Source organism: Fistularia commersonii, chromosome 1 (assembly GCF_037954325.1).
Source record: "Fistularia commersonii isolate RoL2024-O1a breed Wild chromosome 1, RoL_Fcom_v1.0, whole genome shotgun sequence".
NCBI lineage: Eukaryota > Metazoa > Chordata > Actinopteri > Syngnathiformes > Fistulariidae > Fistularia > Fistularia commersonii.
This window is the reverse complement of record NC_141284.1, coordinates 16,429,134-16,551,029: the sequence shown is the minus strand read 5'-3', so window position 1 is coordinate 16,551,029 and position 121,896 is coordinate 16,429,134. Positions and strand designations below refer to the sequence as shown.

The following is a 121,896-nucleotide window of genomic DNA, read 5'->3' as shown; positions in this document are numbered from 1 at the left end:
GCAAATGTTCCCCCAAGCTCTTGGAAAACTTATAATAAGGTGGCGTGAGACAAGAACAGTTTACTTGAGCTGAAATGTTGATTCTGGGACTTGCCCCACCCCTTCCTCTGACCCTGCGAGCAGGATAAGCAGAAAAGGTGATAAATACATGAATGTACATTACCTTGTTGCCAGAGTGGGTACTACAAGGACAACAGCTTGGAGAAAAAAAAATATGGCTTACTTACCAGTCAGGGTTTCCATATACCCAATGAAATGTTTCATATCTGCACTTGCTCCGTCTTCAGCATGTGAGGGGTTTCCTGGGAGTGTTCTAGATGCACCATCATGGCGGGTGACACATGACAGCAGCAGCGACGGTCCATCAGAATGAGCTGATTCACACCAAACGATCGTGTGGATCAGGATTAATGACGACAACCATAAAAGACGCAAAGGGTCAGAGTGTTCAGGATGGGTTAGCTGGAAGGGGGGGGGGTCAGTTTCCTGAAAGGGAATGCCACGCCTGACGTGTTCACCCATAATCAGAGCTGATTCGGGACTTAATTACGCTTTAGGCCTTATTGTTGCACCTCCGGGCTGACGGACGAGCACTCAGCATGATGTAAGGTCCAAGCGACTGTGTCACATCTGTGTGTGTGTGGGTGGCGGTGCTTATGGTTAGAAAATCAGTTTGCACAACTAATCCAGTACCAGATCTGGTTCACATTCCTGCATTTAGATCCAGGGGTGACCGCAGAGTAAACAGCCTATAGGACACAGACAAAAACACACAGTTGCATGAGAGATTTCACAAGTCCCTCAGTGAAAAATACATTCTGATCTAAAAAGTTGGATCTGTAAAAAGTAGAAGATAAAACCTTTTTAGAATATATATTCATTTGCGCTCTTAAAATCTTAAATATCTAAAGTCAGTCTGGGAATATTCAGAGCATTACACTGCTTCCTCATTTTTTGCCACAGCTTTATTCCGAAATTAACTAAATTTGTTTCCCCTCACAATTCTACCAACAATCTCCCTTAAAAAAGCTAATATATTGCTGAATACTTTGTGGATGCAACTTTGACAACAAATACAGTTCCAAGTCTTCCTTAGGTGTTATGCCTTTCCATGTCATGTCCAATCAACTGAATCAACCGAAGGTAGACTCCAATAAAGCTGTAGAAGCAGGATGCACCTGAGCTTCATGACAGAGGTTGTGAATAGTTGTACACGTGATCTATTAGTTTTCAATAATTAATACATTTCTAAAAATCTAGAAAAACAGACATTTTTCACAATGTCAATATGAGGTACTGTGTGTAACATTTTGAAGGGAAAATTGTATTTAATCAATTTTGAAATAAGGTTGTAACATAACAAAACGTGGAAAAAGTGCAATGATGCACCGTTGATTCATCTTGTAGATGAAATATACCAATCAACCTAAACAGCTCCTGATTCATCAGTGACCGACTCAATGTTCTGACCATTTTAAACACAAAAGTGATCAGCACAACACATATTTGACTACCCCGCCACACACACACACACACACACATACACACATTGCCCCCAGCTAAGAGGATAAGCTCTGCCCAGTTATTACACCCCTCCCCCCCTCACAATGACCTCCACTCTGGCCAAGGATGCTGGCCCACTGGGAGTACAACACCTTGGTCGGTGGTGACTAGCCAGCCCTCGCCCAGGAATGAACCCTCTGGAACGTGCTCCTGCTGAGGCTACTGGATCTGCAGAGAATCAAGGGTCTCCCAGTCATTGTCATCAGTTGGCACAGCAACCCGCAGGGCTCCAACTCTTTGGCCTGGTAGGCTTTGGTCCACCCATCTCCTGCAGTATCAGCTCTTCTCCCCAGTGACACCTTCTTTGCTGAATAAGGCTGCAGTTACCCTGGGTGCAGGAGGCGGCAGTAGTTCCTGCTTTATCATTTACTGCAATGTTAGTAACTGTTGCCTCCCACCCCCCTCCTCCTACCTCCTGTGTGCTAGGGCAGCAGGGAGTGCCTAACAAGCCACTTCTTGCTCCTCATCTTTGTTGTGGTCAACCTGCCTCACTTGGTGCCAATGGCAAAGACTGCAAAGTTTTACCATCTCTGCTTTTGCAAAGTATGCTGAGGTAGGATCAAGCAGGCGTAGGTGCTTCCAGAGCTGTTCAGGTTGAAGTCCTAGGATGAAAGCCTGGATGGCAAGCTCCTCCTGGACTTCCTTGCTGAAGGCGTCCTTGGGTGATGCGCAGGTACAGTTAAAGAGCAAATGACCTTAGGCTCTCTCAACGTTGAACTTCACTGCCAGGTAGACACATGTCTATCTGTTGTCTTCTCCCTATTGTAGCGAGATAACTTCAACTTTGTAGATTTGCTCGGGTTCTCACAGGGCTGACTGGCGCTAGCTCTCTCACTGTAGCCGCCGGCATTGAGCAGGTTAACCGCTTAGGAGGAGGCGGGCCTTGGCCTGATCCTCCATTCATCGATCATGCAGCTCATGCTCGATGTTGTTCACGGACGCCTGGAGCAATGAGCATACAGTAGAGGCAGGGTCTTGATGTTGGTGTGGGACATGCTGCTCCACCCATCAATGACGGGCGGATTGTTCCAGTCTTCATTCCGAGTTCAAACCGCTGATGAGGCTGTTGATTTCTTAACTGGTCACCATTCTAATCCCTACTCCTGACACCAATTGAGTGTTACCCTCTACATTGAATCACCAAACGTAGGACAAAGGCCAAACCCTGTTTAACTAGCCATCAGCTTCACTGACAGCTTCAACTCTGGTTCAGCCAATCGCATTCCAGACAACTCCTCTTGGGTGTCACACACATTTTATACACGTATATATACATTCACAAATTTTGTACACATGGACATACATACACACAGTTTATACACATATGTGCATAAAAGAACAAGTTTTCTCACCTTGGCATACTTACACCCACGCTCACACACACACGCACACACACATTTCACACAAAGACACAAACCCGAACAGCGAGTGCATTCGATAGCAAGGTGTGTGATGGGCGGAGAGTATCTGGACTAAGGGTTCTAGGTTTGGGCTTGTCTGGAGAAAAATGTGCGGCCTCGGGGAGGGATAAATGCGTGTGTGATGTTGGTGTGCAACTCAGGCATGGAATATCACCCCGTGCACATGATGCAGGAACCTTGTGTTGGCGGCTGGTGTAAATGTCATAGCTGGTGAAGACGATTGACTGCAACACGATAGGGAACAGAAAGGTTTGCCAATGCACTTGTTCATTTATGGGGTTGGGAAGGGGGTGCAGGATTTACATAAAAGTGCGCAGATATGTGTGATGCCGCAAAATGACCACAAACATTTTCACTAATCTTCACCAGCAGTCGTTGTCTTACTCTAAGTAAAAACCATCCCCATTTACTTTATTATCATATTGATTGAGTCAAATCTCCAGCTTGCCCTAATTATCAAACAGTGAGAAGGTTAGCGGTTGTACCAAGGATGCCATGATCTTCATGTGGCGGAGATAATCTTTGGCACATTCTGGTTGGTTGACAGACATTGACCAAGGGCGGGCATCTTGCATCTACCCTCTGAACTGACGCCATCGGTACAGGAACGTTGACTTCCGACGAGTCACTGACCCGTCCCAACCTAAAACAACTTCCTCAGAGAAGCATCATTAGACGATAAGATAACATGTCTCCAAACAGGATGTTTCTGTTTTTGTTAGTGTCCTTAAGGGAAGGGGTTTGCCTACGCCAGCTTGTGACGGATCTTTGCTCTCCTCTATCAGTTCCTGGTTTTTAGACTGTGAGAGTATGTTAAATGCCGATCATGGAACCCTACCCGACGACGGCCCGAATGGAGGCTTCGGGCGCTGGTCTGGTGTGTCGTCCTTTTGTCTGCTCTCTGGATACACACCCGCAGGACACAAGAGTTAACACTCACTATTGGACGAGCTGCCCAACCCTCTTCTTGGCTTCACAAATCACTCAGCCCTCCTCTTCGGGAAAACACACACACACACACACACTAAACTTTCACTTCTTGTCTCTGGACATGCTCATTGTTTTTTGAGTCCTTCCCCCTTACTTTGATGTGAAGGGGTCAAGCTCCCTCCTTGGGTGGGGGTAGGGGTTTGTCGAAGGGAGGCATAGCAGAATCTCCAGCGTCAGGAACATCTGGGAGAACGCGCTAAGCAGGGTTGACTTGGCAGGCGGTTGGTGTTGGCAGCTACAACCGTTCCTACCGGGGGCCTTTCATCTCCCGTTTGAACATGTGGAATCAGGGGTTCTAACCCTGGGAGGAGTCGGAGGGCCCGCCGCCAGCTGAGAGGCCGAGGTGTGGCTCTCCCCGCCCTTCCTGCTCCAAGGCAGAATCTGGCTCTCCCGCTGTCCTCAGGAGATCTGCTGCACATTCTTGCCTTTCCCTCCCTCTCTCCTCGCCCAACATCCCAGCACAGGAGCCACCACATTCTCATCCAAACGGATCATGTTGGAAATGTTCCCGTTCATCCAAGTTCAACCCTGCAGATCTTCTCCCTCCTACTAGTGATGCAACGTGACATTACGTGACTCGACACGATAGAATGCTGTCGAGCGGAAGGCATGTGCCAATCAACCCACATCAAGGATTTGGAGTAATCAATAATCATCCCTTAAAACACATAGAGTTCTAGTCTTACGCACATTATTTGGGGGTTGTAAAGGCTCCACGCATGTTCGCGAAGAGCACAATCAGCCGAGGCTAGTGACAACCTGCAAGAGAGGTTCCGGATGAAAGCTGATTCAAGCAAATTGCTATCGGTGATAATCTGACCACTTATATTATTAATTTGGGGGCTGGAGCCAATCCCAGTTGTAATGGCAGAGAGGTGGGGTTTTACCTGAATGGGTCAGCTGTCAATCACAGGGCCACAAACAGAAACAATCAACTCTTCCCACTGTCATTCACACCTATTTAGAGTCATCAGTGAACCTACTGACTATTTTTTGCACAATAGGAGGAAGACAGAGAACATGGAGAAATCATGCGGAGAACCCAGTTGGCCACCTGATCAGATCCTGGAACTTTTTTGCAATTTGGGGAGAGTTCAAACTACTGCCTCTGCCTGCTACTGGTTAAGAATTCTATTTATACCCACTTATAGGAGAAAATACACCCTAAAGCCTGGCCTTCTCCTGCAAAGCCCTGTCATAATTTCATTTGCAGAACAGTGTACAGTACTAATAAATTAACCAATTGATCTCATTTGGAACCAAACATCCTAATAATCTATTCTAATCTGTTGAGAAAACATTTCCCAACAGATGATGTGCAGTAACTTGGTGCCTTGGTAACCAGGTGACCTGGTTGTTTGGGGTGAAACTAGGAGATCAGACTTCGCTCTGGTGAACCGTCTGATTGACCAGGTAGAGTCAAACATTCATGACACCTGTAAATCTGCGGGGCATTGTATGCTAGACTGGGCTTGTCACCTGCCTGCCACCAGGCCCTCTATTAAACATCAATCCAAACCCCCGCCTCGTTGCCCTGGAGACGCTTTTGTTGCTTGCCGCTGCGGTGATCCAAGAGAGTGAGTATCTAATGGAGCACAAGGTGAAGGAACCCGTCAACTGGAGCATTCACCAGACTGTTCCTGAAGGATCCACTTCTTGTCTCTCTTTGATCAATTTATGACTAAAATAGATTTTAGTTACTCTATAGGGAAATAACACAGGTATAAATGTTTTTAAAAATAAAAATTAATGAAAAAGTTCCTGATAGTGACTCAGATTAAATCTAGGTTTGTTTCTTTTTGTATCCTAAGAAGACAAAATAAGAAAAAAAAATATGCACGAGGGGCATTGGGCCTCGGGGAAAATGTTCCTTGTGGTTAAATTATAGAACTTCAAGTATGGTGGAGAGAGTCCACAAGGCAGTAGAGGAGGAGCACCAGGTGAAATCTCTTGAACTTGCCTCACAGGGTCAATGGACGCAGTTGCAACAGGCACAGGAGCAACCGCTGTCTTGGACAGAGCTGTGGCAGACTGACTGAGGGAAGTTGCGCTTTCTCTTGCGCTCTTTGACTGACCTGCTGCCAAACCCAAGAAACTTGAAGATCTGGGGCAAAGAGGAAGACCCACCTTGCAAGCAGTGTGGTGCAGTCTCATGCACACTGAACCAAGCTGTCCAAAGGCATTGGCAGCAGGGCAGTATAGATGGAGGCATGACAAGGTCCTAACGGAAATTGCTAAATGGGTGGAACAGCAGCGAGTCAAGGCCAACAACATGCAAACCCAATCATACAAAGCCATAACTGTCGTTTGGAAAGGAGACAAAGCTTGCAAGACCGTCACAGTGGCCAAGGTCCCACCCTTTACCTTGCAAGGATCCACAGACTGGGAGTTGAGCACGTCTTCCCACAGGATGTGGCAGTGATCTCCCTTCCACCAGTCGATATGGTTTTGCTATCCAGGAGCACAAAAGCCATCATTGTTGCTGAGCCCGGGGTAGCTTGGGAAGAGAGGCTGGCCACATCCCATCAGCTGAAAAAGCCAAATACCAGGACCAATACCAGTTGACAAAGCCGCTTTAAAGGGATGGCATGGAACCAGCTATCCCATTAAAGTGTGCTACTGTGGGTTCCCAAAAAAAATTGGTGAACTTCTTCCTGCAGAGGGTGGGGTTGGAACCCCAAAAGCTGAAGAAAGCCACCAGGGACATGGGCGCAGAAGCTTAGTCCAGCTCAAGATGGCTGTGACTGAAGAGAGCCCACAGTTGGAACCCTTCTGCAGGTGAAGACCAGTCAGTCTTTGCTGTCCCACTCAGGCAAGGTGTTCAGGTTAAGGGGCGAAACACCTGAGAACATGAGATCCCTGCTGAAGGGTCCAAAAAAGTTGGATGCTTAGAGGAATTCCACTTTTTAAGAAGATCTGCATCATCGTAGTTAGCGTACTTGCTAGTTGTTGCTCGTGGCAAAGCATCTCTGATGTTTGCCTCATTCTATTGGTCATCGGAGCCCATAAAGATGGTCAGAACTTTGCTAACCCCAACCCTTTCATCACATTCAAGAAGCTGAGTTTTAAATCTAGATGTTAGCGCAGGAAGTGGGGCCATGTCCTGGGAGCCTGCCCCTGGATGTCCAATCGCTTTTTTTTTGTATCATGTTATCGTGAGCAGTCAATCAAAGAACTTAATAGTAGTCCTGCCTTTGACTCTGTATCCAGTTCTATTTAAATATTTAGGATTTTATCTTGAACTCCGGTGGATTCCAGTAATTTCTCAGATGCCACATTTTAGGAGTAAGCTCCACCATCCTGGAGCGTGCAGGGCATTCTTGTGACCAGGTGCTGCACCATCTGGGATTCCAGAAAATTTCCAGACGGGATTGTAATTCTCATCAGGTTAATGAACACACGAATGTCCTGCCGCCAGAGAACTCCCAGACAGAGCAGTGTCATGTTAATCATTTCCCAATGTGTCTTTAATCGGTGGACAGTGTCTCACCTGATTGGCACTAAACAAGGCTGAAGGCAGAGCAACGCTTGAGCAGTCAGATAGAGAAAAGAGTCTACATGGAATAAAAACAGACAGAAACTGAACATTAACAATCTCAGACGCTTGACCATCACATACACAGATTCAAAACAACAGTTTATTTTCTCCCGAAGGGTTTGAAAGCTTGTTTCAACAATTAAAATGACTTCTAGAATGTTATTTTTCTAATTTGATCTGAAAGAAATAATTTATTTTTTATTTTCACTTAAAAATAAATCGTAAACTAAAAAAATGTTATAATCAAATCAATTTTGATCAACGTTCACAAAAAGTCCAGACAGAGACCTACAACCATGCTCTCTCATTCACGTCTCGGCAATGACAGGAGGAATCGGAGAATCCGCAGGAAACCCACATAGAAACAGGAGAAGACGCAAATCCTACACAGAAAGACCCCTGGTTACAATCAAACCATGTCCCTCCTTTCTTTAAGGCAGAGGTTTGCAGAACACTTTGCAACATGTCAACCTGGAAACAGGGCATCCAAGAAAACATCCATCCATCGTCTCCCTCTAATCCTACTCAGGGTCTTGGGGGTGCTGGAGTCTATCCCAGCTACCATCTGGCAAGAGGCAGGATAAACCCTTTACCGCTCAACAGGCGATCACATAAACAGACAGACAACTAGTCACTCTTGCATTCACACATCAGGGAAAAATTCACGATTCTTCCAATTAACCTGCTGCATGTTTTTGAACTGTGGGAGGAAACCAGAGAACATAGAGACCACACAAACTCCTCACAGAAATGCTCCCTTTGGGAATCGAACCAGGATCCTTCATGGTGTGAGGCCAAAGCGCTGACCACCGCGTTTCCCCCGGGAAAATAATTGACCTACAGTGGCGTAGTGATAAACGTTTTGGCTTCCAACAAGGGAACCTTTCTGTGTGGAGTTTGCGTGTTCTCCCTGTGTCTGCATAGGTTACCTCAGGGTTCTAGGGTTTCCTACCACATTCATGCAGCAGGTTAATCTGAAAAAAATTGGAAATATTGCCCCAACAAAGTGAATGTTGTCTGTCTTTATATGTGGCCCTGCGGTTGATTTGCAACCGGTCCAGGGTATACCCCGCCTCTTGCCCGATGAGTGTAGGATAAGTGGGAGAAGATGGATTCATGTTTTTTTTTTTTTTTTTTTTTTTTTTTTCAATGTTGAAAAAAATGTGACCAGACATTTAAAAAAAAAAAAAAAAAAGTATACAAAAGACATAAGAGAACTTTCTCAAACAATCCAATCCAGCTAAAGTTTTGGTATAAAATACTTTAATAAATAATAAGATCGTTCTCCGAACAAACAAATACAACAGAAATCCACTAACAAACCAAGACTTGCACCAAATTTTGTACAAAATAATTACAATATTCTGCACATTCAGCCCGTCATTGGGGGTGACACATCAACAAATCATGGTTTCTTGGTTTTCATTTGGTGATTATGTGAAAGGTTATGATCCTCCAAGAGTGTTTGTGTTCACTGTGGAGGAACTTTCAGTGTTCTCAGCGCGCGGAACACGCGGCAACAGCAACGCAACTTGTTCCCTTCATTAGACCAGCACACGAATGAACTCCACTGTTCCCCAAACAAATGAAAACAGTAACAACAACAACAAACACAAAGCCAGCCTTTGACCAACCAACCAGTCTGCCAGGGTCTGGGGAGCGGGAGGGGGGCCTGGTTGCGTAGTTAAAGGTGGGCAACAATTCATGCGACTCTTTTGCTTTCTTGCTTTGAAATCTGAAAGTTTTGCCTGATTCTGTGTTGTTCAGATTAAATAAAGGACCAAAACACAATTCCTGTGAAAACATTTTATGGAAATCAATGTGCCCCCCCTCCCTCCCCAAAAAAAACAAAAACTAAACCAATGTCGACAAATAATGTGTGTGTCGTCAAGTGTTTTATCAGTGTAAAATAAAGGAGTCGTACGGAAACAGAATGATCATCTGAGGTGCCAAAAAGGAGACAAAATAGGTTCCTCCTCTGTGTTTCTCTGACGGATCGTAACAACCAGGGAGGACTTTGCAAGACAAGCCAAAGTATGGAAATCATTCCAGGTGAAAACACAGAGACGCACGGTGTTTTGCCCGGGAAGATTCGGAGTGTTTCGGAAAGCCTCGACAGCAAAGTCCGAAAGTGCTCGATCGCAGCTTGGCATGTGAAAACTGGAGAACGTGGCAGACGCTAGCTGAGATTGGCTTGTTTTAAGGAGGCAATGTCAGCAACGCAGCCAGTCCAAATTATTTATGGAGTTTTCTTTAGTTTGTTTGTTTCCTAGATTAGCCAAAAGACATTTTGGGGGTCACAAGGGTTCGTCATGGTTGAGTGACGCAATGAAAACACAGAAGTATACTGAAATTTAAAAAAAAAAAAAAAATCACTTCCTCTAAAAGAGCATGAGTCAAAACACATCAAGACATACAACCGTAATTTGTCTCCTGACTCAATCTCTGTAGATTTTACATGTACATATATATATATACATATACATATACATATAATTAATTCATTTTAATTGTCAAAGTGTCGACAAGACACCGGAAATGCGGAATGAAATTATTAAAAAAAAACAAAAATAAAAAAATCAACCACAAAACAATCTTATTCTTTAAAATAATTATGATACAGAGCATCACTTAAATTACCAAATTCAAATATATACAGCCATTTTTTTCTTTCCATATATACAATATTTACAAAGAAAATAACATTTTACCGTCCCATGAAGATTCGTTAGGTCCTTTCCCTTTTACCTGGACTTCAGTTCCTGCATGAATTCTACAGAAAAAAAACTGGGGACAAAGTCCGGATCGAAGGCACTTTTCTAACCAACCAAGTACTGAGACGACCTGAAGGGGGAGCTATTTCTATTTTTGAAACACAGGACAAAAATAAAACTGTTTATGAATGTAAACAAAGTAAAGCGTTCATGCTCATACAGTGGATTCTCTTTGCCAACCTTTAACGAAAAAGAACAAGGATATAAAAGCTTTTTTTTTTCTCCCAATTTTTTTTCAAATAAAATAACAGGATGTCGTCAGCGCAGAGAAAGATTCCCCCCCCTTAAAATAAACAAAAGTAAAAAGGGGGTTTTAAGGCAAATAGTGGAGAGAGAAGCTGCCAGCAGTTCCGATGTTCGGTCTGATCCAGTGAAAGTTTGTTCGGAGGCAAATCTTTGTAAACTGGAAAAGAGGGTTTGATTGGGAGATGAAAATATAGTGAAACATTGATTTTAAAGTATAACAAAAGGTGTGACGCTTTTTTTTTTTTTTTTTTTTTTTTGAAAGACGCCTCCGTGCAGCAGAAGTTAAACAAAGTGTAAGAGATAAAAAGCACCTTACTTTTGGTGCTTTGACTGTTTGTTGTTGTCCCGCCTCCTTTTTGTTTCATTTTTTTCTATACGTAATGGTCCTTTATGTCTTCACTGAGCTTGGCAGCGTTCAGGTTTTTACAGCGGTTATCTTTGGGGCTGTACACTGTCCGGTGTGGCGCCTTCTTCACCAGGCCGCTGCCCGCTATGCAGATCACCCCCTGCTGACATGAACTCTCCTTGTCCTGACCCTCTGTCAGGGGGCGTTTTCGAGGCGAGCGTTTGTCCACCGCCCTCTCCTCGTCCTCCTCCGCCTTCGCCTCCGGCTCTCCGCCCTCCTCGCCCTCGGCGCTGTCAGACGGGCCCATCAATTTCTTGCATTCGTACTGAATGTCTTTGTCCCGGTTGTCCTTTGGGGCGGGGCTCCGCAGCCAGTTGTTGACCTTGCGGTCCTTGGATGGCATCGGCCTCTGGCGCTCTTTCTTTTTCTTGCATGTCCACCAAACACAAACCACGATACATAAAATCCAGAGAAGGCTGAAGACGACGCACAGGATGGGGACCAGGTAACCTGAGAGGAGGAAAAGGTTGTTATCCCTCAGTTATCCCTTAGTTGTTATCAACTTAGGGAAAATTTGGTGTCAATCTTTGGGGTTGTTGGTCATTTAGAGAGTACTTATTACACATTTTTAGTTGTTGATATCTGTTCATTTGCTCCCCTGGCTGGCTCCCCTGGGGCTGCCAACTGCTCATTATTTATTCACGATGGGTTAAATACAGAGAGGAATTCCCCGCGAGGAGAAATAGAGTGAATAATTTGTATTAAAGTGGATACAAATTTGGGGGAAATTTCTTGTAATATAGAAATCCTATTACTCATTATAGGCTGATTTAAAATTTTACCGAATTACGTATGAGAATAAGAACAATTCTATTTATCCCGAAGGAAATTGTTGTGCCAGAGTTTCAAGTCAAACATAACAATAAATAATAGGCGGAAATTGTAAAAACAGTGAAAAAAAAGGAGGGAGAATAAGAAATAGAATAAAACTATTAAGTGTCAAAGTCAAGGCTATAAAGTGTTTTAAGGTCTTAAAAAAGATTTGAATATTCCCTACGGCTGAAGGAAGAGGAATTAAAAAGTCTGATATCCTAAATTACAGACATGTACACAATTCAGTGATGACTTATTACACAGTTTTACAGATTCCTGGCTATTTCGTAGGGTGTTTTCTGCCACGGTTGCTAATTTGAAGATCAATTGGTTTAAAATATGCACTTATATAATATATAAGTGCCTGATCCCTGACTCACCAACAGGAGGCTCCTCCCCTGCCTTGGTCTCCACCTTCACCTCCACCACTGCCAGCATGACAGTGCTGTTGTGACGTTTGGACAGAGCTTTGATGATGGCACTGGCGGCCTTCTGGATCGCACCGCCGTCCCTGTCCTTCCAATGGCCGTCCGGTTCGAACGACTGTGAACGCAAAAACCGGAACAGATATTTAGAATCGCCGGCCATACGAGGGTCTGGTGGTACACGGACTCAGCCTCTGATGATTGGATGCAGAAAGAAACAGGAATAATGGGGGATTCGTGGAGATTCCTGATGATTTGACTAAGAGTAAAAGGGGTTCAGAGCAAACGATGAGCAAACACGCAACTATATAGGGATGTAGGAAAACAGGAGGAAGAGGAGAAAAAGGAGGACGGAAAGATGAAGAAAAGGAAATGAGGGAGAAGGAGGAGGAGTTACAAGAGAAGTGGAAGAAAAAGGAAAGGAAGGGAAGGAGCGGAAAAAAGGAAGAATAAGAAGGCGGAGAAGAAGAGAAGGAGGAGAAAACATGAGGAAGAAGAGGGAAAAAACAGCGGAAAAAGAAATAACAGAAAAAAGAAAGAGGAGGAGAAAAACTTTTGGCAACAAAAAGACACATTCATCCTTCAGAATAAAATAGTTTCTCTGTAACATCTGGCAGGCTGCACCCCCTTTCCCCCCGGGGGGAGTTCACTGCCTTAAAAGATGCTGAAAGGGAGGCGCTGGCTGTTGGTTCGGCTAGCTTGTCCCCCCGTCGGGTAATCTTTTACTCCACTCCAAGACCCCCAGGTTTATTTGCAGCAACAAATCATCAATAGCTAATTTGAATATTTCCTCCTACCAGGTTTGTTATGACATAAAACCTGTCGAGTGACAGGCTGACATGTTTTCCTGACAAATGCTCTTCACTTCGCCTGGTGTGGGTCACGTGACCTCTGTTGACTTTGAAATATGTTCAGGTTAAATGTTGCAGATTTCAAGGACATTTTTTGGCTAATTCATCAGAATTGTTTGACTCTTCTGTCTTTTCATTTTTCTTGCCAATGTTTTACGGATTTTTAATGGATTTTTCTCATTTTCAGGGAAGTTTTGGGAGATAGCTTCTTACCAATTCTTGGTATACTTCATAATGCCTTTTTTAACATCAATGTTTCCAAACCTGCGTGTTGTGCGTGACTGCGAGGAATCCAAAGTGGAAAGGTGAAACTACAGAGGATATAAAAAAGATAGGTGGATTTTAGGTATCTAAGATCAACAGTCCAGTGAAATGGAGATTTGTGAAAAGAGGTAAAGAAATGCTGCAACCAGGTTGGAATGGGTAAAGAAAAGCGTCAGGCGTAATGTGTAATGAAAGATCAGCCAGAATAAAAGGAAGGGCAATGCTGTATGGTTTCGGGTCAGTGGCGCTGAGGAAAAAACAGGAAGCAGAGCTGGAGGAAGCAGAGATGAAGATATTGAGGTTCTCTTTGGGATTGAAGAGGATGGATAGGGTCAGGAATAAAAGGGACAGCACGTGTTAAATGTTTTCGAGATACAGTCAGACTGTTATGGTTTGGATATGTACAGAGGAGGGATAGCAAATATATTGTTAAAAGGAGCGTGAGTTCGGAACGGCCAGGCGGGAGGTCTAAAGGAAGATCGAAGAGGAGATTTATGGACGAATTGGGAGACGAGAGAAGAGGACCCAAAGGAGGGGATTCGACGGAGGAAGATGATTTGCTGTGGCGACCCCTGAACGGGGAAGCCAAAAAGGAAAATAGAAAATGCAAATTTTTAGGGAAATTTCTTTCTTTTCATGCCGCTTTTTTTTTTTTTTTTCCAATTTTTGTAAAAGAAATGTTAATTCTTATTTGTGTTTTTGTGATTTTTTTTTATCTGTCTCATGCCTTGAGGCGATGAAATCAAACCCATTCGCAAACAACACATATTGAACTACTTGTTTTCACAACCGATCACTCTTTTTGCACAATCACACTTTGGATGAGAACAACTTGCCGCTAATTGCCAGATTGCCGAGATTTCTGCCACGCTCGAACACAAGCTCCGGTATTTTCGCTGCAAAGAAAGTAGGAGGGTTTTTTTTTTTTTTAAATTTAATTCAATCAAAGTCTTGTTACAGGGCTGTTCTGGGCGGTTTCCAGACTTGGGCCGCCTCCCTTTCCCCCCCATATCTGTCGCTCAAACATCAGAGGAACGAGCCCTAATCCTCCTCCATTAAGAGCTTACAGCCTCAAAGTGACTGTTTTTCTGACAGTGTTGATTCCCTGGGTGGTCGAGAGACGGAGGGGGAGATAAGAGGGAAGGATGGAGAGGGAGAAAAAGAAAAAGAAAGAAAGGGAGTGAGCGGCAAGGTGTTCTAGCTAAATCTCATCCAGATGTGGAGAAAGGGCTTCAAACGTCTTTGTCTCTGCTGTTTCTTCTTCAAACAAAGCAGGACCAAACCATTTTTTTAAGCTCCGCGGGAACGAGTGGATGAATAAAGAAGAATGTTGATGGAAAAAGAAAAAGGTAGATCTGTAGTTATGTGTCTCAGCGCTGGAGGGGATGAATCCTTGGAAAGGGTTAAATTGGGAAATGTTATTTTAAAGATCCTGCTGGGTTTTATTATTCGGCGTTTTCTTCTTATATAAGTCAAACAAACAGCTTTAAATCAAAATCTGCGTCAAGAGAATTTAATCCAGATGCTCTGGGGTACTTTTTGAGGTTTCACCATCAATAACATCAACTTAATTCATTAATAATTTTTTGATATTTGGCAGCCAGTGCCAAATACCTACAAATAAATTAAAAAAAAGAATAAAACATATAGATAACATGATAAAACAGCATAATAAAACAAGCATTTTCAACTATTGATCAATGTTTAGACAAAAAATATTTTTTTACCAAAAAATTGCAAAAAAAAAGCCCCAAATGAGTGGGTGAGTGAACGTTGTCGTCTTGGTATGTGACTGACTGGCGACCAGTCCTGTGTGTACAACGCCTCTCGCCTGACAACAGCTGGGATAGACTCCAGCGTCCCCTGAGACCCAAAGTGCGGGATAAGCGGCGGATGATGGCTGGATGGCTGGGTGTTTTTACCAAATGTTGATCGATGATTACCCTTTTCAAATGATTAATTACTTCAGATTACAACAGGGACAGAAAAAGCTAATTCACATATATTTGTATGTGCGTATGTCTGTGTGTGTGGTTAAGTGTGTGTGTGTGTGTGTGTGTGTGTGTGTGTGTGTGTGTGTGTGCGGTAATCACCATGGCAACTTCCACCGTGTCACTGTTAGTGTACGAGAGGTCGCAGAGGATGACGAGCGCTCGTTCTTCAGCCAAGGTCTGAGTGACCGAAAGGTACCTGAGCTCTGAGCAGATGTTCTCAACCGTGGTTCCCTGCAGAAACACAAGCACACGTGCGCGCGCACACACACACACAAACACACGCAGACCATTCAACACCTGACAATAACTGCTCATAAAGTGCATTCTTCAATCATGTATTGTCAAACTTTATCATGGCAATGGGACTTAGCGTCTCTCCTTGAACAGGATTCACTTCTCATTTGAGAGGCTTTCTCACCTCTTTAATCATGTTGTCATTTTATCCCCAGTTCTCTTACCGGCGGAACTTTATCCTTCTTGAAGATGAGAGTGATGCGGGCGCAGTTGTTGTCCAGGTAACCACTGTTGGGCTCACAGTGGGTGTGAAGTGGTGCCGGGGGATCAGGGGTTGAGCAGACGCCCCATTGGTGACAGGGCGGCGAGAAACAGGTGAGGAACTGGTGCTCCACACACTCATGGCCGCCTGGGCAGGACGGAGAACCTGATTCTGGGGTGGGAAGAGCCCGCGGTAGGAGGCAGGGCCGACGACCACATTGGACCTGTTGGGCGGAGAAGGGAAGGTATAGACCCGGTGAGTAACTGATTCCAAAGAAGGCACATTTTAAACAAATTGAATAACATCATCAGCAAAGAGAATGACCTTTGTGCAGCGAACGTTGCCGTTGACACACTGACAGGTGTTACACTCCTGCTCCCACCGGCTACCATGAGGAAACTGCAGGCCTGAGTGACGACACAACTTCCCAACACCGATGACTAAAGGAGAAAACACAATATGAAATCTTTTAAGTCCTTGAAATTCCCTGTTGGTGTGCTCATCGATTTCTAATGAAACTCTAATAAAGACTGAACCCCAGACCCGCAGCTGATGATTCAGGACTTAATGAGAAACTCCAATTCTTAGGAATCAGCATTGGGATTGTTTTCAGGCAACACTCTGATTCCGGGAATTTGTATGTTTTTGAAGGAAATAATACTAACAGTCTTGATTTTGCCTCAGAGTTGGACTTTAAAAAAAAGAGAAATCTCATCTCTATCTTTTACGAACAGAGATGTTGAAATTGTTTTCTCGTGACCACACCGTTGCAGAGGTCATTCAATTACCCGCACAGGCTGCAGACTTCTCCTGCGAGACATCAAATAGATCTTTCGGACATTACCAGAAATACAAGGGTTTAAAGAAAACATGGGCCCCCCACCGGAGAGTTAGGTAATTTCTGCGTTTATGGAATGTGAATCTGAAGGATCGGTTTGAGGAGTGTCTCGAGGTTCCAATGTTCCACATATTATCCTGAGAGTATTATGCAGTGTGGGTGTTAATCTGGCCTGGACTTGGTCTCGTCTCGGTCACACCCACTAAAAGATTTGGTCCTGATAAAGTCCGATGCTTTGTCTCAGCCTGAGTTGATCTTGATTTACAACACAACCAAAACTGCACTTTGGCCCTATTTATATGACCTCTGACCTTTTGTCCCACTCACAGTTGAACCACACCGTGGGCGCAACTGCCATCATCCTAACATGTGTCCAAAATGGTAGTGTCTGTTACCCAAAGGTGCTCCTCGTACTCACAGTCCTGGCAGCGACTCCCAGTGTGTCCGGGGGAACAAACACAACGGTAGCCATTGATTTCGTCCATGCAGGTTGAGCCTTCGATGCACGGAGACGACTGGCACTCGTCGATGTCTGGAGAAGAAAATAAACTTTTGAGGGCTTCCTTATCATATACAACCTCCACCATGAAGTAGAAAAAGGACTTATTTTGAGGCTTTTAAGTCAAAAATAATAGTCCTAATCAGAGACACTCTGGACGGTCCAGATTTTAGACATTTTTTTTACTGCTGCATTTTTTTTACTGCTACTACTGCATTTTTTTTACCAGCTGTCCTTGTGATCATATTTCTTGTTACTATACTTGCTCAATTGCTGCAATTCATTCTTTCATTATCTTGACCCCTTATACTGGAGTATAAGGGGTGAAGGAGTAGCCGGGAGAGGTTAGCTATCAATCACGGGGTTAACATATAGAGACATCCAACCATTCAAGCGGCCATTCATACCGATGGTCAATTTTTAGTCTTCAATGGACCTACTGACTTTTGGACTATAGGAAGAAGACAGAGAATTTAAAGCAGGGGTGGGCAAACGTTTTGGGTCAGGGGCCGCATTGACTTTTCAAATTTGACAGACTGGCCGCGTCAGCAAAATATACGATACATATAAAAATAAAAATTAAAGATGCATTCGTTAACATATCAGATTTGTCTGACATTTGCCTGAACAGTACCTTGAAAATAAAAACCAGCTTGGTTTTGAAGGCTCTAACGTTTGCTTGCATTTCATGCACAAACCGTTTTTTCCCTTGTAGCTTCACGTCCAGCTCATTCATGTGTGTCAGTATGTCCAGGCTGAATCACAAAGCCAATCTGTGTCATTCAGCTCAGGAAAATTCTCAAGTGTTCCCTCATAGCTCCCAAAAAAATAATGAATGAATGAATGAAATAATCTCCTGTTTAAGCTCCCACATTCATTGATCCAGTCATTCAATCATTCACATCAAGCATGAAATCTGCACCAATCTTTGGCGGGCCGAATTAAAAATACCAACGGGCCGGATGTGGCCCGCAGGCCGTAGTTTGCCCAACCCTGAGCTAAAGAACCCTGGCAGAGGATCATTGAGAGAACACAAAGGGAGAATCCAGTGGACCGCTGGAACAGAATCTGTAACCTTCTTGCTGTGCGACTCTGAGCGCCGACCCTCTGTGACACCAAATTTTGCAATTGTTTGTATAATTTCAGCACAAAAAGTCAGTAAAAATGTTAGTGATTTTATTTATATTCAAAGAACAGTGAACTCTGCATCTATTTATTCCACTCTAGTGTTCCCACATTATTATTTCAAATTCTCCCAGCAAGTATTTTTCCCTGCTGCCAGGAGATAAAACTTCTTTGAGTCACAGAAACACAAGTCAACTTGATGTTTCTCTGATCTCTCGCAACGCATTTTAGGATACAGTATTTATCAGTGTACTATCATCTGGATAGGCTGTATTATGAACAGAATCCTGGAACAAGTTAAAAAAAGGAAACTCGACTTTCCTGGAAGATATGTCACCTCTCATATGAGAGGTTTCTCCTGCATTTCCTTTCAAAAATAAGACACTGTTTTACTTGCATCCTTTCACTTTCATTTTTCTGTGGTTTTGCATTACTTTATTTGAACTATTAGCATTACATATACTTTGTTTTTCAAAATGTTAGGGCAGTAACAAATAAAGTTTTTAAAAAGATTTCCTTCCTCTTTGTTACTCTGAAAATAAAACTTAGTTCTTTGGGATTCTTTAAGTTGAAATATTTGAAAACAACTTTTACATTCCTTCTGTTTTTTTCAATTTTTCCAAAAAGGGAGATGCATGTTGAACATTCTCAGACAGTAATGGAGTCTTTGAGAGTTTGATTGGTGTCATCTGGGTGACACTTATTTTGGAAGGACCTTCCAGAGGAAGGTCAGCTGGGCTCTGACCTCCAATCAGCTGCAAGCGCAAGAGGTTAAGACTGTCTTCCTCGAAAGCTTCCCGATCTGTTGCCCGGAAACAATTAGCTCACGTATCTTCCAAACCCCCTTCATCGCCCTGACACATGACCAAGCCCCCCCCCTTTTAGGTTCCCAGGGTACTCACTGATGCGGCAGTCTGGTCCGGCAAATCCGGGGGCACACTCACATCTAAACCAGTTGACGCCATCGACGCAGAGGCCACCGTTGTAGCTGTAGATGAAACAAATACCAAATGACACTCTTTACTTTAAAAAGAAAAAAAAAAAAAAAACAACAACCTTAAAACCCCCGCGTGACTCTGGGAAGTGAAGCGAGGTGGAAAATCACCCGGCAAGCCGCCAACCCACACATTTGTGAGATTTCTAGAACGCCTGTGAGTTCGCTGGGGGACGTTTTCCAAATAAACTTTATAAATTCAACCATCTTCCAAAAGGTTTTGCTTTCTATGCTTTTTTTCAAGTAATTTCTTGCAGATTTCTGGGGGACTTTACAGGTAACAACCCTTTTGGAGTTTCGGGGGAAATGTATTATCAATTTTTAAACACATTAACATGAATTTCTTGGACATCTTTTTTTTTCTTCTGCTTTTTAAGGTCAATTCTCAGCATTTTTTTTTAAGTTAATTCTTTCACATAGAAGAAAATAAAGCTTTTTTTTTTTTTTTTCTTGAAATGAGCATTTTGTCTTTCAACAAAATACACAAATTCTATTTATGGTTGTGATAGATTATTTGATGAACTAACTAACTAACCTTTCCAGCAGCTGGAACTCTGATCACCAAACGATTGAAAGGCGATCCAGGATCAATACTTTGTGGAACCCTTGGTCCCTTCCCCCAGCCACCAAAACTACCTCTGGGTGGAACCCCCATTCACTACTAATCCACCCGTCAATCAATGTAACATAGGCGAAGAGTGAGTGTGCATGTGTGTGTGTGAAGAGTGCGTGTGCATGTGAGCGTGGGGGGGGGGGGGGGGGGGGAGTGGGCAAAAATAACACAAAAAAAATCCAATATGAAAAAAAAAAAAAAATGGAAGGACTTACCAGGGATGGGGATTGCAGTCATCAACATCTGGACATAAGAAAAAAAAGAGAGAAATTTAAAATAAGGTCCCTTAAAAACAAAGTCCTGAAACTCATGACCCTTTTGTCTCTGAACGATTTTACAGATTTCTTTTTTTGTCTGGTTGTTTGCTTGGTTATTTTTTTTAGAGGTATTTTAATCATTTTTCAACTTTTTACAAACTTCATGTAGTTTTCTCAAAAAGATTCACGAGTAATTACCTGCTGATATTTGATGTACATTTACTTATGGCATCACAGAAAGACAGAAAAAGCTACATCAAACACAAAAAGCTATTGCATTTTAATCGATACATTGTAAGAACCAAGAGATAATTTATGATGAAGCATTACATTTTTCTTGATGATTCACTGAAGGACTTGTTGGAATTAAAAGAGTACTCATTTAAATAAGTATTTCTTTGAGTTTCCAAAGTTGTAAATTACATACTCTGTGTGCAGGTTGGCCCCTTCCAGCCATCTTTGCAGATGCAGGTAAAAGCGTCGCTGCCGCCAACACACGTTGCGCCATTCTTGCACGGACCTGAGTCACAGCTGCTATTCTTGGCTGCAACAAAGACAGACACCATGTTATGCCTTTTTACCAGGGTAAGGGATGACGCTGCTGGCGAGCAGCGCATACTCAGACTGACCCGTGTTGCAGGTGCTGCCCCCCCAACCTGAGGGGCAGCTGCACAGGAAGGAGTCTCCGTGGTCGAAACACGTCCCGCCGTTACTGCAGGTCGTCGAGTCGCACTGACTCTCGCCTGCGAAGAGAGGAGGGGGGGGATATAAACACAGAGGCAACGTTTGAGTTAGTTTGAGCAAATTATGCAGAAGAAAGTTAGATAGAAAAACCTGGATCTTTTATCCAATTGGCTAAAAAATAGAATAAAAAAAAAAGAAAAGTGGAAAAATTAACTGATCTTTATGTCTTCAATACAGAGTGAAATAAAATGAAAACAAATAAATATCACAAGTTAATATATTTTTTGTTCATAAATCATACCAAAAAAAACCCAAACATGATCATTTTGCTTTTCAAGCATTAGTGCCATTAAAATATTCTGCCAGTTAGACGTCAAATATCAATAGCATATTAAGCTGACAAGGCAGTACCTTCTTATCCATACAAACTGAATAAAAAGCAGCTGCTATTTTCAATTTGTTAAAAAAAAAAAAAAAAAAAAACTAACAAAATGCTGAAGAGGACAAAAATGTTTTTTGGTGACTTAGTTTTGTTCTTTGTTAGATTTAGGCTTTGAGAATTGAAAGACATAATAACACATCATGCTGGTCTGTCATGTATCTTTAAGGTGTGCATGCCAACACCGTTCTGTTAATGTCTCTTCAGAGGAAAAAAAAACAACTCACGTGAGCGGCACGTCTTTCCTTTCCAGTTGTCGACACAGTCGCAGTAGAAGTCGTTTATTAGGTCAACACACCGGCCTCCATTCTGACACGGGTTCTTGCTGCACTCATTCACATCTGGGGCAAAAAAAAAGTCAAGAACACACGGTGGTGTAGAGGTTAGTGCATCTGCCAAAAAGCAAGAAGGTGCCTGATTCAATGCGACCAGAGGCCTTTCTGTGTGGAGTTTGCATGTTCTCCCTGTGTCTGTGTGGGTTTCCTCCGTGTTTTCTGGTTTCCATCCACAGTCCAAAAACACATCTAAATTGACCAAACAACCCTGAATGCAGGATAAATGGTGTAGATAATGGATTAACGAAAAAAGTCTTCTTTACACACGTGAAAAAACAGAAGTGCCATGGCAGATAAAACTTGAGAGGCACTGATATAAACCACAGTGCCATCTGCAAATGTGCTGAAAATTTGTTTCAAAAACACTTCATCGTCTCCCCACGTGGTATTATAGCCACTCAGCTTCACAAAGTGGCCGGAAATACAGCAAAGAGAAATGAACAGCGGTGAAAATTGGGCAAAAAATGACATTGTAATAGCGCTGTATATAAAACACCTGAACCCCACCACCACACTTGGGTTCAGCTTTACCCTGTGAGTTGTACTAAATGCACAAATTAAAAAGTGCAACGAATGGATGCTTGTGCAGCGCTGGATGCTCAATCACGGATAGGGCGCTACAGATTGGCTAGACATCCAGGATACTACAGTTGTCAGTTAATTTCTTTGGCGACTCAACTGGGGATGATTTATTTTTATTCCTTATCTCTTCTAGACTTGGAATGTTCTTTGTTAAATGGCTTGTTTCAAAACGTATCAACAGTTTCTTTCTCAGCGTGCGATGCCATACATGCAATTCCACAGTTGGGCCACTGTGAAAATCAGCATCAAGGCCCTGTCGCTTCCTCTAGCCGGCTTTACGAACGCGTTCTCGGACAAGGCTCATGTGAATGTTCTCAGTAACGGACGCAGATTCCTGATTTGATGCGAGAGCCTGAAACCTTGATCTGAGGCAGACAACATGGTTAACCAGCTATAAGAAAACCTTTATTTTTCAAAGTAAATGTTAAAAAAATTCAGGAGAAAACATGCGCAGCTGATGTAACAGATGGAGCCGATGGGGCAGATTTAGAGCCGGTCAGCTGTTCGAGATCAAAGATCTTTATCTACGAGAACAGATCATCAATTGTTGCTGCCTCCCTGAGATTCCCCGCCTGCTGATCATTCCTGTGGCTGTGACGGACGGCGACCCACAAATCATTACGACAACGGTTTTACGAGGCTCTTCCCTTAAATCACAGTATGCAGAGGCACGTACATGCACACACACGCACACACACTCACACACACACGCACTTACCAACATTACACAAGTCGCCTTCCCACCCGCCAGGACAGAAACACTGGAACGAGTTGATCCCGTCGATGCAGGTACCGCCATTTTTACAAGGGGATGATGCGCAGTCATTAATGTCTGCAGGATAAGGGAGGAAGTATTTATCGATAGAAAAATCGATGGATTAATTGCTCAATAGACAGACAGACCGATAGATGTAATCCCACACAGAAAGAGTGACATAAACCAGTGTCAGAAAAGAAGCGTAACATTGATAAATACTAAATATCATGCCCATTTCAAATGCATTTTCACTCATTAAATTAGCAAATAAATGTCTGCATATCTTTTAATGACTACAAGGTATCCTCTCTCTTATGAAAAAAATCTTCAAGGACTTTTCAAGACCATTTTAAGGCGTTAAAAGATTCTTGTCAATGGGGTTTGTTGGTAATTCATTTTACAATTTCAGACATTAATAGAGGTTTTATTAATAATCACCAACGTATCTTTTCACACTAAATCACATTTGTGGAAAAAAAGGGTTAGTGCTTCCAACCCACAGCAAGAAGGTCCCTGGGAAATTGTATGTTCTCCCCATGTCTGCATAGGTTTCCGCCCACAGTCCAAAAACATGTAGTATGTTGACTGGAAACCCGAAATATTATGCATGTGTGAATGTGAATTTTGGTTTGTCTCTATATGTGCCCACCAGGAGCCCTCACGACACCACTGACTGCAAGGTAATTGTGATTTTTCAACATTTTTCAGAGGGAATTGGAGAGGAAAGGATTCCTTTTTCCCGTCAGACTTTCGGCCACGAGCTGCTCTCTGACAGAACGATGTTTCTCTGGGACAGAACAAGAGCAGCGCGGCACGAAGGAGAACTCACTCTCGTGGCAGTAGGTTCCAGTGAATCCCGGCTCACAGGAGCAGCTGAAGTTCCCAGCTGGCAGGCTGATGCAGCGGCCGTGTGGCCCGCAGACGTTGGAAGAGATGTGCCACACGCGCTCCTGCGTGTCGTTGGTCGCCACGGCAACTGTGCAGCTGTCAATCACTGCAGGGGTACAGGTATGAAGGAGCAAGTGGTCAGGGTGTTAAAAGGTACGATGATAGGGGAAGTAAATTACCTCGATGATTCTCTTGATGATTATACCAACAATAATGTACTGCGCAGCAATCAGGAGCAGTTTAATGCGGATATTTTAAATGATTCACAAAGTTTCAGGTAACTTCTTGCTGATTCTCTTTGTTGATTTCTACCATCTCACCAGATTACAGATAACGAGACTGAAGCTTTGACTTCAAAATTATCTTTTTATTACAATTAATTATAATTAATCATAATTATATTTTTTTATTATATTCTAATTATTTTTTTATTTTATGATACTAGACATAATTTCTCTGTTTTGCTTTTTAAGACAAAACAACATTTGCTTAATTTTTTTGATTTAGAGGTCATGCAGTATTTTTGGGCAGCTTAAAACTGATATCTTTCTACCAGATTCTTTACATTATTCTTTAATCATAGCTTGTCCACATTTTAAGGTGTTTCTTTTTAATTTCGTAATATCAATCTTATATTCAGGTTATAGTTATATTTTGGAATACTTTTTGAACATCTTTAGACTATTTCAACCAGATAGTAACGATGTTTGTTCCCAGTACTGTAATGTGCGTGAAAAGGGAAACCCTGTGTTGACAATAACCTTGACAACGGTTGGTCTTGCAGTGGTCCTTCAACTCTGAGCAAGTTTTGCCCTCGTAGTCGTCTGGACAACTGCAGATATAGTCTCCTTTTGAGCTTTGACACGGGGCCTTATTTTGACATGGGTTTGGGTTGCAAGGGTCCTTTTGCACCTGAAAAAAAAAAAAAAAAAAATGGTTAGTACAAGTTCCGGAAAACCTCTGATTTGTTTCCTTTTTTGTAAATGATCTGGATCCTCCTCACCTCACAGGTGGAACCAGAGAACCCCGGCGGGCACTCGCATATGAACCCGTCCGGCAGGTGGTGGCAGTGGCCGCCATTCCTGCAGGGGCTGCTGGTGCAGTGGTTTTTCTGGACCTCGCAGTGTCGGCCCACAAAGCCCGGCTGGCAAATGCACTGGTAACCCCTCGGCGCCTCCTACAGGGGAGACAGAACAACATGTAACTTGGTCTGGGTTCCGCTGGGTACCAGGGCTCAACATCCGGATCAAAGGGCAACTCAATCTTGAAAGAGATGTTAAAAATGTAATCATTTTCCACGTAACTGTAATAAAAATTAGTTCAAATTCACTTAGTTCAATTAAGTTGTTAAGATGATTTTTCTTACTTAGAAATGTTTTTTTTTTCTTTGGTGTTCTGCTCACCAAAAAGGAAACGCTACACCTTTTCACACTTTTGTTAAAAGAAACACACCCACATTCCATGTCACTGTATTAGAATATTTAAATTGTACTGCGCCTGATTAGGGCGGCACAGTTGCACAGTGGTTAGCACTTTGGCGTCACAGCATGAAGGACCCTGGTTCTATTCTGACAAGGAGACCTGTGTTGAGTTTCCCATTTTAGCCCATTTTTCTCCCATATTCCAAAAACAGCAGGTAAATTGGGAAAATTGCCCAGAATGAGTGAGTGAATGTTGTCTCTTTGTATGTGGCCCTGTGATTTACTGATGACCAGTCAAGGGTGTACCCTGCCACTTGTCCAATGATAGCTGGGATAGAGGGACCCCCACAACCCTGGATAAACAGCATAAGATTGATGGATGGATGGATGGATGGATGGATGGATGGATGGATGGATGGGTGAGCCTGATAAACCAACAATGGTAATTGTGGGTGTGTTTTAACCATTTTTGTTTACAGTGAAAAGAAATTGCTAAGCTAATGTTGCTCCAAGTTTTGGCTTTGAAAAGTCATATGTGAACATAAAATAGCTGACATCTGCAAGACAACGTCTTTCATGCGATTTACCAGAAATGAGTCATTTCCAGGTTGAGGTTGTAAATGACGTACAAAATTGTGAAAAATCACGATTTAGTAGCACAACCTTGATTGAAAAGAGTATTTGATATGTATTTTGGCCCAATAGTCTAGTTTGCTAGCATTGAGTCATGAGTCCAGTCATTATCCTGTTCACAGGATGGGAGGGGAGCTAAACCCAGATGACATGGAGCCAAGATGCAGGATTTAACCTGGATGGGGTAGCTGCCAAACATCCAATCATTCACACCTACGGACAATTTAGAATCCTCAGTGAAACTCTGGAAAGGAGAGGAATGAAGGCTAGTCGCAGCAAAACAGACTACAAGTGTGTGAATGACAGGAACTCGGGTGGAACGGTGAGGCTACAGGGAGTGGAGATCAAGAAGTTGGAGAATTTCAAGTACTCAGGGTCAACAGTCCAGAGCAACGGAGAGTGTGAAAAAGAGGTAAAGAAACAGGTTCGAGTGGGTTGGAATGGGTGGAGAAAAGTGTCAGGGGTACAAGGATCAGGAATGAGTCTGTCAGAGGAACAGCACATATTAGATGGAGAGAAGGTATGAGAAGCCAGACTGAGATGGTTCGGTCATGTACAGAGGTATAGTAAATAGGATAGTGTATATATTGGTAGACGGATGCTGGAATTGGAGCTGCCAGGCAGGAGGTCTCGAGGAAGACCAAAGAGATGATTTATGGACGTAGTGAGAGAGGATATAAAGTTAGTTGGGGTAAGAGATGAGGATAAAGAGATCAGTGTTAGATGGAGAAGGCGAAAGGAAAAGAAGATGTGAACATACTGACTATTTTTGGACTGTGAGAGAAAGATGGAGAACGTGGAAGGAACCCTCTATTCTAGCGCATTTGGCTAACACTGCAAAACGCCGATGTTCAAAAACTGCGAATACCCGGACTGACATTTTTCTTGTTCAAACAGGTCCAGTCGATAAACCTGATCGTCCATCATCTTGCTCCGTCTCCATTCATATAGCAAGTAAAGTTGATTTGAAGATCTTCAGTGCTGCGTTAAAAACTAAACTAAATTCTGAAACTCACCTTGCAGCTTCCTCCATTTTGACATTGTCCATGGCAGCTGATGATGTCTGTTGGGAAATATAAAAATGAAAATTAAAAGAATTAAGACTTGAGTTGAATTACGTATGAAAAAGAGCATGCACATGCGAAAACAAACCAAAACAGTGACTCATGCTAATGCTAACATGCATGGTCCTTGGTTAGAGGAAAAGGTGAAGATGAGCAGCCGGAGAACACTACAAGGAAAGAAGACACAGCTAAGGGGATGAAGAGCTGAAGGAGAAGCTAAGGTACTTTAAACTTCTCTAGCCACCTTTTTTCCACCAGCATTGCTACCAAAAACACCTCCTTATTTCCCAGATACGTCATTTACGAATCTTGATGGCAAAATATGGAGAACATTTAAAATGTCCGCAACTCAAAGGGCTTCGCTATTAGCACGCTACTAGCATGTATCTGCACAGCCATAATGAAACAACAATCTATAACATTTTTTTCTATCAAGAAATCAAGATACAGTACTCATGTATTTGTATTTAGCAATAAATATTAGCATTGCCGCTCAGCACAGTTAATGTCTGAATATCCAATAGATATTCGGGATTATCAATATTGTACAGTGATGTGCTCTAAAATGTACGAGGGAAATTTTATAATGAAAAATATAATAACAAGCGCTGCAGTGTCAATCTCTTAGCTATTCACTGTCCAAGAAACAGCAAATTAGCCATGATAGCCATCTTTATTAGCACAAATATTTTCAAATGGTCTGAAAATCTCACATGGCCTAAATATTAGTTAATATTAGTGAAATTTCTTGCAGCTAGAAAGTGCTATGCCTTTTTTGCTCATGGTATCGTCATCAATAATTAGCATTTTATCAAGGCCAAATGGAAGTAGAATCAGATATGCTAAGAAAAGAAATGAATATTATCTTTTACCTTCTAATTATGTAACTTAAATCTCCAGAAACTGTAATGGATCTGTTAAGGAAAAGAGGCCTTGCAAAACAAAAAATTGCTACCAGAAAATTCAAAGCCCTTTTGCAAATAAAATGACTGTTTTCTAAAGAGAAATCTAACAAATGCTATCCATGAACACATCAAAAATTGTCCTACTGAGCTGGGGATGCCAGTGGCAAAAGAGTTGTTATCCCGCAGAAGATTTTCTATTAGAAGTACGAGTGCGAGAAGACTAAAGAAAATAACAGATAGATAAAATAATAGTTGAGTGGTCGATGATTGGCCTGCTTGATACTAACTGACGTCACAGTTCTGTCCCACCCATCCGCGAAAACAGGCGCAGTGATATCCACCAATCAAGTTTTTGCAAGAGTAAGCATTGAGGCAAGGCTTCCCCGTGCACTCATTAACGTCTGCAAAGATGGAGTCGAGAGAGAAAAACAGTGTAAGAAGCCACGTCACCGGGGCACCCTCAGACCTTCTGGCTGTTTGGTGTTTTTTTTTTTTTTTGCAGCCTCCGAATCTGACCTTGCGAGTCATAAAATAATAACGGTGTACACACAAACACACTTACAAAAAAAAAAGACCATTTTTATTTCAGTAAAGAAAAACGGAAAGAAAAGCAACACGAATGTTTGCATCAGCTGTCGGTTGGGCTGAAGGGAGAAAACTGTAATTGTCTGGAATTTCTGGAGTTTAAAGGCGTCGTCACGAGATGCTAATTTTTTTAAAGCGTCCTTTCGAGTGAGCAGATCCCCAAATTCAGACTCCAGACTGTTTCTTTTTAAATTGCATTACATTCCTTTTTTTGTTTGAGCAGCGACTTGAATGTAAAAAAAAAAAAAAAAAAAAAAACTATTGTGTTTTAAAATAACGAGCCAACTTGGGAACCTCGGCGGAACATCTGCGGAACGTTACACCCCCTAACATTTACAGCGACATTTTGATCATCCAAAAGTGTTTTATTTTTTCCACAACCCCTTCATCACCCCCCACCCCCATTGCATTCCCTGAAGGCTGACCTGCCCGCATTCCAAGTGGTCAGTTTCAGAGGCAGTGGCGGCGGTTGCCGTCGCCATGCTGCCCCCGCTCACTATAAACCGCAGTGGTGCATTAATACTCCTCCCAGGAGGTGAGCGGCACCTGTTGGCCTGCTGAAACTGAACACCTCCACTCCTAACGCACACTCAAACACACACACACACACATACAAAAACCAACAACCACCAGCACCACCTTCTCCTTCTTCCCACTCGCTGCCAGGTACCGCCCCTGGCCCCTGGCCCCCTGGGGGTGGAAACACTCCCAGAAATACGTTACATGAGCTGTGGCATTTTTTTTTTTGGTCTTTTTTGTTCTCTGTTTAGTTTTTATAAAAGTGTCTCCTGGCAAGAAGACAAAATGTGTGTGTGTGTGTGTGAGTTTGTGTGTGTGTGTGTGTGTGTGTAGGGCGTCTCCTTTACCGTAGCAAATATTACTAGACCCCCGTCTGGAGCCAAACATAGACCCCCTCGACACTGCTCCCGAGGCTAGCAGTTGCCAGGCGGCGGGCAATTTTTAGCTTTACTCAAGTCACTTGGCTCAAGTGGCAGATCACACACATACACACATACACACATACACACACACACACACACACATACACACAAACACACACAAACACACACACACTTGAAATTAGTGGCCTCCTGCAGTAATAACGATGCGGCAGGATAAACAAACAGACAGATATGCTGTAACTGCGGGCAAACGGGATTCCTGAGATGAGTTAATATACACCGCACATACATGACACACACAAACATGGACCTATGCCAACATACACACACCACCCCTTACAGCAAAAATGTCAAAGAACATGCTGCAACCAGACTAACTCATTTTCATCCAGCTAAAGTCATCAGACTTGACTTACTGTCTATAAAAATGCACTTTTGTTTATTTTGATTATTTCAATTATAAGCATCTCCATCCAGAAAAAGATGCCATCAGCCTACGAGTAATTAAGGACCGTCAAAAGGCAGAAAAATATCACCCTGCAAGATAAAGTTGGAAATTTTCCCAAAATGACCAAGAATTAGCTAAACAAGTAGAGAGAGTAAATAAAAAAACAATTTAATGGGAAATCCAACTCGTAATTAGAAAAAAAAAATTGCAAAATATTTGTTGGCAAGTTATGTGAAAAGAAGGTGGAGTCACCTATATCTGACAAGAAAACTGACAACACAAATTTTAAAGTTGTTACACTATAATGCATAATCAGTGCTTTATTTATGTTTAGCAAATTTTCATGGGCATTATTTAAAGGGAGTTTTTATTCATTGTCTGCAATAGCAGCCCATTCCCAATACATCATCCTAATGGATAGTTGGGTGATGGATCAGAGTGATTGATTGGATTGGCACCTATTTGGCAGGTCTTTCCAGTCCACTGAGGCGGGCAGAGGCACTCGAAGCCATTCTCCATGTCGATGCAGGTTCCACCCTGAGCACAGGGTCGGGAGGCGCATTCGTCCGTGTCTGGAACACAAAACCATGACTGGATTCTTAAACAAAACACCAGCAAGCTGAACGAACATCTAGCTTTTCGGGGGCTGTGATTGGTTGGTAGTTCCCTGACTGACTGGAGCGATGAGGCGATCTAGAACCGTTGCTGCAATGACAGGGGACAGAGTTCTACGCAAGGAAAAATCCTCAAACCGAAAGACTGAACTGTTGATGTGAATTAGTTTGGTCTGGCTCGGCCTATATTGGACTTCAAGAGGTTTTCATTAACGGACTCCGCCTACCAGAGCTGTCAATCAAAGTAATGTCAGGCATTGTATAACAGCTCATCGAAGTGACGGAAAACATATCAAAAGCAACCGATCTCTGTCTCAGGATCCTAGACAGGGGAGGCAACCGCACCCATGAAAAATGCAACAGAAGAACACAAACGTAAGAACCAGTCAGAGTGGCAGAAACCTGTCAGAGCCTTCAATCAAAGCTGCTCCAAACCAAATCAGATTGACAGAACACAAATAAAAGAACCAACCATAGTATCACAACATCACAATAGACCCAATTACAACAATGGGATGTAAATGGATGAGCGGGTTTGAGTAATTGAAGGGGTGACAGAAGAATCTATCAGTCAATTTTTTTCTTACATATATTCTGTGTCGCTTTAGGGATAGTATGTATATTGTTATGCCAGTTCTTGTTTGTTTTAGTTGACCAGAACCCTTCATGGTCCATTTGAAAGAAGGGACCAAGGAAGACGTGGGGTTTTCTCTCTTTTGATGTATTTCATGTTCTCATGGAACCAAATGTTCCGTAAAGGTTCTCCCCAGTGTTCTCTCCTGGTCTCCTACCTTTGGCACATGTCGGCCCCGACCAACCAGCCGGACAATGGCACTCAAAGCCGGATGGAACCTCATGACACGTTCCTCCGTTGGCACAGGGGTTGGATACGCAGGCGTGTTCAGCTGCAGGAGAACGACCAAAAATTATTCATATAACAAATGGCAGTCATGAAATTGGAACATGCCCAAAAAAAGAGCGCATTTGACTCACCAATCTCGCAGTTCTTGCCAGAGTAGCCATCCGGACAGGCGCAGTTGTACTCATCGGGCTCGGTGTTCATGCACGTTCCCCCATTCTTACAAGGCCGGTTGGTACCACAGTAGTTCAGATCTGCCCAGAGACAGAACAAGATTACATCCTGCTGCCAGAACCAGAAAGGGAACCGGATTGCATGCTCGAACATGTTTTTTATAAACACACTTACATGAGTTTTGAAAAAAATTATCTGAGACAAATATCCAGGAATTGTATCTGGACATAGTGTGAAAACACACACGCACATACATCCACAGTCAAGCCCAAAATCATTCATACCCCTGGCAAATTTTGACTTAAAGTTTCTTTTTTGGGGAGGACATGACAGGCTTCACCCGAAAGATAAGGCAATGTACAGGAGACATCATTGTGAGGAAAGTAATTTCTTCACTTTTATTTGCATTTGAACAAAACCTGGCATGTCCAAAATTATTCATACCCTTCTCAATATCAACAGAAAAGCCTTTACTGGCTATTACAGCAATCAAGCACCTCCTAAAATTGGTGACTACCTGAAGGGTGACTGCCAGATCACTGCGATTTTTTCCATTCAAATTTGTGATGAGTTCCATGTTTTTCAGATTGGAGAGTCTCCTTGCCATCACCCTGAACTTAAGCTCCCTCCACAGATTCTCAGTTGGACTTAAGTTAGGACTGGGGCTGAGCCATGACAAAATGTTATTTTTTTTTATCCGCTAACCATTTCTTCATCCATATTGCTGTGTGTTATAATCATGATATATCCCTCTTCTTTCATGGTGCCATTTATTTCGATTTGGTTCACTAGCCCAACAGCTAAAAAACACCACCACAACATTAGGTTACCATCTCCAGGCTTGCCAGTGGGGACGGTATACTTGGGTTTGTGGGCTAATGAAGGCTACATCAGCGGCCAAACAATTCAATTTCTGTTCATCTGATCATAGATCGGACGACCATACGTCTTCTTTGTCCAGATGAGCTTTTGCAAAGGCCAAGACGCCTTTTGTGTGTCTTATCTGGAAAAATGGCATCCTTCTTATTCTGCGTCTGTGGAACCCAGCAGTGTGAATCGTCTGTTGGACAGTCAAGTCTCTCTTGAGACGTTGCCACCAGCGGGGCCCAAATTCTCCAGGACAGCCTTGGTGCTGAACATTCATTTTCACCTCTCTCACTATCTGTCTGGCCTGTGCACGTGTGAATATCTGCTTCTGACTAGATACTCTTGAGATTTTTTTTCATCTACATATAGATAGATAGATAGATAGATAGATAGATAGATAGATAGATAGATAGATAGATAGATAGATAGATAGATAGATAGATAGATAGATAGATAGATAGATAGATAGATAGATAGATAGATAGATAGATAGATAGATAGATAGATAGATGTTTAATTCATTTATTGAATTATTTTGTTTATTCAAAAGTCATTTTAATTAAACTGTGCTCCAAGTGCTTTGTCAAAATTCTTATTTAAATAGTTTCTGATTTTTTTTTAAAGATTTTTCTTCTCACCCAAGTTTTCATGCAACTTCCCGTTGTCCCATCCTGTTGATATCTAAGCTACTTTTTGGAGGTTTTTATCTTTTTTTTTTTTTTTTTGACTTACTTTTGTCTTTTCTACTGGACAAAATGGTAAATATATGTGACCACCGATTCTCACCTTTATTGCAGAGCAAGCCGCCCCAGTTCTTCTCACAGGTGCACTGCCACGGCTCACTGCAGGTTCCATGAACGCAGCCGGGGTATGGAAGGCACTCGTCGCACAGTGCACCTTGCCAGCCGTAGTTACACCTGCAATGATGATGAGACACAGCCTGGTCAGCGAAGTTCATCCATGACACACATATAACCAACACATCCCCTCTCCCTATTCCCATCAACAACTTCCTCGGACAGCCTCTCGCCACTCCACCCTCCCATCCCCCTGAATACTGACACAGCCACATCTCCCCTCCACCCTCTGCCCAGCCACAACCTCACCCTAACCACCAGCAAGGTGCAAAGGGAGTTCTCCAAGTTAAGGCAGAGCAAAGCCAATGGGCCGGATAACATCAGCCCCAGGGTCCTCAAGATGTGTGCTGGGCTACCTCCAGAAGTTCTTCAATGACTCTTAGATCATTGGATGCATCAACAGCTACGACAAGAAGGAGTGCAGAGGTCTGATTGCGAGTTTTGTTGAGTGGAGCAACCAGAACCACCTTCTACTCAATATCTCAAAGACCAAGGAGGTGGTTGTGGACTTTAGGAAGAATCGATGGAGACATACCAATCACCATTCTGCATAAGGAGGAGGAGATAGTGGATTCTTACAAGTACCTTGGGGTCCACATGACCAATAAACTGGATTGGTCATACATCACAGAGGCCCTCTACAGGAAGGGGCAGAGCAGATTGTTCTTCCTGAGGAGACTGAGGCCATTTGGTGTCTTTAGCAGGCTCCTCAAGACCTTGGAGGTCAATAGGCTCAACAAGCTTGTGAGGGAAGTCCGCTCAGTGGTGGGACTGAACTTGGACAATCTTGAATCGGAGGCAGTGGGGAGGGTGAAGGACAAACTGGGAGCTTTCCTGACAATCCTTCCCACCCCCTGCACGACAAACTGCGGCTGATGAGAAGCTCATTCAGCCAACGCCTAACCCCACGCTTTAGATGTTCCTTTGTGCCCACGGCCATCAGACAACTCTGACCGGCCGGAAGTGCATCTGGGCTACCACTACCTCACTCATTCACACATGTCATGCCCTCATTCTGTTAATTTTACCATTGTTGTTGTCATTCCATTCTCATCCTGTTTATCTATTTTTATACTTGTTGTTGTCATTCTGTTATCTATTTTTATCCTCGTTGTTGTCAATCCATTCTCATCCTGTTTATCTATTTTTATTCTTGTTGTTGTCATTCTGTTATCTATTTTTATCCTTGTTGTTGTCATCGTCCTATAAATGGTCTCTGCTATTTACATTTATATTCATACGTATTGTTATTGTTACGCTGCTGTGACAAATGAATATTCCCTATGGGAATCAATAAAGTATTATCTTTCTTAGTATCACTGCAACATTTCTGTTGCAGCCACAGAGTGCTATTGTAAATATTTTATGGATTTAAATTCTTAGAAGTCACCATTTCAAGAAGTGTATAATGACCCTTTTTTTTTTTTTGAATAACAAGGTTTTACTCAAAAGACACACACACCTTGCCCTCACATGTGGACGTAGACACGGGTGGGTTCACCAGAGAGAATTTGGGTGAAATAGATGTCTGTTTTTGGAAGAGGACAGTACAAGTGTGCTCTCTTTTACCGCCCCAGCCCAGAGGGGGTGGTAGCAGGAAAAGTCTGTGAGTGTGTGTGTGTGTGTGTGTGTTGGGGGGGGGGGATCAGTGCCTTGCAGTGCTGCTGGTTAGATAACAGACCCGTAAGTTGATCCTGCGGAAAAAGGCACGCTGGCGTCCGTACTTCCAGAATGAAAATAAAGGAGGATCGAAGCGTCAAAGTAAGCCAACACCTTTCCATCCACTTGGGGTGGAGGAAGAGCAAGAAGAAGAGGAGGTGGAGGATAGTGGTAAAAGTCCTTAAAAAAAGACTGTGGTGAAGAAACAGGACAGGAACAACCTCGTTAGAGTATGTGATGTGTGGGACCTCGTGACTGAGGATGTGTGTGTACGTGTGTGTGTGTGTGTGTATTATACTGCAGATTGCACACACCGCAGCCTGTTTATCACATGTCAGGCGATCCCTCCAAAAAAAAAAAAAAAAAAAAAATCTAAAAAACTTCAAGTGTAGAAATAATCTGACGGCACACTGGAATTAAACAAAACTGTACTGTACTAAAGAAGAATTACTTTGATACATCTTTCATGGAGTTACAAAATTTATTTGATAAGCTCAAAGAGCCTCGCAAGTCATCCAACATGTTTCAGTTGATGAAAAACCCTCCTTATTTTGAAGTGAATTTCATGATCTTGGTAAAGTAACATGATTAATTTGTAATAATATCAATCGGACTTTCTGATTCGTGGATAATATTGTTTCTCACAAAGGTAATAACTGGTTTTCAACAATCATTCATTCACTCTATACTGCTTATCCTGCACTCAGGGTCACGGGGGGCTAGAGCCTATTCCAGCTGTCATAAGGCGAGAGGCGGGGTACACCCTCGACACATATATAGACATACAACCATTCGCTCTCTCAACATGTCTGGGAAATTTAAGGTGAATGGACCTAGAGTATGTACGATTCAGGAAACCTGAGGAAACTCATGCAGGCAAACTCCACACAGAAAGGCCAAATGTCAGGATCATACCTGGGACATTCTTGCTGTTAGGGGGAATCAGTAGCCACTGTGCCACCTTGCTAACAAATATGGGATTTTTTTTTTTTTTTTTAAAGTACTTTCTGGGTCATTTTAAGTAATTTCTTTCAAATCTTGAGAAAGTGTAGAAAAAGTTTAGGCAGTTTATCTCCTGATTTTTATCTCTAAAATCCGGCTTATTCCGAAGTCTTTTTGTTGACATTCTTCCTACTAGTTTAATTTAATCCCAACTAAAGTCTTGCTGATTATATTTTCTTTGTTCATTTTTTATTGACTCGAATCTCTTTTCTTGACATTTTTGTGTGTTTTCCATCGGGTTACTTTCCTTTTTCATCTTTCTAACCCATCAGTCATTAACCAGCGGAGACCCTGAGGGTTCAGTCACCTCCTGCACCGACCGAAAAAAACGAATGGTTAGGTGGGACGGGGGGGCAGACCTGTACCAGAGGGTTGAGTCAGACCTGGATTGGAGTGGGGAGGCCAGCAAAGGGTTAGCTAATCTGTTGGTTTTATGGAGGCGCTCTGTTATTCCAAGGCCAGCGGGCAAACCTCCTCCCACCTGTCCTGTCATTTCACCGTCTGGGGCTATTTTAGGGTGCAGCCACCCCCCACCCCCATGATACTCCCACACTTCAAAATGGAGGCCGACAAGACGCCACTCCCTTTAGCTGTTTGTTTGCTTTTCATACTTGGTCTGCCCCGCCAATGATCACAGCTCTTTTTTTTTTTTTTTCAATCTGTTCTGTCAATTTGTATTTATTTTGATGTACTATTGTACGTCTTCTGTTTTCATTTATAAAGATAAAAATCAAAATCTTGGAAAATGTCCCCCGAGCAAGAGAAAAATAAATGAGAAAAAAAGAACATTTTGATAAATCAGGCAAAAAAGTTGAAAAAAAGTTAAATATTATATTTTAAGACTCGATTCAATAATTCTAATATCTAACATATAATCTTTGATAGAAAGAAGAAAACAAACTTCAGCTTAACAATGGGTAAAAATGTAAATGTAGCATTCTGATCTGGTTCTGAACAGAATAATTCAAACACGAGGAAAACACTGTCAGTCTGAATCTTTTTGGGAATTCATCTCAATGTTCCTTTAAATCAACAAAAAACACCTCAAAAACTCTCTCATGATGATCGGATGAAAAACTCCTCAAAGTACACGTAACCTGCCAAAAGCAAATATTTCGCTGACCTTTAGAATCACAAAAACTAGATTCCCTTCAAAATCCACAAAAGAAAAGATGAAATTCAGAAAAGAACAACAAAAACAAGTATAACACCTGAATTACCAATAAATCAGAAATGAATAAAACCACTAAAATCAATCAGAAAAAGATATCAATCAAAAGGTTTTTTAAAGCAATAGCAACAAAAAAAGCTACCTTCAAATCATCATAAAAAGAAAACACTGTGGCGGTGGGTCGAGTGTCGCCGAGGCTGCGGGCCAAAGAAAAACACGCCACTTTTGCACAACTTGTGTTCCGTCGGACCGCAACAATCTGGAGTGACCCTGCATCTCTGTGACGTGTGTGTGTGTGTGTGTGTGTGTGTGTACAGTATTGTTTACTACAGTGTTGTCCGGCGGCTGTGGTTGGCGGCGGTGCCCTGCACAGTGTCAGGGCTGCGGCGGCGGCGGCAGCACGGCCAGCCTGTCTGGCTGCAGTGTGGGAGAAAAGGCTCGGACAAGCCACAGCAGAAGGGTGGCATTTACCCGAAAGCCCCGACGCCGCCATCAGTGCGAGGGGCCGCGAGAGCCAGAAATATCCTGCCTGCCTCGGACCAACCACACCCAGAGGACGGGCCGGTGGGCACGGGGCACTGGCACTGTGTTTGTTTGTGTGTGTGTGTGTGTGTGTGTGTGTGTGTTTGAGGGCAGCCTCGCGCCCAAATCCAGCAGCCGGACTTAGACCTCAGTTGCCTGGAAACGTGTTCAGCAGTGTCACATGAGCTAGAGTTGCTTGTGTAAGAAACAGGATACCAAAGACACAGTTTTAGGTTTTACTCTGACAGTTTCTCCCTATCTCTCCCCCTCTGCGTCTGCCTGTCTGTCTCTTCCTCTTACCAATTTCGTCAATCTGTCTCTTTCACTCTCCCTCGCTCTGCCTGTAAACTATGTAAATCTCTTTTCTTCTGTCTGTCTCTCTGTTTACCTCTATCCGTCTGTCTGTCTTTCCCACTTATCTATCTCTCTGCCTGTATATTTCTCACAAACCTTGCCTGTCATTTTCTGTATTCATCCCCCCCTTCTCTCTCTGCCTCTCACCCCTATATTTGTTTCTATCTGTCTTTCTTTCCCACTATCCATCTCCGTAGTTGTCTGCACTCCCTTATCTCTCTCTCTCTCTCTCTCCGTCTCTACACTCAAAAACATTTAAACCCGCTGTTTTAAAGACAGGGTATAATATTTTTAGTTGTATTATTCTCAGGCCCTCAAACAAATACCCCCCACCAAAGGAGGACCACATTAACAACAGAGTGCTGGATGTTGTTGGGTGGCACCAATTGGGTCTTTAAAAGCAGCGAATCCCTAAGGATGTAATATGGTAAAGGGAACTTTTGGCTGCCTCTTAAAAGAGCCAAGCCCTGTCCTACATTTTTCAAGAGTTATGGAGCACGGGAGTCTCGGGGGAGGATCGGACGTTTCGAACAACAGTAGACCCAGGCGTTACCGGTTCCGACCAGCAGACTTTGGTGAAGAAGCCAATTGAAAACAATTTCACTGTATTGTCCAAGAAAATGGTGGGACTTCACAATTAAAAGGAAAGGGGTCTATCCATCATTTGAAGGAGGTTATTCACTTGGTTGTGTTTCTCATGAGCCACAGGTCGATCTTGACCAAGCAGGCGTATGCAACAGAAGTATCATCGGGATTGGAATTTGGAATGTAAGAAATGTTGGGGATGGAAGACTCAATAACTTCATAGCTGGTATAAAGGAAAAAAGGTGTCCAAACAACGGAGGTTTCATCACAGATGCTTTCAAAAAGCAGAAGGTGATTAGCATGAAAGAGGTATCAGTATTGTTAACTAATACTGCCATTTCAAAGTGCAGCCTTGGTTACTGGACCTTGAGTAATAGGGTGCTGTTTGGGAAATTCAAGGGGCAAAATAGCTATCGTAGTAGTGTATGCACCCACAGCAGACAGCACAGATGAGGACATCCATGCCCTCTCTGAGATCATGGAGGATGCCTAATCCCATTGCAAGTCAAACGAAATTAACCCTCGTGCGATCTTAACATTGCGTTTACTCCCCTTGTCCTACGGGTCAAAAATGACCCATAAGACAATCTCTGTACCCTAGTGGTGTACAGTCCACATGGAAACATAAACAAAAAAGAAGTTTCACTTTTTCTAATTATGGGGTCTCTTTAGGAAAAATCATAAAATTCCAAGTTGGAAAAAAATAGGTAAAGGTGTTTTTTCTACAGCTAAACATGGTAGTGGGTCACTTTTGACCCGCAAGACAACACAAGGGGTAACATAATTATTTGAGATGTTGATGGAAAGGTGTCCAGCGGCATGAGTGGCAGAACAGTGATTCCTAATGGACTTGGCGACCGAAATGATTGCGGACACAGACTGGTGCAATGGTGTGAGTACACCTAAAAAAACCCCAGTGTTTGCTCGAGGAATCATATTTTTAAGACTTAAATGGTGTGAAAACACACATGGGGCAGACTGTAAGAGTGAACACATACCTTTAAGTCAATGCAGACTTAAAGTCAGACCACGGCTACCAGTCCAAGCCTTGCGTATTCAGTTCAAGTTAAGAACCGGTTCAAGAGCCCTATTGATGATGAAGGGGAGACAACATGGGATGTAGAGAAAGAAATTTTTGTCCAAACAGCGGAAGACTCTGTGTCGAAGAAAGAGAGAAGAGGTAAACTGAAAAGGATGACAGAAGATTAGAAACAAACAAGGAAAGGAGTATAGAGATTTGTGCAGATTAAGAACTGTGGAGAGGCAAAGGAGAGCTGGCTGAATGGTCAGCGTGCTGAAATGGAACATCAAGTTGGCAAAAACCATGGAATGTACAAGAGGATAAATGATAAATGATCTGGTTGCATTAAAGCAAAAGATGAAAACATGTTAGTTGAGAGAGAAGGAGTCTTGAAGAGGTGGTCAGAATACATTAGATAACTATATTACGATGTGGGAGAGGCAATGCCAAGTTTCCCAGAGTCGGTGGGAGGTCTAAATATTCTAAAATCAGAGCTACGGGCAGCCATTAAGACGAGGCTAAATAGAGTTGTTGCAGAGATGGTTGAAGCTTTGGAAGATTACAGTGAGATCTGTGATAGGAAATTCCGACGGGATCCGAGCAAGTTCATCTTCATTGTAATTCCAACGAAACTTGGTGCTGTGGACTGCAAACAACATCAGACAATCTGCCTTGTGAGCCACATCAAAAAGATAACCCTCAGAATTTTAAGGTATAAGGAAGTGTCATGCAATGTCTATGGATCTTGTGAAATGGTCCTTAGAGAACTGGCAGACATAAGAGGTTCAAAAATTGGTGGGCAAAAAAAAAAACGAACTTGCGATATGCTGATGACACTGGCAATTTCAGCAGAGAATCTTCAGAGATTCCCTGATCTGGTGGTTACAGAGAATAAGAAGAAAGGATAATTTAACTGCATGAGAACAAATGTATGGTTCCTTCAAAGGAGAAAGAAGCTCTCAGATGTAATCTGAAAGTGAAAGATCTTATAATACTAAGGTTTCTTCTTTCATTTCCCTCAGTGGCACTATCGAAGGAGACCTGATGTGGGAATTGCATCGAGAGGATTCCACTCGCCAAATGAGCTTTCTTGAAACTTAAGAATATTCTCAGGAATTGGACTCCAAGTATGAAGACAGGATGTGTGGATTGAATTGTTATGTTTATCCTGTGTTGTGTGGGTTTCCTCAAGGTTCTCTGGTTTCCTCCCACAGTCCAAAAACATGCAGAATGTTCACTGGAATAATTGGAAAATTGCCCAGATGTGTGAATGAAAGAGTGAATGGTTGTTCGTCTCTACATATGACCCTGTGATTGACCAGTGACCAGTCCAGGGTATATTGTGCCTCTTGCCTGATAAGAGCTGGGATAGGCTCTGGTATCTCTGAGTGAAACAACATCATACACAAAACAGAAATTGAGATTGATATTACAGTAAAGATTCGTTATTTATTTTTCCACATTTTAAGGTAATATATACACACACACACACACACACACACACATATATATATGCATTTTTCTGATGTCTGATAATTGAACCCCACGACCCCTGAACTACATTACACTTCACTTCATGCGTTCCAGATGAGCCATGCCTTACTGTCGGTGTGTGTGTGTGTGTGTGTGTGTGTATCTGTGAGATCGAGATGAAGATCCAAATCACATGTTGAGACACATTCCTCTCCCTCCTCCATCCATTTCCAATCAGAAATGCCAACTTAACTTTTTCTTTTTAAAAAAAAACGAAAAAAAAAAAAACATTTCTTACCTTTGGATCATACCTGCTTCAACCTTCTCCCCAGCTGCCCCGTGCAGCATGTGTGCGTGCACGTGTGTGGGTTCTGGCTCGCTGTTCTGTGTCTAAATGCACAGCTTGGTTCCACATGTAATCAAATCTAAATCTAAATATCGCTGCACTCGTCCAGTTGCTACAACAAACTCCTGCCCAACTTCATTTTTTTTTCTTTTTTTCTTCCTAAAAGCGCCTATAGTCATCAGTGAAGCTGTCACACACTGATCTGTGTGCGTGTGTGTGTTTGAGTTTAGGTGCAGTGCAATTTTAAAATCCACAAAGTCATGGACGAAAATGAAACCCTTCCGGGCTCTGTCTTGGTCCTATTGACATCGACGGTTCCCACAGGTTCTACTGGCAGAACCAAAGCGTGGCATCAAGAGCCAATGTTTTCCTTTTCTTTCTTTTATTTGCAGGGAGACTGTGCCAGTAAGTGAAGGGTTTGGTGCCCATTGTTGAGTTTAAGGGGGGTTTGTTTTGGGAACCATCGGTCACTTTGGTTGTGTCAGAACCGGCGAGATTTGTGTGGAAAGTGTTATGATGCGAAGGGTTCGCGGCGCTCAAACACTCCCAGGGGGTGTTTGTCTGATTCAACTTGAGGGCTTCGAGAAAAAAAAAGACTTGATTTGTCTATTTTTTTTCAGTGGTTCCCAGCAATTCTTTCCTCATCAAACCTGCGGAGAATGTTCTGTCTTGGCTGGAAACTTCATGCATTGGGATTCTTTATTTGGGGTAAAATGGACCGGTTCTACCTCTGTCATCAAGATGACGAGGGTTTGACAAGAACCCCTGGTGTTCCTTTCACAAAGTGACCATCCAACCGGTTTGAATAGCGCTTTCCTGGCCTGAAAGCTGATCATCTAATTGATCGATTCGGTTTGTCCTCGACACGAGGACAAACAGCAGCTGGTGAGGAGGATGACGAAAATAAGCTGATCCTTGTGAGGCTAAAGGTTGCATGGTCAGTGTACCAATCAAACCAAACTGCACCTCATTGCCAAGAACATTTGATCAGTTGAGGTGGAAACTACAACCAGCCGCCCATCATCTTGGATCAGTCCGATATATGGTCGGTCAGTTAGGTGCAACCATAATGTGATGCCATGGCCGGATTCTGTTTATACTCATGTGCATTTCATATATCAGGGGAGTGTATTTTGTTTAAGCAGAATCTCATTGAGCGAATTTTTGTTTTTTAATCATCAGGATTTATTATCTGTCTTTTTTCCTGTTTGTTTTTTTTTTTTTTTTTTTTTTTAAATGATGCCATTCCCACGCCATCGCCTTATTGAAGTGGGAGCAAATTTTGAAACTTTGGCAAAGACCCCTGTCCCAGCTTCTCCGTGTACTGTTTACCCCGCCATCCCACCCACCCTGTGGGTGGAATCCACACTTCCTCACGGGCTGCTGCCAGTCAAAACAAGTCCTGGGGGCGGTGGTTTGGATGGTGGGGGGGGGAGGGGGGGTCGAGTGGATGATGTGGGCTTCAGATGCTGGGAGGAGTGGCACAGAGGGGGGGTAGATGGAGTGGGGGGAAATCAAGGGAGGAAGGGAGGAAACTTATAGCAAAAAAAAAAAAAAAAAAAAAAAGAAAACATCCCATGGTGTGTGGGCAGCCTTGCCGCCAGCTTTGGAACAGGAAGTAAAGACAATGGCCTCCTGGAGCTGAGCAAAGCTGACGGATAGAGGTGGAGAAACAAGAGAACTGGTGGTAGTGAGGGGGTTGGTATGTTATCAACACCCCCATCCTCCCGACCCTAATCACTGCAACCTGGCAGTGTTGCCGCTGTTTTCCTCATCAATTCCCAATCAAAACAAGGTCATATTTTATGAAGGGGCTCAAAGCTGCCACCCGGAGGAGAACCAACAAAACACACACAGGTTTAAAAAAAAAGGGGGGGGTGGGACTCACCTGCATTCTCCTGGTAAGCTGCACGAGCCATGCCTGACACTGCAGCCTTGTTTGCAGATGGCTTTGGAGGAAGAGGAGAAGGTGGTATTAATATTCACTAAACTTATAGCGGAAAAACAACAAAATCAAAAACCCTGAATGACTCAAGGCTGTCCTTAACTTCTTCTTAATAAAGGGACGATAAAGTTATTTGTACAGTAGAACCTCAGCTTACGAATGCCCCTAATTATGAACAAATCAGCCTACGAACAGAATTTTCGATCACATTTTAAGCCTTGGTGTATGAACACAAAAACAAACTCGCAGGCTTTTCATGTAGTGCGTGGTACTCTGCGTTGTTTACATCATTCATCGTGTTCTACTGTTATAATGTTTTTTTTGTTTTTTAGGAAGTCAGACATCATTCAGAATTCAGACATCATCAAGAGTGTTAATGCTAGTGGTGTTAAGAAGAAGTTGGGAATTTCAGTCAGTCTGAAGAAAGAAATAATAATTAAACGAACGTGACGGTGGTGATCGTGTTACAGATCTCGCCAAGCACTGAGAGACGGTTAAGTCAACCATCAGTACAATCCTAAAGGACAAATATGTGCAAAGACGGCTGATGTGGCTAAACTATGGGATAACTATGAAGCAAAGTGATTGTTAGTTTGAATTAGTGAAAGACAGCTTGCTGGAGATAGCGTTAGCAAGGGTCTCATATGCCAGAAGGCTTTACATTTGCATGCTATTTTTGCCCAGGAAACGCAAATTACAAGTGGTGACATGTAGAGAAAAAACAACAGAAACACAGCAATAATTAAGGTTAACTTCAATTCCATTTTGTATTTCTGCCAAGAAAATTAACCCATAAAAAAGTTTCAAAGGAGTGCTCTTTTCTTTTCTGGTGCTACGGATCAATGGGATTTACATTGATCTCAATAGGAAACATTGATTCGGTTCACGAACATTTCAGTCTTTGTCAAAAAAACATTACTATTTGGAAGCCGAGGTTCTATTGTACTATGTGATTAAAAGGCTTTGGTTACATTTTTGAAATTGCACTTTAGGAACAACTAGACAGTCAATCATTAAAATGTGCTAATGACAAAACATTATTTTAAGAATTGGTGAATATGGCCATTGAGTCTCATTCGAGAAACTACATTAAAAGATTTATAAAATTCAGAGAGAAAGTTCAGAGTTCTTTAGACATTTACAAAATATATTCAAGTATGAGTCTCTTGAATGACTTAAGGGCAAATCATTTAAAAACAAATTGAAGAAAATGAGAGGAGCTGGGGGAAGCTCCTCAATGTTTTTATGGTCTTTATATTCTTGTGTTGTTTTTTTCATATCTGACAATTACAGTGAAATGTAATCTGTTTAAACCTAAATCTTATTGTATCAGTGTTCCACTTTTGTATTTTTATATCTTAATGTCTTATCCTCTGACCAACTGTAATCAGTTTTGAAGCTGCTTTGCCAATGGGCCTCACTGACAGAAACTAAATTTGTTTACAGACGATCTTCTGATGTTCTTAATCAAGACTGAAAGAAATCTGATGTTCCACTGTTTTCAAAAATTAAATCTGAATATCCACTGATTTCATGGCATAGATATTGTCCATCTAACCATTTCCTCTATATCCTCTTCTCTATAATAATATAAGTATTATATTATATACATATGTATACAGAGGGGAGTCTTGAATGAACCATCTGACTGATTTTGGACTGTGGGAAAAAGACTGAGAACCTGGGGAGAATCAGGCAGAACATGGAGACCCCAAGTGAACATTTGATTTAAACTTAAAAGCAAAACAATGTCATCTTGAGTCAGGTCCCAGTGATCTTTGAGCCAAAATGGCAGGATGCTGAGGATTCAGATGATTCATTTAAATATGCATCCATTAATTTTGTATATATTGCTATTTAATCAACAGATTTTTGTCAATAAGTTAGGCCACATTTTTTCGAAGAAATACAAAAAACCTTATAGGTAGGTTTTTTGTGTTATTGCCTTCTTCCAAGAACAGCTTATTATTTTTCCATATATTATGTTCTTCGGTTTTATATATTCATTTTTCTTCCACTGACGGCTGGATGGCAAGCGCCAGGGGGGCCAGGTTTGCATCCATGAAGGCCTGCCCATGGCCAGCCGGGCACAGCACAGGCCAAAAAGACAATGCAAGCCCTTTCCATGGCTTCACCATCCATAAGAGGATGTGTTTTACCACTGGACTTCTGTGCTCCTCACAGACTGTCCACCACGTTCAAGGGGTGTAAACATGTGACCTTGGCACCAGGACATACCGGTCCGTAATTCGATGATTCACTTTATGGTCGTATCATCGGATTTGCAGTTGCATGTCCTGGACACGCAGGTGACAGTTGTCAACCGATCACCACTTGGTGGTGGGAATTTGCTGAAGGATGAGCAAAATGCCACTCAGGCACGACAGTCCCAAGCAGGTTGTGAGGGTCTGATGGAAAGGTCTGGCAGAATCCGGTGTCAGAAGGAGCCTCAAGTACAACCTCCGGCAGAACTTTGAACAGGAACTCGGACAGGTGGGGGACACTGAGTCAAAGTGGGCCATATTATATACCTCCATTGTTGAAGCATCAGACTGGGGATGTGTAACTCTAGAATTGGCAGTGAGGGATGCTGTCAAACTGAAGAGGGAGTCCTTGAGTTCCTCAAGACTCTGGATGTTGTGGGGCTCTCTTGGCAACATTGTGATGCACCTGTAGGTGGTGGAACAAGACTCTCCATTCCCCCCTAAGGAAGGGGGAAATGGAGAGTCATTCTCTCCATTCCAGTGGGATTACATGCCATCCTGGTAATGTAATTTGGGGGATCTTGGAGAGAACGATCCATTGGATAGCTGAAACGCAGATACAGGACAAGCATTGTGGTTTTTGTCCTGGTCATGGAACGGCAGACCAGCACTACATCCCAGAGGGTGCACGGGTGATCGTCCAAGTATTTCTAAATGTGCTCTGTAGACTTGGAAAAGGTATTTGAGCGTAACCCTTGGGGTGTCCTATGTAAGGTGCTCCAGGAGCATGGAGCACCCTCTTATACAGGTCATTTGGTTCCTGTATGACCTATGACGAAGCTTGGTCCACATTTCTGGCAGTAAGTTGGATTAGTTTCAAGAGGGGGTAGAGCCATCAATGCTCTTCAAGGCATTTATTGGCAAAAAATTCTAGGCACAGCCAGGGTTATCTGTTATGGGCTGAAGTGGAAGGGCACAGGAGTGACCTTGAGTGACACAGCAACCATTGAGGCTAAAGCTCCAGCTCTTAAGCCTGCACTGATTGCCAGTAATTTGTGCTAGCTCTGAGCACCAGGCAATCTGCGGCAGGTGTGCGCTCTCCAAGTGCATGCCTGCCATGCATCCAACCCTAACAGGATGTATTTCCAATTTTTACTTAAATTTGTTTTAAATTCAGTACTTGTGTCTGACCTGCTGCGACCTCCTTACCATTACGTCCTGATTTTTTTTTTTTCCTGTTGATCTATAGTTTGTTTTTTTAACATACCCCAGTTCCCCTTCCCACCCGCCTCTTCACCTGTCCTGCAGTCGGGCCCCATCCAGCCTTCCATGCAGCCCCGGTCCCCCAAATGGTCGCACACGTAGTGTCCAAAATAGTCGTCACGGGGGCGGCACACTTTGTTGCACTTGCTGCCGTAGTAGTGCTCATCACAGCGCACGCGGATGGAGTACTTTAGGCTGGCCGCAGTGCTGCGGGACTCCACCACCTTCCTCTCCTCACCGGGGTTGATCATCCCTCGGTGGATGCTGCGCTCGATCAGTAGCTCCTCGTCTGAATGCGGGACAGTAAAGCAAGGGATACAAAAAATGACGGGAAAAAAAAAAAAGTTGATTCTGTTATTACTGAACGTTAATTCTGGTATATTTTGTACTCGTATTATCAAAATCCCTGTTTGTTAACCTGGTTTACCATTGCAGATAACAGTAAACAGTGGATTTACTTTAACAATGATACTGAAATCAACATTAAATAACCTAAGATATCTGGAAATACAGTGCCGTGTAGCTCAAAGTAACATCCACAAATCTTTACTGAGCATCAGGCTCCAGGGCCTTTTTTTTTTTTTTTTTGCTGGACAAACATCAAACAGCAGCAGCAGAAATTCTCAATGACATTCCGAGACACTGGTCAGATTCCTGTGACGTGCTTTTGACCAAAACAACCTGGTGTTTAGCAAGATTAGACCACTGCACCAGCATCCCACTGAGAATGAGCGGGAGGGGTGGAGGAGTGGGATAGGAAGGTAAAACAAGCGCAAACAGAGGGTGTAGAGGGTCTGCGAGGGCTTGATAACCAGTCCGAGTTTTCTTGCAGTCCTCCCACCATGCAGGAAATCCAGCCCCCGCTCCTCCGGAGCCAGGGCGGAAATAATAAGAGACGCGGAGCAGACGAGGAAGGGCGATATATGAAAGCGTCCTTTAGCTCATTCTCAAGGAACTCCAGTGTTGTGACCAAGAAGGAATTTTTGTTGTTGTTGCTGTCATCATTTCTTTGTACTTTTTTTCCCTGTTCTGTCCTCCTGCTGGGAACATAGATGAATCCCTGGCTCCAGAATCCTTTACAAAAAACAGCATCTAAAAAGTCATTCATAAAATGCAAAGAAGACAAATGCATCTTAAATAAGTTATATATTTTTCACTAATTACAATATTTGTGATTCTTTTCATTCCTTAAATAAGACCACTGTATTTTCGTTTAGAGTTGCTTTGAAACCATTCATGTTTGCACAACACAGAAAGTATAAATGTAAAAAAAAGTTCATAAACATTAAGAAAATAAAGTATTCAAATTCTTTTGACTTGTCATGACTTTATAATATTTTCAGAAATTAAAGGGACTTTTTATTCAAAAACTTCTGCCGACCAATTTTCCATGAGGGAACTTTTAGAGGATAATTACTTTGATCAACTGTAAAAAGATATAACAATGGTGAATTTGGCTGAATGAAGGTTAAAAGCCTCCTGCTACAAAACTCTAATGTCAGGAAAGCTACGTTTGATGCTGCTCCACAAGGTTCATGGTTTTATTCAGACTGGGTTCTCTTTATATTGGTTCTCCATGTTCTCACCTGCCTGTCTGCGTTCTCTCTGGGATCTCTATCCTGTTCCCACTGCCCAAACACATTCTGCATCTTTATTGAGGACTAAATTGTCCACAGGTGTGAATGGGACGATAGACGTCTCTACGTGTGGCCCTGTGATTGGTTGGTAACTCATCCTGGTTTAACCAAGTTCAACCAGTTGTGATTGGCTTCAGCTCCAAATGATCTTTTGACCAGGTTATGCAGAATAGAGAATGAATGAATGGGCTAGCTTATTAAGTTTGTGATTATTGTAGGATTGGCGATGTATATTCCCTGGCAAAAACTGCACAGCCATTCGCTGTCAGCTAGTTAGCAAACCACGTTCACCTCAGATTGGAATCACAGCACATCCAAAACTCCAGATCAGTTCATGGTGATCGGGTTACTCAGATAGTTAAGTCTGACATTAGCATTAACATAGTAGTGTCATGTCCACTGTGGACATCAGTTTTCCCACCATTCCCAACTCAGCGCGATGCATTTCCTTGGGTTTAATTTTCATTTTGACTTATCTTAATAATCTAAAAATAAGATTATGTGCATTACTGGAAAAAAGAAAAACACAAAGCGTTTTTGTCAAACTTCAAATGTTGGAAAAAAAACAATCATTAATGTATTTTTGTAATCACATTGAACCCACTATTTGTAAAGAACCCACCATTACCCATCTCTTCTAGATAGAGCCTGTCAAAAGCCAGCATGTAATTAATCTGATTATTGAAAGGCATTTGAAAAGGGGGGTTCAATATCAAAAAATAACAGGCTAAGGTTCCCTAACCAACGCTGGGCTTTAAGAGACTTTGTATGCAGCGTCCCCCAACGCCGGTTTGCAACCATGGCATCAAGTGACACTAGAACATGGAATTTTGTATCCTTTAGAACACTAGACCCCCATAAGATTCCTAAAAGATGCTATATATATTTGGGGATCATGGGACTGTGGGAACAATGGAACCTGGAATCTGATCTCATTGAAACTTGGGGAACACTGGATTTTTGACCAAATTCTCAAGAGCTTCCATCTAGGGAACACCGGCCCCTGGATACACTGGAGTCTGGGAAAAATTAATTCAAAGACTGAGAAAAGAATTGAGAAAAATTGGAACGCTTGGAATTTTGGACCCAAAGTCATGTTCCAACAAGGCTCCATAAAAATCCGGGGAACACCGTTGTGCCTCGCCCCTCTGATGCCTCATGACAATTACTTTATTATATACGGTAAAATGAATTTCTAAAATCTTGATGACAAAACACATTTTTTTATCATTTTTAAAACCCTCGGTAAAACTACTTCCAGAACTTCAAAGTCACTTCTGAAGTTTGTAAAATCTAATTTTCTATCTGTCCTGGTTTCCAAGCCTTGGCTGCCACCCTGCCACACATCTCTCTCTCTCTCTCTCTCTCACACACACTCACACACACACCAACTGAATACAAACCCGCTCACGGCTGTTCGTCTCTAGAAATTACATACGAAAATACACACCAATCACTGGATCTCTACTCTGTGAGGAGACACACCAGGAAAGGCCGTTGTTACCGGGGAGAGCAACGGCCAGGGCCATTTAACCCCCCCCCCCCAATTCCCTCTCGTGGGCGCTTTCAACGAGTTGGTTCCAAGCAGCTGATTATATTCGGGACAAACGTGATCATCTGTATTTTACACCTTCCATCCAGTTTTGTTTTTCGGAGGGCGCCGGTTAGTGTCAGACAACAATCGGCGCGTATCTTGACCATTTCGATAAAGAAGCTGTCATATTCTCACGTTGACCTGTTTACCAGCGGGGGCTGTCTGTAACCAAGGTGATGTTGTGATCCTTGTTCTGTGCCAGGGGGTAGAATGTATCTGTCCCCCGCATCTTTTTTGAAATAGTGGAAATATGTTTCAGGGCAATTTAAAGTCCGGCAACAAAATGACTGATGAAAAGAAGGGGTATTTTTGTATATTGTATTTATGTGTTCATGTGTGTGTCTATGGGGGCGGGGGGGGGACACACTCCAGACAGCTGTTGCGTGTCGGTGGGCCAATGGAACATCATGTGACGGGCTCTGGGCCGCAGGTCAGAGACGCCACAGGGATAGATAGAAGAAGAATATTTGTCCAGGCTGTTTGCGCAGCAGGAAGCCCCCCGCCTCTATGAAAACACAACCGGACACAAAAAGCCTAGGCAGAGAAAGTAAAGAAGCTGCTCTTACCTTGGAATCGGGTGATAATTTTGCCACTTTACCCACCCCCAGTCCTGTGCAAGGACACAAAGGGGGGTGGGGTTCAAAAGCCAACATACCTGCGGACTTCCTCCAGATCTTGACCCAGTGCTCACGGGTGACGGAGGGGTTTGCCTAAGGTTCAGGGAACAGTGCTTGCTGCATTCCAAGTAGCTAAAGAGTGAAAGTGCTGCGGTGGTAAATGTAAAATGAGCCCCTGTATCCTTCAGGTGAAGTAAGAGAGCACAATAACAAATCCTGGATTCATTCATTTCATTCCCCATCCAAGCTGAGTCAAGACTTGAGTCGCTGTGTTTGAGTTGAGTTGGTCCAAGTTTCGGTCCCCTCTTCAGACCTCAGAGCACCACTATCAACTGCAGCAAAAATAAAAGTATTTATCCAATATCAAGTCTGGGATCTGATGTTGTTCAGATTTATCGGGCACCAAGTGGGAAAACAGTAGAATGGTCCAACATTCCTGGGTCTGATATGCCCCACTTCTCCAAATTTGGTCTTTTTGGATTTAATGCCAGAGTCCACTCTTCATGGGGGCCAGTGATCCAAGGTTCGAATGTTCTCAGCATCCAGTATTCTTAGGATTCAATCTTCTCAGGGTCCGAAGTTCCCAGGGACCAGTGATCCCAGTTTCTAATGTTCCCAAGGACCAATTATCCCAGATTTGAATGTTCTCAGGGTCCAGTAATCCAACAGTCTCATTCCAAGTTCTCATGATACCAGGAGCCAGTGTTCTCATATTCAAATATTCTCAGGGTCCAATTATCCAAGGCTGAAATCTTCCAAAGGTCCAATGATCCAAGGTTACAAACAGTCTAACGTTCCAACATTCTCAAGGTGGACTCTTCTTAGGGTCGAATGATCCACTTCAGGGCAAATAGTTCTGATGTTCTCAGGGCTGCTCTCTGACTCCCTTCTTCTGTGATTGTAGTTCTGTGAGCCAGTTACTACCGCTGAAACCACCCACAGCAAACAAGCTAATACTGACCATCAAGCAGCAACTCCGTACCAGAGCAGCATCTGCACCTGCCTTCCTCCCACCTCTTACTGCAGGATCAGTTAATGTTAACCAGGGTTCAGGATGGGTCAAGGAATTTGGACCAATGGGTTTGTGCAAAAGTTTAACCAAAACAGAAGCTCTACCTTTACGCGAAAATAAAACCTTTCATCTTGTTGTCAGAGTTCATCTTGAAGAAGCTTGCAATGTCAGAGCATTCAAATGTCCTGCTGAGTTACCTGGTCATGGCTTGAGGTCACGGCTAACCAAATTTGGGTGAACAGCTTCAAAAAAAAAAAAAAACACTCTCATCGACAAACTTTGGTTACTATCATCAAAAGAATTTTTTTTTGGGGTGAAAACCCCACATTTCTGAAACCATAACAAAAAATTATGTTTCGTCTTGATGTTGCTTCCTCATTTGAGCAAATCAATGACACACATGAATATTCTGTTAGACAATACTTCCCAACAAATGCACACAAGTAGGAACTTGTGTGCATTTTTAGAAAAAAATATAAAAAATTTCTGACAATTATTAGCCTCTTTTTGGAAAGCCAAACCTTTTTAACCAAAATTGTCGGCAGATTTAACCTTTGAGCAAAACACTTGGCTCCTCAATCCCTTCACTCGGACAAAGAAAAGTTTATCACTAAAACTCAGTTATGTAATCATGTAAAGACTGAATCATTGCGTCATCAGAGGTGATTTTCTAACGGCCCAGAAATGCAGGCCGCCTCTTCAACCACCTGGTGAGCAGTGAATCACCAAACTCTTCAATCTGAGTCTGAGCCAGCTATCAACTATCAATCTCTTCCTGCTGATTTAAATATTGTTTGTCCAGTTTTTTCATCCCTAGTTCATTTCCTGTCTGTGTTTGATATCCAGGGACGTCTAACCAATAGTAAGGTTTTTGTGATTTTTTTTTCTTTGTATTCTATTATTCTGTTTGCTCTTTGACAATTCTCAGGTAAGTCCTTGTTCATTTCACAGTAATTTCTATTCATTTATCTATTTATTTTTTATATTTTTTGTCAATTTTGATAAATGATTGTTTTCAGTTAATGCTGCAAAATGGTTTAACTTTCATTTAATCGTGATGTAATTTCATGTAATTTTCAAGTAGGTTTTGTTGTTCATTTTCAGGCACTCTCAAGGAAGTCATTTTCCAGGTCATTTGGTGAACAATTTCGGTATTTGTTTGCTTATTTTCTGGTACTTTCCAGTACTGTCTTGCTAATTTTAAGAAACTGAATTACTAATGATATTCCTTGCTGTGCAAAATAGTGAACACATGCAGATACGCACACACACACACACACACACACACACACATAAAAGGAAATCAACCTGACAAAATTCTAAAAAACAACCCAGAATAAACTTCCTGTTAAGCAGAGAAAGGAAGGCTTTTCCTTGCGATGTGATATTTTTAGCACAGTCCGTCTACGTTCAACAAGCATCTAGAGTTACAACCGGGGGGATTTGGGGGGGGGGAGGGGGGGGGGGGGCGTCTGGACCCCCGCTTGCCTGTCACCGCCTCCCACCCACCCCAACCCAGGCCTGGATGCCGGCCTGCCGCCTGATAATGAAGTGGCAGTAGCTGGACAGCTGGCGAGATGCTAATTAGGAGGCGAACATCCCAGGCAACAGTGGGGGGAGGGGCGGCACGAAAAGACGTCCGCAGTGTGTAATTAATGGCTTAACAAGGCAAAGCTTAATATAGGGAGCGCTGAAAAAAGGCCCCCCTCCTCCCACCAGGAGAGGGTGAGAGAATGGGAAGGTCCCGTGACCTGTCAATCACCAGGACAGAACATAAGATTCAGGCATAATGTGAAATTTTTTAATTTTTTTTTTTTTTTTTTCGTTTTGTTATACTGCTGCTAATATTTTAGAAGTACTTCTATCAGCTGGAACGTCGGCTTTGATCGGTTCCATTCGGAATAACATTTCTGAGGGTTCTTTGATCATCATTGAAAAAAATTCTCGCAATTTTAAGGCGAGTTACAAGAAAAACGGAGAGAAGGAAGTCGAAATGATAAAGCAAGAGCATTAAATGAGAATCAAAAAAGGAAGAAATAAACAAGCAAAGAAAAAAATATAGACTGGGAAAAAAAGTAGAACACCTCAGGCATCGAAAGTCTCATATTATCAGGAATGAAATCAGTTTATCCTGCCGACACGGTCACGGGGACTGAGCCGAACCCAACTGACATTGGGTAGAGGATGGGTCAGCTATAAGTTATCCAGGCAATCGCTCTCTTCTTCACAATTACAGACAATTTTGAGTCATCAATGAGACACTAGGGAGAACCGAGGCAGGACAAAATGGAGACGATTCAAAATTTTGAACAGAATAGAAAACTCGAGTTAGGTGGTAACAACGATCTTTGACCTCTGAACTCAGAAGCCGTACAGAAGTTACAGAACCGCCATTTTCATCGTTCATCTTCTTTCATAACCTAGGAGGGCACAAAACGAACCTGGGGAATCCTGACAGAGAAAACCGAGCCTATCGGAACCAGGAACCTTCCTGCTGCAAGGTCACAGTGTGTTCTGAGGACGCACTTCAGTCAAAATCAAGAGAAACCCAGTCGTGAAGGCAAACATGACATTCTTGAGAAGAGACGGAGGTTTGAAGGTCAGAGAAGAAATAGCCTTACCGCTGTGAGTGTCGTTGTCTTTGTCCCACGCATCCACTATCACTGTGAACGCTCGCTGAAACACAAGGGGGTACAGAGGTTATCACAGTGCAAGCTAATACACACACACACACACACACACAAACACACACACAGCAGCCAGACTGAAACTCTGATAGAGACGTTGACTCTCACATGATGCGGAGTTCACACAGAAACTCTGATACGCGCAGCTCGTACACAAACACACTTTGAAACACACGTCAATTCTGCCTCAGGACGCGGTGAGGTAATAACAAGGTCATGACAAAGTCATGTCCTTCATTAAACCGAAATTCACGAAAGATCCTCATCAATAACTGCTGTATTTTCAACCAAAAGTAAATGGCTGACTGTAAATGGGGTTTGTGCTTGTGTGTGAGTGTAACGTAAAATTAACAAAAAAGTAAAATCCCGATCCAAAAATGCGAAAAACAGGGTACTGATATAAAAAGTCAGATAAATCAATTCTGAGTGTAAAAACGGTCTTACTTAATAAATCAGAATCTTTTGAAACCCCAAACCTGGGATATTCTAAATCGAGAAGAAACGAACCAATGAGTGGCAAGAAAATGTCTGCTAACTCCGCCCCTGCTACTCCCCCACATGCTCTAGATTGGTTCAGGTGCAAGGCAATTTTTCCTTTTTTTTTTCTCGCGGACTGCAAACAAACGGAGACGGCATAGGGTCGGGCCAGCAGCTGCGAGTTCCCATGACCCCGGCAAGGCTCAGGAGGGTGTTACAAGCACAAACATTAAACGGGGGGGGGGGGGGTTGACTTGACAGGTTCACTAACAGAACATTGATCTGAATGTTGAAGGGGGGGGTCAGCCGTGTTTCACAGGAATCAGCTCGTCAGGTTTGAGATGGCGTTCAAAAAAAAAAAAACATAATTTCCATTTCGGCCGAAATAATACCGCTATAAGAAGTTGAATTTCAAATAAATGTACTTCAATTTAATTGGGTTACGATCTAACAATCAAAGGAAAGTAAAATAAAAGAATGACCTGCAGCTCTGTAGAGAAATTGAAAAACATAACCCTAAACATGTGCAATAAATAACATTATCTTGTCTGGTTTCCAAATCAAAAATTTGTTTTTAAAAGAAATTAGCAGAAAACCAGCTGCCGTTCCGACATAACGGGTAGCTCAGGATACTCCGTCCCTACAGCGCCGCCCCTGTGTTGCGGAGGCCACATCATATTGCTTCACGGCTCTGTGATGGAATCTTCAAGTTCCAGACGCAGCTCGACTCATCGCTGCGACCCCGTGATGCCCCCCCTCCGACCTCGACCCCCCCGACGGGGGTCTTAGCAGTCCGAGCATCGACCACAGCCGTCGGCCTCGTCTCCGTCGGTGAGGAAGGAGGAAACGTTGCTGATTTATGGGCTGTAAACACTGTCTGGGGTTGAAAATAAGATGTTATCCTAATCAATCACCCCCTCAAATCAAGTCTAAATGCCACAGCCCCCGGCCCTTGGACAGATGGCCCAGTCCGTGCGTGTGCGTGTGCGTGTGTGTCCTTGAAGGACAGGAGGATCACGATGTCGCATCCCTGCCATCTGCATGCGATATGACCTTTCTGTGCGGTGAGGGAGAGGGACACTTGACACCCCCACCCCGCCCAACTGACAGCAGTCAGGGGGATTTAGGTTTGAATCAGGCAGACAGGAAGTGGCTGCCCCGTCTCCACCTTCACTTGTTTCGATGAACGATCCGGGACTCGGAGAAATGTTACGTCGATATGGACAAGCGGGTCATTTTGAACAAAGGGACATTCAGGCATCAATAAACGAAGCTGATATAATAGTTAAATCATTTGTACTTTTTAAAAAGTTTCTTTTCCTGATTTTGTTTTGGGGATTTGCTGGTTATTTTCTTTTGATTTGAAGTGAAATCGATCAGGGAACCTTCAGGTTTTTGTTCCGCATCTATAAGATAATTTCTGCTCACATTTTTATTTTCTGATTTTCTCAAATGGTTTTCGTAAAAATGACCTCTGTGTTGTTGGTATCGATAATGAGGTACTTTTTATTTCCAAACCTCCCTTTTGTAGTCTTTCCTCAAATTTGCAGGGGATTTTCTTCTGAATTTGAACCAATTTGGTCAAAATTGTCTCATTTGAGCTCAATTGTTATAGGGAATTTTCACAAAGATTTCACGGATTCGTTTTGTTTTTAATTTCGAAAAAAAAAAAAAAAGTTAATATTCCGGGAACTTTATGATCGTTTCTACGGATTTCAAGGCAGAATCTTTTTGAAATATTCAGCTATTTCTTCCTTATCATAAGGAAAGAAAATGAGCCGCCGCTTAACTTCTAGCTGCTTGTAGCCGATCCAGCGAGGCGGGAAACGGCTGAAAGCCAATTAACAAGTTTCCTGCGACCTGCGACGAAGAGGAGACGAGCAGCTGTGGCGTCACACCTGTTCGCATGAATAAAACATGTTACACCCCCTCCAGCTGAAACGCCACTAATTTAGCACGTTATTATCAGAACGACGCCCCCTCCCTCCCTCCTCGGATCCCCCTCCGCCCCCTGCAGGCACCTCCTTCAGACGCACCCAATCAAAAGATGGAATCGGGACTCAGAAGTGACCCACTTCGCTCCTTTCCCGACGACCCGGTGAAAATCTATTTCCGTCGCTGGGAGTTCTTTAGTCGACTTTTCAAGCTCCTAGAATGGGAATGCTCGGTGTGGAAGCGGGGTTGGGGGGGGGGCGGGGGGGGGGGGGGGGTGGTCTGCCTTAAATCAATTAGTGCACATTACAGTTCTACTCCCTGAGGGTAAATCACTGATTGTGCTGGAAGCTGAATGAAGAGGATCAGTTTAATCTGAGAATGTAATCTGCAACACACAAAGGATCAGCGGGAGACTCCAGCTCAACTCGGTCTTGGAAATTCTGGAGCACTTTCAAGGGAAAACACCAAGATTTAAAAGATGTCGGGTGTTGTCCGAACAGTAGGCATATCCGCTAAAAATTTCAGTCTAAAAAAGTAGAAGCGATATAAATTAAACGCCCAAATTTCCAATAAATCCAAGCAAACCGAAATAAAACGAATGGTCCTCGTGTCGTGTTCAGACACGGAACATTGACAACAAGCAGTGAGCAGCGTTCTGATGACTTATTCCTCCTTTCTGACAATCCCGTGTGAAAAACGTAAAGGAGGCGTGTCCTCTCCAGTGAATCTCGGGGGTTCCTGCTTTTTGTTATAAAACAGGGAGTTCTAACCCGTTCCAGTTCTCACAGAATGTTGCAACAAGTCCGTCGGCATAATACGACTGAACTTTTTTTTTTTTTGCAAGCTCGTCATCGAGCGGCCTGTAATCAACCGCCGCCGGGACTCCCAGCGTGACACAAACCACAGGACGTGCCAACCGCCTGCAGGGTCAAGGCGCTGGGAGGAGGAAGAGGAGGAGGAGGAGGAGGAGGAGGAAGAGGAGAAAGAGGAGCCGTGGACTTTCCACAGATTCCCACGGGACGTTAAATTTACATCTTTTTCTGATGTTAAATCAACATCGTTTGGATGAAGTGATGGTTTGCTGGAGGACAAGGAGGAGGAGGGAGCACAAAATAGTGGTTTGGACTCTTTTACCAGGGATTCGACGAGAACGACAAACAGGATGTCGACAAAAGAAAAAAAAAAATCAATAAAAGAAAAAGATGTGAAGAAAGAAAGAAGAGTGAAAGATGAAGGAAGACTTAGATTTTTCCTTTACATATATTTGTGTATTTATAAATATTTCATTTTATGTATCTCATCCTCCTTTACTTTATGACGTCAGCGCGACACCTTCCCTCCACTGACAGTCTCAGCTTAGTTCTTGCGGTTAAATCTCATCATCATTTTAGGGGATTTGTGGTTTTGTTGTTATTGTGATGGGCTGGCATTGCCTTTTTCACTCACTGAGCGAAAGGCGAGGTTTAACCTGGGCAGGTCAGCTGTCAATCATCCAGCTGTTCACTCTCTCATTCACCCCGACAGGCAATGTAAAGTATTCAGTTAACCTTCTGAGTGTTTTTAGACTGTGGGAAGAAGACGGAGAACCTGGCGAGAATCTAAGCTTGAGAGCACACTGAGAGAACCCTTCAGAACCAAGAATCACTTGTGACCGAATTACTATCACTTTATTCGCCTCGGAATGTGATCCGTCCAGGCGTTCGATCCCCTGGAAACCCAATAATTCATGCAAGGATCTGGACAGAACCTGCAGGAACATTGTGGAACTTTCACGATCATCAGGCTGAACTGGCGGTCATGTGACCGACATATATTTCTATATGAAATCCCCCCCCCCGATAAAAAATAAATAGAATAAATAAATAAATAAATAAATAGATAGATAAATAAATCACCTGGTCCTGATTTAGAGTTTTTGAGAATCCAAACAGATAATAAAAATAAAGTGTTCCCCATCAGTTAAGAGTAAAAGCAAGCCAACAGAGGCTGTTCCTAGTTGTCCCCCCATCTTCCCTTGACCCCTTTCACTCCCTTACTTAAAATCAAATATCACCAATTTAATACCCCTGACACCAATCTGAAAATTATAAGAAAAAGACAGAAGTGTTTTTATTTCTTAAATCTATTACACTTAATTAAATTAGTTGATTTATCAAATTGCGGCTGCAGGCAACCCAAATTAACCATTCTATTACATGTGTATATGTTCTGTGTCTTCTGTTTTTTACTTATGAAGCGTCTTTGAGTGCCACGAAAAGCACTATACAAATCTCATGTATTATCATTATTATTATTATTATTGTTATTATTATTATGTTATTGATGTCTCTTATTTTGAAAGCCTGAAGCAAGCACCCACTGAGCACCTATTTCAAACTCTGGTTCTGGATCAGGTCACATGACCAGGGAGCTGCTAAAGTGTGGGAAAGAGCAGGCAGTGAGCAGATCAGCTGACTGGAGGTGCACACTGGACACACACACACACACACACACACACACACACACATACACACACAAATGATGCACAACATATACTCAATTGACACTCGGCGGGAGTAGAACCGATGCCCAACTGACACAGATCACACACAGAGAAAGAAACACAACACACCACAACAAACGTAAAGAACGGGAACACAACAGTCGTCTAACACACACAACACTCAAAATAGATACGAAGCAAACTGACAGTACACACACACCAGTCACACAAAACCAGACAATGGACACATAGGTTAAAAACGAGTGACTGAATAACACAAATTTTCGATTCCCGCTGAGTTTTTTTACATCATCATTTCTTCTCATTTTTCCACAGATTTTATTTTGTACTTTCCTGCCGGTCCCCATACAACTTCCTCCGGTGATCCAGTCATTTCTTGCAGACTGTCTCTGTCACGTCCTGCTGGTTTTTACTTGATTTCCTCAACTGAGATTTAATTTCTTCTGGATTATCTCCGTGATTCCTTGCGCTTTTTTTTGTCAGTCATTTCTTGCATGTTCTACAAGAGACGCTCAGAGGAACACAAACTTCTATCGAACTGAAGGGATCTTTTTTTTTTTCTATTATTGGTTCGAGTATCTTGACTCCCACTTCGTCTAACTTCCTCTTTGAAAAAGCCCTTTGTTTATTCATCAAGTTGAAGATTCAAGAGTCAAAGTGTTTCAAAGAGTTTATTGTCACGTGTACAGTCAGGAAACATGTTTCCCTGAAATTCTTCCTTTGCTGGCCACAGTGAAGCCAGTTGAAGGAACGACGCTTATTTTAAGAGACTGAACCATTAAGGTAAAACCCTTTAAAAGGTAAAAAAAAATTGCTTAAAGGCACGAGTTCAATCCAATTCACTTTTTTTCGTTGCTGCTAAATTCTGCTGTTTATTTTATTATTATTATTTTGGCTGTAGTCAGTCCTGGTTCAAGATGTTTCCTGAACCTGCTTCCCAAAGTGTGCGGTCGGACCTCCTCCTAAAATTCCACAGGTAGTTGTTTGTTCGCCGCCACGAACAACAAGCCTGGTTCCTTCCTGAAGGAGGGGGGCTGCAAATGACTCAAGCCCCTTTCAGCCAGGGAGAAGCAGCTCCTCGGATTATTATTGTTATTAGTTCTGTATTCATTTCTTTCCTGATTTTTTTGGCATTCCTGTCTGGCATTGGTTGCAGCAACATACCACTGTTTTTATTTCATTCTTTTTATTCATATTGGTCATTTACGGCTAGTTTTTCTACATATATTTTTACAGAATTTTAAACATCTTGATCACAAGATCCAAATTTCAAGACTTCTCTCTGCTTTGCTGTACACCTTTCTTGCTGCTGTTCTGGTGGGTTTCATCTCATTTCTTATCTTTCAGATTTTCATTATATTTGATAATATTTCATGCTGATGGTGATTTTTTTTTGTGGAAATTCCTGCTGTTTTTAACCAGATAATTCCTTACTTGTATCCAGGTCATTTTAATGCCTTTTTTTTTAGAATTTTCTTTTTTCCTCTTGAATTTCTTGCTGATTTATTTTTTCAGTCATCAAGGTATTTTGTAGAGTTATTTTTAAGACTTTCTGCTAATCTAATTTATTGAATTTTTTGATTCTCAGGTTCATGTGCTCCTCTTACCAGGTGGTAACATTTTCTCAATTAAAATGAATTCAAAGAAAAAAAAAAAATCATCATTTATGAAAAAAAAAAAAAAAAAATCACACAGATATTGCCAAACATAAGATTCAAGTTGACCCATAACATAATAATTATATTTTTATTGGGGTTCTTTAAGGGTCATGACCTCTGCATTGGATTTCAATTGTTCCTAAATTTCAAATCTGGTTACCAGTGCATCTCCCAACTGGCTGAAATGCCATCTTCATCCCAAACTGTTGGAGGGGTGGGGGGGGGACAGGGTCACACTGAAAATACCCCCCCAGGACATGACAGGGGGTGTGTTTGTTTTCGCTTCACTCTCATTCAGAGGAAGAGGAAAACTAAGACGATGAAGAAGGAGGGGATAAAAGAAGGAGAGGAAGAAGAGGACGAAGAAGAATAAGGAGGGGAAGAGTCTTTGGCCTAAAAATATTCCTCCCTCGTGACAGAAAATCTCAGAGGGACAAGCAGGCGGAGCTTTTTATTTTGAAAGGGTAGCCACTTCCTCCCCCCCCGTCCCTTTCATGGAAAAGATGCCAGCGACCCAAACAGCCGGAGGGCCGTGACTGACGGAGGACAATGGAGGGTTTTTTACTGAAGTCACTTCACAAGTGTCCCAGATACATACGTCAACACGGACGCAGTCAGACCCCACGGGCCCAATGCACGCCGCCCGTCGGACGATACGCGTCGTCTGGGACCCGGCCCCCGGAAGAAAGAGACTCGGGAGTAGAATCAGAGTGTCTATGATCTTTTTTTTTTTTTCAAGCTTTTTTTTAGAGGATTTTTGTCTGATGGATTTTCTGGACGATCTCTGGGAAATTGAATTGATTTGAATATTTTATGGGTGTTTTTTCTATGGGTTGTTCTGTCCTCAGGAGATTTATTGCTGATCATTTTTAGTACATCTCAGGGGGATTTCTTGCTGGTTTTAGCATGCAAGGTATTTCTGTTTTTGTTTGTTGTTTTTTGGTGCTTTTATTGTGAAACATTCTTTGTGCTGGTTTTTAGATTTGTCGCAGATTATAAAGTGAAGCACTTAGTCTTTTCCTGTACAGTTTTTAGCAATTTATTGAATTTCTGACATAGTTTCTTACTGTAGTTAAGCTCTTTTATTGCAGATTAACTGTTTTTATATACTTTGAAAGGGTCACTGCCAATTTTGCAGTGATCCTTGATGTTTGGAGATCAGTCTCATTTCTACTTGATACTTTGATACAATTTTAAATTCAGCTCTCAAAATTCAAGAGTAAGGCTTTTAACTTGATTTTCTTCATATGATTTCTGGCTGATTTTTTAGGTGTTTTCACAACATTTTAACCAATCTAATTCCTGATGGGTGCAGAGGTAGGTCAACACACACACATGCAACCTCACAAAACACCAAACAAGGAAGCCCAACGTGAGATGTGATGACACCCTTTAAAGGCCTCTGACTGCTTCGCCCTTGACAGCCTTTCTGGAGTAGCTAACACCCTCAGTCGCACACAAACAATCCCACTCTCTGGAGAATAGTGGAAAATACTAACCCCACACACGCCTGGCCAGACAATAATGACCCGGTGACGGAGGGAGCGTGAACTCGACCCGCCATCTTCCTCCGCCGCGACTCGTTAGTGACACCGATACCCACCACCCGCCTCGCACACATTGCTGTGGAAACGCGATCTGCCTGCGGGGCCCCCGACTTACTACTTCGACTCCCCCACCCACCCACCCACCCGCTGACAGCTGACCACGGTGGGTGATGAATGGCGAGGTCACGTCGTCGTACAATGCGAGTCTCCGAGGTTTTTATCTAAGCCTTAAAAGAGTCTGGCTATTTCTAATGAAACCTCCCTCTTCAAAAAAGTAATTTTTCATTTTTAGATTTACAGTATATATTTTTTTTTTTTATTCTTACTTTGTGAAGATTGTCTTCGGCTAATTTAAGCAAATTTCAGTCATTTCCTACTATTTTCTGTTCCACCCTTATCATTTTAGGAGATTTATTTTGCAATTTAACATTTTTAGTTTCATATAGTGTTTTTTTTTTTTAAATTGATCATTATTTATTTATTCTAAGTCTGCACAGACTTCTGGGAGATCTATCATTTCCTGTTTAATTTTTAGATTAATTTCAACTATTGTAGATTTGAGTTTTTTTTTTCAATATCATTTGTCAATTTTCCACACAATCTTTTTGTTAATATATTAAAATGATCATTTTAGTTTTTTTTTTCTAAAATACCCCTGTTGATTTTGGAGGGAACTTCATGTTGCTGTAAATGAGGCATCATTTACCTCAATTTTTACCTCATTGACAATCATTTGTCAATTTTTCACACAACTTATTTGTTAATATTTTAAAAGAATCATTTTTGTTTTTTCTAAAATCCCCCTGTTGATTATGGAGGGAACTTCATGTTGCTTTAAATGAGGTATCTTATTGACAAATGATCAGCATATATTTGGTAACGAAGTATATCAATACCCTCACAGAAAAATATGGTTTATGTACCAAAAGTACTTGCTTTGCAAAAAGTTTTTGTGATGCTGACAGATGTCACAACCTTGGTTCTACTGAATGTCAACCTCTCTTCAACTCTGACGTGCAGCCGTGGACAACAAACTCAACACTATATGTAAGCAACAAACTGATTGGATCCTTAACATGCAAAATCATCCATCAATAACTTTTCACATACTGATACGGGTCGGTGGAAGAACGAAAAAGTAATGTGGCTCAGCTTCTAGGACAAACCTCCTGACCAGGAGTGACAGTCTAACACTCAGATTAACAAACCGAGTCAGATATAAGATTCGACCAAAATCGGGAAGAGAACAGAGGGCCAACGACAGGAAGTGAGAGAACATCATAGAGACTGGGCGGTGACATCACCTCCATCACCTTCTCTCATCCTGACCTGTTGACTTTTGGCCCAAATTATGCCCATGCTCCCAGACTAAAGTAGAATTTCTGTGAAGATTCCTAGGGGAAAATTTGATGTAATCTGGGATAAGATTTTAATCTGCCTTTGGAAAAGAGTGGCGCCATAAAATAACAACTGCCAACAACCACCATAACTACTTAAATTAACCGTCTGGTTCTGATCGGATTCCCAAAATAAGAAACATTAATCACCAGTAATCTGGAAAAACTATTTCTCAAGGTCAGATTACTGCGGGTTTTTTGTCTCCCGTTCAAATATTTTCAGCTAATTTCTGAGTTAACTTAATGCCAATTCTCTGTCTTTTTTTTAGATTTTTCTTCTATAGGTTAGTCCATACAAACTGAAATGTCCATTCTCATTACTTTCTAAGTCATTTTCTACATTTCAAGTATTTTTTCTTTAATTTTCCAATTTACGACATTGATTAACAATTTTGGAACTCTGTTGATGGGAAATGATTTGAACAGAAAGTCAAAGTTGAGACACTTTGTTCTCCACTCTTGGTCGGGAATATAATCTGAAAATCCTACTTTTCCACGAGGTTGCCGGGGTTTGGATGAGATCCACGACACGTACATGCACGATTTCAAGCGTGCATGCGTTTGAGTACGCGGAACCGACCCTCCACCGGAAAAAGGTGGACGTTCAGTGGCTTTGCACATTCACCCACTTCCGGCGAGCACCTTCAGAGTCCACGCGAGACCCGCGCCACGGGAAGCGCGACTTCGCGCTTGTACGAACTTGCGCAAAACACCGCCTCCTCACAGCAAAAATCCACCTGCGGTTCTACGAGATCGCGTCTTGCGCAAACACGCACACACACACACACACACACACAAAATAAGAGGCACGGACGTGACCCGCACATCAAGTCTCACTGGAAACATTTTCTCTCTTTTATTTTAAATAAGATAAAATAAAAAAATGAATAAAAAAAAACTCCACTTACCGGCCAGGCGAAATTGAAGGGGATGCTGATCCTCCCGTCCCGCTGTCCGTTCCGGAAGTCGAAACTATTCCCACCGATAACCTGGGTCGTTTCCGAGCCGTAAGTGCACGGCTTGGTGGTCATCACCTCAGTCTGGTATTCCTTCAAGCACACACGCACGTAAGTGTCGCACTCGTCGGCGCCGCAATGGCCCTCCGCCGCGCTGCGCGCCGCGTCGCAGCAGTCGCCGTTGAGCAGCTGGCCCCGGGGGTTCTCCACGGACAGCAGCTGCAGCTCGAAGTACCCGGTGGACCGAGACACCTGGAGAGGGAAGGAGGGAGGGCCGAAATGAGGCGTTACGCTTCATAAAAAGCTGGAAATCTGCGAGAAATCGGGGGTTGGGGGAGGGGAGGGGACACGCGTGGCGTGTCTGGTGTGGGATTTTAAAAGGTATATGATTTTTTTTTTTTAATAGTGAGAATAGTGTATCAATGTGGAACCCCTTCTATAGAAAAACGGCATCCAACTGAGGGGGCCCAGTTCAGGGAGTCGCAATTGGGGGGCCACGATTGTAGAGGAACCGGATGTCCATCAATGAGGAAGGATGCGGCGGAAAATAATCGACAAACTTCATTATCGCAAGCATCTAGAGACGGGCTTCCGGGCTACATGCTGGAAGGTCAACGAGTCACCGAGAAACCGGAAGGCGACAGAATGCGATTTTTGTCTTCAGTTTTGAGGGCACGGAGATTTAGAACCGGACTAAAGCGTCGCTGTGGCCCCGAGGTTTTTCTGAGTGGAGAAAAAAAAAATACACAGAACATTTTGTGACCAATTTACTTGCAAAAAAGTAATCGTCACTCTTTATCAGACAAAAAAAAGGATGTGACTTAGCTGCAGAAAAGGAACCCAAAGAATCCAGGTAAAAAAGTACATGCGTCTCGAACCAGCAGCCAGAGCTGGGCCCGCTCCCTGGGGCCGGGTTATTTCGGCTTGGCGACAAAAATGTCCAGCTCACACTGGCATTCGCTTTTTCTCAAGTTAAAAAGATGCTAATCTAATTTCCGCCCCTCCACCCCCTCCCCTGAAGGGCAGCGCTGCCTTCTGAGATTCTCCGCATCACATGATTCCGGACGAACAAGCAACTCAATTAAAGCCCGGAATTCAATCCTCTTTCCAAAAAAAAAAAAGGATAAAAAAAAGGTAACCCGCAGGAGATTACATTAGAAGTGAGGAAAAAAAAAAGTCAAAAGTTCTCACCTCGATCCGCAGCGTCAGGAGGAAGAGACACACGAACGGGACGCGCCGCACTTTCACCGGATAGTTCCACATGTCTCCGGCCTCTCGGTGTCGGTGACCATCAGGGACCGGATCGACCCAAACACCAACGAAAACGTCCCCGATAGTCGGTTCAAAAAAGAGAGACAAAGAGAGAAAGTAGCCCGTATCCCGGCACTACGAATGCACGAGTCGTGCGCGCCGCCGCTGATGCACTGACAGGATCCACAGAGAAAAAGGCGCGCACCGCTCCGCCGCTAGACGCACTGAAGACCGGAGTGGAGACACCACGCTCCGTTTCTGCTGCCCGCAGCCCGGACCCGGGCGGGTCCCACCGACGAGTGGCGTCTCGGCGGACCAATAGGACCGCGCCTGCGTGGAGCGGCTCCGAGGCAGGAGCCAATCGTAGCGGAGATGGGCGGGAGGAGGCGGGACTGACGGCTAGAGGGTGGATGTCCCGCCGCACGCTAACGATAATTGGAGCTTTCAATGGGTTATCTGATGCAGGTTTGTTTGTTTGTTGGTGTGTTTTAATGGAAAAGATGCTACAAATGCATTTTCTATTGGATAAATATAAACGTATTTCCATGAAATGAGGGGAGCGGAGTAGCGGGAAGAGTTCGGGATCAAAAGCCGTGGGAGCGTCGTGTCTGTGGAGGCACCTGAGCGGCTGCTGCCGGAGGAAATACGGGCGTGGGCGCCCTCTAGCGGCCATGAGGGAACGGCAGCCCCCCCCAGCCTCCTCCCTGCATTATCAATCACTGTCACAGTTTTGATTTAACAGAGTTGATATTTTAACATTTCCATGCATTTTTGGTGGTTATTCAGCTTTTTTTTTCTTATTTTAAAGCATTTTATTGTTGATTGATCTGTCTTTTCTAGCAGGTTAAAAAAGGCATTTCTGAAATGTACGCAAAAATTTCTCACAAATGTTTTGACAGAAACATATATATATATATATATATATATATATATATTTACCAAATAATAGGTAATATGTCGTTAATTTCTACATATTTGTTTTATAAGGGTCGTATTCGTGTGTTCACATATTGAATATATTGAAGTCCCTCCGGAGTGTTGACCACTCTGGTGGCCACTTGGTTGTGCAGCTCCTTTTAATAGCATGCGAATCATGTTCAACTATAAAGAGAAAAAACAGAAGTCTTTATTCTACATGTTCATTTGACAGACTTAAGTTGTCTACCTCACATGAAACTGGGGGCAGCATGGTGAACATGTAGCAAGACATGCAGTGCAGCAGGTTAATTGGAAGAAATTTGGAAAAGTAGCCAGATGTGTGAATGGTTGTCCGTCTGTATATGTGCTCACCCAATGGCAGTTGGGAAAGACACCAGCAGAGAATACAGTCATTTGGCAGACACTTTTATCCAAAGCAACTTAAGGTGGAGATGCCAAGGATTGAACCCAGGACCTTATACATGCAAAGCATACGCTCTACCACTGAGCTACAAAAGGGTAAGTGGTCATCAGTGGATCGACACAGAGATGCCACCTTACTATGGTTGAGGGGTTTGCGCGTACTCGTGATCCTGGGAGCTATGTTGTCGGGGGGTTTATGCCCCTGGAAGAGTCACCCAAGGCAAACAGGTCCAAGGTGAGGGACCAGACAAAGCATGCCTCAGAAGACCCTCATGAAGAAGACAAACATTAGAGCTAGTTTTTCCTTGGCCGGACATGTGTCAATGGGGCCCCTACCTGGAGCCAGGCCCGGTGGCGGGGCTCAATGGCAAGCATCTGGTGGCTTTGCCTTCACCTATGGGGTTCGGCCAGCCACAGCCTGAAGGATCAACATGGGTCCCTCTTCCCCTGGGCTCACCACCCACAGGAAGGGCCAAAGGGGTTGGATGCAGTGTGAGCCTCGGCTGCAAAAGCTGGCTCTTGGGAAATGGAATGCTAACTCTCTGGCGGGGATGGAGCCCAAGCTGGTGCATGAGGCTGAGAGATTCTGACTAGATATAGTTGGACGCACCTCGACGCACAGCATGGGGTCTTTAACCAGGCCTCTCGAGAGAGGCTGGATTCTTTTATTTGGGAGTTGCTCCCAGTGAGAGGCACCAGGCAGGTGTGGACATATTTATTCCCCCCCGACTCGACTCCTGCACATTGAGGTTCAACCTGGTGAACGAGAGGGTAACCCCCCTCAGCCTCCGGTGTGGGGGGACGGGTTCTGACTGTTGTTTGTGGCTATGAATCCAACAACAGTTCAGTTTACCCACCATTCTTGGGGTCCCTGGAGGGGGTGCTAAAGAGCCCACCTTCTGGGGACTACCTCGTTCTACGGGGAGACTTCAACGTTCACATGGGCAATGACAGTGTGACTTGGAATGGCTGTTTGGGATAAACGGCCCCCCCGAACATTACCTGAGTGGTGTCTTGTTATTGGACTTCTGTGCTCGTCACGGATTGTCCATAACAAACACACCGTTCAGGCATTAAGGTCTCGCTATGTGCACTTGGCACCAACACACTTTAGGCCAGACCTGGCAGACCCAAACATAACATGAGGGTCTGCTGGGAACGTCTGGTAGAGTCCCCTGTCAGAAGGAGTTTTAACTCCCACCTCCGGCAGAGCAATAACCAGAGGCGGGGGACATTGTGTCTGAATGGGCCATGCTTCTATTGTTGAGGTGGCGGACCAAAGCTGCGGACGTAAGGCGGACGGCACCTTTCAGGGCAGCAACCCTCAAATCTGCTGGATGACCCCAGTGGTGAGGGATAGCATCAAACTGAAGAAGGAGTCCTATCCGGCCTCTCTGACCTGTGGGAATTCAGGGGAAGTTGACAGGTACCGGCAGGTCAAGCGGCTTCGGTGGGAGTGTGAAGAGTTCGGGGAGACCATGGAGAAGAACTTCCAGTGGGCGTCGAGGAGATATATGATATGGTAGCCCAGGAGGGGGGAGCAATGCTCTGTCAACACTGTGTACAGTGATAGTGGGGTGCTGTTGACCTCAATTCAAGATTGATGTAGATCGGTGGCAGGAATACTTCTGAGACGTCCTCAACAACTTTGAAACGCTTTCCAATGAGGAAATAGAGCTGGGGGACTCTGGAGCAGACACACCTATTTCCAGGATGTGCTACAGCTACAGGGGGATCACACTCCTCAGTCTCCCTGGTAAGGTCTATACAGTGGTGCTAGAGAGGAAGGTCCGCCTGATCATTGAACCTCGGATCCAGGACGAGCAGTGTGGTTTTCGTTCTGGCCGTGAAACAGTGGACTCCGCCAGGGCTGCCCTTCTGTTTCTGACCAATTCTGTTCATAATTTTTATGGACATTATTTCTAGGTGCAGCTAGTGCGTTGAGGGGATCCAGTTTGGCAGCCGCAGGATCGAGTCTCTTCTTTTTGCAGAGGATGCGGCTCTTTTGACTTCATCAGGCCATGATCTGCAGCTCTCACTGGAGCGGTTCACAGCCAAGTGTGAAGCGCACCTCCAAATCTGAGACCATGGTGCTCAACCGGAAATGGGTGGAATACCCACTCCAGTTCGGGGAAAAGGTCCAGCCTCAAATAGAGGACTTCAAGTATCTTAGGGTCTTGTTCATGAGTGAGGGATGGATGAAGCGGGAGATCAACAGGCAGATCGGTGTGGCGTCTGCAGTGACACGGACTCTGTACCAGCCTGTCATGTGTTAGAGGGAGCTGAGCCAAAAGGCGAAGCTCTCAATTTACTGATCGATCTACGTTCCCAGTCTCACCTATGGTCACAAGCTGTGGTTAGTGACCGAAAGAACAATACAACCGTCCAAAATGAGTTTTTCCAAAGGGTGGAAAGGGTGGACTCTCCCTAAGCGATAGGGTGAGAAGTTCGGTCATCCGGGAGGAACTCACAGTTGAGCCGCTGCTCCTTTGCATAGAGTGGAATAAGATGAGTTGGCTTGAGCATCTGGTCAGGATGCCTCCTGGCCGCCTCTTGGGGGAGGCATTCCGGGCATGTCCATCTGGGAGGAGACCACAGGGAAGACCCAGGACATGCTGGAGAGACTATGGCTCTAGGCTGGCCTGGGAACACCGTGGGATCCCCCCAAAGGAGCTGGACCATGTGGTGAGGGAGGGGGAGGTCTGGGCCTCACAGCTCCAGCTGCTGCCCCCGCGACCCGACTCCAGCTGATGGATGGATGGATGGATGGATGGATGGATGGATGGATAAAGCAGGATGGCAGTAGAACCAAGCACACAAGTTATCAGTGGGCAAAGTGGAAAACTGAAAGTACGTATGTCACTGAAAAAGACACAGCAATTTGAGTAGTTTGAAAGTTACAACCCCATGAAATTATCCTTTTAACCAGTGGTGGGCTGTCAGGACCAGCAAGATTCAAAGTGTTTATTGTCACATGTACAGTGTAGAAGGGAGTTTCCCTGTACAGTGAAATGCCTACTTTGCCATCTGCCGTGCATTAGGATATGTGCTGGTAGAAGAGTGTAAACATTAATGCAGTGTCAGGGCAGCAGTAGCCAGTGTCTCCCTGAGCCACTCACAAGCCCGGATAAATGCAGAGGGTAGCTTGAGAGTAGGGACTTTGAATATTGGGACAATGACAGGAAAAGGTGTAGAGCTGGTTGACATGATGCAGAGAAAGAAGGTGGATATACTGTGTGTTCAGGAGACCAGGTGGAAAGGTAGTAAGGCCAGCCACTTAGGAGCAGGCTTTAAGTTGTACATCTTGGTACTGACAGGAAGAGAAATGGAGTAGGAGTTATCTTGAAGGAGGAGTTTGTTAGGAATGTTCTGGAGGTGAAAAGAATGTCAGATCGACTTATGAGTCTGAAACTGGAAATTGAAGATGTGATGCTCAATGCTGTAAGTGGCTATGCCCCACAGATGGGATGTGAGTTTGAGGAGAAGGAGAAGTTCTGGAATGAGCTAGATGAAGTGATGCAGAATATCCCCAGAGATGAGAGAGTGGTAATTGGCGCAGAATTCAATGGGCATGTTGGTGCAGAAAATAGGGGGGATAAAGAAGTGATGGGCAGATTTGGTATACAGGATAGGAACACAGAGGGACAGATGGTGGTAGGTTTTGCAAAAAGGATGGAAATAGTTGCAGTGAACGCTTTTCCAGAAAAGACAGGAACATAAGGTAACTTATAAGAGCGAAGGCAGGAGCACGCAGGTAGACTACAGCTTGTATAGACGAGGTAACCTGAAAGAGATCAGTGACTGCAAATTAGTTGTAGGTGAGAGCGTAGCCAGACAGCATAGATGGGTGGTTTGTAGGATGACTCTGGTGATAAGGAAGATCAAGAGGACAATGGCAGGGCAGAGGACAAAGTGGTGGGAGCTGAAAAGGGAAGAGGGTTGTAAGGTTTTCAGGGAGGAGTTGAGAAAGGCTCTGGGTGGTCATGAGAGCTTCCAAATGATTGGACAACTACAGCTAGTGCTATCAGGGAGACTGATAGGAGAGTACTTGGTGTATCATCTGGGATAAAAAGGGATAAGGAGACCTGGTGATGGAATGAGGAAGTGCAGGAGTATATATAGAGAAAGCAGTTAATGAAGAAGTGGGACACTGAGAGGACTGAAGAGAACAGACAGGAGTACAGAAAGATACAGTGTAAGGTAAAGATAGAGGCAGCAAAGGTAAAACAAAGGGCGTATGATGACTTGTCTGCTTGGCTGGACAGTAAGGAGGGAGAGAATGATCTGTACAGGTTGGCAAAACAGAGATAAAGATGGAAAGGATGTACAACATGTCCGGGTGATTAGGGATAGAGAGGGAAATGTATTGACTGATGCGAGAAGAGTGATGGGAAGATGGAAAGAGTACTTTGAAGAGCCGATGAATGTGGAAAATAAAATAGAGGCAAGGGCAGAGGGGTGACTATTGTGGCCCACAAAGTAGCAGAGATTGGCAGAAGTGAAGTGAGGAAGGCATTGAAGAGGATGAAGAGTGGAAAGGCAGTTGGTCCTGATGATATACCTGTGGAGGTGTGAAAGTGTCTAGGAGAGACAGAGTAGAGTTTCTGACTAGATTATTCAACAGAATCATAGAGAGTGAGAAGATGCCTGACTAATGGAGACAAAGTGAGATGGTGCCAGTGCCCATTCTTAAGAATAAGGGGGATGTGCAGAATTGCGGCAACTATAGAGGGATAAAGTTGATGAGCCATACAATGAAGTTATGGGAAAGAGTAGTGGAAACTAACCTGAGAGCAGAAGTCAGCATTTGTGAACACCAGTGTGGCGTCATGCCTAGAAAGAGTACTACACATGCACTATTTGCTTTGAGAATGCTAATAGAGAAGTATAGAGAAGGCCAGAGGGAGCTGCATTGTGTTTTTGTAGACCTAGAAAAAGCATACAACAGTGTGCCGAGAGAGGAACTCTGGTATTGTATGAGGAAGTCTGGATTGGCAGAGAAGTATGTTAGACTGGTACAGAACATGTATGCTAGCTGTGAGATAGTGGTGTGGTGTGCTGCAGGGGTAACAGAGAAGTTTAAGGTGGAGGTGGGGGTCCATCAGGGATTAGGTCTGAGCCCCTTCTCGTTTGCATTGGGGATGGACAGACTTACAGATGAAGTTAGACAGGAATCTATATGGACCATGATGTCTGCAGATGACATTGTGATCTATAGTGAGAGCAGAGAACAGGTTGGGGAAAATCTAGCGAGGGGGAGGTATGCGCTGGAAAGGAGAAGAATGAAGTTTAGTCGCAGCAAGACAGAGTATATGTGTGTGTATAAGAGGAACCTGGGTGGAACAGTGAGGCTACAGGGAATGGAGATCAAGAATTTTGGAGGATTTCAGGTACTGGATTTCAGGTAGGTCAACAGTCCAGAGCAGCGGAGAGTGTGGAAAAGAGGTGAAGAAACGGGCTCAAGCAAGTTGGAATGGATGGAGAAAAGTGTCAGGGGTACTATGTGGACTATCAGCCAGAATGAAAGGAAACTCACAGTGGTGAGACCAGCGATGCTGTATGGCCTAGACACAGTTACAATGACGAAAAACAGGAGAGATGAAGACGCTAAGCTTCTCTTTGGGAGTGACCAGGGTGGCTAAGATCATGAACGAGACTATCAGAGGAACAGCACATATTAGATGGAGAGAAGGTATGAGAAGCCATACTGAGATGGTTCGGTTATGTACAGAGGAGGGAAATAAATATATTGGTAGACAGATGCTGGAATTGGAGCTGCCAGGCAGGAGGTCTTGAGGAAGACCAAAGAGAAGATTTATGGACGTAGTAAGAGAGGATATGAAGGTAGTTGGTGTGAGAGAAGAGTATACAGAGAATAGGGTTAGATGGAGAAGGGTTGATTTGCTGTGGCGACCCCTGAAGGGAAAAGCCAAAAGGAAAAGAAGAGGCGTGTAAACATTGTTATAAATATGATTATAGATATGAATGTGAACATTGCCATAGGACAGTGAGTAGAATACAGTGCAATAAGACAGCTTGGTGTCCAACTCACAAAACGCAGTTGCGAGGATGAGTGCAATTTGAGTGCAAATTAAGTGGCAGTAGACTTTACATGTGCAAGGCCTCTGCTGCCCTTAACATAATTAGAAAATCATTTTTTTGGTAAGTATGTAAATAAAATTCTCCTCCACAGTGTTTTTTTTTTCATGCAATATTATATCCACTTGGTTGCACTTCTTCCAGTGTTGTATTTTATGGTAGAGTTTTTATCCAATCACATTTCAGCTACCTTGTGTTATCAGATTCTGTGAAATCTGAATCAACAGAGCATGCTCCCTCGAATAGACACAGTCAATCGCGATAGCCAGTCAGATCTCAAGTCTGAGGAGTCAGAGGCACCAAGGCCAAATAGACGGTCTTACGCTGGACTGGACAAGTGAGTGGATAGGCACTCATACAAGCTGGAAAGGCATCGCTTTGCCAAATATCTTAAATTAACCCGAAGATTGGTTAGCTACAAACAGCTATATCTGTATATGGCTGATTTTAAAGGGAAAAGTCCCACTGACCTCAGTGATTTCAGTGTGTCCACTGCTTCGGTTGAGCTTCATTCTCAGCATTAAATCGTATTAAAGCTTATGCCAGAAATTCAACTGGACAGACAGCTTTGGGCGTTAGCTTCAATGTCCATTGAAAAGGACTTATTGATGGGACTTAAGCATACAAATAAACTGTACAGAGCCATTGAAGTGTTCTTGAAAAAAGGCAGGAGGATGGATTTTATTTTTAAATAACCAGGAACTGGGGAGAAGATCTGTGTTGGTAAGTGCAAGAATTTTATCTTTGATATGTCTGTCATTTTATTCTATAGCTATTAAATTAATGGTAACAAAACAAAATGACAAATGCTTAAAATGATATGAATGAATGATGAATTCAGATCATCTTCAATTTATAATGTAAATATCGTGGCACATTGAGGTAAAGTCACTGACATGTTCAATTGCTTTCCAGTTGTATATTCTCAAAATCAAATACAAATAAGTGGTTTACTCTTATTTTCAATGAATAGTTTTGGTTATTGTCTCGTTGGTTTCTCACATAAAAATGCATTAATGCACAGTTTATTGAGGACTTTTATTGAAGACTGTTCTGCAAGTCCCACAACATATGTCAATGTTTTTCCAGCCCATTATTGCCTCTGTTTTGTTGAAATACTATTACTGTCATATAAATAAAGAATTTCCAACAATTTGAAATTTGGGTGTCTTTTATTTTTGAAAATGCTTGGAGCCACATCTGTTAGTATGAGGTAAGCAATGATGAAAATCGATGCAAAGAGTGTAACATCTAGAGGTGAAACAAAATGAAAAACACTTTGCAGTTGAGGCTAAAAACATTAAAAAAATAATTATTAGCAACCCTTGGAGAGGCAAGACCTGAGTTATTATTTACATCCTGTTATATTTTGAGATTTCTTTATTTACTACTTTTTTGATTTAGTTCATGCTAACCTTAGCTTAATGAAATGTAGCAGTAGTTGGGAAACAGCTCACACTGCAATGGGTGGAGTATGGTCCCAATTGCAACACCAATTCCAAAAAGACAGGGTGAGTATTCAAGACTTTACTGAGCCAGTAGCAGGAGAGCAATTCTTGGGGAACAAGCAAAGCGGGGACTCTCACTGTTTGGAGAGAGCATGGGAGCAGCAGTGTGTCCAGGTGGATCTAATCAGCTGATGCGTTGGGACCGGCGGGGACGAAACCCCTTGGAAGCATCACACACACATGCCTTCTGTTTAAATGTTCAATTTGAAGCTTTCATGTTTAACGGGATTTTTCACTTGATTCAATTTTGTCCGTTCGAGTCTGACCATTTTTTTTTCTAACCAGGTTAGAAAATAGCTTTCCCGTATGGAAAATCTGCACTGACAGGTAGCAGCTTTTTACGAAACAGATTCATTTTTTTTTTTTTTTTTTTTTTTTTTTTTTATATCAATGCCATGTAGTCCGACCACTACACCGGAAGTGTGTGGTTCGAAGATGGTATTCCGAACCGCAACCAGGAAGATCTGAACCAGATGTCCAAGCCCAGACACTTCGATGGTGATGCGTCGTGTGACAAGAAGCAAGTTTTAACCTTTAGGAAAGACTGAATGACACAGACAAGTATCAAAGGACCAGCTCTCCCAGCCGCCGCCTGTCGCCATCATCCCACAGCAGCAACCTCAGCTCCGAAAGTCCCCGGATCCATGCAGGACGTTGTCCAACAGGTGGCCCCTGACACCCTGCAGCAGATGTTTCCTTCCATGGAAGCAGGTGCGGACACACACACACACACACATTTGCACATACTTGTTTGCGTATGAGTCATTGGCATGCGGACACAAGGGCCTTGTTCGTCCTCTTTATGTGTTTCTTATCTGTGCTGATAAGTTGGAATGTGAAGCTGCTCTGACATATAAACCCAGGAAGTAATGAGCTTCTTAAGCTGCTATTAGAGTGAAATAAAAAGAACGGGGCTGCTGCTGCAGAACCTGTGATCTGTTGACCGTAGAACATTCTTCCTGTTCGGCAGCTTGGTTTATGATGAATTGAAGGACCTCTGCATTTTTTTTTTCTTTCTATCGCCTCCTTGGTGAGTCCTTGCTTTTTGCTGAAGAGCCAGCAGCAAGGTCCTCACAGGGTCCTAAAGTTTGTACCCCAAAATGACTTGGACACTTTGTGGCTGGACCCAACTGAACTGGTGTAGTTAGGAACGCTAAAATCTTAACCAGATGTCAGAATGTCTAATAGCTATGTCAAATAGCCTATGTTCCCAGGTCTTTGTAAGAAGTTCTAGGATTTGAGAAAAACTGTGCTAGTGTGTGTGAGGTATGCATGAAATACTTTACAGGCTAAGACTAAGATTGGTTCTGGCAGCTTGTAATCTAAATTTTAATTTGTTCATCACAATCAACAGTGAAATGGGATTCTGGTTGGGTTGGGTCTCCTGGCCAGGTTCTGGTCAGACACTATAAGCTCCCACAGAGTCCCAGCTTTGTCTTATCAGGTCTAGACAGCCAGTTTTATGGTATTCCTGATTTTAGCTGTAGATTAGTAAGATTCAATAAAGAAAGTAAAGCTCAGTATTTCATCAATATTTGTTTGTTTACAAAAGGACTTAATATTCCAAAGGTGAGCTGAGATTTTCAGAAAACAGTCAAATTTTAAGTGGTAAGAAAAAGTATTCTCAATACAGCAGTTGTTCATTGTTTCAGTTATTTTGTCTGGGTTGGTGGAGGTTCTCCGTCAACCAGGTCATGGTCAATTGTTGTCAAATCTTATCCTGGCAACCAAACATAATAAATCAGGTTATGTTTTGGTACCGCAATACAAATCATGTTAAACAATCTACACATGTTGAGCAATAATGTGTTTCTCATTTTATTTACATGATTTTGTTTGTGTGAATTCACAGAAATGTATCATATTATACAAGAATAATTTTAATTAGATTACATTTCCATGCTATACTTCCCAAATGTCCTGTTCATTCTTACAATTTCTGGTTTCCAGAGATATTCTGCAGCTCTAATCCTGCTCCACCTATAACCCTGTAATTACTTCAGAGAAAAGTGAAGAAAACAAATTATCTTTAACTACTTTTAATCCAGAGATGACGGACAGAATTCACCACAGTCAAACATTTTATATTAAAAATGTACTGTAATGGAGAACATTCTACAGGTTTCTCTGTACCCCCTCCCAATTCCCCCAACTATATAAACAGATAACAGAATTCAAGCTCTATAAACCATTTTATGTCCACCTTGACAGATAAAACAGGTATTCATGGAGTCTGTTCTTGAGTGCTTGAGCGTTCTTTGAATGATTGGTTCCCTCCAGCTCCCTAACAATGTTTTTGGAGGAACACAAAGATATATGAGCTCACGAGGGTAGTCAAGGTTCAAAGTGTAAATCAACTCAAACAACATAGCATTGGTGAATGGGAAGTTACCCATCTCCTGCAAGGTCTCCTGGCCTTTTATCACGATGCCGATGTCATCTGGTATGGCATTGCCGTCAGCTTGCAAAACACAAACACCAACTGCGGTGCTCTTGATGGATCTTTTATCAGTTTTGTCCAGAACCCTCAGGATCATTGGGGGAAATCAAATTAACCCTGGAAAATCCTTATTAAATATTACCAAAAACGACACATTTATTAAATTAATTCTCCATCAATCAGCACTTATTGTTTGTAAAAGTCTTTTATTTGTTTTGGTATTTATTACTTTGCATGCACATTTGACCGTCAGGTGAACAAACAAAAGCTGCTGATGAGTAGGAAGGCACAGCTTTTTGACTATGCAACTGTAAATGGGTTTTACATGTGGTTAGTAGTAAGAACAAGAAATATGTTCCACAAAGTTAAGTAAGTGTCTAATATCTTAATTAATGAAGATTAGCTGATTGTCAGCTGAGTGAAAACAAGTAGCAGCAAACTAAAAGGACAATTGGGTGACTATTTGAGTGCACATGTCAGTACACAATCATGACAGAACAAACGCTGGGAAAAAAAAAGCCAAAAAAAATCATATCTACAAGTTTCCATTAGCACAGTGGCCTCTATTATTGTTAATCAAAGACAACAAAGGACTCTTTCTTCAGCTGGCAGTGAGTCCAAACTAAGCAATCAGTGAAGTAAAACATTTGTGAGAGGGATAACCAAGAATCTTAAGAGCACATACTGTATCTCCAGACTCCAGAGATGGAGCAGAGATGTTAAACTCAAAAACACAGTGGGACAAAATTTAAAAATTTGTTACTAGTCAAAGGTCAGGCAGGTTCATCGAAATTACCTGGCATATATTGAACCTGGAACTAACATTGCCTATAAAACAGCATTATTCCATCCATCCAAACATTGCCTATAAAACAACATTATTCCATCCATCCATTACCTACCGCATATCCTGCAGTCAGCATTACGAGGATGCTGAAGCCTTTCCAGCTGTCATTGGGTGAGAGGCAGGGTACACCCTGGACCGGTCGCTAGTTGGTCGCAGGGCCGTGTATAGACAAACAACAATTCAATCTCTCATTCACACAATTTTTCCAATGTAGTCCAACTAACCTCCTGCATGTTTTTGGACTGTGGGTGGAAAATGCAAACTCCACACAGAAAAGGTCCCCTGTGGGAAACAAACGAGGGTCCTTTGAGCTGTGAGGCGAACACACTAACCACTGTGTTCCCATGCTGCCCACAACATTGATAATAAAATCAGTTTCATTTTTTTCTCATGGCTCTATCAGCACATTTTTCTGATTTTAAATTAAAGTGGAAACATTTTTCTAGAAAATCACTTCAAAGAAAAATCATAAGACATGTAGTAGCAAGAGACAAAATATAAAAATGTAGTTTCATGAAAAACTGAGAATGTGTTAAAGCTGTTTGCTGCTCTGTGCTTCATCGTTCTTATTGCATTAAACAGTTGTGGTGGGAGACATAGGTTCGCTCGCTGATAACTCAGATCTCATCATAATGCAAAAAAACGACTGAGCGAAGACTCGAATCTCAGAAAATTCATAAGTTTATTTACTCGTAAGTCAGGGTCTCAGTTTACTCAATGTCTCATCTTAGCTACAAGTTGATCAGTGTTTGGTGTCAGGATCTGAGCTAAGAAAATCCTCGGAATGGGTGAAGGTGTTCATCAAGGTTTAAGACAACTCCTGTGGGAAATTTATTTTCAACAAAGATAACAGTTGTTCACACAGGTATGAGTTGCATCATAGAGTGCTTCAGCTGCTGGGGTGTGCAACTGGGTCATTTTTGTTAGGGATGGGGTTTAGAAACTTCAGCACCCACAGACTTGTATTCTGCCTTTAGTGTGTCGCTACATTGGAGCTCTGTCAGCTCCGTTTGGAGGTCTAATGGTGCACTTTCCATGTCACCTGCAAATGGGGTACTGAAAATTTCAAACCTGCTTTTTTGGAGTTTCAAAATCAGTAGATTGCTGCATGAAGTCAGCATCAAGTATGCCAAGATTTTAAGCAACTTGCTGATGTGACCTACTATGTCATAGTTTGGATGGAAAATGGCTCAAATTCAGCGATTTAATGGGGCCACCAGTCCAGGGTGTACCCCACCTCTTGCCCAATGACAGCAATGATAGACTCCGTCATCTCCCACGACCCGGATTGCAGGATGAGTAGCGGAAGATGGATGGATGGCTCAAGTTTCGTTGGTCTATCTGCATCTCCCATAGTTGCAGCTTGGTTTTAAAAAGCCCGCACTGTAACACATGTTAGTGATAAAGTAGCTTGTAATGTAACATTAAAATGCGATTTAACACAGCAAACGTTTTTCTTTCTCAGAGCTCTGTTGCGTCTTTCCCTTTGTTTTCCATGAACACACATGCAACTAAAAACATCTCTTCAGCCCTTTTTTCCTGGCTTAGCCATCGCAACTCTTTGTGATGGGGCAAGCCACCATATTTTGAACTTAAATCCTCCAGATAAGGTCTGAACCAGTGGTGGTGATTTAAACCTTTGGCCCTGATAAAGTCAACCGCTTGATATGGTGCTCATCATGTGTTCCATTTTCAAGACTTTTCCACACAACAATTCCTGGTGCATGATGCAGTGATACACTCTCATCTCACCTGAGACGTTTTCCTCATACATCTTCTCACCAATCCAGCCTTAAAGTATTGGTGCTTGTGGTATGATTGTCATTCACAGGGTTTTCTGAGGTTTTTTGAAAGTCACTCTCATTGATTGTCTGGTCCACATGGTGTCTCCTTGCCTGGTTTCCAACATCAACTAGGTCCATTGTTGATGTTTGGCCTGTTTTTGCTGGTATTTTCTCCGTTTGTCTCTGTAGTCACTTGCCAGAATTTCCTGTAAAATTTCAAAAGTATCTTGCATTCTTATTTGTCCTGTTTATTGGGCATTGATTAGTTTATTCTGTACTCTTCCACTCTGATTTGGCTTGAGGAGGTCAATGTGTGTTTTCAGGGGTCATCCATGGAAAAATGTTGCAGCTGTTCGTTGTTGCATAAATGAAATGGCTTTCTGAAGACCGATAGGAAATTGTCCACCTTGTACTGAATATATGTCTTCTCTTTCCATTGCTTTGATTGATTTCTTGGATGTTTGTACAAACCTTTTAGCCAATCCATTTGTGTCTGGATAGCGTGGTGCTGACTTTAAATGTTTGATGTTATTTGTTTTTGTGAACAGTTGACCTTCTCTTAGGTCAACTGCAACCCATTGTCATTCATATATGATTTTTCTGGTAGGCCATTTCTGGAAAAATAGGACACTTACAGTCTTTTCTGAAGTGGTTGATTTCACCAGATCACTTCTTTCCAATTGGAATGAGTATCCACGGCTATCAGCAACATTAAATTCATAAATGGCCCAGCCAGATCAGTATATACCCCTTCGCAGGGTGTATACAGCCAGTCCCAGGATTGCAGAACTGCTTGAGTTGGTGTATTTTGAATCACATCGGAGCCAGTGAAGTCACTGCAATGTCAACCAATTGTTTATACATCCCTGGTCACCAAACATAGCTCCAGGCTAGATTCTTCTTCTTAACTGTGCCACTGTGTCTTTCATGCAGAGTCTCTAACACTAGCTCATAACTTCATGGAAACTACACAGGGGAACTGCATTGTAATGTACCCTGGAAAACAGTTGATCCCACCAGGATGACAATTGAGGAAACTACGGGTCACCGTGAGCTGGCCAATCTCGCATTGTTATTTCATACAGCTCGGACAGTGTAGGGTCATTTTGAGTGTGTCTCCAGATATCTGCATTTGTCATGGGCAGCTGCTTCACTATTGTTGTATGGAACACCTCCACTGGGTCTGGAGAAGTCTTTTCTATCTCCACAATTGGCAGTGGTAGGCGTGACAAACGGTCTGCATTACACTGTTGTTTGGTCCCTTTATATATTCAATTTCAGCAGTGTGTGCTCCTAGGAAACATGCCCATCGCTGTAAGCAAGCAGCTGTCATTGCTGGAATTCCTTTTTGGGGGTTAAAGATTGACACTAGCGGTTGATGGTCAGTTACCAGCGTGAATCTTTGTCTGTAGAGGTAGCGATTGAACATTTTAATAACTCCACAAAAGCCAAAGTTCTTCTCTGTCGATCTATTCATAATTACCTTCTGCCCTTGTTACTGATCTTGAGCCAAGACTGTGCACACCCAATTCCATATGGGCTGAAATCACAAGCCAGTTTGATGGGTCATAATGGTCATAGTCAGTTAACAGCATATCTGATGTCATCAGCCTTTTTGTTTCATTAAATGGCCGATCATGGTCCTCAGATCCTTTCTATTTGGCTCCGACCTGCAGCAATGCATTTAGTAGATATAAGGTAGTAGGTAGGTCTGGTAAGAACCAATGCAGTAGTATACATGACCTAAACATGATCTCAGCTGTGTCACATTCTTTGTTTAGGTGCATTTAGCCCAGCTTCAGCCTTCTCTTGTGATTTATGTAAGCTATGTTTGTCAATGACCGGATGAGATTTCACTCTTAAAGAATTTACATGTGCTCCTTTTTGCTGTCGGACGCCACTCACTGGGTCAAGTGAGAACTTTACTCAAGTTGTCTGAATGCTTTTCATAGTTTTTACCTGTCACAATAATGTCGTCAAGGTAACACTTTGTACCTGGGTCATCACAGCCAGATAGCTGGAACTGATGTAACACCAAACACAAGTCTGTTTTATTGAAACAGTCCTTTATGGGTATTGATTTTGAAAAGTTTCCTGATTGACTCCTACTTGCGTTTGTTGGTTCGCTCATGCTAAATCAATCTTTCAGAACTTCTCTCCACCTGCCGGGACAACAAAGAGGACGTCAGTACCTAGCGGTGGGAACTGCACAGTATGCAACATAGGATTGATGCTCACTTTGGAATCTCCAGATATGTGGACAGTCAATTTGTCCTCTCTTGAGTCCAGGTGAACACCTACTCAGCACAATAGGTATTGTTCGGTCTTTCCATCCCACATTGATAGGATACCAGATGACACCATGTTCCAAAGTTTAGCTTCCATCTATGGATGGAACTTCCAAAGTTTAGCTTCCATCTATGGATGCTGTGGGTGTGGCACTGTACTGCCCTCATGGACATTTTTGGGATGCGGCTTGGGAAATGACTGATAACACTGACCTCCTTTCCAGCTTCATCTTAAATTTAACACCAGACACATCTGGTGTGACCCAGATTACTTTTCTGTGTTGGAGGCAGTATTTCCTTTAAGAATGCTGGTATAGAAGTACAGAAAAGGTCAGAGAGCACTGAATTGTGGCTCTGTAGACTTAGAAAAAGCATACAGCAGGGTAGCGAGAGAGGAACTGTGGTGCTGTTTGAAGAAGTCTGGGGTGACAGAGAAGTACGTTAGACTGGTGCAGGACATGTATGCAAGGTGTGAGACAGTAGTGAGGTGAGCCTTCGATGTGACAGAGAAGATCAAGGTGGAGGTGGGACCACATCAGGGATCAGCTCTGACCCCCTTTCTGTTTGCAATGATGATGGACAGGCTGACAGACGAGGTTAGACACGAATCTCCATGAACCATGGTGTTTGCAGATGTCATGGTGATCTGGAGAGAGGAAGAGGTATGCTCAGGAAAGGAGAGAAAAGAAGGTTAACCCAAGCAAGACAGAATACATGTGTGAACGAAAGGGAACTGAAGTAGAATGGTGGAGTGAAAATAAAAAGGTGGAGGATTTGAAGTACTTTGGCTCAACAGTCCAAAGTGACGGAGAGGTAAAGAAACATGCTCAAGCAGCATGGAACAGATGGGCTAACTAATGTGGAAGATGCTTGTTTTGGAGTCCCACATCATCCATTTATTCTCTCAGATGTGGATAGCTTTTATTGGAAACCCACAGTCTCAATTTATGTAATTAGAGAAAATTAATTGAAGCTTTTTTAGAAAAAAAAAAAAAAACGAAGAAATTTATGTATGTATGTATATGGTTTTGAGATGGCTATTTGGCAGAGTGGTGACTTCTGAATAACGACGATTGGTACTTTGGATTTTCGGTTATTGAATTGCAATTTTTGTCAGGCGCTTTGGATAAAAGCGTCTACTAAATGACTGTAATGTAATGCATTTTATACTACCATCTCTCTCTATCACAGTGAGAATTCCAAAGGAGCTAACAATATAAGCTTGAACTGTGAAGGACATCATTTGTGATGTGTTAAGTTGCCATCTCCATGTGAAATACAGTTAACATAACATTGTCCACATCAACAACAAGCTGGACTGGTCACACAACACTCTACAGGGTCATGGGTCAGAGCAGGATTTAATGCATTCACCTCACACCAATATGGCCTTGGTTCGTTTTCAATAGGGGGGCCTTTCTGTGCGGAGTTTGCATGTTCTCCCCATGTCTGCGTGGATTTCCTCTGAGTCCACTGGTTTCCTCCCACAATTTAAAAACATGAAGCAGATCCATTGGAGACCCTACATTGCCCAGATGTTTGAGTGAGCGAATAAATGGTTATTTGTCTCCATGCGTGGCCCTTGGATCGACTGGCGACCGGTCAAGGGCATACGCCGCCAAATGACAGCTGTTGCTCCAGCATCCCCACAACCCTGAGCACAGGACAAATGTTATAGATAGGTTGCTGTTGCTTGCTGACAAAATGCAATTTGAGTTACTGAAAAATATGACACAAAAATCACATTGAATTACATATAACCAACCAAGATTATTACATAAAAATCTAAAAGCAAATTGTGTGATTTAATTTGCCATTTTCAAATTCCTAACAGCATTTAAAATGTTTAAGAAATGCTTACCTCTTAAAAATAGCAGCCTGGGACTAACACCTTGAATAAAGTATGGATGTCTAACTACAAATAACCTGAGTTTTGAGTTTACTTGCAATGACACAGTCGGGGGCCTGGTATGTGTAGAAAGTGTAGCTATTGTATTTCACATTGACATGACACTCTCCTAAAGGGTTACCATCCTCAAAAAAATGTGTTAAAATTCAGCTCACCAAATTGTTGTACCTCTTAAACAAAACAATTATGAATAATGTAAAACCTACATTTATGAACAGTCAATAACTCCTGTGAGCCATTTTTCTGTGTGAGTCCTTTTCTTGAAGACATTTCAATTCCCATTTGAGAGGTTTCCTTGTGATGATCTGAAGAAACCTCTCTGATGAAATGTAAATATAAAAGGTCTACAAAGACAGAAACTAAGGTTAGTTTCCACCATAAGCTGAAAAAATACAGCTTCACCAAGCACTACCCTAATAATCGCACTTAGCCCCCCCACACACACACACAAAAAAAAAAAAAAAACAGGATGAAATGAATGTATGTTTATGGTTCTGAGATGGTTATTTGGTTGAGTGGTCACTTCTGACTTCCGACTACTGGTACTTCGGATCTTCGGTGACTGAATTGCACTTCTTGTAAGTCGCTTTGGATAAAAGCGTCTGCCAAATGACTGTAATGTAATAAGGTTTGATGATACCTTACTTTTGTCTGGGTACGTATGTCAGGGTAAATGATGGACAGGCAGTAAGTTACATATAAACATCTGAGAATTGAGTTGGAACTGTTGTAAATTTCTCAAAAATAACTCTAGAAAACTAACGTAAATTCATCGGACTATTGAAGTGTTGACTCAGTCTTCCAGTGACAATGTTGGACAGAAAGTGGGGGCTCATGGTTCCACCGTGGATAAAACAAAACAAAAACAATGGCCTGTTTTCACTTTCCAGGCACGTGTCTGAGGAAAGTAACTGTCAGATAAAGAAGCTTCTGGTATCCCTGGGGCCTCAGAGGCTCAGCAAAGACTAAACAAGCGTCTCCACATGCCAATCTGATATTTGTGCAGAGGCACATGTTTATGTCCTGCAGTTGCAAGAAATGTGTGAGTAACGCATAAATGTACGATATATTTTAACTGCAAATAATCAAAAAAACAAACTGTCAATACATCAATACATATATTGTACAATAAGCTGAAAAACCAAAATAGATCACCAACATAACAAAAAAAAAGTATATGGAAGGAAAGAGAATTTCAAATAATAGTAACAAAGTGCATGAAAAGTTTGAAAAATAAATTCAAAACTTCCCTAAACAAAGTAGAGAAATTCTGTTACAATAGTTTGTGGAAAAGAGCACGTCAAAATTTGCAAGAAAGAAACTGAAGAATGGCTGAATGAAAAAATATTTCATAATGAGAAATTCATAAAATGGGCATAAATTATTATGAAAAAAAAAAAAATCACAACAAATGACCTGAAAATTATCAGTTAATAACCCAAGGGAAAAACCTCACAGGAAAAACTATAAAATAAGAAATTTGAAAAGAATAACCATACAATTATCAAATCCATATTTTTGTCCCACCCTCTCTTGATTCTAAACTACTCGAGTAACTGAATATTAAGCCATGATGAAATCTGACAATGATTAATTCTAAACTCAGTCCTGCATCACATGGTAAGGTTGCTTCAAAATTAATTAATCGTCCCTTAAAATTCCTCTGCGTTCTGACATGTAGAGGCTGAAGCTGCTGCCAGAATACTCATCCCTCCAAAAAGCTACATTGCTGAAAATATCAGTCATAAAATTTGCTGACAGGCCTTCTACATGTCTCCAGCTTTCAGAAGTGTTTGAAACTGGTGATGAAACACCTGAACGATGTTGAGCTATAACCCAAAAATACACACATTATTTACAAGCACAATTCTCACAAAATGACTTCCAGAATTCGATAACACAGTGGGATACAACTGATAAAAATCATCAATCAAATTATTTATTAAATTATTACTGACAGTTATCATGACGCTACTCAAATATCATAAAACTGAAAAGAAATTATCAAGAAATTAACCTAAAAAGTGGAGATATGTTACTTCAGTGTTATCAATTTAAGACATCATTATCCCTCTACACATATGCACATAAATGATCAATCAATGACTGAAAATCTGCAAAAGAAAAATAGTCAAACAATTTATTAATTTAAGATTTTGTCGTGATTGATATATGTACAACATTGACTGAACATGATAATGTTCAAATCCAATAACAGAGCATATATATCAAATATATGTATAATATGTATATGTGACGATGACAGCTGGGATATGCTTTAGCATCCCCGCAACGCTAAGTGCAGTAAAAGCGGTAGATAATGGATGGATATTATCCATTCAAACTTTGAGGCTTTTAGCGTCCAAAAATTAGTGAAAATAAAATTAGTTGAAAACAACTTTAACATTTACTGAAATATTTCTTGAAATGTATAAGGATATTTCTTCTGACAGAAAAAAATAGATGCACGTCTCTATATGTGCCCTTGTGATTGTCAGGTGACTGGTTCAGATTAAACTTCACCATTTCTCAGATATCAGCTGTCCCCCTCAAACATCACCTAATCTCTGGGAGACTATAGTGCTTAGCGAATGTATTGATGAATGAAATACAATTTAGAAATAAGAGATTTTGTGTATGTGAGAGTGTGACAGATTTTCTTTTTGTATTATTCAAACTAATTTCAATGATTTATGGTTACAAAGTCTGCGACAGTGAAAAAACAAACAAACAAAACACACATAGCCTCCAAGCTTCTGGTGACTCAGTCATTCCAGTAAAATGTGACTGCAGGCGTCGCTTGTGTTATTAAACAAATAATAAAAAAAAAAGAAACAGCTTTCTCTTTTTATAAGCTACAGATGTTTCCGGATGGAAAATACCCACAAAGACAGTGGCGTCGGAGGCGAACAAGTGGGGCGAGGGCTCCCATGGAAACGTTTATAAGCCCCGTCTTGAAGAATGCAAACAGCGGCAAGCGCAGCTCTTATCTGACTGAGTGCAAACTTTAGACAATCCTGTTGCAGCTTGTCCGTGGCGCTCTATTATGAAACAGAGCTGCGTTGTTGCTCTAGCCGCTGCCGAGAACCTGCCCTTTGCTCACACTCCTGCAGTGTCATGCTAAAACTTGTGTTCGGTGGCAGATTTTTATGTGTTTTTTTTTTTTTTTTTCTGAATTGTTGGTAAGTAGGTTACAGATTTTAATGTTATTTCCTGTTTGTTTGTTTTTTTTTTTTTTCTTTCTGATATTCTAGTTGAAGTCTTTGGTAATCTTTTGCAAATAGGGGCTTTTCTTGCACCAATTGAGATTTTTTTTAATATAATTTAAGTAAAGTCTGGCTGTCTGTAATTCTAAGTACTATCATGATCCTGTAATCATTGTCTGGTGACTCTGGGATGCTCCCAACCCCAGTCATTGGGAACCCCCCCCTCCCTCTCCTGAGGTGTGGAAAATGCTACTCACACACCCTCTGGGTTCCCAGCAAGGATTTCAGCCTGAAACTCTCCATCCTTGAAGCACTGACAGACTCAATAGTCACTGTTGCTCATCACAGCCAATGCCTGACACGCAGCTAATTGGATGACACTGTGGGAGTTCTAGACTCAACTGTCTGAGTTAGGTGTGTCTGAGCATGAGCGTCATCGTTACTCCTCAAGCCTGTGAGAAGTAGTTTAAAAAATAAAAATAAAAAAAAAGATCTTTTGTACTGTAATGTGTTCAGGTGCTGGTGTAAAAAAAAAAAAAAAGCTTGGGGAATCTGTGTGTTGCCTGCTGAAAAGCTCTGTATCAATGAGAAACAGGAAATGAAACTCCATCAAATATTGAGCATTCCCAGCGCATGTTGGATGCTTGGAATGTGTCCATTCATCTTCATCACCCCCCCTCCTGTCCTATTTGGAAATGGGAGATGGATCTAGGTCGTCCCTTTTCCCCTTTTTGGTTTTTAATCCCACCAGGTGTTCTTGGTCGACCACCAGGCTTCCCCGAACCAGGGACATCTCCAACAGGAGGCTCCTTATCAGTCACTTGAACCTCCTCAAGTGACCCCTCTCAACTTGAAGGAGCTTCTCCTGGATTTCCGTGCAGCTCCCCTCTCCGAGATGAAGCCCTACCCGTCATTGAGGAGGCTAATTTCAGTCCCTCGTATCCAAAACCTCCAAACTGAAAGCGCTGACAATCTCAGGTGCAAAACTCCCCGATTCCTAAAGCAATGACCGTTACACGGACCCACATCTGAAAATAAGGTCATGTTTTAATCCATCTTCTTTGACGTCTAGAAGCAAATCTCCCAGTGACACCTGTAAACCCTCGAGACATCGTATCATCACCATTGCACTTTGGTCACTTTAAGCAGACGGCGCCGTTTTGCGGAGCCAATTCACCCGCAGCGGGGTCAAGAAAGTAGAAACTCCGACTGACCCCAGTGCCTTCTCTCGGTCCCTGGAGACCTAATATCTCACACCTATCCTGAGAAACAGCATTTGATCCGCTGACAGGCTGGAGCTCACTCTCCGACCAAGCGCATACCAGCCTGCCAGCCAAGCGTGCTCCCACTTATCTCTGCCGACCGGCGTCAGGTCCCAGCGCCTTGACACACACACACACAGACACACCTTTTTTTTTTTTTTTTTTTTTTTAGCCTCATTGGATTTCAAATGTTGAGACTTGCAAAAGAAAACTAAAAATTAATTTTAAAATTCATTTAGCGTGAAAGCAGAAGAGTTGAACCCGACATCTATATTGTAAGCTAAAATGAATCAGCCCTTATCCTGTTCTTGGGTGGGGTTGCTGGAACCAATCCTGGCTGTCACTGGTTTAAGTCGCGGCAGGTCCACTGTCAGTCATATGGAGACTGTACTTTATTTGTGACTGTTTGAAAAATGACAATTTCGGAAAGGAAAACTGTCAATTTTACACCAAACACATAAACATATATTTTGTCCTTTAGCAGTGAAAAACAGCTGGGAACTTTCAGTCAAAGTGTCCGTCTTTTTTTTTCTTTTCACCGCTTTTCCGATGTAGATGTGGCAGCGAAATAGAGGAGAGAACGGCGGTAAACTGCGGACGCAGCTTCTTTGAAAGCCATCCACCCCTAGAAAAAAAAACTAAACCATCAGAAGTTGCCATTTCCCATTTCTCCATGTGCCTGGAACCCAAATCTGGGTTCACCTCTTCAAAAAACTTGTGTCAGGGTCTTCAATGTCAGAACGATTTACCTGTCATGTTCTACTCCCTGCTGCCAATGCTATTCTCTCTCTTCTTGTTCACCTCTGTTCCTTCTCTGTCCTGGGAGTGTTCCCTCCCCCTCTACTGCCCCCTGGAAAAACTGCGAGGCCTAGTCTCCCCCCGGATGGGCCTGGTGTCTACAAACTCCTGGGTGTGTCAGAGAGCAGACACACCTGTTCCTTTCACCCCTGAACAAGGTATCCGAGCGGTGCACGCGAGTGTGTCAGGCAAACCGTGATGCAGTCTAACTATTTAATAATATACACACAGGCTCAAACACACAGACATACACACGGTGGCCAGCGTGTGGCAGGTGAGCAGGTGCAGCCACTGTAATCTGGAAGGTCTGATAACCTCGGAGCCATGTTTGTTTAAAATGTAAGCATCTCTGTTGCCCAACACGGGAAGATGGACGCCCTCCCAGCCATTTCCAAAAGTAAAACATCGTAAAAGGAATGACCTAAAGATCAATGAGCTGTTGACCAGCAGTTTATATAGTTTTGCATTTGTTTAATGTCAGCAACCACATGTATACAATCATCTCAGTTTCTGGGTTTTCTTATCAGTTTTCTTGTAATTTTTTTCAACCAGCATCTTGATCATGAATTTTTGGGGCAGGTTAATGTCTTTCTCAATGTCAAGTCATTTTAAAGGTAAAGTCCAGGTAATAACTAAACTTTAAAATAGAAGAAAAATCCTTAAGATATTTAAAATTTTACTTCAAGAATGACAAGACATTTATTTATAATGAACGAGTAAGTCAGCTGTAATTACTTAAAAAATCCAGACTAAGTGATTTTTGGGGGGCCTAAAATAAAGCTTTTTGGTGTTTTTAAAAATGCATACAGACAGGACATGTTTAAAAAAAAAATAGAAATAACCACGTAAAAACAGTAAAGGGACAGAAATCAAACAACAGCTCCTTGAGCTGAAGCAATGTTAGAACAAGGGTCCATTCTCAGAGCGTGGTCGCTGCTGCTGTTCCTTCTCTGAGGCCCAGCAGATTTAACCTGGAAAGTCAGAGAAGTCAAATGAAACTCAGTGAAATATCAAACTGTTTTCATGATCCTATCAAACACAAAACAGGGTGGGACCTAATGCGATGTAACGTCTCGTTCCCAGATTCTTGCTGCTGTCGTCTGATATCTCACCCTTCTAAGCACCTCTTTGAGGAGAACAGATTCAAAGTCGGTCCCTTTCGTCTTACACGGCAGCATATGGAGCCTGTTCCCACACCTTGCTGCATGCAAATATCTCATTAGGCCGAGCGGGGGGCTGCTCCATAAAAGGAAGGAACAAAACATCCCCCTCAGACACCGCCAATTGCCCCATCCCCAACCACCCCCTCCTGCCGCCTTAGGAGATGCTTCAGGTCCACTGGAGCTCCAGGTAATCGTTGCTTAATTAATACTTGCGGCGGCTCGGGGGGGGGGGGCCTTCTGTGAACTCTGAAGGGAAAATACATGTTGGGGGGGGATTGAGGCTCTTTGGTGCAAACACACACCAGAGGACCAAAATCAGATTTTACAGGGTTACTAGAACGTCAAGATGGTGGTGAGAAACAAATAGCGAGAACAGTTGATCATTCATTCAGACCTCTTTGAAATGACACATGATCATCTGGTCCCCCAACAATGGTGTTTTGGGTAGGAGAGATACCTCAGATGTACTACAGTCAAGATATGTTACAGAAATAATAAAAATGAGATGACTTGTACGGAAGCACAACCACTGATGATGACCCTTTATGATGTACTTTATGGGATTTTATGGTCAGTTATCTTTAACGTCCATGGTCGTTTTTTTCGGGTACTACCATGTCCCAAAAAAAGGAAGTAAATATGATTTATCAGCACAAAATATATTGCAAACAATAGGCTATCGCAAATGGAGTACAACTTTTTTTTTTTTATTGAACCTAGTATTTGCTGCAGGTTGAAACTGCCACTCTGCCCCCTTTAGATGTTTAACTGTTGTGTAAGTTCAAAGGTCAGGTAAAGGGAGATACTTTGTTGACAAAGTCTCAGACTCCACAGACTGAGTGGGAGTGCCAGGTAAAAAAAAGAAAATTCACATTGGCATGATAGTGTTAGGGTAACATGTCCGTAAATTATTAGCCAAGCCAAGCATCACTTCCATAATATTTAATATCTCTTTAAAACTATAATATACTATAATACACATGAATAAATACACTCATCTTCCACCTTCTGTGGTCGTGGTGTTTTATCTTATCTGCTGTTTTTGTATTTTTTTCTGTCTAAATGATTTGCTGTCTTTGTAGCATCACCCTGCCGAGTGTCTGCAGATGCAAATTTGCCCGTGTCTACAATCTGGCATATTTACATGTGAATATTCATGAATATGTGCTGACCCCCTCCTTTCCCAAGGCAACAATCTTACTGCATCATATTAATCAACTGTCCTCCTACAGTCATTGTTAAGCAGCTACTAAAGAACAAATTAATCCAAGTAAATCCAAAATCAATATATTCTCCCTACAACCTAATTTGCATGTGGGGCATTATGATCCAATCCTAGCTGACATTTGGAAGAGGGTTGAGGTTTAACCTTTCCTCAGTATTTTTTTTTTTTTTCTTTTTTGTCTCACATCGTGCACCATCGTCACGGCGAATTTCTCCAACGCTTCTCGTTAAATCCCAGCTTCCAGCTCATCAAGAGAATGTTCCATGTTTTTTCCGGGATGTAATATTCTCCTTCCCTGATGTACTTATTTCCATTCATAAGTTGTTTTGGTTTTCATCTATTGTTTAACGGTCAACTGTAACCTTGCTCCGCTTCCTGTAGGCTGTCATGCTGCAGACAAACAGCACTAAGGTTCTGATTTGACTCAGGCTACCTTTCTGGTTTGCGGCCAGATATTGGTCCTTCGTTGTCAGCAGCCTTCCTCATTTCGTAATCTCATGTCTTGTAATATTGAGGAACATCGGAAAGTGATGAGTTTGTTAATATAATAGATTTTTTTTATGACCATCTTTATTTGCCGTGTTATGTTGACAGTTGGACAAAGCCACGGTTGGCACACCCAGATTTGCCTCGGCGAGTGGGGGGTTGTCATAAAGTCTCATCTAATTTAATTGCGTTTGAGCTTAACCGAAATGTCTGATGGTGCAACCACAGGAAATTTGGTTTCATTGTTCTCAGAAAAAATTCAAAATGTATATTCAGCAGAGCTTTAGCCAATAATAACTGGCCCAGTTTAGGCAAATCTTGGCATTTCAGAGCAGAGTGGAGCAGGAGACAAATTCTAAAGCTTAGGTAGAGCTTTTTTTTTTCAGTGGTTTCTAAGCTGACAGTTTAACAGACAAACACAGAGAAAGTAGCTTAAAAAATATACATATGATTAAAAACCCCGGTGGCTTGAAAAGTAAAATATAAGCAGCTGAGGTTAATTTTTCCAAAATACAGCATGAGCATAAATATATAAGAATTCACATTTTCACATACACAAAAGGACGGTTTGAATACGGTTTGAAAGGTTATCAACTTTTTTATAAAACAAATAGGAATCAAATAAATCCTTTGAGGTGTGAAGAACCACTGGCCAACCTGAGCCCTTTGCAGGTCTGAGATGCAGCGTCCTGAGATGTAGAACAGGAAGTGCCCGTCGTGCCAGAGTCAGTAAAGACTTCCGTTTTGTAAGAATACCAAACAGTCCAAACATTTTCCTTCCAGGATGCACATTTAGCTACATTTGGTACAGGGAAGGAAAATGAAGAGGTGGGATGAGCATCCATAGCTCAGGAGATACTCTGCACAAGAAGACCCTTATAATGACAAGGTGGATTATTTCTTGCACTTTATCGCTTTGTTTTTGCTTATTAAAACTTATGTTCAATTTTTCTCTTTCTTTTTTTTTATTTACCTTTATACATATGGGGTCCGTAGAGCTTCATCCTGCAATTTAAAAGTGGAAGCCACAATTTAATAAAGATTTCCTGTCTGTGAAAAAACAAATTTGGCCAATACACGTTACTCCTTTCAAAAGTTAGAACTCCTAAATTCAGAGGGTGGCCGTCCATCAGAGACGCATTGGTTTGTTGCTGTCCTTTGCTAGCAGGCTAAGCAAGCAGGAAATGAGTCACTTATATAGAGGCTTTTTTTGGGGTGGGAACATTGAGGAAAGACATAAATTCCCCCCTTTCCACTTTAATCCAGACACGCTGTCCGAGTTAATCTTTAAAATCATCTTTTTTTTTTACTATTTTTTTTTTTTCTTTCTTTTATCACACAAAAGTGGGTGGCTTTAAGAAAGTTGGCGCCCCTGACGGTCATTGTTTTGTATTTAGCATGGGAAAAGAAAATCATATCTGAATTGTGATTCATTGCGTCCCATGTCGGACCAGGCTGCATTCAAGTGACAGTAAAAAAGTGGGGGGAAAAATATACACATTGTCTCAGAAAGCCATGTTGTGTGTGTTGGCGTTTACTGCCCGACGCTAAATGATTGAGGTGTCCTTTCAAGGCGAAACACGCCATTGTTTTGCCTAACAATCCCCAATCTGATGCAGGAAGTGATACACAGGACACAAATACAATGACCAGCGTGGCTGCGTGGGGGCGACAACGCAGTGGTGGGCAGTGGGAAAATGTTCCAGTGAACGCCGGAAATGCACGAAGTCGCCCAGCGCACATGTACAACCAGGTCGTGGAAGATGTATGAAAGAAAGATTCAGCCAGCACTGTAGGATGAGTTAAGGTCAGATGTGGCTCAATGTAGCTCCTAGAAATTTTTTTGAAAGACTTTCGTGGCCTCCGTCTGGAACCATCAAAAATCGTTGATTGTGGTCTTCTTTTTATTGTCTCACAATCTTTAAGTTCAGTTTGTTAGAGATCATCTTTCCTTTTTTTCCTCAGACTGTCTTTAATTTTGTGAATTAAATTCCGTAACTACTACTACTTCAGATTTTTAAAGCAAATCTACGACCAAAAAAAAACACTGCAATATTTGAAAACTAACTTTAATAGATCTGATTTTGCAATTCAATGGTTTTTTTTCTTTCTGGGAATTTTCCCTTTACAATCTTGCAAATCTTGTGATTTTAGATGCCCATATCAATATATTTTTCCCATTCATTCATCTGCTCTAATCTTTTTTTTTAAGCATTTTTTGTAACCTTCAATGGCCCAAATACCAAACCATATCTAAAGGAAGAAGAAAAAGAAGAAGCACAGACGGTATTAAAAACAAACAACAAAAATAGCCCTCTGGGAGGTTTCCATTTTTCAGAATCCTGGACCCTCCAGATTCCCCACCCCCCAGCTTCCTGCACACCTCTCACTTCTTTATATAGATTCTCCCCATTATTTATAAATCACTGCTTTCTAATTATAAAGCTGTGAGAGCGCCTACTAGTGATTCTCCGGCCACAGGCTATTCATTTTGAATTTCCCTGTCTCGGCGCCGCCAAGGCTAATATAGTTTTGGTAATGCAGCCACTGAGACATTAGCCCTTCAGCACATTTCACCTCATCATTCACAGGAGGGACACAGGGAATCTTTTTGTTGCCATCACTTGGCCCGAATAAGACCTGCTCAGTCTGTTGCCACTACAACCCAGCCTGGTTTTTAAAGGGCCCGGGAACCATGACAAAAGGTTGCTTGGTTCAGGTAATGTTGTGAAAAGTAGAAAAGATGTGGGATTAAATTATATCCATTCAACTAGCTGAAAGGGAAACTTGATGTTACAGGTGGACGTTTCTCATGTTCTTGTTCTATGGACCTACAGGTTGGAGAAATAAATCCGGGTGTCCAGACATTCTTTTTTTCTATCGCATGTCTGGGCAACTCTCAAAATAAGTGAATGGCAGACCTGCCTCCAATTCTGTGTTGAGTTGTATTGATGTAATATTGTATATTGTGTTTAATATTGTATTTTATGTTTTTTATATTATGTTGCCTATCCAGTTTCTCTCCAGGTCCTCCGTCTTTCTCACACCGTCCAAAAACAGTCAGTGAGGTTCATTGAGGTTCATTTACACTTGAAATTGTAAATGATAATGAGGGGGACAACTGTTGAACAACTCAATACAGTGCGTGTTCCTGTTTTTGTTTGATAGTTGACCCTGTGATTGACGTCTGACCTAAACCCAGCCATACTGTTACACTACAGGGCTTTTTGGAAACATAAACAACTCAAGGTCATATAAATGGATTATGCTAGCATCTGCGGTTGATTTGAACAGTCCAAAACAGGTTTCCTTGTACATAATAAGTCTCTTACTCTATTTATCGTCCTCTCAGCTGGGGGTGGGGTAGGGCAGGGCGGTGGTCAGCAGCCAACATAGACCGGACTGGTAGCGGGGTTTCTGAGAGTCTGAAACAGCCCATTGCCCTGGTTGATCTGAGAGCAATACAAAGTCACAGCCAAGTCTCTTCAGCCAACGAACATCTCCTTCAGCTGAACCGACTGCGGTGATCTTTGCTTCCTCCTTCCTTTCTGACTATGGCAGAGCCCTCAAGTATATGAGGTCAGCAAGCTACGGTATAACACAGTCTTCTTGCTGGTTTCATGACGCAGGCAATGTCAAAACCCTGGGCTCGTGTAAGTGAACCCTGTTTGAGCACTTTTACATAGCCTCTGTGTCCCCTACAGCCTCAGTGAAATCTGCAATACCTTTGGCCTCCTGTTTACCATCAATTTTATTGCCACAGGCTGACCAGACTTTGTCGTATATGTGATCCCTAACCCATGCAAGGCCTCTCCCAACCTACAGGCATGCTATCTGTGTTCATGGTTGATGATAATTCCATTGTGAGGATCTACGATAACTGTGTACAATAGCCCCAGCTCAATTTATCAAACAGAACTTCCAACTGAGCAGCCTTTCTATTTTGACCAGTGAGTAGTTTTTCGCACAGCTCTCCGACCTGTGCAGGAATATTTTCCAAGAGGTTGAACCACATACTGGTCAAACCCAAGATGAGAACTGTTTTTCTCTGCCAAGGTACACGTATGTAAAACTTGGGTGGATAGCATGGGCGAGGTTTCATGATTAGTAAAGACAGAGGGATCGACAACAGTAACCATGGGTGACCTGGTTCTATCGTGCGGCTCTAATGGTCGTGGGAAAAGGGGGGATTATGCACATGGGGGTCTTAACGTCCACTCTGCCTTATAGCTACATTCCCCTCGGTGCAGTGGGGATTCGCGGCATCGACGAACGGGTGGTGCTTGAGAAGCGAAACTGATGAGACTCACACATCTCTGGCTCTCCCTTACAGAGGAAGGGTTAAATTGTCTCTACTGTCCCAATCAACTGTTAGCGTCATGAAAGGATTGTTCAACAACTGAACAAATGATCGAGAATGCATAAATTCAAATGTATATAAATACATATGTGTGTGTGTATGTGTAAATATTTATGTATATATACATATTCTCACACACACACACATATATATATATGCATACACATATCTATAGACATATATATGTCTATAGACATATATACACATACACACTCATATATATAGATGTGTGTGTGTGTGTATATACACTGCTCAAAAAAATAAAGGGAACACTTAAAAAACACATCCTAGACCTAAATGAATGAAATATTCTTATGAAATACTTTGCTCTTCACACAGTTGAATGTGCTGATAACAAAATCACACAAAAATTATCAATGGAAATCAAATGTATTAACCCATGGAGGTCTGGATTAGGAATCACACTCAAAATTAAAGTGTAAAAACAAACTCCAGGCTGATCCAACTTTGATGTATTGTCCTTAAAACAAGTCAAAATGAATCTGTGTTGCTTCCTGAGTGGACGCTATGATTTCACAGAAGTGTGATTGACTTGGAGTTACATTGTGTTGTTCAAGTGTTCCCTTTATTTTTTAGAGCAGTATATACATATATATATATATATATATATATATAATGTATGTGTGTGTACAGGCATTTCTCCCTTTTAGGTAGTACCGCAATTTGATCAGGGAGGTTTATTGAGGCTTTGAGACTTTTAGCATCCATTCAAGCATCAACGGCCAGCACTGGGGACCTGCCGGTGCTCCATTACCACGATCCCTCTGTTCTCTGTTTACTGTCAACACAGATAGGAACCCCTTCCCAAACACCGATTTGGTTTATTTGCCCTTTTACCCCATGGCGCTTGACTCTTCCCGGCGTTGGATAAAAGGATCTCCTGCACTTTGCAGCCACTTTGTTGGAGGATTCCTGGTCTAATCGCTGTGAAACTCAAGACCCTCCGGGTGGCTGAGAATTTGGAAAGTGTTTGCTCTGAGAATGTTTGTTGCTCTCTCTGAGATATCGTCTTTGTTCCCTCCAGAGGCCACTCCACTGTCACTTCACGTATTTTATTTATACGACATATCACTGGCAAAGACACTTCATTGCTAAGTTACTATTTATATATTCAGCTCCTGTCAAAAAAAAAAATTTGAGTTTATGGGTATTTTTTGGAACAGTTTTAACCCCAAAACTGGTCTTTGTGTTCCAAAGGCATCTGAATTGAGCCCCTTGTTGCCAGATGTATAAATACACAAACTTGTGTTAAACATTTCAATGTTTTGTGATTTGCTCTCCAATGTAACAAAAAGTGGCATCACACACGCTTGGCCAGAAATAGTTTTTGAAGGAACTGGGTCATGTTTATCAGAAAAAAGAGATTGATATTCTTTATGCTTCATGCTTCTAAGTGGTTAAAACATGAATAAAAACGAAAAGACAACATTCAATTGTCTTATTTCTAACATGAAATATAGTAAATCACATAGAAGGTTTCTGTTGCTCAGTAGTAATTAAAAAAGATTTTTGCACATTTGAAACAATAAATCCAATATATGGGGTGATATATTGTTAAAAAAAAGTGGTAAAAAATGGCAGTGAAAATTAATCGAAGGAGATCTCTGAATCAGCAGTGGCTAAATAAAAAAAATAGGGCACATGTTTTATATGTGTAGAATGTTGGGAGTTAATTTCCGTACACGATGTACTTAATGCAGTTCCAACCACTGAACTGCAACCAGTAGGCAGCAAGAAGGGAAAAAAAGGAAGGCGATCTGATAGGAATGCCGCCGGAATTCCCCGGAATCTCCCCTGAATGCAACCCCACCACCACCACCACCACCTCGGTATCAACTGTTCCAGAATCCATAAGTGTTAACACGCTGCACAATGGACAAGAGGAGCTATTCTGCGACCATAATGCAAGGAAACGTTACCTCAGTGCAAAAAATGTCAGACCCTCAGAGCCCCACCACCCCCCTCCATTCCACAAACAATCTTGAGGAAGCCCAGGCAGGTGCCCGCCTCCTATGAAAATATCCTCTGCCAGCTACAGCAACCAGGGAGGGCGCTTGCCTGTCACTGTCATTGGTGGCAGGGGGGCGATTTGGCCCTGACATCGGGTGTTATGGTGAATGAATGTGTTCGTAGCCACAGAGTGCAAAGACATGGGGTTTACCAACGCATGGGGAGGGGGAAACATGCACTGGTAAAGTCAGATTTAAAAAAAAACAATACCGTTCGCAGACACTTCAATGGAATAGAGGAAAAAGATTGAATGTATATTTTCAATCCAGGGTGTGTGTGCGTGTGTGTGTGTCATTGTGTGTAAACCGCCAGGTGATGCGACCAAAATATTTTTGATGTATTTTGTTACTCTAATAATAATTCTAACTTCATCATTGGATGACCAACAACTCTTCACATAATGTTGTGATTGTATTTTGAGTATATTTCATCAGGAGTTTTTCATCTCTCTTCCCCTGTTTTTAGGTGAAAAGAAGATGGGAATCTATCTAATTTATCTATTCTATTTTCTATTCCCCTGTTTTTAATCATCATATTTATCCTTAAAAATAAAAACAGATACTTATTATTTTAAATAAAGTGAATTTAATGTTGAAAATTTCAAAGAAAAATGTAGTAATTTTCTGCATTGTGGCACCCAGAAAATTAGCATTTGAGCTTAGTTTGAGTTCCTTAATCTAAACTCATTCTACAAGAAATTCTAACTGTCTTGAAGAAGGGAATGATTTCACAATATTGTGTAAATTGGTGTGTATGATTTTTGCACCACACCAGAAATGCTGGCTCGGGGGCTTTAGGGTGCCAATCAGTATTTCTTTTAGAGCAAGAAAATCCAAATAAGTTGGTCAAAGTTCCTCTTAGCTCAAATTCAGTACTGGAACGGGTACATCTGTGGTTTTCACTCTAAGCTAAAAAACATGCGCACACACGTATCAACAGAAATTTGTATAAGTTGAAGGTCAGGCATCCAAGTCCGTGTGTGTGTGTGGGTGTGTGTGCGTGTTTATCGCTGGCCTGGATCTCCAGATGCATTGTTAAGTGGCGGTTGTTTTGTAGTGCATTGATTGACAACTGAGCCAACGTCTGTCCGCCCGCCCCTCAGAGGAAGGTGGCAGCGGGTGGCGCTCGGGTGGATTGCACACCAGGAAATGACGGGTTTTCTTACCATATCTTAATCTGGCGGAGCATGATGCCAGGTAAAACAATGCCGTGATGAAAGTTGGAGTGGGCCACTTTCCCCGCCCTGGGCGGCTCGGTTCTGAACCAAAAGAGCAGTGCAGCTGGTGGGTCAGATAAGCACCTTGATGGAAGCCTCCGGTGATGATATCACCCTCCAGCTTAAGTCAAAAACTCATATAGGGTGGGATGAAGAACCAGCAGAGATCGTCTGGAGGTGAAGAAAGTAAAAGTGGGGTTGAGGAGAAGAAGGAGAACATGCTGTCTGTCTGAAGAACTCAAGAAAAGAGGAGCTTGAGAACCACGTCTCCTTTTTTTAGGAGTTGGAAATCAAACGCTTTGGTTTTTTAGATTCCTCGTCTGTTGTCGATTCCTCCATGACAAAGGTCAGAACAGCTGGGTCGCTGCCCATCTTTTGCCGTGAACTGAAAACATACCTCTTCACCAAGCACTACCCTACTAATCGCACTCAGCCCCAAACCCCCCCGCCCAAAACAAAATGCATGTATATGGTTCTGAGATGGCTATTTGGTTGAGTGATCACTTCTGACTTCTGACTGCTGTTACTTCGGATCTTCGGTGACCGAATTGCATTTCTTGTAAGTCTCTTTGGATAAAAGCGTCTGCCAAATGACTGTAATGCAATTTAAAAATGTAATGTTCATTTCCTGTCCGTCAGAGCTGCACTTCACACACTAAGTAGTAGAATTTTGCTGTGTTTGAATTCCTCATTCAGTCATTCATTACTGATGCTGCTTGTCCCGTTCACATCGTCACGGGGGCTTTATCCAGTCCCGGCTGTCGATGGGGCGAGAGGCGGGGTTTAACCTGGATGTGTCAGCTGCGAATCACTAAGTCAGCTGTAAATACGAGATAGAGCCATCCAACCATTCACTTTCATTCACGACGACAGACAATTATGTGTCTTCTATGGACTTACTGACTGTTTTTGGCCTGTGGGAGGAAGACGGACAGCCTGGAGAGAATTAACAGACACCCCGGAGAGGAGAACGCAGAGACTCCGCACAGGAAGACATCCGGATTAGAATCACTCACATAAAAACATTTTAATGTCATCTCAATTTAAGTACCACTAGTTCTGATTAAGGTTTTATTCACTACAGCTGTAAGACCACTTGAGATACAATTTTCACCAGTAGTGATTTGCTTTAAATTTAATGCAGTTCATTAATCTGATCATTCAGAAGTGGGTTTATTTCTGCACTAGAACTACAACTCCACCCCACCACAGTGTGTCAGCCAGTCCAGTGTCAGATCCATTATCTTTTCAGGTCCTGGTTACAGAGACGTGGGGTGGACACAGAGGTGGTGTGTTGGAGGCATGCATGGACGTGAGCCGCACCCTCCTCGCAACTGATGATTACTGTACATAGTGGCACAGAGGGGTGGCCATCGGTCAGTCAAGGAAGGCTTTTTTCACGGGGTGGGATCCATACTGGATGAAGGAACACAATGTTCAATCACAGGAAAGTGACTGTTTCACTGCCACTCCATTTTTCTTTCTGTGACTCAAAAAACCCACCGCCCATCTGGTGCCGCAGCGACACTGCACCGACATCCCGCCATTATCTGCACATCTGTCACCCACCCCAACTAACATGGTTGGAAGTTTTTCACAAATGTGACAGAAACACCTTTCTATTCCTTAAAAGGGGGACCTGTTATCAGGGAGTGATCAGAATGTTCAAAGTAGGACGATATTTTTTATCGATCCATCTTCTTCCGCTCCCTGTCATCGTGCTGTGTAGCCAAAGCGCTAACCACTGTGCCGCCGTGCCGCCCAACATATTTTTCTGTTAAGTCAAAATTGAGATTTTCAACAAATGTCAAGATTTGGAAAACTGACATTTTTAAAAAAAAAAACATAAATCTTCCTAATCAGCCTAACCTTCACAAAGATACCAGTGGAAAAGCTGACAAAATGCATTTCACAATTTGACAAATTTTATTATCGAATAAATGTTTGACACTTCTAATAAATTAATTATTCTTTTTTCTAATTCTTTTTGTTGCGGGCTGAAAATCATGTTTAGAAATATTTCCAAAGAGGAATTTTAAAATACATATAAACCATTCACTCAATGATTCCATGATACTATAATATTTCAGATGAAGAAAAAAGTTGATTATTTTGTGACACCGCCGTCAAAAATAATTTTATTAGGAAAAAACATAGTTTTAAAAAAAAATGCTGATATTCCGCCAAATTGCAGAATATTTTGAGAACTTTCCTAAAATTCACGTAGGTAGTTCTTTGCATGTAGTCTCAGACTAGAATTCTGGAAAAATATACAGAAAAAAAGAAAAAAAAATCTTGGATCCAACACTGATTTTCAGTTGCACCACAGATTTACAGGCCTGTATTTTAACAGAATTTGAAGCCATTGCCTAGTGTGTGTGTGTGTGTGTGTGTGTGTAATGCGGCCTGAGAGACAAAAACAAACAAACCCACAGACGTCGATGAAAACTGCACCTCCTTAATGACGTACAGCTGCCGGCCCGGTCCTGTCCCTCGCGGTGGGTTCGGTCCAACTCTCCTTCTCAGAGACCCTGAGACGGTCTCTGTTTTCCGAGCGCACAGAACATGCACACTCTCCCCCCTACAGTCTGGGAAATTGGGAAAATGTCCTTGAATCTGCACGGCTGCCTCATCGCGTGGCTTCAGATTGTAATTCCTGTTGGACCGGATCCTGTGAAACTTTGGTTCAAGTGTTAGATGGAGCCCAGGGTTCCATCTGATCCCCGTCAAACCCTAAGAAATAATCCTTTCCTTGATTAAATCCCTTTTCCCTTAAAAGAAACAGAAATGGCAGTTTCATATTCAGTGAGGTTGATCAAATGGAAACACTGACGCCTGGGAGACGTCCAGGTGATTACAATAAAAGAACTGAAAAAGGAAAATGTTTTACAGTTAAGAACTGAAAAACACAACAACATGACAATAATGTAATGATGTGAAAGCATCTTGCTCTCACGTGAAAATTACACAATATTGGAAACCTTAAATGACTATTGAATTCAATTTTTTTGTTATTTTACTTAATTTTTGAAATATTTTGACAATTTTCTTTTGTTATTCTGATTATATTTGTCATGTGAAATATCATGAGTTTATCCCCTTACAGCTAAATGGTAAATAAATGCCTAACGGACAGGATGCAGCAACTGTGACTGGGGAAGTTCACATCCAACACCAGTGTTGGCGCCCCCCAAGATGTGTGTGCTCTCCCCACTGTTCTTCACCCTCTTGAGCAGGGGTGGGCAAACTACGGCCTGCGGGCCACATCTGGGCCGCTGGTCTTTTTAATCCGTCCCGCCAAAGATTGGTACAGAATTCATACTCTTCCTTGTTTCATTTTTGGAGCTACTTGAGAACACTTGTGAATTTTCATGAGCTGAATGACACAGATTGGCTTTTTGATTCAGCCTTTACCGTGCACATGCTGACGCACATGAATGAGCTGGACGTGAGGCTACAAGGGAAAAAACGGTTTGTGCAAAGAAATGAAAGCAAACGTCAGAGCTTTCAGAATCAAGCTGGTTTGATTGTCAAAGCAACTGTCAGACAATGTTGAGACAAATGTCAGACGAGTCTGATATGCACTGTAAAAAAAATTTGCTTTTTTTTTTTTTTTTATGTGTGTTGTATCTTGTGCTAACCCAGCTCGTCTGTCAAATTTTAAAAGTTTTGGCCCCTGAACCAAAAAGTTTGCCCACCCCTGCTCTAGAGTATACACCAATGACTGCATTTTAATAGACCCAGCTGTATAACTCGTGAAGTTTGCAGACAACAACAATCATTGGCGTCTTCAGAGACAGTGACAAGTCCGCATGAGGTTGAACAGCTGGTCCTCTGGTATGGTCAGAAGAATCTGGAGCTGATCCCACTCAAGACTGTGGAGATGACAGTGGAGTTCAGGAAGAGCCCCCTACACTGCCTCCATCAGCATACTAAACAGGACTGTGGCTACTGAGGAAGCCTGCAGGTTTCTCACATCCATCATCTACCAGGACCTCCAGTTGTCATCCAACATAAATGCTGAAATCAAAAAGGCCCACCATACAGAAACAGACTAGAATGGGCAATCATATGAGAATCCCTGTTGCCAAACTGCTCTCTTCAGGACTTTAGTAACTGGGCAGGAAAGATCGTAACAGACCCATCACACCCCAGACACAACCTGTTCTCCTTTATCCCTTCCAGAAGGAGGTACAGATCACTGTATTCAGCCCTACTAGACAGGAATCTCTTTTTCCTACAAGCCATTGCTGTGCTAAGCACATAAACAATAATCCACCTCACATACCACGACATGCACACTAATACTACTGATACCCGATCATCATTTCCTCAGTAAAGATTTCATCTTAATCAAAATGCCACCATCTCATGTAACCACATTTTTACTATTTGCTACTCACTGTACATCCTATCACATACAAGTTCATATACGTACTGTATATGGCATGTTATTCAAGATTTTACTTAGCTCTTCCCATTATCATACTGGTCACTAATCTCATATGGAAGATTATACGCATTGCACTTTGTAGTTTGTTTTGTACTGCGTATAATGTCCAGTTGTTGTATACCTTCCAGTCAGTAATAAGTGTAACTCTCAAATGGAGCCATATAACTTGAATGCGCAAACATAAAGTTGAGTCTTACTCAGATTCAGCCAAATATTTTTCTCATATTACTACAAACTATTTTCATGATATAAAAACTTCATCATATTGAGACATCATTCTTGTTGATTTTGCAGCTCTATTTCTGTTGATGATGTGCTTTTATTCAAGTAGTATATATATGTGTGCATACATATATATATATATATATATATACACATATATACCAGGTTCTGAGGTGCATGTATATATACATTTATATATATATGTATATACCAGGTTCTGAGGTGCATATATATATATACATTTATATATATATATATATATATATATATATATATATATATAAGATATATATATAAACTATTTGAAGTCAAAAAACATATATATTTATATATATATATATATGTGCAACTTACAGTTTTAATCTCAAAGTATTTTGATTACAGTCGCATATTCTATTGTTTTGTTTAGTATTATGAAAAATGATTCTTTTATTCTGGCCCTCATACTTTGTGCTGCATTCTATTAGTGGGAATATTTGAGTGTATTTGAGGGGCATGTGTCCTCGTCCAGGGACGGAGGACGGACATGGACCAGTGGCTTCTGACAGGCATTTCAAACCCGGGTGATAATGGGAACCTGATCGGGGGGTTGGGGGGTCCGTCTTTTGTGAGAAGCTCTTCAAAGCGCTGTCCCTCCTATTTGTCCAGCGCGGCTCTTTGTTACAGAATCCTCCACTGTCATTTTGCCCCTTTTATTTTTAGTCAGGGCTATTATTGCCCCCGTAGCCCCCCTTCCTCTCAGTCTCCCACCCCCCCACCCTCATATACCCCGAGGCTTTTTGTGCAGAGAACAGGGTCAGGTTGAAACCTTTAATTTTTTACAGAACCGTTCTCCACCTTCCTCCACAGGTTGTTTTTGTAGAGTCAGAGTTATGGAGCGTAACCCCAGCTGTCGCTGAGTCAGTTTCTGAGGAAAAACGTGTGCGTGGGAGTGGAGGTGGGGTCTGTTTGATGCATGAATTTTCTCTGCCATCACTACCGACGTTTTAGTTTTTTTCCTGCCATCAAAATACAATAACAAGAATTATAAAGTTTCCAGAATTAGAGAGATTGAAATTAAAGAAGTTGAAATTGTCAAGAAAAGTAGAATAGACAAAGATAAAGTCAGATTTCAGTTAGAAAAAAATATAATTTGTCCCCCCAAAAAAACAAAAAAGTGACTGCAGTAAATGAGCTCTTAAATTTTTTTTCAGAATTCAGTGGTATTTTCAGAAAAAAAATATGACAATATATTTAGCAGGAACTATTCTAAAAATATAAAAACAAAAACATATAAAAACTGACGTTATAGCTGATCCAAAATATGGGATGTGTTTTGTTTTGTTTTTTTAAATCAGTCAGACCCTACTTTTTCTTTTTTCAGCTGAGCTTCTGTGAGTATGAAGTGATATAGCACTTGACAAAGTTAAAGCCTCCGTCAACACTAAACTGAAAGGACACAGCAAACTAATCAAATCCTGATTTAATGGTGGTTGCATCAAACATCAATAAGAACTTCAGCAATCAGCTGACAGCCATCACCGAGGGCAGAGTGTTTTGCCAACAGCCTCCCTTGTGTTACTCTCATTTTGGACTCAATGGAAATTTTCGCGGTTTGGTTAAAAACTATGTTTGAAAGAGCCCTCTGGTGGAATCAGACACGTTGGTCCGGTTGCTGCTCTCATTCTCTGTGTGGATCCTACCTATGAAGCTAATTAAGTAACCTGAACCATTTTACTTTGCTGTGGGACTTTCTTTTTTGACTTCAAGAGGTTGTTTGAAGTGTTTGAGGACCAGAGGAGGTCCGGTGGGCGTCATGTCACTGGACCGTTAACAAAAGAAAGAAAACCCTCCGAGGACGGCACTCTGCCAGGGCGGTTGGTACTGACCCAGGCAGAACAGAGCGTGCGATGTATTTTAAATATAGGGGCCCCCGGGGCAAGGCCGAGCCACGCCCCCATCTTTATTTTCTATTCATACAATTTAGATCATGCTTCGTACAGCTGCAGTGAATTCAATGATGCAGATCGAGCAGATCGTCCGACCACGTCCGTCTCCAAAGAACAAGCATTGAACCCTGTTGGGAAATCAGGGGCGTGTTTGGATCAGATTCAAGAACTGCAGATGAATTGATCCGTCCAGTTCTAATCAAAATTGTTTTATATTGGTTCACCTACCTGAGGGCTAAACCGAAGTTAAGGCTTTGTCTTATTCTATCGACTCACAGCGTAAAAGAGCATAAAACACCAGAATCTAACATTTCTCACATCATGTGACTCAGAGCAGCTTATCGTTGTAGCTTATCCACATTTGGTGGCACCGCGACTAAAGTGACAAGTAGCATATCAGCTAACTCTTTGACTGCAGAGGGTTGAAGACAACTGACCAGAGAACTTAACACTGCCTGAGGTTCATTGACAAAATTCACATGGCAATGGGGGAAGCCAACATGCAATCTGACTTTTTTTTGTTGTTGTTGTTGTTGTTGTGGATTAAGCAAAAACTCCAGAGATAAACAGATGAAACACTGCAGACCCTATTAGTGTCCACTTCCTTCCCCCTACCCCCTGCCTCATGTCATCCTGTTGACCTGTAATATCTGACATGAGAACATCAATAATAGATTGCAGTAACTCTATCTGGGTCCAGGGACAAGAGAGAGGCCAACATGTGACCAGCGGGGGTAATAGCTGTATTATTACAACCATTTGGTGGATACGGAGGTACAACCGGCCGCTGCCTCCAGCTGCTGCGAAGCTGCAGCTGCGAGCCGCCTGGTGAAGCTTCACACTGATGCCTCTTGTGTATCCAAAAGTATTTTTTCTGACCTCACGCTGTCAGGGTCTAAGCTTTGATATGGCTTTTTTTTTTTCAACTTCTCACTTTCTTTATCATGATTTTCATACCCAGCAATTGGATGGAAATGAGAAACAAGAATGACCTGTATATCTGTTAATTGTGACCAAAACAACAGTGGGAAAAAATGCTAAAACTGAGCAAAAAATTGCTCGGAAAGAAGAAGTAAAGATTTCAAACGAATCCCAAGCTTGCTAAAATCAGTAAACTGTGATGCCAGCAGTTACAGAAACCCAACAATGCTTTATCTATCGATGGGTGATAAATTTCCTGAAAATAAGCAAGAAATTCTTTTAAAAAATACAACAAAAATCATCAGCGACACACGGTTCAAATGAATGGAAATATCTCCAGCTAATCCAATGATTACACTGAAACCAATCTAAAAAAATGGCTCCTAAACCGGTAACAGTTGTGAGCATCCCTTCCTCATGGCAGGAGGGTCCCTGGTTCGATTCCCACGGATTCCTGCAGGTGGTCTTTCTGCATGGAGTTTGCGTGTTTTCCTTGTGTCTGTGGGGGCTTCCTGTGGTTCACTGAGTACCCTAAATTATCCAGACGTTTAAATAAGAGATGGAATGATTGTTTGTCTCTATAAGTGGCTCTGTAATCGACTGGTGACCGAGGGTGAACCCTTCCTCTCGCTCAGTGACAGCAAAGATGGTCTCTTATACCCTTAAGATGCTGAGCGCAGGACAAGCGGTATAGATAATGAATGAATGAATGAATGAATGAATGCTCTCCATCTAGTAAACTCATAGAAAAATTGTAAAACATCAACAAATGGTTGGCCACCAAGACTATACTTCATATTTCATAAAATATTCCAGGAATAAGGTGAAATAAAGAAACAGGAAGGTAAGCAAGAACTTCCAACTAGGGTAAAAGTCAACAAGCGGTCCCTTGAAAACTGTCAAATATTCCCCACAATAACTGGGTTAGCTAAAAATGTGCAAAGGGATTGTGAGAAATCCTCAAAATATGACCCAGAAATAAGAAATATCTCACACAAAAATGAGTAAAAGCTTCTGTGAAAATGTTTGAAATCGTTGCAAAATACTTTGCAGGGAAAATGTGTGACCTTATCAAGTTATAACCTAAAGCATCGAAAATTGTAAATTGTTTCTCAACGAACATTAGACGTCATTCATTTGTTAATATAAATTTATAAAAAAAAATTTACAACAATCTAAAGATCAGCAAGAATATATGAAATGGTACAACTTGTTGTGATTGGTAACGATGTCAGGGATCGAGTTGACTGACACACCATCGTCACGGAGACTTGACTCACAAGCAGTAACTCGATCTAAACCTCTAGGTAAATTACAGTGGAGGGGTGTGTTTGATTCACACACCGGCAAGAGAACTGGGAGACAACAGCAACAAAACACACACACACACACAGGCACGCTGTCCTCAGCAGCCGGGATCAGATTTCCTTCTGTCTCGAGTGGCTTATTAAACATTAAACAGAACAGCCTCCCTACAGGAGGGCAGAGAACCACCACGCTTCCACACACATCTCCCCTCCACTGCCACCCCTCTCTCCTTATGGCTTTTGAGGGATAAAACGACAAAACCACCTGGCAACAGGAGGAAGACCTGAGCCAGAGAGGAAGTTATGCTGACGTTTCATATTGAAATGCTTATAACCATCCGGAAGGGAACAATTTTTCATTTTTTAATAATAATAAATGTTATTATTAGTAGTAATGGTGGGTGTAGTAGTAGTGGAAACAGTATGGAAAGTATTCCTGTTTACATATAGGAAATTATTAGATTATAGTCACAGTAATAAAAGTTGTTTTTGTAATATAAATATAATGTATCATGAGTAGATTTCATGCCTCATGAAATAAAATACTAAACAGGACCTCATGCTAGCCTTTCAAGACAAAGACAGTTAAATCTTAGGAGTGAAGTTTTTCCTATTATGATTATCATCATATATTCCTCTTTCATCCTTGTTTGGAAGATGGTTTTGCTCCGACCATCAGTATCTTAGTGTAGAGCGCCGTTCAAAATCCTTTAGATTAGCCCACAGTCCCCCCTGCTGGCGTCCTGTGATGCAGCCTTTGATGGTTATGTTCTGGGTTCCCACGTGTCCTTGAAAACCTAGAAAATAATTGACCAGAAAAAAAGTCGGATGTCTTGGAAAAACTCAAGTTGGAAACATTTTTCTCCTCCAACTTCCTCTCTACCTCATGAGGGAATGCAAATGGGTTAAAGTTGTGTGAATGCATTTCTTTTGTCTCGCTGCTCTCAATGGGCAACATCAGCCCCTTTCACACACCAGGAACTTTTTGCAGTTCCTTGAACCTTTCAGGATATTAGCCTTTTTCTTGCATTTGGACAGCATAGGAACCAGGCACCATCAGTTCCTAGAACTTTTAGTACCAACTCCAAGGCAGGAGCAGGAAGTCAGGAGTGCGAAGGAAAGTCTGCTCGGGCCCAAAACAAAGATCCGCCTAGGAGCGTGGAATGTACGCACCATGTGCGAAACATCCAAAGTTGCCCAGGTCTTCAGTGAAATGAAAAAGGCCAAAAACAACCTGGCGGAGAACTGTGACTTCAGAACCGAAGATGGCAAACCTTATATGGGGTGAAGCACAACATGCTGCACAGGACAGGACCAGATGGAAGCAAATAGTCAAGGCCTTATGTTCCAACCGGAACGAAGAGGATTAACTAACTAACTAACCAAGGCAGGGTCTTCTTACAGCTCTGTAGGAACTCATTTGACAAAAGTGCTGAGAGATTGGTTTAACTCCCAAGATGTGACCATTACCAGATACTTCTTGGGGACTGAAGAGCTCTTATTGAATGTGTAGCTCAGTGGTACAGCGCATGTTCCGCATGTATGAGGTCTTGGGTTTGGTCCACAGCATCTCCACCCTAAGTCGCTTTGGATGAAAACGTCTGCCAAATCATTGTATTGTATTCTAACAACTTTGCAACTTCTGACAAAATGGACTGATGAAGTCCAAGCTCTTCTGAACTGCTATGCCTAGGAATGTCCACGGCTCACAGTCGAAAATAAGCAAATTTGCTAGAAAAAAAGCACTGGGTAAGCTAAATGGGGGGGGGGGGGGGGGGGGGGATTCAGACAGTTAAGCAGTGCAGGGAGAAATAAAAATTCTTCAATCCATTTGATAGTCCATGGCTATTCCTGCAATTTGGGACATAAACGCTGTGGCAACTTAAGTCTCCATTTGTCCATGTTGTCTTCAGGTTCTTCTTCACAGTGTGTTGTTTTTGACCATGGCGCTTCAGACACTTGCATCATACCAGTTGCTACAGTTGTCCCTTCATGGCTGTGCAACAGCAAAACTAGATGAGAGATGAGATGTATTTTATTGATCCCAGGATTGGGAAATTATATAAAGAGCCTCTGGTAGAGGAGAGTTTCCAGATGCAAATTTGAGCATTTGAACTTTTCTGTCCAAAGCCGGCTATTGAAATGTAGTGCTTCTCTACTTCTTGCCGGCTGTCAGACGATCAGTTTTGCATGTTCCTGTTTGCTTTAAGTTAAAGCATTCTCTCATTTCATCAGAGCAGGAGCTTCGGAAACAACTATGGCTACAGGCAGTCTTAAACGGGCCACATTACACAGTTGTTCCATTGTCTGTTAACACAAACAGAAAATGACAACGATTAAAATACTGTATAGCTGACCGGGGCGTCTTATGGCCTGGGGGCCACATTTGGCCCCGTGGGCAATCTTTGTCGCGTGAAATCAAATAGAACATCCGTCACGAAGTGCTAGGGCGGACTCGAGCAGGGAACCACACTTCGGGGCAGAGATGGGTTGAAAGCGATTTTGTTTGGTTGAAGTGGCGGAACGAGATGGGTTGCAGACAGGACGGGTTGCAGACGGGACATGACGGGTTGCAGACGGGGCTGGTTGCAGACGGGACTGCGGAGGTTGGGCCTCACCAGTACGAGTTGCAGACTGGACGGGATGCAGACAGGACGGCAGAGGCTGGGCCTCAACAGTACGGGTTGCAGACGGGGCGGGCCCCAGGCAGGGTGGCAGACTGGACAGTACGGGATGCAGACAGGACGGGTTGCGGGAAGGGAACAGAGGTCACGCCGGCCGACTGGGCCCGCCGTGACTCGGGAAGGGAACAGAGATCACGCCGGCCGACTGGGACGAGGGATGGGGTCCGGTCCTGGCAAGGAATGGGGTCCGGTCCTGGCAAGGAATGAGGTCCGGTCCCGGCAAGGAATGAGGTCCGGTCCCGGCAAGGAATGAGGTCCGGCCATGGCGGGGCTTAACCGTAGTCTGTGAGGACCACAATCCCCCAGCGCCAGGCAGAGAGTGCCGCTGCCCTTTATAGGGATCTTGATTGGCGGCATCTGCTGCAGCTGGCGCCGATTACAATGGGGATCAGGTGTGAACCCTGACAACATCAATGAGAAAACATTTAACCCGTTCATGTTTTACAAGTGTGTTGCTTCTCTGTTACTAACGTCGTTCATGTTTCTCAGATGCCCCCCCCCCGGCTGCACAGATTCACAGAGAATAAATTAAAGAGATTACGGTCTTTTCATACAGTGTTAGCGTCTTTCCAATTAAAGTAGTTCTCAACACAGGTGCACACAGACCCCAGGGAGAAGGAGCTCTCTTGAAAGTAGAAAAAGAAGCCGTGAAAACCGACTTACATGATCATTTTCACCGCTGGCAATTCTTATTGCTTATGCTGTTGGCATAAATAAGTAGAATTTAATGCTGCTAGATTAGAATCACAACCATCAATCAGATCATTTTTTAAACAACTTCAACAATTCGTGCAATTCAATGGGCTTGACTGGTTGATTAAATAACTAAAACAATGAAGTTAATAAAGTTTGCTTTATATAAGATTTTTGGACAGCCATTGACTCCACATGATTTAAATCAGACCTCTGAGGGCGTACGAGGAATAGAAATAAAAGCATTCTGGGTAATTGAACAAAATGTAAGGTACAAAAGTAGATAATTACACATGTCATTGTGTAGCGCCTCAAAATATCCTGGAACAGTCCTGGTAAAGTATTTCAAGAAAAGGGAGTGAACCCTGAATTTTGCATTTAATTAAAAATGTTGCAATTGCATCCTTCCTTAATTGTATTTGAATTCAATGATTCCCTTGCTTATAAACGCCAGACAACTTGAATGGAAATCAGTTTTCAAAATGAAATTATAAGATAAAATCACACAAATTAAGACAGCATGACTCATTACCGCTCCAATGTTTTTGTATAATTATTTCTTTTACTTATAGAAAATAATTTATAGAGAAAATATGAAATATTAACTGACAAAAACAATTTCAAAGGTAAATAATCATTTAAATTCATAGACTGTAATTAAACTAGTTCAGTTTTAATCCTTTTTTTCCAATCTAATTGAAGGCCGCGTTTTAGGACCTTTCATTTTCATTGAATTAATTTGATTTTGCGAATAAAAAAATACCCCAAAAGTACAAGGTGGATGTTTCTTCTGAGACCAATTGGGAACGTTTTAAATTTTTTTGAATGATTTACTCATTTCATAAAACATTTTTTGTGTAAATGTTCTTAACATTTATCTTGATCTTCCTTTTTAATAACAAAAGTTCCTTTGCATCCGTTAATTTAAAACTATTTACACACACACACACATGCACACACACACACACACACATATACATATATATATATATGTATATAAAAATCTCTCTCTCTCTCTACACACACACATATATATATATATATATATAGAGAGAGAGAGAGAGAGAGAGATTTTTTTTTTTTTTTTTTTTTTTTTTGACGTAAGCAGGATCCTGGCTCTTCTTTGACATTTTGATAGTGAGCACCTGATGGCGCTGCCTGACTGTCAATGCCTCCCCATGTTCTGGAGGCGCAGTGGTTTCAGGAGTTTTTTTGATTTATTTTGTGGAAAAATATATTTCCCAATGATTCCTGGCGTCTCAGTCACATATCCCACAGAAGCCCCATGCTCTCGCAGGACTGATTACTTCCTCTTTTTATTCCCCCTCTAAATCGAATCCTGAACTGACACCAGGCTGTAAAGCAGTCGGATACAGTAGTAAATCCGTTGTCCGGAGCAGGAACCAACTCCCAATGTTTCTTTGCTCTTAATGTCACCTTGAAGGGTGGAAAGATGGATGACAGCTCTTCCTGCAGTCTGAGACCGTTTTCAGTTTTAATCTGTCAAGTTATAACGCTGCTGGGAAACAAATTATTTTCTTTATTCATTGCGTTGAAGAATATTCATCCAATCGCATGTTATCTACCCCTCTAACCCTGCTCACAGCGGGGTGTCTTGGGGGTTTGGAGCCAATCCTAGCTGATAGAGGGATGTTAAAAGTGGACGGGTCACCTGTCAATCACAGGGGCAAATATAGATGAAAAATTCTTTATTGATCACGTAAAACATGCCAGTTCCACATGAGGGGGAAAATGTCTCCATTCTAGACCGGCCAAGACAAAGTAAGAAGTAGTGAAAGGACCTGTTCACAAAAAAGAAAAAAAAAAAAGGAAATAGGGTTACTTGACTGGGTCGGCAGGCTTGGAATAATTAAGTAAACGTTACGAGAGAAGGGGCCAATACAGAGACGGCCTAAGGGTAGAGATGGCGCAGGAAACCGAGGAACAAGGGTGAGCGATGGCACAGGAAACCATAATGGCCCAGAGTGGTACCGGAAAAAGCAAGTGTGCAGAAGGAACAAAAGGTGAACCCAAATGACCCGGCAACCAGGGAGACCAAATCTCCAGCTTTAAGTTTTCCCTGATTGCCGGGAAAACCTGCAGAGCGCCTTCCCGATGCACAGCAATTAACTGCAGGTGTGTTGCCACAGACTGCTGTGCAATGGAAGGGCGCACGATTGTCACAAACCCAGCCGTAACACAAGCAGCGGCCCAGAAAAGTCAATTCAAGTGTCTAAGACCCCTGGTTCTAATTCAGTTGACTAAGTTCTTTATCTGGGTTCTCTCTATATTCTCCTGCCTCCATCCAGGTTCCTTGTCTTCCTCTCAATTTCCAAAAACAGACTCCAGCCTCAAACCATGAGCAGGATAGGTAATGCATATGATGAATAGATGGATGAATTTTGTGTTTTACTCAAAGAGCTTGCAATGGCTGGAATATGATTAAAACAAAACAAAAAAAGAACGCAGAACTTGACGCAAAGATTTTAACCAGAACATTATGTATTCGCTCTGTATGAAATCTGAAAACATCTTGTGTCCTGGGAGATGAGCTATTTACCACTCACTAATTATAAGACCTCCATGCTTCTTCTTTTCCTTTCGGCTTTTCCCCTCGAGGGTCGCCATAGCGAATCAACCTTCTCCATCTAAACCTATTCTCAGTATCCTCCTCGCTCACGACATCCATAAATCTTCTCTTTGGATCTCTCTCTGCACCCTAACAGCTACATTGGCAAAAAGACAAGAGGCAGAGCTAGAGGTCGCAGAGATGAAGATGCAAAGATTTTCTTTGGGAGTGACCAGGATGGATAGGATCGGGAATGAGTCTATCAGAGGAACAGCACATGTTAGATGTTTCGGAGAGAAGGTCGGAGAAGCCAAACTGAGATGATTCGGTCATGTACAGAGGAGGGATGGTGAATATATTGGTAGACAGATGTTGGAATTTGAGCTTCCTGGCAGGAGGTCTAGAGGAAGACCAAAGAGAAGATTTATGGACGTAGTGAGGGAGGATATGAAGGTAGTTGGTGTGAGAGAGGAGGATACAGAGAATAGGGTGAGATGGAGAAGGTTGATTCACTGTGGTCACCCCCAAAGGAAAAAGCAGAACAGAGAAGGTGATTGCTTTTTCTAGGTCTACAAAAGCACAGTGCAGCTCCTCTGACTTTCTCTGTACTTCTCTATTAGCATTCTGCAAAGCAAATACTACAATCTATTGTACTCTTTCTAGGCATGAAGCCATACTGCTGCTCACAATTCTTGACTTCTGCTCTCAGTCTAGTTTCCACTACGCTTTCCCATAACTTCATTGTATGACTGTATGTATCAATTGATACATAGTGCATTGTATGTATCAATTGTATCACTCTGTAGTTACTGCAATTCTGCACATCCCTCTTATTCTTTAAAATGGGCAGCATCACACTTCTGCTCCATTCCTCAGACATCTTCCCACTTTCTAAGATCCTGTTGAATAATCTGGCCAGAAATGCTACCGTTGCCTTTCCTAGACACTTCCATGTCGTCTCAAGTATATTATCAGGACCAACTGCCTTTCCACTCTTCAATAACTTCCTCACTTCACTTTTACTAATATCTGCTACTTCCTGGTTGATAATCGTCACCTCTTCTACCCTTCCCTCTCTTTCATTTTACTCATTCATCACTCTTCTAGCGTCTGTCAACACATTTTCCCCTCCATCCTTTATCACCTGGTCCTGCTCAGCATCCTTCCATCTCTATCTCTGTGTTTTGCCAACATGTATAAATCACTCTCCCCCCTTACTGTCCAAGTGTACACCCATTGTTTTGCCTTTGCTACCTCTATCTTTACAGTCAATCAATCTCCTGTGTGTTTTCTTCAGTCCTCTCAGTGTCCCACTTCTTCTTTGCTCACCACTTTCTCTGTATGTACTCCTGCACTTCCTCATTCCTCTACCAAGTCTCCTTATTTACTTTCCTTCCAGACAACAAACCAAGTGCTCTCCTACCCGTCTCCTTGATCGCATTACCTGTTGTCCAGACATCTGGAAGCTCTCCCTGACCACCCAGAGCCTTTCTCAGCTCCTCCCTGAAAACCACCCAAAACTCCTCCCTTTTCAGCTTCCACCACTCTGTCTTCTGCTCTGCCTTTGTCCTCTTGATCTCCCTTATCACCAGAGTCATCCTACAAATCACCTGTTGGGATCCAGGGCTAGGAGTCTGTGTAGTTCCTTTCACCTCTGTCCTTCACCAGAGAGTCTAACTGAGCAGCACCCCTGCGGGAGGATGGATTTTAGCTGGTGCGCAGTACGCACATGGGGACCATCAAGCCTTGTCAGACTGAGGATAAGGGGAGCCATTTTCTCCTATTTGTTCCCAAGTTCAGAAATCTACATCTCTCCTCAAAGTTATTCATTCCTGTGTCCAGAACTCTACGTCTGACCTTTCCTTGTTCCCAAGCCCAGGCCTCTATGTCTGACCTTTCCTCGCAAGTTCCTAAGACTCCCGTGCCTTCAGAAGCAACCCAGACCCAGCACACTCCTCCTTTTTACTTCCCTTGTAAGTTAAACCCCCCTCAAACACCTGACCTCCTCAGTGTTTTTGCATTTGGGTCAGGTACTTGTTAAAAATCATGACACCACTATCCTATGCTGTCCGGCTACACGCTCACCTTCCCACCACTTTGCAGTCAATAAGACCTTCATGCTACATAATATCAAATTTAAAAAAAAAAAACACTGATAATCATAATTCAACCTCTGTGAAAAGCAGTGTTTCCATAGTAACCGACATTTGGAGAGGGGTTGAAAAAAAGTTGCCTAATTAAGGCTTAATAACACCAAGTGGTGCATGCGTGGGTCCATGCGAGGATGCTGGGCCAGAAACAGTAGCTGGTAATAAGAACAGACTGATCTGCCTCGTTCGCTGGAATAAAAAAAAAATAAATCACCCTTGTCCTCCAGGTTAACTCAATCACATCTGATAATCAGCTCATCTACAGTGTCTCAAATTATCCCCCTCAGGAAAAACAGAAGCAGACTCCTGTTTGGAAAGCCTCGACTTCATGAGTTATGAAAATTAAGAAACATGAAATTAATTTACTCATTTCTTGAGACGTCCTCACCTGCCCCTTTCTGCCTTGCTAATTAGAGCTTTGTTTGTTCTATCAAATTGACTAGAAATGGAAAAAAAAAAAAAAAAAAAAGGGAAAAAAAAACAACAGCCTGTAATTATCGCTGCAGAAAACGGTTCTAATCCTACACCTGTTCCAGGATCTTTGGACTTTTAGGTCCCGGTTGTCTCCCACCTGGTTGAAATGCAGGTTTTTTTTGGGAACTGTTTTCGGTTCTGTTTATTTTTCCAATGGGTCAGAGGTCAGAAATGTCTCATCACAGTGAAAAGTACTCCAGATTCTAACACCAGAGGTGCTAGTTTGGTGCCAATTGTGCTTCTAATGCAAGGTTCTCTCTGTGTTGCCTTCATGTTCCTCCCCGCCTGTCTCGGTTCTATATATGTGCACCCTCTATGTTTGCCTCCTGTTTGCCTCCTGCTGTCTGCCCAAAAAGAGTCAGTGGTTTCACTGAAGACTCTGAATTGTCCATAAGTGTGAGTGAGAGGATTGAATATTTGGATATGTGGCCCCTTGATTGACGACTGACCTGTGCAGATATTGCCCCACATCTGGGCTGCTCTGGTAGATCAGGGTTCCTCATTGTGAAAAGAAATCAAATGTTCTCCAAAAGTCTGAAGCTTCATTACCAAATATCAGAAATGTTTTAGACCTTTTAGATTTTTTTTCTGACAAGCTCCTGCATAAACAAAAACTTGCAGTCAAGAACATCTGCCATGATTTGTGTCCGAAAAAGGCAAACAACCTCTAGCATTGCTCCCACAGGAGGAGGTTCCTTATGCTTGTATGCTTGCATTGGAGCAACTGAAATCTGATGTTTTACCTTATCATTGTTCTCCAGAAGCCAGAACCCTGGTTGAAAGAGACAAATCCAAAGTTCATTATTTCCCTTGGGGCATCCTTGGAGACAGGTGAGAGATGGAGGACACCACTCGAGGAACATTAATCATATTTCTTTTTTTTTTTTTTCTTTCTTTTGTTATCATGCTGCAAATATTGTCCACATGGAGGCACCAGAGCCCCATGTTCTGCTGCCCATTGCTAAACCGGAATTCTCATCTCTTGTGCAGGGAGTGAAAGAAAACAAATTTATTGCTCAGTACAATTTTGTCAAACAGATGCTTTTCGCTAGATTTCACCTTCAAAAACAATGTTCTCACTTAGCTCTCAGGCTCCATTGGTCCCAATAATTGAATAATATAAAAGAAACAAATCAAATAATTGAGACATCGCTTGGAACAAAAACATCTTCAGGTTTCAACACAGATTTCTTTTTCCTCCTCTGTGATTACAAGAAGTTAGTGAATACTCTAAAATACAAGGGAAATTCTTCCCTGCAGGTTCTTCCTGTAACCCCACCCCACCATCCCTCCCACGCTGCTGCTACCGTCCTCGACTCCCACACGTTCTGTCTTCAGGGTCACTGCTACAAGGCAGGTCACCAGAAATTGATTTGCTCCAAACCGTTGCTGCATTAATCACCCATTCACGGCTTCACGGGGGGAGGAGCCGCAGAAAATCTGTCCATCCACTCCCCGTAGGTTTCCTGCTGCGCTGAAAGAGGAAGAAAAAAAAAAAAAAAAAAAGCTTGCTCACATGTCAGGCGCCTGCCTGTCAGAGAGGATGAGGAGGGACGCCTGCAGATGGAGGCTGCAGGCATCTTCTTGGAGGCTGGAAGGGCGGATGGTGTTTTGACAGGAAATGACAGCGCTCATCTAAACACTGAGCGCTTGGCTGCCACGCTGTCACCAGCTTGAATGCGCTAATTCCATGTGATAAATTGAAGATTTCTTTTTCAAATATAAAAGTCAATGTATTTTTTTTTTTACATGTTTTTGTGTGTTTGCACACACGTGTGTGCACATGTATCATAGTTTTATTCACTGCAGTAAGTTTATCAATGGAGTGTTATAACAGAGTAATATAGCCAGCCACAAGGGGAAAATGGATTTTCATTCAATATGATGAGATTAAAAGTTTTAAACCTTAAATTATTTGACGACAGCGAGCAAGTGGACATTTTGAATCCCATCAACCCTTGCAGTTATAGAATATTAGCGGAAGGAAGAAATGTATTTAAGGTTATCAACATTCGGCAGATGATTTTTATTTATCCTTTTTTTTTCCTTCACATTTTTCATGTGGAATTCTAAGCGCCTGCTTAGCCTGCTATCGATTATTAGCAACTTAAAGTGATTATCCATGTATCAAAGTCTGTATTTATTTACATGTTTCAAATAGAAGCTTGTCAGTGTTCACTGCACCTGGCTATTGGCTAACGCTACCCTCTCCTGTGTGATCTGGCTAGTATTGTGCTATTAATCTTGGCCTTGCAGATGTTCTCATCCTAGGTGGCTGTTAAAAATCGGACGCAAGAATGAAAGAAGAAAAAGCATATTATCGTCAGTATTCAGTTATACATGCAGCTCAACATTTGTGAAATGCGACCATTGCATTAGCCCATTGTGGATGAGCCATGAGCATTAGGCGGCTGCTAAAGCAGTGCCAGGGGAGCAGTTAGGGGCTCGGTGTCTTGCTCAACAACGCTTGGAGAGGCTAGGAGGAGAATGGGAATGAAACTAGGATGGTTCCATGACAAAAGCCCTAACCCCCTGAGCCAAGAGACCACGGACATGGAGAAATGCATTCAATTCCACTATTGCTCTACTACTATCAACATAACTGATGATGCTCGTAGTTTATGCCAGAAGGTTTTTCAGCTGTCAGTGGACTTGATGCTTTTGAAGCCATAACTGGATGTGAGGAGCCATCCATCCTGTGCTCAACCAACCAATTCAATGAGCTGTTACCAAAAGCACGTTCTAAGCATATAAAAGAGCAGCAGAGGCGTGACTATGTCCATTTCAGAGCTGCTGGCTGCAGGGTGCACTCGTTGTGCGTTTTGTGAAAGTTTATCATATGGCAAGAAACTTTATTGTTCATTGAAAAAAAAATGAGCAAAAGGTTAATGGTGACCCTGGGGAAAGAGCTGCTACTTTTCCAAGCGCTCCTCACTAATGAGGATCCAAATAAACAAACAAGAACACAAATGTATTCAAACGCGTTTGTTAAACTGTGGAAGTAGGTTTCCTGCACAAATACAACACGGAATCAGAGCGCACAGAACTTGTCCAACCAGTTGGTTTCATGTGAATTCAAGTTGGTCCGCTCACTGGAGACGTTTTAGCTGACTGCTCAACTGGGCCTTTGTCCTCTGACCAATTAAGACCACAGACACATACAAAACCCAACAAAATGAATAAAAAGTGGGCAAAACATTTTGTTCTTTTTCACTTAAGAGAGTCAAATTGCCTACAGATTTAAATACAAAAAAAAACACACACACACACACACACACACAAACACTCGATCACACACACACGCTCACAAAGGGATCCCCACGAACATGCAACTATTACCTCATCAGCTGTCTGTTCACATCGAGACAAACAATGAAGTTCTTATCAGGGTTCTGCGTGTTTTTTTTTCTACCCCCAGACTGATTGAATTAGAGGGTGGCGGGTTTGGGTTGGTATGGGGAGTGCGGGGGGGAGGGGGGTCGCCGGGCTAAGTAGGTTGAACACAAAAGAATTCCTGGTGCCATTCCGGCGATGCCGATGTGGTCACTCCAGTTGGGGGCGTTAGGAGCTCAGTGGACGAGACAAAAGGGGGAACTGTGGCCCCCCGGTGTTTCAGGGCTGGGGTTGGGGGGACTCATCTGAAACCTGGACATGCTCTTTTCACTCCTCTTTAAAAAGGGTGATGGTTGAAGGGAGACACAGGACGGAGAGGGGACAGAATAATGAGTTGGGAGCAATGTTGGGTAGTAAGTGTTCTGCAACACTAATCAATGGATCACATCAGCAGGTGAACAGTGAGTCACATGACCAGCTGATGTCATGGGAGGAACTTGTTTTGGTTAAACCCCAGCTTTTCTGACCTCTTAGTTCTTAAGGTCAAGCATGTGATTCAGTCTGCCGTCATACTCTTTACCATCTGCTGAAGAACTTGGGATGAGAATGTCACTGTGCACATCAGACCCCAAGGCTGACAGCCGATATGGTACACTCAATTTTTTACCCTTCAACACAACCTCTGGATGACACTGCTCGTTGTTAGTGTTCACTTTATCATTCACGATCATTAGAGGACACTCAGTATGTTCCTCCGAGTTTTTCTGCTGAAAAATGAGAATGTAAATTTATTAAGAAAAACGTGGATTGTTCTTCCTGGTTCACTTGGTTGGAGTCATTTTGTAATCATGTAAGGGGATTTGAAATATTAGCTAGCATGTACAGTATCCAAATGAATGTTATGTATAGCAAATGATAAAATGTCTGGGCATTTAGCCTGGTCAAAATTCAGTTGAGACAATTAACCCTGTGACTGAGGTCCTTTATATGTTTAAATTAGAAAAGTCTCCATTTGTCTTTTTTTAATAGTTCAAATCACAGGAGGTTCTGTTAGACCAACAGGAAAATAATTTCAGATAATCATTGAAAATAAAGCTTAAAGGTCCATGGAGGGTGAGGGGGTTGAGCCAATCCTGGCTGGAATGAGAGACAGACCAATAATTATTATTCTAATAATAATAATAATAATTTATCTTTTGTTAACACCCTTGGGAAAATTCGTTCTCTGCAATCCTTCATGGATGAACCTTGAGCAGTAGGCT

The 121,896-nt window shown here is 42.4% G+C and overlaps 1 protein-coding gene across 2 annotated transcripts; it reads right to left on the bottom strand.

Annotated features, from left to right (window-relative positions):
* Positions 1-8,758: 8,758 nt before the first annotated feature.
* On the bottom strand, positions 8,759-66,158 carry LOC147237594 (protein jagged-2-like). Of its 2 annotated transcripts, XM_086151646.1 has the most exons (26): positions 65,878-66,158; positions 64,639-64,938; positions 54,148-54,202; positions 46,701-46,955; positions 43,143-43,203; positions 33,051-33,181; positions 31,358-31,477; positions 31,156-31,269; positions 30,209-30,322; positions 28,103-28,216; positions 26,863-26,909; positions 24,796-24,969; positions 24,554-24,704; positions 23,734-23,898; positions 22,866-22,979; positions 21,458-21,571; positions 20,737-20,850; positions 20,535-20,651; positions 20,066-20,093; positions 19,146-19,231; positions 17,038-17,151; positions 16,106-16,221; positions 15,744-16,004; positions 15,385-15,516; positions 12,132-12,294; positions 8,759-11,388 (listed from the first exon to the last, which is right to left on the bottom strand). In XM_086151646.1, the coding sequence occupies exons 1-26, from the start codon at positions 65,947-65,949 to the stop codon at positions 10,904-10,906; spliced, it is 3,717 nt and encodes a 1,238-aa protein (XP_086007772.1). In that variant the 5' UTR covers positions 65,950-66,158; the 3' UTR covers positions 8,759-10,903. The 2 variants fall into 2 exon arrangements, with proteins under 2 accessions (XP_086007772.1, XP_086007775.1); XM_086151649.1 differs by lacking the exon at positions 28,103-28,216.
* Between the last annotated feature and the right edge of the window lie 55,738 nt (positions 66,159-121,896).

Coding starts and splice junctions, on each gene's coding strand:
- LOC147237594 (XM_086151646.1), bottom strand. CDS start 65,949: ATGTGGAACTATCCGGTGAAAGTGCGGCGCGTCCCGTTCGTGTGTCTC. Junction 26,910..28,102: donor GGGACAGAACTGTGACGTCA/GTTAGTATCAAG, acceptor ATTTCCCAACAG/ACATCATCAGCTGCCATGGA. Junction 22,980..23,733: donor TGGAACCTACTGCCACGAGA/GTGAGTTCTCCT, acceptor CTTATCCTGCAG/ACATTAATGACTGCGCATCA.